Raw genomic sequence first — 144,179 nt, forward strand, 5'->3', positions numbered from 1 at the left:
ATTATACATTATATTCAACATAACATATAGTAGTTTAATGTAGTACTGACACTATTTCTCACACAGTAATTTTCATTTTGGTCACTATACACGATACATATTGCATTTTTGCATTGTGATACATTGTGATATATTGTTACACCCCTACTAAAAACACATAATAATATCAATCATAATTGGATGGTTTCATGTTGGACTGCTTACATTTTGGTAATTCACATGATTTTTTTAGTAGTAGTGACTGCAGTATCCAAAGTTCTGTCATCAAACTCTAGATGGCGCAGGCTAGTAGGTCCTTTAACTCAACCTGCTTGTAATCACTGCGTTATCTATTGGGCACAGCTGATTGGTTCCTGCTGTATCAGTAGCCAATGAGCTTGCATGCTTAACCTTCAAATACTTGTGTAGCAAAAATTGTGTCATGAGCAGTACCTGCGCAGAGCTAACGCTGATTGTTTGCTTGCAGACAATCCATGTGACGCTCTCGTACAGAGGGGGTGTGGTCAGAGACCCCGGGTACGTCCAGTAATCCAGAGATTCCGGGAGCAGGACGGCTGGGTCAAAGTTTGTGAATGAGGTCTGCTTTCCCTGCAAGATAATAACAAACACAAAAGGGACCTTGAATAAAGCAGAATCGATTTCAATCTTTAGCAAGATGTAAAAATGAAAACAAAATGTAATTGAATTGGTAGACATGCCTTGGACTTGATAGCATCCATAGCATCCAGAACCTTCTGAAGCTTAGGATTGTCTGCACCGATCTGATGGGAAAAACAATAAAAAAATGTAATCCTTACAGTATTTTTTCTTTATCCTAAACTAAGATTTTGTGGCAACTAAGGCATAATATTTAGTTATTTATTTTTTATTTTATTTTATTGAAAGAAGTCTTTTATGCTTATCATTATTTGATTAAAATACATTAAACAGTAATATTGAGAAACATTATTAATTTAAATTTAAATTAAAAATATTATTAATTTAAAATAACTGTTTTCTATTTTAAATATATTTAGATTAATTTAATTCTAAATTATAATTTATTTCTATGATGGCAAAGCTGAATTTTCCAGTCTTAAGTGTCACATGATCCTTCAGAAATCATTATAATATGCTGATTTGCTGATCAAGAAACATTTATTATTATTATAATTATTATTATTATCAGTGTTGGAAACAGTTGTGCTCCTTAATATTTTCATTAAAAAAAGATCATTTTTTCAGGATCATTTTCTTTCAGGATCAGATGAATAGAAAGTTTAAATTAAAAAAAAAAAAAATTTCACAAAAAAAAAAAAAAGAAATTAAATAAAAAATGTGTGGGAAGAATTTGACTAAGGCACAATATTTGTATGTAACCCCTTAACTGTCATTCCCATTCAACAAATCCTGAATACTTTTGAGCACAGACTTTGGTCTCCTTATAAAGCAGATTATTTTAGAAAATAGTTATTACAGTTTTAGTTTAAGAAAAAAAAAATGATTTCATGTAATTTATATAAAATATATATTTTACAAAACTCTAAAAAAAAAAATCAAAGCCAAAATCTAAAATCTAATCAAATTTTAGGTTGATATCTCAAAAATTTTGCTTTTAGTAAGATTTTGTTTGGGCGCAGTACCAAACTTTTCCACTAGACACCATGCATTAGTGACCACATAAGCAGATTATTTTAGAAAATAGTTATTACAGTTTTAGTTTAAGAAAAAAAAATGATTTCATGTAATTTATATAAAATATATATTTTACAAAACTCTAAAAAAAAAATCAAAGCCAAAATCTAAAATCTAATCAAATTTTAGATTGATATCTCAAAAATTGAGCTTTTAGTAAGATTTTGTTTGGGCGCAGTACCAAACTTTTCCACTAGACACCATGCATTAGTGACCACATAAGCAGATTATTTTAGAAAATAGTTATTACAGTTTTAGTTTAAGAAAAAAAAATGATTTCATGTAATTTATATAAAATATATATTTTACAAAACTCAAAAAAAAAAAAATTCAAAGCCAAAATCTACAATCTAATCAAATTTTAGGTTGATATCTCAAAAATTGAGCTTTTAGTAAGATTTTGTTTGGGCGCAGTACCAAACTTTTCCACTAGACACCATGCATTGGTGACCACATAAGGATTTCCATATATCCTATGGTTTGAATGACCTGAACCATTTATTTTTCATAATGTTCATACAATTTAAAAGTGAATTCACCCTGTGTTTGCTGATAAAGTGGTTACTAAATAGACCCTAAAAATGGCACACACACACCTCCAGAAAAACTCCAACCACAGCAAGGCCATCAGACTTATCAGCTGCTTCCGCAAAGCTGGGATATTTTGTGTTCCAGTGGACCAGATGGAGCTAAAGATGAAATTATTAGGAACATTAATGTTTAATTATATAATAAAAAAAAAACCCATCTCACATTTCCATGAACGCATTTGCCCAATATGCTCAGGGATTCATACCTCGGCTGGGTAACATTTCCCATCGACTGTGTGCTCGGAGCCTTTGTCGTCACTAGCTCCCCAGTGGAAGTGGAACTGTTTAAGTCTATATTTGCCTGAGATCGGGCCTTCTGTCAGTGCTAGAGCAGACAAACACAGTCATATATGTAATGTTACATAATGTATAGGTTACAACATACATGTTAAACTGGATACACAGGTTCCATCCACCTTTCATCCATGTGAATAACACTTAAAGCAAGCCAATGCTTACAAATCTTATGTGTACATATGTGTGATTTCCCACAAAAAAAGCTGTGTCACAAGAGAGCGAGATATAGCAGAGAGGTCAGGGAGGTGTTGAGCTGATATTTTCACATTAATTTGATTTTAGGCTTTACACCTGCTTAGACATGCAATAAAATAAACTATAACCCATAAATAAGCATAACCTATAAAACTATCTATTTAAAGATGAAACACTACATGTTGTAAATTAATGTTTAACTATGTAGGAGCAAAAGCCAACTTTCGAAATGCTTACCAGAATTCAATAGTTTGCAACAATATTCAGTAATAGTACATTAGTGTCAGACACAACCTCATTATTATATAACTTTTCCTTCTAAATATTATCTAGGTTAACACTGCAGTGGTTTCAGGAACACTCTCACTATAAGCTAATGATTAATAATAGGCTGGAAATTAGAGGTCACAAACTTGAGCTGTCGTTATCATCAGCGAAGGTCACTTGGAAAGAGTGTCCATTATTCAGGATGTCCAGGGAAGTGGAGGGGTCGTACTGCAGTTTAAGCGGCTTCAGTTCATCATCATGGGACGCTCCATCGGTTTGAATGTCTATCGGAGACTGGCGAGGTCCATTAGCGATCGGGAAGTTTTCACACCATTTCTGAGGTCCTGCAGTGGAAGGAGACACAGAGGTTAAACAGTGCTATTATAGTATGCATCTGGGACAAAAATACATTTTATGAATTATATTCAAAAAACAATTATACAGTGCATATGTGAGCAGCATAGATTCACTTGCTTTTTAAATCACAACAGTTGCTGAATGTCCTTACATCTTTGCCCTTGAGGGAATAAAAAAACCTGGTAACACTTTATTTCACAGTGTCATTGTTACACGTTACATGTAGTATAAATGATGCATAATTACGTGCAATTAATCCTAAACCAAACCCTATAGTAAGTACATGTAGTTAATTATTATTACTCTGTATTTAAATGTATAATTACACTGCAACATGGACACATTAAAATAAAGTGTAACCAAAAGCCTTTATATATGCAAAAAAAAAAAAAAAAAAAAAGGTATGCATTTGAAACGAAAAATGATATGCTTTTGAAAAACATGTTTAAGGGCAAAAATGTGCATTTGAATTGCAGTTTCCAAAGAATGAGCTGCATTAAAATCTGCATTTATGTTTAGAAAAAAAGGTCTATTTTGATACAAAAATACAGATTTATATGCATTATATAGGCTAGTAGCCTATAGGTGAAATCTGTACATTTTGTATTTGTCACATATGCTGACTCTGCAGTAGACACAAGGTGAACATGTCTTGCAAGGAGGGCAAATGCAGTCAGTGAGGCAAGAGGAGATCATTAAATTACATGTTAAATTTACATAGCCTATGAAATCACATATGAATATGAAAAATCGCAATCACGTGTGAGGTCTTAGCCTACCATTATGGTCTGCGTATCCCCATCCGTGAGACATTATGACAGCTGCGCCGCGGTCCTCTCAAGTGTCTTCAAGTGTGCTGAAGCAGTCAGTGTCCTCAGATAGATGAGCTGTAGGTTTATATAGCGCCTTTCTGGACGCTGTTTGTTCACATGACCGAATATTAAGTGTGATCAGCAGGAGGAGCTACGCGAGAGATCGATATTGCGCGCTCTCCATCGCGCGCGCTCTCTCCTCAGGAATGCGCGATCGCATCTGGGTCCTTCTGCTTTGATCTAATGATACATCGAAACACATTCTTAACATTTTGTGATTGCGTAATCAGATACTTGTGGCGCGCCAGGTTCTGATGACGTAGAGTGACAGTGTGACATAGTAAGTGCAGTAATGATTCATCACTCTAACGAATCTGCCAGCAGAATGAATGAATGGTGCTTTACGCAACACCCTGCTACTTTAGCTAATATTTGACGCTTTGCAAACAAAGACCTGAACAGATATATGAAAAATTATATTTAAATTTGCTAGAGTGTACTATTAACATGTGTATTAACATAATGCATTTAGGCTATAGTGTAGTGTAGGCGATATCACCAATGTAACAAAAACACCAACAGATATAGCCAGTAATTTGTGTATTATTATAGGTTTTACAATGAAATAAAGCGACATTTTCAAATTTTAGTTTCTAATTAATTTGTAGAGTTTAACATTAGGCTATTATTATGATTGTAGGATTTAAATAATAGTGAAATTAGCTTGCAATGTCTGTAAATAGTGAAACCAATGTTGTTTTAGTCGAGATATTTTTAAATAGCATGTAGCCTATATACTATTTGTAGATGTATATGCATATAAAGTTATTAATGTTTTGGATTTGTTTGCCATCTTGTGGTCGAGAGTGGAAACTACTCTTGACCACGAAATGTCTAATTTGAACAAACAAGTAAATAAATGCACAAATGTAGCCTGTTAGATTGAGGTGTAATAATAACTATAGACCAAATATTTGTTTACGATTTTTATAGCCTAGCCTACATATGCGTACATTTTCACAATTTTCATTGTAGTTATTATTTAGACTAAATAAATGAACAATACATGCATATTACTTTTAGATATTTTAGATTTTTTTAATATTGTGGCTATCTGAATCTGAATCATTCCTTCTGACCTTTTTAAGTGTATTTTATCTATTGGGTCACCATAATATATTTTTAAAAGCTTTTTGTATTAATTGAAACATCTCCTTAAATAATGTTTTAAAACATGACATGCATTTTATCTTCATATTAGAAATTATTTTGTTTTTTTTAGTTGACATCACCTATTTTGTCATGTCCCCCGAGGCCTTCTTTGAAAGTGTACTTGGGATATGAATAATAAAATGAGAAAAAAAGTCCATTCATTTTGCCATTCCCATAAATATCCATCTGTGCTTTTTTTGCTGATAATGTTCTTTTTCTTAGTAAATTCATGATTATTCATTAAAATCACATTATTTAGTTCCAAACCTCAACCCCGTTACACAAAACCCCTATAAAAATAATGAACTGATACTTATTTGACTTCATTAATAGGAAGTGACATCATAGAAGTCTTCTGAACAACATTGTGAGCAAGTTACCACCTTCTTTAATAATTATAACTAAATTATGTTGTGAAATTGTGTTAGTCAAGCTTAACGACTCAACCCCGTTACAGCGATTAAAGACAGAATTATATTTGTTATTTCAACATTATTCATGGTTTCTTAATATCATGCATGCCATGTGCTCTCCATTTATTCACTAGATTTAGAGCAGTGGCCAATTTAGACAAAAAAAAATCACAACCCTGTCACAGTCAACCCTGTTACACCTACATTTTTATTATTTTTTATTTTTGTTAAGTTTATGAAAAAGTAATTTAAAGTTAGTTGAATTCTGTCTGAAATGTTCAGAGCAATCATAAGAATATGATTTTAGTTCAAACTCTGAAGCCTTTGATCAAAAATGATGGGGTTGCTGTCACAAAAAGTGCCCATTTCAGGCTTTAGCATAGCAAAAGTGTGAGATTTTATGTAACTTTAATATTTGCAATTACTGAATTAGTGTGAGGGACATCTGATTAATAGCAAAATGCTGATTTTATCACAAATACATTTTATAATAATGTTCAGAGAGCTCCCATAGTGTTCATAACTTAAAATAATGACCAATAATAATAGGGATGTGATGCCTGAGATGGGAAAATATGTTTTTCTGGAAGTTAAATATGTCATTAATGTTGTGGGTTGTTCAGAAAAGTAATACATTTTGGTAAAAAAAAATCTAAAAATGTGTACCGGTTTCGTGGAATGACTCATCTACCATACAACTTCTTTGCAATCGTATGAACAAACACACTAATAAACAAAAGTATGTGTGAATTCACGAATGCAGATTTTAAGAGCTGAATGGTCAAGTAAAGAGCAATTTTGCAATACTTTTGAGCTCAATCAGTACTCTCCACATCACTAGACGGCGCTAATGAACATTTACAATGACGGAAAAGTCACAGCACACACGTGGATGTTGATAGTTGGAACTGCGTTTTCTTATTTAAGGAATAGAGGCGACGTTTTTATATGTAGAATTTGTCTCGTTTGACACGTTTATTTTCTAATCTAGTGTCGAATACAAATCTAGCCATATATTGGTATCCGTCTGCTGACCATATTTGGACCTCTCATTTAACTGGGATTTAGTTTTCATCGGGAAGTCTACAGGCTACAAGATAAACATGGGCAAAAATAAACAGAGAGGCAAAAAACAGCAGAATGTATTTCAGGTTGCGAGCAAACAGTCAAAACCCAAGACCAAAGCGAAACCTGTCAAGACCTCGCTGAAACATGTAAGTTCATGCTTTGTTTACATTAATAATGTGTCTTTAGGGCCGAACAGTTTTGAGATTTTTGCTATGAATATGTTGATATTCTTCCCTCAGATAAACACTTTGAGAAATGAAAAAGTGGAGAGCTTAAATCAGATGTTCACAGAAGTACAGCGAGATGTAAAAAGTATTTCAAAATCCACATCTAATGAACCCAAAAAAGGACAGAAGGTGAGACTTTTTTTGCAACTCTAAAATTGGTATCTATGACCTTTTTGCAAAACATGCATAAAGTATTATAGTGTTTCTAAATGGCACTTGCATGTTTTATCTAATTTAATGCCTATGTGTCCAAGTATACGTTGTGTAGATTATAAGATCTCATGTAAACGGTATATTTCAGGTGGTCAGAGAAGCTCCACGGGAAGCTGTCAATGTGGATGGTGCTGCTCAGCTTTTCTCTCAACTCTAGAAGGACATTTTAACATACAGAAAATGGACTCTGGACTAATCACAGAAACTTTATACCATATACCATACAATAAGGGCAAAAACAGTCCCTCAGTTTTTTTTCCTCTTGCCTTTAGAGGGCCGTTTCGTAAATGCACTCTGTGAACAGCCAAGCTTAACGTTTTATATATATATATATATATATATAAATAGGCAAGTTTTCATAGTGCAATACATTTTTAGATTTGAATATTGTTTTTGTTTGCTGAAGCTTAAAGAACAAAGTCATTAAAGACTGAATTCAATCAGAGCTGTTTTGCTGTTCTGTTTGGTTTCTTCTGTTGTATTGAGTCAGCTGTAACAGGCCTTATATATTCTTCGGATCAGTGTTTGAACTTGTGACCCACTTGATAGATGGATGGCCACTCGAGTTGCTGACATTGAGATCGTTAGCTGGTGTTTTATTTGTATTAGAGGTGGGGCTGAAGAATTTTTTTTTGTTTGTAATTCTCAGCACTAAAACAGCACTTGGGAACTTCATTGTAGAGTTGTAAAAAGTACCAAGTCGGTACTGAAATTTTAAAAATGTGATGCTTTGAGCGCTGTTGAGCGGATTTGTAGACACCTCTGATTGGCCATTGTGTTCACGCGCTCAGATATGTCTGTGATTGGCTACAATGATCAATGCTTCAAAAATGTTGTAAATAGTCATGAATGAAGCTCTTCACTGAGCGCTTACACACACGGTAGCGTTTGAAAGCAGCCGTCTATTGCAGACCGGTCCGCTGATATATACCTGCTTTCAAATTCAAAACACTTGTGTGCTTTCAAACGCTGCTGTGTGTTGATCATTGTAGCCAATCACAGACATATCTGATGAGTGTGTGAACACAATGGCCAATCAGAAGTGTTTAAGAATTCAAAGCATCACATTTTTACAATTTCAGTACAGACTTGGTATTGAAGTCGGTACTTTTGACAACACTATCAGATAGTTCAGCAACAAATGAAAATTCTGTCATTTTTCCTTTTCTTCGTGATGTTCCAAACCCATGTTATTCATCACACACAAAAGGATAAGTTTTGCAGGTGCTGTTTTACATGAAATGGAAGTGAATTCATTTTTGGGTGAACTTTTCTCTTAAATTCCTGTAGCCACTGCAAAATTTGTCATTTAGGCCTGTTGTGCTGGCTTATAAGAAAAAAAAGAACATGAGTTTGGGAACAGATTAAACCAATGAATGAGACATTTGTGTGTGTGTGTGTGTGTGTGTGTGTGTGTGTGTGTGTGTGTGTGAATTATATGGTTATAATGGTATATATTATATGGTTTGTGATCAGTAAGATTTTCAGTAGATCTCTGCTCTTTTGAACTTTCTATTCATCAAAAAATCCTGGAGAAAAAAAAAAACGTTTCACGGTTTCCGCAAAAATATGAAACCGCACAATTGTTTTCAACATTGATAATAATAATAAATGTTTCTTGAGCAGCAAATCAGCATATTAGAATGATTTCTGAAGGATCATATGACACTGAAGACTGGAGTAATGATGCTGAAAATTCAGCTTTGCATCACAGGAATAAATTACTTTTTAAAATATATTCACATAGAAAACAGTTATTTGAAATTGTAATAATATTTCACAATATTAGACTTTTTACCGTATTTTTGATCAAATAAATGCAGCCTTCGTGAGCATAAAAGTCTTAAAAATATATATATATATATATATGTACCGTTCGAAAGTTTGGGGTCAGTACGATTTTTTAATGTTTTAAAAGAAGTATCTTCTGCTCACCAAGCCTGCATTTATTTGATTAAAAATACAAACAAAAACAGTAATGTGAAATATTATTCCAATTTAAAACAGCTGTTTTCTATGTCAATATACAGTAAAGTGTAAAAGAACACAGGAATCTGTGATCAAAGCTGAATTTTCAGCATCATTACTCCAGTCTTCAGTGTCACATGATCCTTCAGAAATCATTCTAATATGATGATTTGATGCTCAAGAAACATTTATGATTATTATCAATGTTGAAAACAGTTATTTACATTTTTATTTCATGATGCTATGATGAATAGAAAGTTCAAAAGAACAGCATTTGTCTGAAATCTAAATCTTTTGTAACATTAAACACTACCGTTCAAAAGTTTGGGGTCAGTAAGAATTTTAATTTTATTTTTGGGGGATAGAAATAAAATTAATACTTTTATTCATCAAGGATGAGTTAAACTGATCAAAAGTTACAGTAAAGACAATTATAATGTTAGAAAATATTCTATTTTAAATAAATGCTGTTCTTTTGAACTTTCTATTCATCGAAGAATTTTGAAAAAAAATTGTACACAACATTTTTCAACATTGATAATGATAATGAATGTTTCTTGAGCATCAAATCGTCATATTAGAATGATTTCTGAAGGATCATGTGACACTGAAGACTGGAGTAATGATGCTGAAAATTCAGCTTTGCATCACAGGAATAAATTACACTTTACTGTATATTGACATATACACGTATATTCCATTAAATTGGAATAATATTTCACAATATTACTGTTTTTGTTTGTATTTTTAATCAAATAAGTGCAGGCTTGAGCAGAAGATACTTCTTTTAAAACATTAAAAAATCTTACTAACCCCCAACTTTTGAATGGTAGTGTGTGTGTATATATATATATATATATATATATATATATATATATATATATATATATATATATATATATATATATATATATATATATAAAAGCTTATCGACCCCAAATATTTGAACAGTAGTGTGTTTTATTTTAAATGTGTATTTATAGTATGTGATTATACCTTCATGTGGTGTGATAACCGCTCGAGACCACTAGAGGGCACACATTTATTATAATAGCACTACATTAACAGCAGAACTGCAGGTCACCTGACAGATGCTTATCTTTCTCCCGTTCACTTAAATGTAACTAAATAATGTAAGGACTATATGATTATTTCTTAATAAGCAGGCATTTGAATGTGGAAGTGTTTTGAACTAAAATGTGCATCTCTAGCTGACATTATGAAGCACGCGGTGTTCAAGAGACACAAACACGCTTGTAATAGCTATTATCTGTCCATTTACTGCTGTATGGTGAGTTCCCTCCTGACAATATCTAGTTTTAAACAGAACATTTGGGTGTTGAAATTCATTCAATCTGTCATTGAGATCATTACGTTTTCTCTCATAAATAAAAATAAAACATTTTTTAAAACATACTTTCATGAATTATGAAAGTGCAGGCAATATGAGATTTGTGTGAGATTTACCTGTCAATACATGTCACAATGAAAAATTGATAAAGTTGTGACATTGATTTTTTTTTTTTTTTTTGCCATCAATGTGCCAAGGATCTATATTTTGTGCTTGGCTTTTTGGAAAACTCATGTTGTTGTTTTTGTTGTTGTTGTTGGAACAGCTGGAGGTCTTTCATAAGGCGGTAAAAAGCATAAATATATAATTCAGCTGGTAAATCAGCAGCATCTCTTCACTACATGATGTTCACGTCGGTTCTGCAGAAAAACAGATGCTTGCTTTCTAAGCACAATAACAAACAGTTGTTGAGCGCTAGGTGTCCAAATCTTCCTCAGACAGCTCCGAGGGTCAGGAGAGGATTTAGGTGTGTGTGAGGTGGTGAAAATCCACACATAAGCATTTTCTCTACAGCTGTCAAGCATTCTTCTGATCTCCCTGATGTTTCTTTGCAGTGAGACTCTGAGCTCTGCACAGCATAAAACTCGAGTCTCTCTCCACAGAACTAATGTTCTAAGCGATGCCACCGTAGACGGTTCTTTGGCTCTGTCTCGCGTTCATTTGTCACAAACCCACGGATGATATCATTTCTCCTTCCAGTCGCCTGTTTATGTGGGAAAGGGTTTTTTCTGCTCAAGTAAATGGATCTTTACAACAGACTTTCCTAACTGAAGGGAGCTGTCGGCAATTTGGCACTGCATTAGTGTGGTGAAGCTCGGTATTATCAGGGTCTCTCTGGTAATTTCAGCATTACTGATACTGTCTGATGGAAAGCACTTAGAATTCCACACACACTGCTGCTGTTGCCGTCTGCAAAACCTCCTAGAGTTCTTCAAAACAGGTCAGATCAGCCACAAACAGTGAGGTTGAGCTGGTATTGACGCCGTCCCCTAGAAACCAGAGCTGGATAAATTGTCAATCAATGTTAATTCCTTTGCAGTGCCCTGCATTGGCAATGATCTGTTCTGTTCTGGTGTACCAGAATAAATGCTTGTATTTATCTCGGTTCAATTGTGATCCAGCTGCTTAGATACTTGTAAGATACAGCAATTACCTTGGGACTTTCATAATGTATTTAAACATTGAACTACTTTATCTTGAGCATTTTTAGCCCCTTAAAAGAATGGCCTTCAGCATGATACCTATTGGCGTGGGCGTCTCAAAGTTTTAATTAAAAGTAAAAATGCATTCTCTGAATGGTCTATGAGTTACTGTTTCAAAAACCACAAACTGACATAAAAATCAAAGAGTCAAACTGCCCAACTAAATCGATGAACCAGATCGCCTTCTGTATTCAACTTAAGGAAAAAGTGTAACTGACGCAACGCCAGTTTACACTTTCTTCGTAACTTTAATATGGAAGGTGGGCTGGCGGAAGCTAGATATTTTACTTCATAACTTGTTAAATATGGATTTTTTTTACACAAACGCATTGTTTCTCTTCAGAAGGTTCATACGACACCTCACTCGTACGAATTCGTACGATTTGTCTAAACCCCAGTGATGGGTAGGTTTAGGGGCGGGGTTTGGGGTAGGTCATTCGTATGAATTCATACACTATCAGAAAAAAAGGTACGGTGCTTGTCACTGGGGCAGTACCTTAAGGTACAAAGGTAAAAAGGTACTAATATGTACTTTTACAGTATTAATATGCACCTTTAAGGTACTAATATGCACTTTTAAAGTATTAATATGCACCTTTAAGGTACTAATATGCACTTTTAAAGTATTAATATGCACCTTTAAGGTACAAATATGCACTTTTAAAGTATTAATATGTACCTTTAAGGTACTAATATGCACTTTTAAAGTATTAATATGCACCTTTAAGGTACTAATATGCACCATTTAGGGGTAAGTAAGGTACAAAGATGTACCTTTTCACTTTTGTACCTAGGGTACTGCCCCAGTGACAGTGCCGTACCTTTTTTCTGACAGTGTACGAATTTGTCAACTCGTAAAATACGTACGTTTAGCAAAAAACGTGTGAATTCTTACGAGTGAGGTTGTATGAATTCATACAAATTAGCCACCTCGTAAAATATGTACGAATTGCCGTGAGATCGGATTAGGTCAGTCATATTTATGATATTAAAAAGTCGAATTTATGACATAGCCTACTAAATAATAGTTTTGACTTAAGTCATAATTATGTCATACCAAGTCATTATCATGAGAAAAAATGTCATAGTTTTGACTTTTTAAAGGGTTAGTTCACCCAAAAATGAAAATTCTGTCATTAATGACTCACTCTCATGTCGTTCCAAACCCGTAAGACCTCTGTTCATCTTCGGAACACAGTTTAAGTCCGAGAGCTTTCTGTCCCTCCATTGAAAATGAATGTACGGTTGACTGTCCATGTCCAGAAAGGTAATAAAAACATCATCAAAGTAGTCCATGTGACATCAGAGGGTCAGTTAGAATGTGTTGAAGCACCGAAAATACATTTTGGTCCAAAAATAACAAAAACTACGACTTTATTCAGCATTGTCTTCTCTTCCGGAATCCTTTCCATTGAATTGATTCCATTGAATTGATTCCATTGAATCCTTTCATCTGTCTGCGTTGGTAATGCACTTTTACGTCGCCGTGGTTGTTTTTGGCGATTAGGACATCCGCGACATTATGAAAAGCATCGAAAATACATTTTGGTCCAAAAATAACAACTTTATTCAGCATTGTCTTCTCTTCCGGGTCTGTTGTCAATCCGCGTTCACGACTCCGCTTCTTCTTCTTCTTCTTTCCTGTTTTACGGCGTCCAGCTTATTGGTGCATTACCGCCCCCTTCTGCTCCGGAGTGTGGTCCACGACTTTGCAGTGACGCTGCTGATGTAAGACGCTGCAGACGTGTTATCCGGTGCGCCCGAGCTTCGTTTACAGTCTGAGGGAGACGCACGCTGTATTCAAGCTATTCTGCATTGTTTGTATTTTGGTATTGCTATATTATTTAAAATGGTGCGTGTATGTCGCGGATGTCCTAATCGCCAAAAACAACCACGGCGACGTAAAAGTGCATTACCAACGCCGACAGATGAAAGGATTCAATGGAATCAATTCAATGGAATCAATTCAATGGAATCAATCCAATGGAAAGGGTTCCGGAAGAGAAGACAATGCTGAATAAAGTTGTAGTTTTTGTTATTTTTGGACCAAAATGTATTTTCGATGCTTCAAAAAATTCCAACTAACCCACTGATGTCACATGGACTACTTTGATGATGTTTTTATTACCTTTCTGGACATGGACAGTATACCGTACATACATTTTCGATGGAGGGACAGAAAGCTCTCGGACTAAATCTAAAATATCTTAAACTGTGTTCTGAAGATGAACGGAGGTCTTACGGGTTTGGAACGGCATGAGGGCGAGTCATTAATGACATAATTTTCATTTTTGGGTGGACTAACCCTTTAAGTCAACTTAGTATGTCATAATTTATGACATAATTATGACTTACAAAACCATGATTTTTCAGGTTTAGTACGTCATTTTCGACATAATTATACTTCATTTTGCAGTTCATTTTGGATAAGAACCCCATGTTTTGTTATTGAACAGAAATAGACCATCTGACAATGTAAAGCGACCAGCCACCGTTTGTTTTTTTTGTAGCCATACCATTTATGGCGGGTAAATCTGGGGTCTGAAAATGATCCCTACCGGCTACCACAATAATAGAGGTTTCCCTCAATTTCAGTCTCTGCTGTTCTCTTCTCGGACACTGAGAAAAATTCAGACACGGGCTTTCCTCATGCTTTACGATACAGCCTTTTCCAAAACTATGCTTAAGATTGTTCCCTGCTGCATATGGTCAATTAGAGATTGTTTGAAAAGTCTGACGATCAGTGTGTGTGTGTGTGTGTGTGTGTGTGCGCGTCCGTTTTAAGCTCTTAAAGGTCTGAGCGGAGCTCGTTTCACACACCAATGACTCACTGCTCACCACAGACATTCATAATTATAGACAATCTAGTGATTAACCCTACGTCCTCACATCAAGTCTCGTTATGCCCTGAATGCCACCAAGATGAAAAAGGTGCTGCTGGTTGTTCACATTAAGACTCAAATTGATTTAGCTGCTCTAGAGCTCGTAAAGAAAAGCGTCATTAATCTAGACCACGGCTGACCTTCAGTGAGTGAGAACTACATGTTCTCCTGCGGTTTCTGAAGTTGAATTACAAACTGCTGTACGCAAACGTCTTTTTGGACTTCTAAAGAACATTCTGTAATGTTTAATGCAGATGATTTTAGATTTTATGACCATACTATCAATTAGGCTGCATGCACTGAAACATAAACATGGATTAAGACCGAACTTTTAGTTACTTCATTTTCTTGTCTTAAAAGGAATTGAATGTGTTGCCTATGAAAGAAGTTGTGATTGATGTGACATCCCTAATTTTTATACAATTTTTGCATGACTGATGCAAGCTACAATCAGAAAGTCAGACAGAACAGCTCTTTTTCTGTTCTACTTGCACAGCATGACAGAAAATTGACATTTCTGACCAAAGCTGATGTGGATTTGTGTAGGAAGGAAGGAGGCACGTCGATGCTGATTTGACCAGGAATCAGAGGAGTAATCATAGAATATCAGGACAGCTGCATACATTCCTGTGTGCTTTCATACGAGTCTTGTTGAGAATAATCAAAGAGAGTTGTGCAGCCGGCTGCTGCCGCATTATTCCAGCCTTTTCTTCCTCTACACCAGCTCCTTCACGCTCAAGCCATTTTCCTTTGGCTGTATTGATTACATAAAGACCCTTGATAAGTCTTTCTGCCGGGAGTCTGAGTTCATGACCTGAAGACAGACAGACAGGAAGTTTGATCTGGTCTCCGCTCAGGAACGAGACACTGAGATTCCTCTCCTGCCCTTTCACTGCTTTAGCTTTCAGTCTGGTTATTATCCAGTGACTTTCAGAGTGACCTTATAGGAATTTCTCTAGCTGATTTTCAGGATTTATTCTATGTTTTTTGAGTTTTTGGGGAGAGTTGTGCAGAAGAGTGGTTCATGATAATGTTGTTGTAATGAGTTACTATATATATATCAACTCTTGATTCTTGCTTATTTCAAGCATTAAGTACAAAAATGTTTTTTTTTTATTTTTTTTTTATTGAGAGTTACTCAATTCTGTCAGGTTTCCACTACACAATGTGTTTGAGTCTGCATGGTAATTTTAAGCTAAGAAACTCATTTCCAACATGTGGAATATGTATATTGTCTGATTAATGTAGCAGTTGTGGTTACTTAAACATTTAAAATTTCCATTGAAATGTTCCTTATTTAAAATCTACAATAAAACAGATTTGTAATTATTAAGAAAAATTTCTTTTGATTTCTTAGGGGCCTAAAAATGGAACTAAAAATGGAATATTTTTAAGCGTTTTCGACGTTTATTTACATTCATTTAGGTTCATTGGGGACCTGAAAACGCAAACTTTTGAAAATGGTTTTCAAAGTGCCAGTTTTTGAAAACGATACCATTATCGTGAATTTGTGAAAACGGTAACGGCATGCACATGTATATTATGTGTTCAATATTATAGGCGCGGAGTGTTTCTTTACAAAGAGACATCGCCAACTACTGGCCTGGCATGAATAATACACCGTTTTTAGTCGTTTTCGTGGATCCTTGTGAGCGGGGATCATTTTGACATTATTGTCGTCTATATACGCGAAAAACACAAAGGAAAAACTTTTAGTACATTGTTGTCTTGTAAACATGCCCTTATTCATTTTTGAAATATGTCGACATAAGAAATTTGTTGTACAATTAATAAGTGATTTTAAAACTATGTATTTATTATTAAATAAAATAAGTATAAATGTGAAGTTAATTCAAATCAATTACAAATATATGCTTTTAGAAGAATGTTTTAAAATATACAAAATGGCAATGGCAAATTAATTGACAATGAAGAATTGAAAAATTAGCCCAAGCTTTACTCACCCTCAAGCCATCGTAGGTGTATGTGACTTTCTTGTTCCTGATGAACATTATCGAAGAAATATTAATAAATATGCTGATGTATCCGGGCTTTATAATGGCAGTGAATAGGGTTTACCAGTATGAGCTGAAGAAAAAGCTTCCATCCTCATCCTTCCATTATAAATATGTGCTCCACATGGCTCCGGGGGGTTAATAAAGGCCTTCTGAAGCAAATCAATGCATTTGTGTAAAAAAAAAAATCCAGGTCAAATGTCGAGCTTCCACCAGACCGCCTTTCATATTCAATGTACGCAGAAAGTGTAAACCTCTTGCAGTTCACAAAGCGTACGCTACGTCATGCACCTTCCCTATTCAACTTACGGAAAAAGTGTAACTGATGCGACGCCAGTTTACACTTTCTTCTCAATGTGTATATGGAAGGCGGTCTGGCAGAAGCTCGATATTTGACTTCATAACTTGTTAAATATGGATATTTTTTTACACAAATGCATTGTTTCGCTTCAGAAGGCCTTTATTAACCCCCCGGAGCCATGTGGAGCACATATTTATGATGGATGGATGGATGTGGATGGATGCTTTTATCTTCAGCTCATACTCGTGACCCCTTTCACTGCCATTATAAAGCTCGGATGTGTCAGGATATTTATTAATATTTCTTCAATTATGTTCATCAGGAACAAGAAAGTTATATACATCTAGGATGGCTTGAGAGTGAGTAAAGCTTGGGCTAATTTTCATTTGAAAGTGAACTAATCCTTTAATTTAACCAATTTTAATCTTAAAGAATTTTTATATCATGATTATTTTTTTTAATCTTATTTATTTATTTATTTTTTGCGTAATAGGGTCAGATCCCCCAAAACTCATCAATAAGCAAAGGATAGAAAGCACACAACTATAATGTCTGAAACTCATAAATCTCAAATCTTGAAAGCGAATCATACCAGATAATAATTTTCGACCGCTGCTGGACCGTGACCTCTTCAAATCATTGCACATCAGAAGCAGTTCAGTCCGTTCAATCAAAACTCAAGGAACATCAGTCTACAGAGAGATATACAGACCCCAGACATCACAGGGGCTGATGAGGACATGGAAGCCTTTCCCACTTCAACAATGTTGAAGGAAATCAATATGCAATTTTCTCCCTGATCTGCACTGGAACCTGAAAAGCAAAAGAAAAAATCCATTTTCCATTCCTTCCACCTGAGCTTCCGAACGAGTTGGTCAACAGCTTTTATTCCAGAGACGATAGCAATTAAACTACTCAGCCTGAAGACTTATACTAATGACTTAGAGTTGCAATTAATAACTCTAAATAAGTGGAGATTTAGTTAGTGAGTGGCAAAGATTAAAATTGAAAGAGTTGTGTGGTTTAAAAATCAGTGCTCATTACTCTGGCCTTAAAATACAGCCTCAGTTCATACTATTTAGCATTTAATAATCCTAAAGGTACACATGTGATTTTTTTTTTTTATTTTTTTATTCAAAATGACAATTTTGTTCAGTACATCATCAGTTCTTTTTCCAAAATATCTTATTGTCTTACCCTGATTCACTATGGTAAGTGTTTATATTTTAGATCTGACGGGATGGTTTTTGCGGGAAATCACGTACATCACTCGCCCGTGTGTGTCTCGTGGACTACTTTGACGTTTATGTTGTGGGAGTAGCAAAAATAAGTTGTCACAAGGAGCGAGAAAGTTTGACATGGAGCACGATAAATCTCCAGCCTCCGGGGAATCACCCGTTTAAAAAACGCTGAACAGAGGAGAGTCTGTGAAAAAAAAGAGAACGCGACAGAGCTCGTAATAAAACAAGAATCAACAGCTTTTCTGAGATGGCGAGAACTGGAGGATTTCAAATGTTGTAAAAGGAAAGCGGAGATGTTGTTTTTATTACTCAACAGGTGAGGAAGGTATGTTATTGAACAAAAAAATCACCGTAGCTCTCTAATAGAGTTCATCCTAAAGCATTATCTTTTGTGAAGGGTCATATTCATTCGCACAGTCACGCAGAACCGAAACACAACCTTTCACAATTTTGTAATAGTTTCATAGTCAACTCTAGATGACCTATCTGGGGCATATTCCAGAAAGCAGGTTATGTGACATACCTGGGTATGTTTAAGTGTAAGTAAGCGCATAACTTCAGCTTTTGGTACCAAAAATGGATGTAACTTTCAGGGTATGTAAGTAGCCATAACAACTTATTCTCTGGATTACTTTAAGTTAAGAGGTATTCAGATGTGTGATATTTATAGTTGCAAGAAAAAGTATGTGAACCACTTGCAGAATCTGTGAAAATGTTAATAATTTTAACAAAATAAGGGAGATAATACAAAATGCATGTTATTTTTTTTATTACATAAAAGATGTTTACATATAATCCACAAGACAAAAAAAAAAAAAAACTGAATTTATTAAAATAACCCCATTCATAAGTATGTGAACCATTGATTCTCAATACTGTGTGTGGTTACCTGATGATCCACGACTGTTTTTTTGTTTTGTGATGGTTGTTCATGAGTCTCTTGTTTGTCCTGAGCAGTTAAACTGAGCTCTGTTCTTCAGAAAAATCCTCCAGGTCCTGCAGATTCATCAGTTTTCAAGCATTTTTTGCATATTTGAACCCTTTCCAGCAGTGGCTGTAGGATTTTGAGATCCGTCTTTTCACACTGAGGACAACTGAGGGACTCAAACTCAACTATTAAAAAAGGTTCAAACATTCACTGATGCTCCAGAAAAAAACAAGATGCATTAAGAGCCGAGGGGTGAACACTTTTGAATTCAAATATCAAGGTAAATTGTACTTAATTTGTCTTCCGGTAAACATGAAAGTATCTTCTGTTGCTTCCGAAGGGCAGTGCTAAATGAAAAAAAATGATATTCAAGTGAAATAAGAAAAATTTGGACCTCTTCATCCTGTTCAAAAGTTTTCACCCCCCGGTGAAAAATCACTGTAAAAAATCAAAAGTTGAGAAACCTTAAAAGTTTAAAGCAACAAACTTCAGCAGGTTTTTGAGTTTTCTCAACTTATTGTATCCAGTTTATACAACAAAAAGTTGAGAAAACTCAAAAATGTCCTACAAAACAAGTTGAGAAAACACAAAAATCTGCTGAAGTTTGTTGCTTTAAACTTTTAAGTTTTCTCAACTTTTGATTTTTTGCAGTGTATGCTATAATGTATTTCTATAATAAAATACATATGTGATATCTTATTAAGTAATTAGATTCAAACTAACAATATAATTCTGAATCTCAGTGAATAAAGATTACTTATTAAATGAAAAGATTGAAAAAATGATTGCACAACCACCAAATAGGCCTAGTGATATGCACTAAGTAGGCTTTCCCACATGAAAAAATACTATAGTAATTTATAGTAAATAGCCTACTATAGTGTTTTTGAACCATACTATAGTAAATTATAGTATACTGTATATATTATAGTATTTACAACACTTTGTTAATGAATGCTACAGCATATATGCATATATACATATACTTTAGTTTTTACTACAGTAAACTGTAGCGTATTCATTGTAGTATAATATACCTTATAGTTGTAGAAAATTTAGTATAGTAGGCTATTGGGTAAAGTAATTTGTTTATATTACTATAGTTATTATATTATCACAGCAACTATAGAATTACCACAACAAATTAATTCAAGAACCTTACTATAGTATGGTTCAAAAACACTATAGTATTTACTATAAATTACTATAGTATTTTTTCATGTGGGTAAATCACCATTAAACAAAAGAAGAAGGAAGTAGAATGGCGCGCTTTTTTTGTGGTGAATCATCGATTCATCGCTCTGTTGAGAATGTCTTGTGTGTTAACCGGGAACATAGTTGGTTGAACTTACTTCCGGATGCGTTTTTGGAGCCAGCAAACCTCGAGTAAGCAAGGTTTGGGTTCAGGGTATATGTGAGGGTAAGTTAACTTTGCTCTCTGGAATACCCCCTGAACTATTTCCATCATTTATTTATTTTTCTACGGCAGTGCGAGTCATTAGAAAACTTTGCACAGATTATTGTCATAACAACCAACTTCATTTGAATATTTTTCAAATATGGCCTTTGGAAAAAAAGTGCATATCCAGCCCTGAGCTAATATAATATAAATGTTAATGAAGATTTGTGCAGTGAGCTGGGAGATGAGTATTTATAATGCTGCAAAACCACTTTAATTTTGGATATGAAATTGGATATTGGATTCCTTCTTTCCTTTTTTTTTTCCTTTTTTTGCAGGAGGATATAGTAACACAGCTGACTGTAAAATAAATTAGGCCAAGACTGAATAATGAAAAAATGTGACTATTTGGTGAATTCCTATCAGTTTAAGCCGATATGAATTTGAAACCTGTATAATTGTTTTCTGTCTTATTTGGGAATGGTAATGCAGTTGGAATCCATCCAAATGCAAATGTTTTCCCTCATTCATAATGCATCCATGTATAAAATCATGATAATTGGATTTTGAAAATCATTTTGTAAACAACAAATGTCACGCGATGTGATTTTGCTTATGATATGAGAGATTGAGTGCTTAAGTCAGCCCACTGCATATAAAAATGTTCCATTTGTTTTGAGGCTTGACTGAAAATAAATGCGAATATGGATGTATGTGACATATGTCAATATGGTGACATAATGGTTATTTTCTCCATTTATATTAATATAATTAATCAAATTAGTTATTTGATTTTAGTGGCAATTGTCTCATTAATATTGCTGAGATGGGATCGGGAAGAAGTTAATACAATGAACTGATTCCATGTGAAGTGGCCAGTGGCCCTAATTAACCCAGACATTTGGTTTTGATGTTGATAAATTGAGTGTATTTGATTCACCATCTGCTACAGCTGCACTCAGGTGCGTCCAAAACGGCGACAGGTGCTGTGTTTCCTCCCCCACCAACCTCACATACACACAATGCCAGCTTTCTCTCTTTCTGCATTTAAAAATATTATATTGGCTTAAAGGTGAAGTATGTACGATTTTTGTTTTTATGTTAGAAAACATTCTCTTGATCCAATGTATTGACTACTATTAGTATGCCATTCATGGGCTTTGCTCCCCCAAAAGTGTAAGCATGGAGCCTCCTAGGCACCATCAAAACATGGGAACATGGAAAAAGACATTCAGCTTCAGGTACTGGAGTACAAGCCAAAATTCGCTACATTTTAAGAATAAAAATGTCATGAACGTCAAAGCGAGCAGGGCATTGCGATTCAACTCTACAATGGATGCTTCGTTCAATATCATACATCATGCACCCGTTCAGAAAGACATATGTAGCCTGCCAGTTTATAATGTTGATGTTGTCCAGTGTAGACAGCATCAAACATTTGTGGCACATCATTCATGTCAAAAAAATGCGTGTCAAGTGCAGATACTTATATAAGGGAGACTCTTGCATTTGCTCAAGACAGTATCTTCACTTCCATCAAAACATGAAGCGAATATTTTTTTTAAAGTTTGCAAAAAAAATTAGGTGCTTTTCAATCAAGTTGAGTGGATAACAGTGGTAACCTAGTAACCAATAGTAAATAAAACAGCATCAGCGGAAAGAGCCGATTAGTCATGTGGGTTTAAAGGATTAGTCCACATTTAAATAAACTTTTCCTGATAATTTACTCACCCCCATGTCATCCAAGATGTCCATGTCTTTCTTTCTTCAGTCGAAAATAAATTAAAGTTTTTGATGAAAACATTCCAGGATTATTCTCAATATAGTAGACTTGAATGGGCACCAAACAGTTGAAGGTCAAAATTAGTTTCACTGCAGCTTCAAATTGTTCTACACGATCCCAGATGAGAAATAAGGGTCTTCTCTAGTAAAACCATTTCTCATTTTCTGAAAAAAATGGAAAATTATATAAGTTTTAACCATAAATGCTCATCTTGAACAAGCTCTCTTCTTCTTCTTTCTTAGAATTGTAGATAGAAGTGTAGACACTGCTAAGTGTATTACTGCCCTCCACAGGTCAAAGTTTGAACAAATTTTTATATGCAATATGCTAGTGTATAACAATTAGTTCAAACTTTGACATGTGGAGGGCAGTGATACACTTAGCAGTGTCTGCACTGCCGGAATTCTAATAAGTGAAACTAATTTTGACCTTCAACTGTTTGGTGCCCATTGAAGTCCACTATATGGAGAATAATCCTGGAATGTTTTCATCAAAAACTTTAATTTCTTTTCGACTGAAGAAAGAAAGACATTGACATCTTGGCTGACATGGGGGTGAGTAAATTATCAGGAAAAGTTTATTTAAAAGTGGATTAATCCTTTAATGTTCACTACGTCAGAATTTATTCAGCAAATGAGTTTCCACCTCCCATTATTCTCATTAACTCTTTTTCGCACAAGTCAACCACCTCAAGCAAACGTAAAAACTTTTTTGCAAATTTTTTTTCTTCAAAATTTGGCATTTCTGATGCGATCCTTCAAAATCGCATAAAAACAGGGTGAGGGAAACAGCTAGCGTTAACCCACTCAATAGTTGCTTATGACACAGGCAACTTTCAATAAAAGGTCCAACATATTAGAAATACTTTTAGCTGTGTTGCTATGAGACATGCCTTCACAAGAACACATAAGCAGGCTCACCAGGTCTGCAAAAAAACAAAACCAGCCCAATCGCGTTCCCGGGGGGAGGTTGATTGTCTTTCAACCTGCGGACTAAAAAATAACCCATGGCAACAGTGTAAAAGTAGCCCAATTTCACACACAGCAAAATCACCAGAGTTAAATCAACTCTGCATGGAGCACATATGGTCCCTCTCTAAATAGTGTTAAAGCAACACTGAAGCAGAGTTAAAGTTAATGAGATAATTAAGCGATTAATTAAGTGATGAATGAGCATTAGTGATGAACACCTGCTGTTAACAAGCAGAATCACTAAAGAAAAGATAATCCTCCTCTACTGAGATCTTGAGAGATATAGGCCCGGTTTCACAGACAGGGCTTAGCCTATGCCAGGATTAGGCCTTAGTTCAATTAGGGCATTTAAGTAACTTTTATAAACATGTCTTAGAAAAAAATATTAGGGATGTGCATCTTGAGACAAAACAATTGCACTGACATATTTTGAGATATCTCAGAGCAAATTTCTTTCAGTTGAAACAGTTCAAACATGCATTTTAGTCTGGGACTAGTTTAAGCCTTGTTTGTGAAACCGGGGGATAATGTCTTATCTTCAGTTGATTTAATCTAAGACTGTGGCTGAAGTCAGTTGTAGTACTTGTGTTTCTCTTTTCTTCAGTGATTATGCTTGTTAACAGCAGGTGTTCATCACTAATGCACAATCATCACTTAATTATCTCATTAATTTTAACTCTGGTTAAGAGTTATTTTAACACTATTTAGAGAAGGAACATATGTACTCCAAGCAGAGTTGATTTAACTCTGGTGATTTTGCTGTGCAGAAAAACCGTGGCTATGGCAGAACAGCGCGTAAAAGTGAGTTGGGGAAGGCGAGATGCGCGAAAAGGCTTTTAAAAAAAAATGCGCGTTTAAAAAAAAATGCTTTATTTTTGTAATTCCATTAGGTGGCACTAGTGTCGTAGAAACTACACACTTCACCTTTAATCTTCCTTAGCATGGTAATTCAAGGCTGTTAAACGATTTAAATATTCTAGTGTCTGTATGACTACAAACTCACAGCCAAATTAATTATGTCACATGAATAGCCTTATGAATGCCAATAAATGTTTTTCTTTTATTCTTAAAACCAGTGCATTTTAGGCTGACCTAATAGCTGAAATATTGCATTTGGTTCTGCTCCACAACAAATTTAGGGGAAAAAAAATTTGCGATTTTTATATAGTGATTGTAATGGCAGTCTGTTCCTATACCACAAAGCCTATAGCCAGACATCAAACTGAAAATACATTAATTAACATGCCAATCATAAAAATATCTTTACAAATAGTTTACATTTCTATACAATATGAAGTAATTCAGTTATATTTCTAGGCCTCTGCGATGACATCAGTGACCTAGACCGGTATAGAATCATTTTTCTCTCAAACATGACGCCGATTTCAAAATATAGAAAAAAATCATCACATTTTTCCAGTGGATTGGATCCATTTTCCATCAATCTTTTTCTTTTTTTTTCTTCTTTTTTTTTAAGCTATACACATACATTTCCACATTCTTATTTAAACAAATTATGTACAATAGCAGAATGAAAATGTCAGCAGAACAAATATGAATATTCTGAAGCTTTTTCTGTAAATCTGCCATACAAAAATAGAGTTCATTATGACACACTCCATACCGAATGACATCATAGAGAACGGAAACAGTGACTACAACATGTCACTCTGAATTACACACAGCTGCATGATAAAAACAAAATACAGTGACAATGTACGTACAATATCATCTTACAGTATCATTACAAATTATGACACATTAAGACATAATTCATTTTTTCGAGTTACAGTGGTCTGACAATATTTCAGTCATCCTGAAGTGTGTAAGTTTGAGTCTGATGAAACTAATGTGGCAGTACGGAGCTAAAACTTTCATTAGATCAAGTACTTCACTAGTTATTTTACTTGATTTGGTCTGGGAATCAAAAATATATTTTGATCCATTAAGTAGAATTACACAATCAAATTTTACACAGAAAACATTTTCAGAAAACATAAATTGGTTAATATGAGTGTGTATGTGAGACAATATGGGGATGCAGATGCAATAAAAAAAAAACAAAGTTTGATGTTCTAACACATGTTCATTGCCAGACCTCATATTTTAAAATCCTAGAATTATTTAAATAAATTCTTTAATATTGAAGGTTTCAAAAATGCCATGTTACATTGTTCTGACATTTAAGGCTCATTTTCCACACAGACAGTAAAAATCTTTGCTCAAGGAAAATTATACTTGATGGAAAAAATATCAAACTTTAGTGTTTGCATGATGAACTTCAAAATGAACTTATTTGACTTTTACAGGATATGTGCAAATCAAATATGATTGAATGTGCCAAACGCTATTAAATGAAAAACAGCGGTTGAGACTAGCAGATGCTAAACTTGTCAAAATATTTGCTCTGCCTTCATGGCCTCTTTGAGAAGAGACGTCCGTCTTCACGTGGTTTCATGTCTTCTGTTCGATGCAGAGTTGATTTCCTCTCTGGATGCAGAACTGATGCATTCTGTGATCAATATGATTCATTCAATCACCATGAAAATGAGTCAATGAATAAATGCATTGATGAAACTAAGAATATCTACTGTATAAAAGCATTTACATACATCTATGAAACAAAATACAGAGGACATAATCAACTTACATTCAGTTGTCAATATCAGACACATGATTCTCCATCTGAAACACAAATGAAAGAAATCAGGAATACCAATTAGCTGAGAAAAACTCTCAAATCAGCATATTAGAATGATTTCTGATGGATCATGTGACACTGAAGACTGGAGTAAAATTCAGCTTTGCCAACACAGGAATAAATTACATCTTAAAATATATTCATATAGAACATGGTTATAATGATAAGAGTATTACGTAATAGTATATTACTTTTTACTATATTTCTGATTAAATAAATGCAGCCTTGGTGAGCATAAGAGTACGGAAGAGGATTAGGGCCAAGCAATAATAAAAAAATAAAACCATCTCGAGATTAAAGTTGTTAAATTTCAAGAAAAAACTCTTTAAATTTCGAGAAAAAGGTCGAGATAAAATGTTGAGAATAAACTTGTTAAATTACGAGAAAAAAGTCGTTAAATTACGAGAACAAATTCATAATTTAACGAATTTGTTCTCGTTCGAGTTTTTTCTCGAAATTTAACAACTTTAATCTCGAGATGGTTTTATTTTTTTATTATTGCTTGGTCCTAATCCTCTTCCGTATAAGAGACTTATCCAAAAATATATATATATAAAAAAAAAAAAAATCGATACCAAACCTTTGAATGCTTTTATATACAGTATATAAAATTTACTATTTACATATTCATTTTCAGGCTAAGTACAAATATCTATAATAAACTGTTAGCAAATAGTTGTTTAGGACTGAAACTATTTCTCCTTTTCTCCATCTGAACATGAGCAGAAATGCTGAAAGACTAATATGATTTTGAGGTGTTGGATGTAACTTTAAACCATACAATAATTTGCAGTTTAGTAGGGCTGTAACGATATGCGATATGAAACCGAAATCGCGATACGCAGGTCCACGAACCTGTATCGCGATGTGAGAAGGCAGAATCGCGACACACCCCTTCCAACTCCCAGAGTTATCCTTCCTGTCCAGATCCAATGCTACCACATTTTTAAATTACTATAAGTATTAGGGGTGTAACGATTTATCGTAGATGGTGTGTCTCAATCAGCTCTCTAGTTCAGTAAGTGTTTCGGGCACACATTGAATCTTGCAAGCAGGTTTAAACGTTTCTCATGTCAGTCTCTTGCATGGTCGCGTGAGAAAAGTCGTGGCTTTCTTTCACCGCAGTGCACAGGAACAGCTGTGCTCACAGAAAAGCAAAAGACGCTTGCGATGCTTTGCTTTAAGAAGTTCTGTGGGCCCGTTCACATATTGCGTCTTTTCCGCGTGCAAGTCAGTTATTATTTTCAAATGTAGCCGCGCGGCAAGCGCGCTCATAATGGGATCAACGCGGTCGCGACGCGCATGCAATTCTCAACTTCTCAGAATGCCGCAAGCGCACCGCAGGTCGTGTGACAAGAATCAACCGATCAGCTATGGCCTTTCCGTAACAAAACATCAAAAGCTCAGCCGAACAGCTGATCATAGCTGTACATGGTGGTTTTTATATCTTATCTCCATCAATATATCTCGTAGTAAAACTAATGCAAGGGCTAGAAATCATTTATCCTTTGCAGAAACATCCTGATCCTCTTGGAGAGCTCAGTTCATGGTTGCATAGCAACGACCGACGCCACGGGAGCGCAAGCGCTTTGGAAAGAAGAAGAAGCGGTGCGGCCGCGCCTTCCACGCGTTTTTAGACGCGATATGTGAACGGCCCCTATTCATAATTCTAAGTTCATGTTAAATTTAACATTTTTTTTCAGTGACAGACAGCCCTATTCAGCTGTTAATTTGAATACAGAAGGTTTTTATTAAAATTTTATATTTATTTATTTTATTGAAATGTGATCTTGTATGTACAACAAGGAAAATTATTGAAATTTGTTCATGTTTTTTTAATAAATCTTGTTTGAATTTCAGTTTCATTTTGTTCAAAATATCGTGATACGTATCGTATCGTGAACTCCGTATCGAGATACGTATCGTATCGTGACCTGAGCGTATCGTTACACCCCTACAGTTTAGGTATATTTAATTGGAATTTTAATGTTCAATGTCTAGAATTACCAATTTTATCCAAGTGTTTCATCAGTCAAAACGTTTCTGCTTTTTATCCTGCTGCAGCGATAGCTAGATGCCTTTGTCCATATAAGGGATTTCCTATAATGTCATAACTTATTACTTCTATGAGTCCGTTTTGGACTTTCTGCACGAGGGCGCCCTCCAGCTTCGAGTATGAATGAAACATAGATACATAGATTATTGTTCAAGGATTAGTTCACTTCAGCATTACAATTTCCTGATAATTTACTCACCCCCATGTCATCCAATATGTTTATGTCTTTCTTTCTTCAGTCGAAAAGAAATTAAGGTTTTTGATGAAAACATTCCAGGATTTGTCTCCATATAGTGGACTTCACCCAAACGGTTGAAGGTTCAAATTACAGTTTCAGTGCAGCTTCAAACGCGATCCCAGACGAGGAATAAGGATCTTATCTAACGAAACAATCAATCATTTTCTAAAAAAAAATAAAAATGTATATACTTTTTACGTCTTGCACTGCTCTGCAATGCGCCATGCATTGCGTAATCACGCTGGAAAAGTCATGTGGAAGAATCGTGGTAGGGTGAAAAACTCCATCTCATTTTCTCCTCCAACTTCAAAAATCGCCCGACATCGTTGTTTTACCTTTTTTTTTTTTTGTAAAGGGCATTATACTTTGCATGTTCACTTTGTAAAAACTTGCTCGGTACTTCTGCCTACGTTACGCGTGACCTTTTCAACATGATTACGTAATGCGTGGCGTGTCGCAGAGCTAGTGCAAGACAAGCATTTGTGGTTAAAAAGTGTATACATTTTTATTTATTTTTTTTAGAAAATGACCGATCGTTTCTCTAGATAAGACACGTTTTCCTCATCTGGGATCGTGTAGAGCCCTTTGAAGCTGCACTGAAACTGCAATTTGAACCTTCAACCCATTGGTAACTGTCCAGTATACGGAGAAAAATCCTGGAATGTTTTCCTCAAAAACCTTAATTTCTTTTCGACTGAAGAAAGAAAGACATGAACATCTTGGATGACATGGGAATGAGTAAATTATCAGGAAATTTTAATTCTGAAGTGAACTTCAGGTCATGCATAGAATATCTTGTCTCTTTGAATTTAAATCTAGATTTATTCACATTGGCCCAAAGAATTTACGTTTTATTGTAAATGTGCAGGGCTGGTTTGAGAACCACTCATTTAAAGGTGATAGAGAGGATTTTTTTCGTCGACTGAGAATCCAAAGACTGTTACTGAGTTTTTGAAATGAGCGCATGCGTAAGAACAGCCCCCCTCCTTCACGGCTCACTTCAAAGGAACGCCTCCCAAAACTAGAACACAAAGTATTGGAACACGAGTGTTTACCACCGGCTTTCGCTGTGTCGTGTTTTTTGGATTCATTATGTCGGACTCACCGCAGGTAACTCATAATCTGCAGTTGTTACTCCTGTCTCCTGACAAAAACATTGCATGCGGCACCTGTGGAGTGTGGAAAGTTACTGGAGCTCGCAGCCGCGCACGTCTCGCACAAGGAACGTCACGGCAGTGATTGACAAGCCAGAGGGCCAATCGCGTAAACGATTGGCTGATGTTTTTAAGGCCCTACCTCGTGCACAGATGATGTATATTAATATTATTACTTTCAGTGCACCTAATAAATAGTCTTTTATCAGTTAGTAAAGACAGTTTCAAGTAATATTGCAAAAATGTATAAAACAAAACATCCTCTTTAGCACCTTTAACAGTCCATACGTTTTCAGACAGGCAAATGCATATCAATAAAAGCTGCATGGTATAAGAAGAGCAGATGTACTCTGATAATCCAGCCATTCACCTATTGAGAAAGAGCAGCTCAGGCTCTCAAAAGACCTTGAGATTTACTTGCTCAATACTGACATTCATCATAATATTTAAACAATCCTATGACCTCAATTTCCCTTTTATAGAAACATATTCAGGGTCCGAAATCACTTCTCTAGAGTTTCTTTTAAAAATCTAGCCAATTTATATCTGTATTGTTTGGGTATCTACTAAATCCAGCTGCGTTGGAGGTCACGCTCAGACCTGAAATGTGGGCAACATGCCATCGGGAATCTTTCCAGTGGGAGTTCGCCTTGACGTTTCATTTCCACAGTTTAAGAAATGTTAGAGCTCATTAAATTACAATGTGCTTGTCTCCTCAGCAGGAAGCACATCCTAAATCTTAATTTGACTTTGCTGTTGGTCGCGGTGCTGCTGGACCCTAGTGTCTCCAGAGGTTCTGACTCTGTTTTAATTACGGAGCGTGACAGGTGAGGGTTAAGAGAGCAGAAAGTAGCCCAGCGGAACCCTGTCAGCTTCTGATCCCCAACCCTGCGTCTCTCATGTCCGCAACGATGAATAAATATGCAGAATTAGCTTCAACAGACCCACCGATGGCAGCAAGGCCCGCGGGGGGCGAACGTACCAGATCAGTGCTGCCTTCTTCGTCGTAGTCATCCTCGCCACCATCTGTCATTTCTCCCACCTCTGCATCCAGCGGTCCCTCTCCTCCCTCCTCTCCGGAGTTGTCCGCTGTCTCCGATATCGACTCCTCATGCAAAGAGTCACAGTTATCCTCATATTTCCTATGAGGCTCTGAAGAAAAGACATGTGACGATTATGATTTATATCACAAATATCTACAGAAGAGGATTAGGGCCAAGCAATAATAAAAAAATAAAACCATCTCGAGATTAAAGTTGTTAAATTTCGAGAAAAAACTCGTTAAATTATGAGAAAAAAGTCGTTAAATTACGAGAAAAAAATCGTAAAAAACATTTTTCTCTTCTCATAATTTAACGAATGTGTTCTCGTAATTTAATGACTTTTTTCTCATAATTTAATGACTTTATTCTCAACATTTTATCTCGACTTTTTTCTCGAAATTTAACGAGTTTTTTTCTTGTAATTTAACGAGTTTATTCTCAACATTTTATCTCGACTTTTTTCTCGAAATTTAACGAGTTTATTCTCAACATTTTATCTCGACTTTTTTCTCGAAATTTAACGAGTTTTTTCTCTAAATTTAACAACTTTAATCTCAAGATGGTTTTATTTATTTTTTTTATTATTGCTTGGCCCTAATCCTCTTCCGTAAATATCTCTCATATTGTGAGGATTTTTTTTTTTTTCACCTAAAATGACATTTTTTCATCCTCATGTCATTCTAAACCCATTTGACTGAAGTTTGAAGTATGAAAGAAGTTAGGAAGAATAATATAGGGGCCCTAAAAAGGCCCTAAGCAAAAATATGCAATATGGTGCAGTTGTAGATATTTATATGGTCAAAAAGTAAGATGAAATTCTGATATCTTATCATTTAAATCAATGAGGTATTTATAGCGGTTTAGCAGACTTCTTACAGTACATAAAATGCATATAAATATCAGTTGTCACGCTAGATCTCCCAATAATATCATAATAAGGTGATATTTAAATGCTTAGTTTAATGCAATACAATACAATAATGATTGAGAGGTGAACAAAAAATGTGTATGAAAAGCCTGATGTATAATATTTGATACATTTTAACATGATTTTTCTAAAAATGAGGGATCATCAAGTAAGCCTAAGCTGCTTCAGTCCAGTAAGTGTTCATTTTGAAATATTATTAACAATATAAAAGATATTTACGTTCACTTTGCAAAAACCATTAAAGATTTCACAGTAAAACAACACATGTACCACAACCTGAAAGGGGACGAATTATACTAAAGGCATGTAGCAGATTGTGTACGACAGGTTTTCCAGCAAAGTTTTGATCATGTTGGTCATTTAAAGGCCATAACAGTAGAAGTCAGTAGCAAGAATAATATGTTTTAATCATTTATTATGGGGAAAAAAGGCAGCATGGACATTTTTAAAATGTCTTCTTTAGTATCCCACAGATGAAAGTCAGTCATATGGGTTTGGCACGACATGGGGGTGAGTAAACAATGTTATTTTTGGGTGAACTATGTCTGTATGAATCAAGCACATGCAATATTCTTAAAGTTTGACTCTTGAATCCTCAGTGTGTCTACTAGATGAAAATAGTGCTCTCATCTACCCTTGAACATGGTGAAATGGGATTTGCTATAGTAAAACAGTGCAAGATTGCCTTTATAACAGTTATGACAAATTGGCTGCTGTCTCCTCGCCTGTCACAGAGATAGATAGCGTATACACACCAATATTTCTCCCCGTACAGCCGACGTTTGCAACCCAGTCCCGCTGGACTGGATTTTATTTCTGACTCACCGCACTCAGATCTCTGCTGTTTCTCGATCTTCTCCAGGCGGCCCAGAAGAGAGTCAATCTTCATCTTGATCTGAGTCAGTTCACGTTTGATAGTCTGGAGTTGATCGGTCTTCACTGCAAGTGAAGAAAATGCAATAAACACACAATTTGAGGAGATTACAGTGCATCCATGTTCATGCTTTTATCAGCACAGATAATGTCTGAAAGCTCGTTCAGGGCTGCTGGTTCTAAACTAAGAGTTCAAAGAAATCCCTGTCTTGCTGTTTTTAAATTAGCTTTATCCCTGATCTCATTCAGCCATGCTGGTTAATATCGGCCAATGCAAGTAAGACCATGTTTCTCCATGTGTTTTCATAGATACTGCTTTAATCAGTCAATAAAACCTAACAAGAACTGTTTCCAGCCTGAAGCAAGTACAAATAATCAAGTGTTATGCTTGTTTTTTTCTGTTAGCTGACTCAATAAAAGAAGAGTTCTTTTGGAATGGAATATTATCATGCTGTTCATTGCATACTGCACAATATATATGGTTTATTGCATATTGGTTTCTTTAAATCTGTTGGCTGTCATCCCCTTTTGAGCATAGAGCTGAACTTCAATGGTTGTAATTCATGAATGCTATAGAATGCTATAGACCTAACGTTGGTCTCTTTTTGAAGAAGACATTCAGTAGATTGCACAAGTGAAAGCAGCTTTTTTTTTTTTTTTTAAAAGTGTAAAAAAGAAGTTTAGGTTTACTGTAAATGAACTAAATGTTTTTATTTACAAAATATATATTTTACAAAATAATTTGGACTCTAAAATTTCTTGAAAATCATACGTCTATCCAAGTTGTGTTCCAAATTTGAAGTTTATATCCCAAAAATTGATAGTGTTTTAAAGCACCATGGTAATGCAATGTTCAATTTCAGGGTATTCAACGCATATGGAAAATATACATGAATGTACAGTATACATATTGCAAAAGTACATTATTCTAAAAGGATTTTTGCAGATGTTTGTCTTCACCTGGCTACAGATCTGGTCTGCCAACACTTAAGTTGTAGTTTAATCCTAAAGAGTAACTAACCAGTTTACAATCTTATAACATTGTGCTCATGAGCAAGACACGTCACCCCTGGTCACCCTGAAAGACTCTCCATACATAATTAATACGCTACGTCACATGAGATGACAAGTCTCTGCTCAGTGCCTGCTAGCTTAATTCATGCTGCTAATTTCTGTAAATATTCTGCACTTTAAATATGTCCATTGCTTTTTTTCATCTGGCAGCTGTCAGAATAATCTCCCTCAGATGACTACACCATTGAACACGCATTGAATCTAATAAATGCTTAAAATTAGCAGGCCTCTCTGAGCAAACCAGAATGAACTCTGATAATTGAAAGACCAAATAGGCTGGGAAAAGGGCAGTAAATGGTATCCGACGCAGGATCAGTTTAAAACTATGGAAATGATTCTTGACATCTTTCAAAGCTGCTTAGTGTAACTTCAGATATGTAGGTGGAATGTCCTGCTTTCACGTGGTTAGAAATTAGCCCAAAACCTCATCACCTTCTGTTTTACTGGCTAAGTCATGTATGACTCTTTCTGCAGTAACACCGTTACACCAGTAGATGGCGGCAAGTCATTTTATGAGTGAGTTAAGGAATCATTCATTCAAACAATTCACTCATAAATGCCGATTCACTCATGAACGAAACAATTGTGTTTAAGAGTGTGTCACTGAATCATTCATTCAACCGATTCGTTTAAAAACAAATTAATTTGGGAATAAAACTTGATTTTCTTTATGAGGGTGTATTGACAAAGTCCGTTTAAAGCACACATTTAACGACTAGCTAAAACATTCTAAGACTGAGCTCAACATACAGCGATTGTTTCCTGCGAATGAAGCAGATTTATATACTTTCACATGGAATTTGAACACCAACTGTAATCACAGACTGAACGCAACTGGCCCTGACTGGACGCGTTTGAGCGCGATCAGTCATAAGTATCAATTTACATTCATAATCGGCCTTACAATCTTAAGGCAAGTCATTTCACTCAGCGGCCATCTTTAAAAGGCCTCTCGGGCAGCTAAATTTAAAGTTAGTTTATGGCAGAGTATTAAGGCATGAGCTCTAAAGGCACAGCACTATACTGGATAGGGGGCGGGGAGCAGCAGCTCATTTGCATTTAAAGATACATGCACGAAAACAGCGTTGAGAAGGGTCTGTCTGCGTCCCGCAGTACTACAAACCCCGCCCCTACAAGTTACGCCTCCCACAAAGATAAAGGCAATCTTTTTAAGTACATTTATTTTATGTTTTATGTATAAAATGTTTGTAATGCTGCGTTCACACCGAACGCGTCTGGGGCGTCAAATTCGCGCCAGACGAGTCTAGTTGGACGCTTGAACATTTTGAAGTCAGGCGCTTCAGACGCGCGTAAAATTCGCTCAATTCGCGCATCTAAACAAAGTGTGTTCAGACGCGAATTTGCGTCATGGGAAGGGCTTCCATCTCTTTCTGCACAGATCCTCTGATTAAACACATAATCTCGTCAGTTGGAAACCTGTAGCGGCAATTTAACTCTGTTATGCCGGCCGACTTTTGCTAGCTAGAAGGTGGGCTAGTATCAACGGCTAAAATCATGCAAAAAGTTTTACAAATAACCAGATTGTCCGATTTCTTTGCTTATTCTCTTCCAGGCAAGGTCCTTTTTATTCCGATAAAAATATAATGACACATCATAGAGCTCAGGGTGGCCACACACAGCGACATCTTTGTTCTGGTCTCTTTGCGGCACGTTAACCAATCAGAGACTCTGCTTTGGTAACGTGTTTATTACGTGATCAGCGGTGGAGACCAGAACAAAGATAATAGTCTGTGTGTGGCCACCTATGATGTGTCATCATATTTTTATCGAGACAGGAATAAAAAGGACCTTGCCTGGAAGAGGATAAGCGAAGAAATCGGACAATCTGGTTAGTTGTAAAACGCTTTGCATGATTTTAGCTGTTGATCATCGCCCACCTGCTCGCTAGCAAAAGCCGCCCGGCATAACAGAGTTAAATTGCCGCTACCAGTTTCCAACTGACAAGATGATGTGTTTATTCAGAGGATCTGTGCAGAAAGAGATGGAAGCCCCTCCCATGACGCGAATTCACGTCTGAACACACCGTTTAGACGCACGAATAGAGCAAATTTGACGCGCGCCTGAACTAGACGCGTCTGGGGCGTCAAATTCGTGTCAGACGCGTCTAGTTGGACGCTTGAACATTTTGAAGTCAGACGCTTCAGATGCGCGTCAAATTTGCTCTGTTCGCGCGTCTAAACAGTGTGTTCAGACGCGAATTCGTTTGTGCTGTGTTCGGTGTGAATGCAGCATAAGGTTAAATTATATTGCTTTCGAATATTATATAAATAAAATAAATTATACAATCAAATACAGACCTATTTAATGGTAATTATAGCTACAAAACCTACCCTAAAACTACCGTACCCCTTCAATAAAATTAAAATATTACTATAGTTCTGTAGTTTCATAATTAAAATACTTTAAAAACTGAGCAAAACAAACAGGATGAGTTCCGATGTCCGTTATCTATGTAATACGATCAGTGTGCCTGCTCACTAGATGGCGATAGTGAAGCTAAAAAGCGAAGAAGTAGAGCAGTACTAGTGATGACATCAGCTATTCCTGTGGGAGGGGCTCTGATGACATTCCCTAATTGGCTGTTTTTTTGTAGGGGGTGTAACTTGTAGTAGTAGGCGTAACATGTAGGGGCGTGGTTTATATAGGACTGCTGGATGCAGTCAGATACACTTGGAGGTTTTTTCCTTCCACTCAAAAAAGGGCATTTACAATATGGCATAATAAATGATCAGTGGGGTATTTTGAGCTGAAACTTCATACACATTCTAGGGACACCTGAGACTTATATTACGTCTTGTGAAAGGGGCATAATAGGTCCCTTTTAATATACTGAATGACACTAGAAAATGGTTAGAAAATGCAGCGTGGGCTGAACAGACCTCTGTGAAAACCTTTCCGAGGCCCCTCTTGACACGGAAAGACCCGTTTCTTCAAGATAATTGGAGCTCCAGAATACATATAAATGCTTTATTGAAAAATTCATTAGTCTGTATTTTGTAGTAAGCCGTTCCTCTCCTTGAGAAAGCTGAAGCTTGTCGCTTTGCTGTCACCGCCTTCAGCCCTGATAACACAGCGTGACCCAGCACTGCTGTCACACCGCTGCCAGCTTTTCCACTACCTCACAAAATGGTGTCACCTGCCATCATCCGCCTGAGGCAGAAAGCTCTGCGTGTGTAGGCGTTTAGTTGACAGAGCATCGTATCTACTGAAATTCAATGAACGTGTCCATGTGCAACAATTTAAATCTGGGCAACCTATGAAACACAAACTAGTTGAGCATCATTTTGTTTAAGCGGTTTATTTTTTAATAATTTAGAGGATGTGTGATGTGCAGTAGGCTACATTACATGCAGCTGATTATGACGCACAATGTACCGTTTTCCAAGATCAAGATAATAGATTAAAATGTATATAAATGTAAGGCAAAAGGAGACCAGGGCTTGTTGTCACAAGCTCTATATCTCAGTATTCCAGACTTTAGGTGTGCTTACCCTAAGAAAGATCCTGTAACTGTTCACCAAGTTTTTCCATTATTTTAAATCACATTTTTGCTATCAGATCATTTCAAATGGTCCTTATAGGGTGATTAAAAACAATTAAAACCTAAAAACATTCCATGTAGGCTAGTGGTAATAATAGGAGGCCACAAAAGCTTCATGCATATTAGAATTGATGTCAAATCCCGTTTAAAATATTTAGATGGAGTACAGCGTGTCACAGCACAAGTCAAATTTCACAAAATTATTTCACAGACAGGCAGATAAAGCAGGTTTTGCTATTCATGTCACTAGTTTATAGGTGACCTCTATTTGGGATGATATTGCAGTAGTTTGCGGCAGATTTCAGATACTACACTGGTGACAGAATGAAAATGTCTCAATTTTGATCTTAAAGCTGCAGTATGTATGTTTTGCCTCTTTGTCGCCATCTCTGTTTGAAACCTGCAATTGCAGTTATTTGTGGAATTATCATCTTTATGTGGATTGGGCATCGGCATGACTCCTCAGTGCGGATGAATCTAATGTTTGCTGTCAGTCACCACACCGGTGTGAATACTGTCAGTGCTTCCCACACATAGACTTTACTTGGGCGGGCCGCCCACGTATAATAACGGCCGCCCAAGTATATTTGGAGACACATTTTTGCTTTTATTATTTTTATCCTCTTATACTTTTATATCCGCGCAAGATAATGAAACCATCCATGATCGATAATCTAGTCGTTTCATACCTGCTCGTTACGTGTGCGTCAGAACTGTTTACTCCCGCTGACATTCCCACAGGCACTGCATTTTGCAAAGTCACTAGGCGGCTTGTAGAACGCGCAACAGCGCTTCAGACTGCTTCAAAGTGATTCTCAAACAATGAAAAGCGCAGATTTATCCCAAGCGATTGCTAATGAACTCAAGTTGATGAATTATTACAATGTCTACTTTATGGCCTTTATATAAAATGTTTTAGACGATTGTAAGAATCTGAAGGATCAGCCTGCAATAGTACAGACATTTCAAAATAAGAGTACCTGTGTATTTCAGGCTTGTTTTTATAATTAAAAGTCACACGCTAAGTTTTTTCTTTTTCTTTTGGGCATTATTGGTATTTTGGTTACACAATAAATTGTATTTAATTTGATTTCCATTTAATTCATAGTAAATTATTGTAGTCTCCCCCACAGGAAGAAAAGACTAAGAACATTATTTGACACATATTATTCATTTTATAAATTTTACTAGTAAAATCTGTGTTCCATTCACTGAGAGAGACACTATATGACAGCAAGGAGAATATAGGAAAAGGTGAACCATTTAAATGCTGTAATTTTGCATAATTTACAATGCATAATAATAGTATGTAATTAAATGTAATATGCTATGTAATTAAAATTAATTTCAATAAATAAAAATACTGTTTAAAAAAAAAAAAAAACATATTTTTGTGCCGTGGGTAATAGGTTGGGCTGGGTGATATATCGCATACGATTGTCACGCGCATTTCGTCAGTAAAGCGGGTTCCCTGATTACCGCTAAATCGCCATCACCTGCTTTTGCAGATGAATCGCCTTCGATAATGAACGCGATATTGCGTAGCTTGTCAGTGAACTACGGCTCTGTCTATAAAATACCGCTGCATTTGAAAGCAGGTGATGGCGATTTAGCGGTAATCAGGGAACCAGTTTTACTGACGAAATGCACGTAACAATCGCATGCGATATATCGCCCAGCCCTAGTAATAGGAGGATTTTTCGCCTGGCTACCACCGCAAGTATATTTCAAACCTGTGGGAAGCACTGACTGATTCTACATCTTGGAAGTATGACCAATATAAAATTTGCACCAAAAAATGCCATCTAAACAAGTAAAAAATCTGCCACTTTTGTTCTGACCAACTGATAAAAAAAGCATTACAATAAATCACGCTGCCAATGGTGATTAAATCTAGCGATCGCTAAGCTCGGATCACATCAAACTGCGCAAATTATTATTACTGTTATACTTTGTTCTCGAATTGTTAATGTTAACAACATCAACATTGCATGACTATGTGCATTTAGTGTGTATTCTGTAGATTTCAATTTCTGTAGCCACTCCACACTCCAAAGTCTTTTGCTTTTGACTACGGGTGAATCTCCAGTTGTCACTGATGATTGTCATTTGGACCTTTCTGGATTACAATCCGTCATCAAAATAATATGTTTAATTATTGCAGATGCTGTGAGAAAAGGCTATAAATGATCCACCACCTGCAGCATCCTCCACATACCATATAGCCTAGTAACTGGGACTTGTTCTTTATGTAAACAGATGTAACGTAATGACGCAAAGATGAACGGCTGCATGCTCGAATTTCCCGCGAAAACCTACCAGTACCACCCGACTTATAAAACATTATTACAAGCTTACCGTTGTGAATCGGGCTAAGGTAAGGAGATAGTTTTGAACACTGGCTGGTTATGTACTTGCTCAAAAATTGGTTTTTGGATAATTTTAACCAACAAAAGTTACGGACTGCAGCTTTAAAGACTGCATTTTCATCAGCAGTTGTTTTGAGCAAAACAGCCAAAGTAAACTTTGAGGCAAATTAAATGCTATTTTGGTGTCGTATAAAGCTAATCTCCAGTTTGTGCTGTGAGGAGAAGGGAGAACTCCAGTGAAATGCAGATTAAGGTAAACAGAGGCACTTTTGTGTGCATGCTATAGATATTTTTGGCCGTGAATTGCACTGATATAAGAAAAGCCCCCGGAGAGACCACAGCACTACAGCTAAGAGCATTAGTGTCATGCACCACAGCTAATCTCGACTTCTGAGCTCCGCGCTCGGAGGAGAAGGCGGGATGTTGACAGATGCTGTGAAAGCTGCTACTTGTGGGCTAGAGATAAAATCTGAATTAGTGTTATGAATTCTAATTTACAAACACAACTGCACGATGTTCCGTCTTGCCGTTTAGTTCATATCCCAGTCAGATTTAAAGCAGTATTTCAGACGGTCACAGAATGCTCTTTGGTTACGAAAATCAATACGTACTCGGTTTCTTGTGTAAACTGTAAGGGAGAGCTACTGGCCAACATATTCTAGACTATAAACCAGCAGTTGGCAATGAAGTATAAAGCTCATAGACTTCATACAGTGTGCCACAGACTGCCAATACCAGAGGTCATTGATTTAATGGTGTAAAGCACATTGTGGATCTGTGGGAGACGATTTCTGCAACATGCACTGTATTAATAATGTCTTTTTGCAGTAGAAGTATGAAAATGCATGAATGTCATTGCATTAGACAACAAAATACCAAGTCAAGTGGCATTTATGACCTTTTTCCCAAGTGACATTTGCAATCTTTGTCAACTTTTATGGCTTACATTTCAGCCCAGAGGAGAAGGACGATGATGACGACGGAGGTCTTGAGGAAGAAGCGGAGGAGGTTTTAATAGGGAAGGAACTCTTCCCGCGTCGAGTGGATGGAAGTACCACTCGCGAGCGCTTCAGCGGGATCACTGCCCTCGGAGGAGGAGCCACCCGTCCGTGATAGTCAAAGAGCCTAAAAGAACCAAAGAAGATGTGCAGAGTTTACAAAAGACGCCATAACATCATTAAACGCTCAAAACCAGGCTTTTGATTCTGAATTATATGGCATCTTAAAGGTTTTTCACCCCGAAAACATTTCTGACTCCTGGTTCCTTGTTTCCCTGCAATTAGCAGAGTTACTTTTGAAATGCGTTATATGAAGGCAGGCGAATTTTTCAAAAGAATTTACAGAAAAGAAAGGGGATACAAGAAAATGTCAAACAAAGGCACATGCCCTTGCTCTACCATCAATCTCTCCTGGATATTCACAGCTCTCCACCCAGCTGACATTTAATAAATGTCTCTGCTAATAAAAGATGAGACCATAAGAAGGAAATGAGCGAAAAAATAAAACAGGGCTTTTTAGAAATTAAAGATGAGCTCCATTTACTCAAAACTAATGGATTTCCTTTATATCCTCTGATTTCTTTTTCCTACTTCTTTTCAAGGACTGTAGGTGTTTCAGATAAATAAGATTATTGATTTTCTGTGAATGTCACATTTAATTATTTTCATATTTAGTTTGTGTGCATCTTTTCATATATTCAATCTAACTAACTAATACAGTGACCGTCTTAACACATGCTATTTGAAACCATAAAAGATCATGCGCAAACAACTGCTGAAGGACTCGAGTGTTTCAAAACGTGTGCAATCAGATTAAGGGTTTGAAGAACTGTAAATAAATGCATACATACCTATTGTAGAAATCATCTCTGTAGTAATCATAATCAAATTCATAACCACTGAAAGAGACAAAACAAAGCACAGTGTAAAGTGTGATTGACTATAACAAGAATGAGACAAAGAAAAGTGTCTTTAGGCCTAAACGTTAATTAGCCCCTTGATTTAGACTTATTTACAGCTCAACTGACAATGACAGATCTGACACAGAAAGATTTCACACTCTGAACGCTAATCAATTGATTTAAATGGGTAGAGAAACTAATCAAAGTCATGCAAGTCAAATAATCAGACAATAATCACATCCATCTATGCATTATTTAAACTTCTAGCTGACAGACAGATCAATAAAATCTTCAGCCATCAGAAATCATGCATAGCTCCCAAACACAGTTAATGCTCAAAATAATTAATTGGATTGAGTAGGACAAACTTAAATTATACAAATTAGTTCAATCAAATTAACTTTATTGAGTATTTAGCACTTTGTTTTTCTTTTAAGTTCACAGAACTGATATATTTTAAGTAAACTAAACGGTTTCGTTGTTTTAAGTTTTATGAACTTATTTCTTTTAATTTAGACAAACGCAAGTTTAACTCAAACAGGGCTGGGATTTCTATTTCCCATTGCACTCTAAAAGGAGAGTAAATGCTCAAATTAAGTGTTATTTGGTTTGTTTTTTTGTGCAAGATTAATGTTAAGTGGGAGATTTACTAGTGATTAGTGTTTTGTTATGCTAATTTAGAAGAGTTTCTGTTAATATGGGGTTTTGGAGAGTTGAGTGTATGAGTACAAAATAAAAATCTGCCAGTTCTGCTTACTTAAACCTTGAATTTCTTAACTTAAAAACTGAGGTAACTGATTGTCTCAATTGTTGAGTTTTGCCAACTTATTTGGGTTTACAGTGTACTCATCAGTAACAGAAGCAATCGAAGTGGCTTAATTTATTAATTACAGTGAGGAACCTCCTGTAAGTTCAAGTCAGACAGGTCTATTTGGCTTGTTTTAAGGCAGGGCTCCAGACTGCAGCTAAATGCTCGCATTTTGCGACCTTTTTTCCTGCTGGTGCTATCAAAATTTGTTAGCATTCGCGCTGGCGTGACCATCATAACGTTGCCTAACTTCAAATGGCAAACGTAATGAAAGCAGAACAAAACTGCACTTCATGGACCATTTATCAGTTTGGACCTATGTCAGTGCAGCACGAGCCGCGAGGCGCAAAGTCGCAAGCTACTCATGATTCACAAGCTGATCTTGATCACGCAACAGTAGATATCAGATCAAACAGCGCTGACGTGGAAACCAGGAGAAACATGAATGAACAAGTTATAGAGGGATTTCAGTCCACAAATTAACAACATTATCCGTGGATTTAATAACGCTGGTAGTAACGCTAACTGTAACCACAGAATTTTCGCAGGAATAGTAAAATGCTTTTAAGTATCTTTTTTCAGCACTTCAAAACTAATATTATCATATTTAAATGTTATTTTTAATGTGATGACCAAAACATAACCCCATTTATAAAACTAAAAGTTTCAACATGTAGGAAAACTCCCACTTATTAAAAAATAAAAAGACATTAAATTACCATTGTAACCATTTCTGCTATTTATTAGGGAGTCGCTGCCATTTCCACTCCCTAAAATATATATACAGTGCAGTCCAAAAGTTTGGAACCACTAAGATTTTTAATGTTTTTAAAAGAAGTTTCGTCTGCTCACCAAGGCTACATTTATTTAATTAAAAATACAGTAAAAAACAGTAATATTGTGAAATATTATTACAATTTAAAATAACTGATTTAGAAGAAAACTGTTTTCTATTTGAATATATTTCAGTAATTAAGTAATTTATTCCTGTGATGCAAAGCTGAATTTTCAGCATCATTACTCCAGTCTTCAGTGTCACATGATCCTTCAGAAATCATTCTAATATGCTGATCTGCTGCTCAAGAAACATTTAATGTGTACAATTGTGCAAAATATTTGTGTACAATATTTTTTTTCAGGATTATTTGATGAATAGAAAGTTCAAAAGAACAGTGTTTATCTGAAATCTAATCTTTTGTAACATTATAAATGTCTTTACTGCCACTTTTGATTGATTTAATGCATCCTTGCTGAATAAAAGTATTCATTTCTTTCATTTCTTTTCAAAAAAATAAAAATAAAAATTCTTACTGACCCCAAACTTTTGAACGGTAGTGTATAATGCTACAGAAGCTTTGTATTTCAGATAAATGCTGTTCTTTTGAACTTTCTATTCATCAAAGAATCCTGAAAAAAAAGTACACAACTGTTTTCAACATTGAAAATAATCATAAATGTTTATTGAGCAGCAAATCAGCATATTAGAATGATTTCTGAAGGATCGTAACGATGCTGAAAATTCGGCTTTGCATCACAGGAATAAATTACTTTGTCAAATATATTTAAATAGTACACAGTTATTTTAAATTGTAATAATATTTCACAATATTACTGTTTTTTACTGTATTTTTAATTAAATAAATGTAGCCTTGGTGAGCAGACGAAACTTCTTTTAAAAACATTAAAAATCTTAGTGGTTCCAAACTTTTGGACTGTACTGTATATCAATCGTTTTGCTTTTGAATTCTTGAATATTATGAATGAATAAAAGGAATATTATTTAGACATTATGAATCATAACGCTGCACTCAAATATTTATTACCAAGGCATTTGTCAGTAATACGGTCAAAAAGGAGCAAAACGTGAATAGCTGTGCTGCAGGTCGATTTAAGGTGTGCCCCTAAATTTTCTGCTTGTGCTCCTAAAATTTTCAGTAAGGGGCTACAGTGCTAGTCTGGAGCCCTGTAGGGCCTGACAGTGAGACAGACATTCTCCAGATTGTGTGTGTCCCCTACATACTGGATTTCATCCAGTAAACTTTGTGTGAACCTTTTAGAGTAGCAGCACCACTAAACATCTCTTCAGAAGACTTATAATGTTAACTGACAAGGCAAGCAACAGGGATGCTTCTTCAGTCATCTTTATTTCATGTACAGTGGAGTCAAGTAGAAAATGAATGAAAACACTATTTTGAATTATTTGAACTTATATGAACTTTCAGCATGATAATTTGAGTGAAAAGTTGAACTGAAAATAAATATTAATTTCATAATGTCACTTTAATAACAGCAGCACTGGAACCAACATGAATACATTAAGTTCTGTATGTTGAGAAGCTGTTTTTTTTTAAAGCTTTTTTTATGCAATATCCCAAAATCCGTATAAAAATGGGTGGATGGAAAACATAGCTAATGATTAATTATGCATGTAACATCAGGACAACTATCAAGGAAGCAAACAAGGTCAAACTTAAGGCAATTGTGCATTTAAATACATGTCATGCATATTATGAATATCCTGTCAACTATAGAAATTGGAGTGAGGATGATTTTGGGACCATTTCCAAAACACAACCTCATTATATTCCATTATACTGGCATGTCTCCATTCTTTTGACCATTTCATTCCAAACTAATTAACATTCAAAGCTATTCTTTGTTGGTTTGCTCCTGTTCTACTTTCCTAATTAAGCCTATACCTCTGATTACATAATGGATGGGTTGCATTAGTCGATTTGAAATGCAAATCAAGACTTAATGAATTTCAAAAATACAAAGAGAGCAGGAAATAAAGAATTAAAAACCCTGAATCAGCTAAAGTAAAATAAAATCATGTAATGAAAAGAGAACCAAAAAAAAAAAAAAAAAAAAAGCTACAGTCCCTGAAAGGACACTCATAAGTGGCTCATAAGTAACTGAATTGCCAAAAAATCATCATAGTAGAATCATTACTATAATTATATTGTTCTTTGCTATATGCAAAAAAAACAACATTTCCATTACATGTATGGACACAAACATAAACAATGTTAATCCAGTAATTTTTTCATGGTCCAGTCACTATTTATTTGGCATTAGTATTTATTGTTTGCAATAAAATGCTCCGAATCCCTATAAAAGCTTGCCAATAAAGGAGTAAATGCCTAATACCTTTTCAAACATTGATTTTTCACTCATTTCCTGCATGGTTAGTTCTCACTGATGTGTCTGGAGCTTTTCGCTTCCTATAAGAGTTTAACAAGCTAACCGAACCTGTGGGACATAACTGCAGCTTCAGCAATTGAGCGAATGTGCTGATAATCGCAGACCGCGGGTTGTTCTGTTATCTAAACCTGATAATATGACAAATGTGCTGACGGCTTCATTCAGCCACACCAAGCAAGACTTTAATCCGGTCTACCTCAGCTCTTCTAATAAGGGAGCATGTAAGAGAGGCAAGGGGATTTCATTTACACTATGTTATCTGAAGTAAAATTCACAGTCAGAATGAGTAAAACATTTGTATAATACATACATATACAATAGGAATAGGAAACACCCACCCGTAGACAGCGGTTAGGGGTCGTTTGGATCCTGCTTTAGGCCTGTAGGGTTTGGGCTCTCCGGCCATGTTAATATCTGGAGAAACACAGAAGAATTCAGAATCAAACATCTGTAGAAAGAAGTTCTCATTGCATACTTAAGGCCCGTTCACACCAGGGTTATTATTGTTAACTAAAACTATTAAAAACATTTCTGTTAATTGAAACAGAAATTAAATAAAATATAAGTTGAAAAACTTAGAGGGGACCTATTATGCCCCTTTTTACAAGATGTATTATAAGTCTCAGGTGTCCCCCTGAATGTGTCTGTGAAGTTCCAGCTCAAAATCCTCCACACATAATTTATTATCCCAAGTTGTAAATGCCTAGCCTGGGTGCCAGCCCGAACCCCGCCCACAACATTTTTTGGACGGGAAGTTCGGTCTGGACTCGATCCATTGTGGAGTAATTAAGGTGCGTTCACGTGGCCTCGTAATTCCTGTAGTTACGAGATTCTAGCTTGTAAAAAGCGTTCACGTCCTCGTAGAGCTCGTAATTACAGCTTGTAAGCTGGGAGTTTTCTGAAAGCTCCCAGATATACCACGTGGCCGCGCTGTACCACCTGACAGCTGTAGATTCATTTAGGCGTCGACAGTGCTGCCATGGAAACGCATAATTCCCAGTTCAAGGACCAAAAGGACGTGAACAGCTCCGAATATAACGTCACGTGTTGTCATTTCAAGATTCCGGTAAATACGAGGTGACGTGAACGCAGCTTTATTCTCGGCTCCCAGAAGGCCGAGCCAATCAAATTGCCAGGGCGGGCTTTAATCGATGATGGACAGGCTATCTGCGGTTACGTAACCACCCACGTCATCAAAGAGCGCTTGGGGAGTTTGATTGACAAGCAATCTAACCAATCAGAACGCCGCATCCGCCATTTTGTCCGACAAAGCAGTCAGGAGTTAGAAGATTAACATCGGTGGAGTTAAACTTGAAAAAATGTGCATATTGACGTCTTTCCGCGTTTGAAACAACATTCATTCTCATGTTCATTCATGTTTATTTGATGCTATAAATGGACTAGTAGGAAGAGATGATCGGTTCACGAGCCTCTTGAGCTGAGGCACTACAGCAATCTGTCACGGTCATGGTCACAACACATTAAAGAGCCACAAAACGGTTTTTATTGTTTGAATTTTTTTAATAACTACACAGTTGGGGACTGGGACTTTGTTTAATATCATAAGTAACCTGCTCTGTCTCGTCTGTCGATGTGTTGTCAGTTTCCTCTTTGCTCCGCGATGTATTTTCCACTCTGTGTGGCGTGACAGCGCCACGGCTTGTCGGACAAAGCAACAGTAACTAAGGGGGGCGAGTCTTTGCGAAAGGTCAATTAGTTTACAACAATGATGGCTGTTGTTGAAGAACTGAGATGTGTAGATTCCGCCATCGCGTCCGTTATAGAAGATATCGACAGCGCATTAATTTTAAAAGAGGAACAGAGGACCGCAATCAAGGCATTTGTCGATGGGAAAGATGTCTTTGCCGTCCTTCCTACAGGATTCGGCAAAAGTTTGATTTATCAGCTGGCCCCGATGGTTGCTAAGAAGAGTTCTGTTGACAACTATGCGTCGCTCAACATACGTCACTTACTCTGTAGCTCTGATTGGTTGTAGGTCTATCCAATTGAGGACTTTCCTGGATCGGTTGAAATACGCCCCCATAATCAAAGCCCAATGGAGCAGTATCAGACTCATATTCTGACTAGAATTGAGTATGACCACGTCAGGCTAGTAAATGCCCATATTTGAGTGGAAGGATAACCATGCTGTCTTTGTGCATGTATCTTTAAATGCAAATGAGTTGCTGCTTCCCACCCCCTTTCCAGAAGAGGGCGGAGCCTACAGCTCATGCCTCGGAGCCTCAACAAAATATGTTTGGTTTTGATTATCATCTCTATCATGATCACACTCACATGACATTGCAGTTCGTTTTAAAGCCATATCAGTCTAAACTTCTGTGCGTTGAGTGAGTATTAAACCAAGTTCTTTTATTGCGCTTAAACTGTCAAATACACACAAAATTCACAAAAACAGACAGTTATATCTGTGTACAATCGCATGTGTATATTAGATCAGTGTATTAAAGTGAAAGCAGTTAAAGTGATATATGCTGTTAATATGAATCAACAACAAAAGAAAAACAGAAAATCACCCAATGTTCTTGACTGAATAACTTTAGTAGCTTTAATAAGAATACATTTTTTTCTTGAATGCTGGTGTTAAATGCTCTGGTGAGGAGTTAAACATGGCAGAGTGTGTACAGCTCACTCAGGGCGGGGTCTATGCTAAAAGGGCTGAGTCCATCAGCAGGCGTGGGCGGGGCCTAGGCATTTTGTGATGTCACAAAAGCTACAATCTGCAAGTGGGTGGGTGAGGAGTGGGTGGATTTTTACCATTATAGGGTGGTTGTGTACACGCACTGCCAACAAATATTTATATTTGAACACTATGTAGAAGTGAATTTTGGTCCCTTTTAAACTAAACAAAAATTAGAAATGTTGTCTTGACAATAAATTTGAAGCACTAAAAAGCTGAAGCACTAAAACTATTAATTGGAAAAAAACAAACAAACAAACAAACAAACAAACAAACAAAAACACTAATATAAAAATAAATGAAACCCAAATATCAATATTTATAAAAAAAAAAACTAATAAAATGACGAAAGTACACAATGAAATTACTAAAAATTAAACAAATTAACATGAAAACTAAACATATAAAAATAAAAGATAAAAAAATAAAAAAATTCTAAATATTACACTATAATAAAACAAAAAACAAAACAAGTTTGAAAAATCGTATATGTAAAGAATAGTAGAGTTCACACCACTACTATAACAATAATGACACAGAAGAACGACATCGTTGGAATTACTTTCAATTTTTTTCCAGCTTATGAATGATAAAAAAAAAAAAAAAAAAAAACATTGACAGCCAATCAGAATCAATCCTGCTCTAAAGAGCTCGAGGAGATGAACAGCAGTGCATGCTTCTAAAAAACAGAAAGTTAGATTGTGCGTTGGTGTGAACGCTATCTTTATAGTTCTCATTCTTGGTGTGAATGGGCCTTAAGGTTGTCAGTTTTGTTTTTCAAACCAAGACTAGGCAAATAAATCCATGCAACTTCTTTCTGAATCAGCCTTTAATGACTCAAGCATGGTGGGTTGAACAATGTGGTGCCTGTTTGATGTTCAGTAAATAATTGGTGTCCTGGGATTGTAAAACAAGAAAAAAAAAAAAACATATCCTGTATACCAAAATAACAGCAAAACTCTGCTTTCCCAACATATATTCTCTAAAACTGATTTTGTGGAATATAACCTTTGAATAACAACAGAATGAGATATCTATGAGAAATGCAGTCCATTAGAAATGCAATTCACATATAGCAGGCAAACAGAACTTTCTTATAAGGTAACATTCTGTGAATGGCAATGGAGCATTTGCACCATATTGCTTTACATAATTTAAAATATTATGCATGAAAAGTATCTTTGGCTTTCTTCTATCTAAAACAAACGCAAAATGGTTTTGTGTTTTGTTAAGTAATGCAATGACATTCATACATTTTTAAGTGTCCAAACACATTTTTGGGTCACTGTTTGTGTTGTGCATGCTCAAATCTGCAGGCCAAAATATATCAGTCAATTTTGTGCAAGAGCACATCTTTAAAGGAGCTGTAGATAAAAACCTACACTAAAACATCTCACTGCTGCAGTAAAAGAAAAAAGGGATGAATAAGAAGAGAAGGAATGATGAAGTACTTGGCCTTGGTGCATCTATATGTACATTAAAGCATTTTTTTTTTTTTTTTTATCAAACCATCATCCTTGAACGATACAGAAGATCTGTGAGAATTATCTCCACCATCTGACCCTCATACCCAGCACTCCTGTTTGCAGCCTTCATCACAAAAACACACCGCCGCCGCAATACAAGGGGATTCAGAGAGGAAACGCTGCCATATAAATGTTTTAAGATGAATACGATATGGTTATATTTATTCCTGTAGCTCTGAAATGTCACACTGATAGTGTGCAGTACCTTCAGCTGCAGTGACGATTATGCCGGCAGAGTTCCTGAAACATTTTTGATCAAATAAATAAAAAAAAGTAAAGAAAGAAAGAAAAAATTAAGAAACACCTGTTTTTAAGATATATATATATATATATATATATAAAATGAATTAAGCATTTTAAAGGAGTAAAAAAAAAAAAGTATGACTCTTAATGCTAAAATGTGATTCATATTTAAAATTCTTAAAAGGATTAGTTCACTTCAGAATAAAATGTTCCCGATCATTTACTCACCCCCATGTCATCCAAGATGTTCATGTCTTTCTTTCTTCAGTCGAAAAGAAATTAAGGTTTTTGAAAACGTTCCAGGATTTTTCTCTATATAGTGGACTTCAATGGGGACCAATAGTATGAAGGTCCAAATGTCAGTTTCAGTGCAGCTTAAGGGCTCTACACGACCCCAGACGAGGAATAAGGGTTTTATCTAGCGAAACAATTGGTGATTTTCTAAATTTATATACTTTTTAACCTCAAATGCTCATCTTGCACTGCTCTGCGATGCGCCACGCATTACGTAATCACACTGGAAAGGTAACGCGTGACATAGACGGAAATCGTCCGACATCGTTGTTTTACCTTTTTTTGTAAAAGCCATTAGTCTTTGCACTTTCACTTTGTAAACACTTGCTCGATACGTCCGCCTCCATCATGCGTGACCTTTCCAACATGATTACGTCATGTGTGGCACATCGCACAGCAGTGCAAGATGAACATTTGTGGTTAAAAAGTACATTTTAAATCTATTTTATTTTAGAAAATGACCAATCGTTTTGCTAGACAAAGACCCTTATTCCTTGTCTGGGATCGTGTAGAGCCCTTTGAAGCTGCAGTTTGGACCGTCAACCTGTTGGCAACTGTTGAAGTCCACTATACGGAGAAAAATCCTGGAATGTTTTCCTCAAAAACCTTAAAGACAAACATCATTCATGTTAGTTCACATGCATTAACTAACATTGACAGGTTAATAAAATGCCGTAAAAATATATTGCTTGTTAGTTCATGTTAGTTAATGCATTAACTAATGTTAATATTGTAAAGTTTTGCCATATTCTGGTATAAATACATTCTAATGATAAAAAACACTATTACAATAGATAAAAATTGAACATTAGCAAGCTTCTTATTGCATAATATTTAAATAAAAAAGTGATATGTCATTTCAAAGATGCCAGTTACATTAGTAAACCACAATTTTAAATTAACAGCAGCAAAATGCATTAACAAGTTCATTGAATATAAACAAGGATATATTTGTTGCCTTGTTTACAAAGCCTGCTGCAACTGGTGTTATAGGATCAAAACAAGAGGATAAAATATGACAGAAAAAACTAAGCCTTTTCAGAAAGCGTCTTCTCACAGAAATCCTGTTATTTATAGTGATCTGGGTTAAATACAGGCTCACGGTGTGACTCAAACATCTCCCACTTCTCCAAACAGCACCATAAACATCATGCTTTTAGGAGAAATCAGGTTCCGATTTCCATTTAATAAAGCATTTGTTTGCTTGCTTCAGGTTTCTGCGTCACCTGTGCAAGGATATCTGTCCAATAAAGTAAAGAGATGCAGCAGGGTGACGTCTATTTTTCATTTCTTCTCTGATTGATGGTAGTCACAGAAGGGTCATAGCTGTGGTCACAAGGGGAAATTTTCATTCATCTGCATCTGCTTGCCAGACTTCTAATGGTTGCCTGGAGACAGGCCGAGCCGAGCGGAGCTCTCCGTGGTCCTGAACCCTGGGCTGGCTGAGGGGGGAGTGGCTCTTTTTCACTGTTTGGATCGTAGCACCATGAAAGCTTTCCATTGAGACGGGCGCTCACAAAGAGACATCCGCAGCATCTGAAACCAGCCCTATTTTCAACGGAGATACCAAGTTCTTATTCACAAACATTTTTTATTTAACATAAGCTTTCAAACAAGTATTTAAACACTTGAGGCTCTTTTAAAAGTGAATAAATGACATGAATGTCACTGCATTAGATAGAATGATCAAACTGAGTGGTATTTATTTTAAAGAGACAGCACACTTTTCAGGCATTTCACAAAAAAGTTCAGTTCCAAATGATAAAAAAAAAAATAGACAACATAAAGACAAAAAGTATCGGGTTGTCAAACGTTAGTGGAACACCCAAATGTGATGAGGCAAACTTCAGTGTAATCATTTCAAGATGACAGACAACAGACCGAGAATGAAAATCTGCTTCTGATTTGCTGTGTTGGTGTATTACTCTCTTTTTTCCTCTCTATGAAGAACAACTCGCATCTTTCACCACCTTGTCTGATCCGTTTGCCCTTATAAACACTGCTGTGTACAACCATTAAATCACAAAGCTGCAATTGCTGTGGCAGACTATGCAAAAATTAAATACACAGAGGGTTCACTGAGAGGAAATGATGAGGTCAGGATCTCCTCTGAAACTCTGGTTTATTAAAGTTTTCGTTTTTCAGATATTACCTTTCATGTAGTGCGTAATATAGCCGTTTGTGAATCTAAAAGGTCTGCAAAGTTTCAAAGATAAATGGATTAATCATCTCCCAAGAGTTCTGAACTGCTTGAAACGAGTCGTCAGTAATTCTAGTCTTCATGAACCTAGGTTTGTAAGAAATTTGCATAATGCCTGCCTATGGTCTTCTTTGCCCCGCCCTCAAATACTGTAGTTGTAGCTGATGCCTGGAAGAGTTTGGTTTGTGTTGTCGACATGTCAAAAAGACGCAGTTTTCTGCGCTACAAAAGTAAATCCACTTTCCTGCACTTCTTGAGGACTCGGGCTCGAATTGAAACGGTAAAATCGACACCATTGTTATTGTTCATATGACTGTGTATACAAGTTCTGAGGAAGATCCAGAGCTGAAAATTAGATATGCTAATGGGCGTTTTGTTTCCGACACGCACTGTAAGCGGTCGACCAATCACAACAGACTGGGCCATCTGACCAATCAGAGCAGAGTAAGCTCTCAGAAAGGAGGGGCTTAGAGAGACTGAATTATCAAACTGTTTCAGACACTGAGAAAAGAGGTGATGCTGCAATGTATATAATGAAAGTGTTTTTAACATTAGATGCAGCACTTTAACACAGGTTTGGTTTGTTCTGGTATGGTTCATCAGAGAAACTCAATATTGAATACAAATGAAATGATGCAACTAACCATATAACCATACACAGTTAGGATAGCAATATAAAAAAATAGGAGAAACATACCCTCAGTTGTGCATATCTAATCAAACTCCATTGTATTTCGGTCACTATAGGCAATATGGCTAATACTACTGCAATTTTTGTCCCAGTGTGTGTTCAGTAAATAGCACTTCTTCACTTGTTTATGTTTTTACAAAATGGTAATTTTCCTATTCAGCCTATGTCATGTAATTCTGCATATCAGGGGCCTGTGCGGTTCACTGTAATATGCAATTCACGGTCAATTTATTCAATTTGAGAACCACTGTATTAAGATGCAATTATTTCTGAGATCAAAATACTTCTTAGAAAAGGAGAGAGAAGGGCAATTGGTGAAATTCAAATACATGCAGAATGAATGTGAAATTAATGGAATCAAAGTACTTCATTTAAAGTGACACTTGTGCACTACTTTTATTCTGTTCTAAATTGGAACGCAGTGAAAGAAATACACAGCTGACAAAAACACATAAGGATACAAAAAATACGGTCAGTCAGTCATTATTGAAAATTACTGCAGGACCATGAAGAGTTTATTTTCTGATGATTACTGGCTGTGCATTATACCACTTACATGGCAATTCGATGCAATGAAATAATAAAATAAAGATTTTAATTGTAATTATTTTAAAATGCATTTATTTAATAATTTAAGTTTAAATTGCTTTGACATAACTAGCAAAGCAAAATCGGCTAGCAGTTAAATCTGTCAGTTATACAATTTATTATGCAGATAAATATTGACCACAGGATCTATCTATCTATCTATCTATCTATCTATCTATCTATCTATCTATCTATCTATCAAATCAATTAATCGCATCTATTACGTTTTGTAAATCAGTGTGTTTTTATCTATCTGTGCTGCAAATTGATTATTCACGATTAATCGCATCTAATATTACATTTTGTAAATGTATATATGTGTTCATTCATCTATGTGGTCAAATCGATTAATTGCAATTAATCGCATCTAACATAATGCTTTGTAAATATATATCTATGTGAGTTTTCTTTCCATCTATCTATCTAATCGATTAATTGCAAATATTACGTTTTATAAATATATATGTGTTTTTATCTATGCTGTAAAATCAATTATTCACGATTAATCGCATCTAACATTACATTTTGTAAATGTATATATGTGTTCATTCATCTATGTGGTCAAATCGATTAATTGCAATTAATCGCATCTAACATTATGCTTTGTAAATATATATCTATATCTATGTGAGTTCTTTCCATCTATCTATCTAATCGATTAACTGCATATATTACGTTTTATAAATATATATGCGTTTTTATCTATGCTGTCAAATCAATTAATCATGATTAATCGCATCTAACATTACGTTTTGTAAATATGTGTGTTTTTATCTATCCATCTATCTCTCTCTCTTTGCTGTCAAATTGATTATTCACGATTAATCACATCTACCATTAAGTTTTGTAAATTTATGTGTTCATCCATCTATGCGGTCAAATCGATTAATCGCAATTAATCGCATCTAACATTATGCATGGTAAATATATATATCTACATGCGAGTTTTCTATCCATCTATCTATACACACAAACACGCCCCAGCTGGGTGCTGATTTATCCTCAGTCGCCATCTGTTTTACTGCTTGCTAAACAGAAGAGCAAGCAGACTGCCACTTACAGCCAAACCTTCATTTTCTTCCACTTAGCACACTGTCACATCTGAAAGTCACAGTGAAAGTAAGGTGTACACACACACACACACACACACACACACACACACACACACACACACACACACACACACACACACACACATCTTAATATAAGCAAATACACACACAAACATTCTCTGCCAGCTATAGACTCCACAACATCTCCACGGGAAGTTTATTTAAATTGTGATATTCAGCAGGAGGTATACTGATAATTATGTAGATGCATTTGATACTGCGTCTCAAAATGTGGTGTATATGTTCCTCTTTCTCACCGTTATCTCAAGCAAAACACAGTCTCTCATTTCGTCTACTTTTAAGGTGCTATTTAGAAAATGACAACCCCTGATTAAAACGGCAGCATGCTGCTGCAAACATCTTGTTTTGTCTTCAACGGATGAAAGCAAGTCACATGGGTTTGGAACAACATGAAAGTAAGTAAATTTCTGGATGAACTATTTCTTTAACAGAAAATGTAGGGACTACGAAAGAGTCTATGTAGAGATTTTCCGCAGAGTTGACGTAGCTTACTTATGCATTCATTTAAAATTCCTTTACTGACCTAATTAGATGTGCCATGTCTGGCAACACTCATCTGCGCAGACCTCTCAAACAAGGACGGCTTTATTTTTGAAGTTGAAGTTGCACCTAAATGACTAAGTCATCCAGCCCTAAATCTCACTGCAGGGACCTCCGTAGGCAGACCGGCCTCATCATATCCACAACACCTAACTCTGCTGCAAACAATATGATAAAAGCCAAGACATCAAGCATAAACTTTAAATGAGTAAATAATGAAGTACCGCAAAACCCCGAGGGTTTGGGGTGTTAACGGGCTTATATCCGGTGATCAGACACATGCGGCGAGATTTGAGCAGCTAAAGCAAACAAACATCTCCCGTGCCGATTCGCTCTGATAATCCAGCCGTATGAAGCGATCATGCCTTTTGATGATAATCTGGCTGAGGAATTTTCCTTTGCACTAAATTAGTTTCAGCAAAGTACTCATCCTAAATAAATCCTGTTACCATGCTTTGAACCACAGATCAGCAAGAGATTTTAGAACGAAAGCACAGTATTCGTCGTCCAGCTAGGATTTAAAGACTTTGAAGTTAGGATCTTGATCTGATGAGTGGCAATGCTGCCTTAACATGAAGTAAAAGATAGGGGGTGGGGTTAGAGTAAAAATCTGTTTATTATTTCTCTATAAAATTAGGGTGAAAAAAATGGACAATACTTAACATTTTTCTGGTTTTTGGAAGTAAGAAAAAAAAATTTATGGCAATTTATGGTGGAAATCTCTAGGCAGTACAACAAGACAATACATGTACTTTTACAGTTAAAAAAAAAAATTGTCACCTTATAGAATTAAAAACAATAAAAAGACAAGCCCAAAAATACCTGCATCAGTGTCATTACTGTTAAATAAAAACTTAAACTTTTAAAAACTAGAAAATTAGAAATGTTGCATTGGCAACTTACTGAAAAAAGTAAGTTCAAGTTGAAGTAATAGAATTACTAAAACTAAAACTGAAAAAAATAAATAAAAAATAAATAAATAAAATATTTAAAAATAAAAAATAAACAAAATAAAAATGCAAATTACTAATGTAAAGAAAATGAAAACAGAAAATAAGAAATGCATATCTAATTTATTTATACTATAAATAAATTGGGCATGTCTTTTTATTGTTTTTAATTCTATAGGTGACCATTTTTAATTGCAAGAATTTTTTTTTTATTATTTATTTACTGTAAAAGTATACATGTATTTTCTTGTTGTACTGCATAGAGATTTCCACCATAAACTGTCAGACATTTTTTCTTACTTCCAAAAACTAATTATAATTATAAATAAATAATTAATAATAAATAAATAATAAATTCATACTAACCTGCATATTGCATCTCATTTGATAATATATTATTTTAATATTTTTAAAAGGTAGATAGAAAAGCAGATTTAAGTAGTTCAGTTAGCTGGCACATTCACAGTAGTTTCAGTTAATAATGTATATGAACTGTAAAATATAAAATTTCCAAGTGGTGTTCACAGCAGAGCCAAATTAACCTTTCTGGATGTAATGGGTGGGGTTTAACCTAGTCCAGCTCCACCTCTGTGGTCATAATGGGTGGAGTTAGGGTGTGGTTGGACCATCAAGCTCCACCCACTGGCTCTGCAGTGAGCAACTTGTTATTTCCAATTTCTGTCAACCACAGCTGCCAATTTTTACCCTAAATTTAACAGAATTTTGTGGAAGCGCACAACATTTTATAAAAGGTATAATTTAGTTCATAAACTGAACTATATGAACAAGAAAACCGGGCCTGTTGATCTAAATAGCCTGCATTCTGCTTGGCTGGGATTTCCACAAAATTAAGAACAGGAAGCACACAGTGACAGAAAGCACGTTTTAGTCTTGGGGAAGCTCATTCTTAGTGCTTTCACAACCCAGGGATACTTCATTTTTTGACTGGATGCCTCGTACAGCTTTTCCACTCATCAGAAGAAACCGTTTGTTTTCCTGTCATTGCTGAAATAATCAATCTGATATAGCACTAGTAAGACATCTGCCATACACCTATAACTGCAATTTAATTGTACCAACAGGTACAACAGCTGGGCTGTGTGAATTTACATGATCAGGGCAGGAAGCAATGAATCGCACAATTAAGTGATGTTGACAGATCTAATATAACTAGTATATTTATGATGCAGCTGTGCACTTAGCTGAAATAAAGCCAATTAAATAACAAGAACATCCATAAAACAGGAGTTTAGTTAGGATTAAACAACTATACTACAGTATGAATATCAATAAAAAAAGTTTGTGCAAATACAAAAACATGAGCGTTACTTTACCATTCTCTCAATTTTGGCTGCCTATGCATATAAATTTAGTTTGAGGCCAGAGGACATAGCAAGTCCGCACTCATCAGCGTCACAGATTCCTCACAGCACAGTGGGATGACCAGGTCAAATCCATCCATCAGATGTGCATTGTGGCTCTGAGATCTATAAACTTGCACTGACAGGGTTACCACACAACAGGCCCAGAGAGAACAGCTGTTATGAACTGAGAGGATTCTTTTACTACAAAGAAATATCGTTATTATTAGTAACTGAGCAGTAAAAACAGCTCTAGTATTCTATTTAGATCATTTTATATGCTGCCTCCTAATCCACATCTGAATGTCAGGAGGGATGCAAAGTATTGTGGGGTGACATAAATTTAGAAATGTCTAATTTTAGAACGTGCTAGTTTTAAGAGACTTAAGGGTGTCAGAGATACAGATATGTATAAGAATTTGCATGATGCACGGTTACGTTCACACAGCAGCAGGATACAGTTGTCACTCTGGTTTAGGGTGCCATATGGTCACAGTTCAGGTATTACAGAGAGTGACAACTACATTTAATAACCAAACTGACTCCACTATAAATTATAAAAATATAAATAATGCTCTATAAAAATATAAAAATGTGCACACCACCACAATTTATATTATAGTTTTTCAACAATTTATGATGGTTCATTTTAAATAGTCCTGCAGTGTGACAGTTTTGCAAACATTTTGCAAATGATGAGCTCATTAAAGTAGCATGCATTAAAATGACTGTAAAACTATGAGAAGAAAAGTAGTCAGCACTTTCTTAAGCACAATATCAGCAGACTATCCTCATAATAAGACATTATTATGTGCACAAAGCCACTGTGCATCTCAAGAGGTTTAGTTACTGATAATAGATTATCTGCATAGATCTGTCATGATGATAATGATGAGGAGGAGGAAGATGAGGACAATGGTCCTGAAGAGAATTCATGCAACATTAGAGAACAATGAAACAGTCCATTCACTTTAGCTCCTGAATGGCCAAAAATATCAAAACATAAAACTTCAATAGAGTTGAAAAGGGTTTCAGTAGGTAAATCTAACATCATCATTGTGAGGATGTGTCTTATCTGTGATATGACAGGAGTCTGTAGACATGTGTATCTCTACTACTCCTGCACAGCACTGACAATTTACCAACATACGACTGAACTGAACAGGTGAGACTAGCATGGAAGAAATACAAATACACATGCCTTTGTTAACCATTTTTAAGCTTTCTATTGACTAATTGCTGGCTTATGTAAATAAAAAAGAAATGTACTGAACAACATATTCTCAAAGTTACACTGACGGTCGTAAACTCACACCGGTGATTTCGACGTTTCCCTTTAAACATGGTCATTCTGAACGGCTCCAGTTTGACGGCTTGAAAATCCTGCTCGAGAAGAAGAGACCGAACCTCCGAACCTCAGCTGCGATTTTGTACAAACAGATCCGCTTTTTCTAAAGGTGAGGAAACGGGTCCAACGATCACAGCAGACGCTACCATTACCCCGGTCTGGAAAGGGGTGCTTCTTTCTATATATCTAGATAAGATACGGCTCCAACTACGGTGAAGGCTTGTTTAGTAATATTCATGAGCCAGTCAGTTAGAATTGGACAACAACAACGCAACGTCAGCACTAACGTTTAATATTCAAGTTCCAAGTCTTTGTCATTGGAAGGCTACCATGGAACGTCAGTACGTTCTCGTTAATATTCATGAGGCTTCGCTGTGGTAGGATTTGTAATTTCAACAAAACTAGATCCAATGAAATCGCATGTTACGATAATTTTTTATATTTTCTGCTATTTAACATTAACGCCGCACCTATTTAAGTAACAGACCATATATGAACGTTATAAGTACTTGACAGATGATATTATTAGCCATTAAAGTATACTTTAGGCAAAACAATAAGGGTTATTCGTCAAATAAGGGGGTTTTTATGCTTTTTTTCATAGACAACATCTAATTTAAAAGAATAGACTAAAATATGTATTGTGTCTCTTTACATTTGTCCTTATAGTTGGTTATGATGAATATGAGATAAGAGCTTCTACTCCAAAAACTAAAGTGTGATGACTATATACAACATTCAAATATAGTTTTTTTTTTCTCCCAGAAGAAGCATCCAATTTCATTTATTTATTTATTTATTTTTTGGAATAGTTTCTACCCAAGTGCCATCAAGGAACTGAATTCTAGTTCAAACTGGAGGGCTGATTTTTTTATATTAAGTTATGGGTTTGTGCAATAAGGTTTTAATTAATATATTTTTATTGATTACTTTTTTATTCAACTTTGCACTTCTTGTCAATATTTTGTTTGTATACATGCTGATGTGCCACCGAGGAGAAGCACAACATTTCGTTGCATAACTTTGCAATGACAAATAAATTATTCTATTCTATTCTATAACTGGCATCACTCTCTCCTCACATTCAGGATTATTAAATGTGATCCAAACATTTGCATAGAGTTACATAAAATCCTCAGGTTAGGAGCTGGGGCCAAATGTGATGCAATCATGCCTGCTTTTCCTTAAAAACACCCACAATTTCACAATCTCTGTGAACCACGATCTTGATTATGATCATATTGTTATGTTTTCTGCTGCAAGGGACTGTTGTTAAGGAGACAGAGAAAGAAAATGTGCAGTCCTACTCTTCTAATAATGTGTGATTTATTCAGTTAGCTGTCAGTGCATGGCTATCAGTGTGTGTGTGGGTTGTTTCTGACCAAAATAGCATCGTAAAATGTACTTTTCAAGATCCGACTGCAGCGAGAAAGATACCAGAACAATGCAGGCAATGTCTGCATATCCTGGCCTACTTTAAACAAGACAAATTACTGTGATTTTCAAAACGCAGGAGCAATGAAAGATTCTCTATAATTTCTTGAACATGTCCAACATAACTGATATTGTTTAAAAGAGCATTTTTTGTGTGAAGATATAACTTTTAACAAGTGAAACAGCTCTGACTTGAAGTAGCTGAAATAAGAGAAAGAAAAAGAGGGGTGCAAATTAATCATGTCTGGATTTTTTTTTTTTTCTACATTTTGAGAAATATTTAGTTGAAAAGAAGAGTTTTTGAGGGAAATCTCTCTTCAATTATGTACTTTTTAGTATCCTCAATTACACATATATTTTAAACATCTGTATAACATGTACATGTGAAGACAATTGCAATTCGGAAGCACAACAGCGCCATCTTCTGGATAATGCAATGCAGCACCATTAATAAAGAACAGAAATGTTGCAGAAAATCATGTTGATGTTGTTGTGATTTCCATGATTTAAAAATAATATGAAATCTCAAGTTTATATATTCTTTAATGATCTTTAATTAGGAATAGTTCACCATGAAAAAGGTTTTTTTTTTTATTTTATTTTTTTATAGATGACTTACTGACATAATTTACTCACCTTTATATCATGTCAAACCTGTGAAAGGAGTGATTTTGTAGAATGTTTTGGTCAGTTTCTAATAAAAGTGAATGGAAATGGGGCAGTCAAGCCAGAATTTGGAATAACAGAATTTTCATTTTTGGTGAACTATCCCTTTAAGTCAAAACGTGTATTGAAGCAGATTTATTAAATAATTCAATTTTATTGATTACATGCAGCAGAAACTGACAAAATTAGCAATAGACCTTAAAAAGACATTACACTTAGCCAAACCGCAGCCTTTTTCCCCTCACACAGTTATTCTAGTGTAGAAAATGCAGTTCACTGATGCTCAACATTCATATTCAGAGTGGAAACATGTTGGGTACATCCTCTAAAAATAGCCTGTGATGAGTTTCTTTTGATGGTTTATTTATCTGTGAAAACTAGCAACATTAAAAGGCCAACTTAAATTGGCTTAATGGATGTAAATGGATAAAGTGATGATATATAGCTGAAAATAACCTCATAATGGGACTAGAGTGCACAAAATCACATTAAAACACTGAAATGCTTCTTAAACAGTCATTGAAGTCTGATTGATTTAATGTAGTGTCATATAACTTGCAGAGTCAGTCATCTGACCACACACACACACACACGAATATCCCAACAAATAATGGCTCTGGAAAATAGTGAAAGCATCAAGCATGGAATCCTATTTGCACATTTTATTTCTCTTTAGGGGTCTTTCTCGATCATCTCCATTCTATTCCACCCAACTGGGATGCTTCCTTCAAATAATAGAAGTCATAATGAAGAGCGTATTGTTCTCTTTTGCTCAGTTCAGTGGAGCTGATATCACCATGATGGCACACAGTGCTGGATTAATGGAGTGTGGTTGATGGATGGTACATTGCGGCGTACTACAGTCAATGACAGTCTCACGGCAACGCAGGAGATGAAAGGTAGAGATTTACACTAACGGTATCTGGTATTAAAGGAATAGTCCACTCTAAAATCAAATCTGATTTGTGTACATATATTCAAACTGCATACAAAATAAGTGCAAGAATGTCAGGGTAACTTTGCTATAAAATATATCTTGATGTTTATGGTTTTTGTCAGAGAGGACAGAAGGCTGACTCAATGGACTGACTTAGATATTCAGTGCAGTCAGAAAAAAGGAACAAAGCTGTCACTGGGGCAGAACCCTTTCAAAAGGGACACCTTTGTACCATATTAGTACCTCAAAGGTACATATTGGTACCAAAAGTATACATAAATGGTACATTTTAGAACCTTTTGAAAGGGCACCGCCCCAGTGACAGCTTTGGTACATTTTTTTCTGAGAGTGTGGGATAGACTGTAGTATGTGACCTTTAACACAAATCAGCGTAAGACTGGAACAGGATTATGAAAAGGTCATGAGAGATAGACACTCCAGGTGAGAAAGGAAAAGGAAACTATGGGGTTGAGAAAATCAAATCAAAAGAAATTAAATTATATATATATATATATATATATATATATATATATATATATATATATATATATATATATATATATATATATATATATACAAAGATATGTGACACCGACTGGAGTAATGATGATGAAAATTCAGCTTTGCATCACAGGAATAAATTACACTTTAAATATATATTCAAACTGAACACATTTATTTTAAATAGTAAAAATAATTCACAATATTACTGTTTTTACTGTATTTTTTCATTTTAAAAAAAATGTAGCCTTGGTGAGCATAAGATACTTCTTTCAATAAATAAATAAAATATATAATATATATTCTATATATGATTCTGATTGGGCAACAGCTGTGTTTTATTCACGATAAAACACGGCTGTGACCGCTTCACCTAACGGTTCTGTGTATCAACCACTCTTAGCAACGTAAACTGTATGTTCTCAATTGATATTGTTCATTGATCTTTATTGTATTATGTAGAAGAGTATTGTGAGAAAAAGATTGAGTGAGCGAGTTTATTACCTGCATTCAGATTTAACATTTTCCTTCAGGTCAGTCCTATGTTCAAAAAATATGTTTAAATGTCCACTGCAATATCTTGTCCTTTTAACAGTTAAGGGGTTTTCCCATGACTGACAGCGCTAGTCAAAGCATTTGTCAGTTGCATCTTGTTGCATGTTCACAACAATTCAGTCTTTTCAATATAAAAGTCTTCGCTACTGACTGACACACTCACAAAGACAGTCTTTGCCGCCATCTAATGGTGAAATAATGTAACTTCTGTTGTTGTTCACGGTCAGGGACTATTTTTTTGGGCGGAAGGAAGGCTTTTGGTGAAATATTAATTCATGAAAGTTACATTGATACATATTTTTGGCTTTAATATTCGTATTGTGTGGTAAACGTTTTATAAAAGCAATAAGGTACTCAAGGCTAGTGCTGTATCGTGAATAAGTCATGTGAATTACTCACAATACAGCACAGCCTCTCCTATACCTTATTGCTTATATATATATATATATATATATATATATATATATTATATATATATTTGAAATATATATATAAAGTATACTATGTATATTCGGACATATTTTTTGTCCATTGTCGTGATTTGATCACTTCCTCAGAATTATTTATTTTTGTTTATTTATTTTTAATTTTTCAATTATAATTATATAAAATATTGCAACACAATTTTTAAAAATATTTAATTTAATATATTATATTATTTATAAATGCACTTGCACTTCTTGTGTCCAACATCACACTTTTGTCTCAACCCAAATTTGTGTCAAATATGGACAAACCCAACCGTTTGGTTAATTTTTTTTTTTTTTTTTAAATTAACGCAACGGCTGAGTTTGTCCAACAACTTTTTTGTCTTTTGATTTTGTGGTGAAATGTGACTTGGACTCTTTCTTTTTGTAAGATTCACACACACACAAAAAAGGAAAAGGATAAAGAAAGGCAGCACTGTGCCACATGAGTGAGTCTGTTCTCTGATTCCAGCTTCCTGCATGAGTCGTAACACACTAGTTTCGTCTCATCCTGATTATGAGCTGGTCTGGGGTCAGTGCACTCATGGACCCAAATTCTCTGCTAATCTAATTCTGAGAACAGGCTGATCTGAAGCCTGTCAGAAATTCAGACGTGGTCTTCCTCCTGCTGTGAAATGGGAAGGTGCTTTTGAAGATAAGAGGGATTAGAGATGGTGGGAATGGTTTTACAGTCTTCATTCACTAAGTTAATCTGAGGGAGATTACGCAGAAAATTGAGAGAGGTTTTACCCTTTTCTGATATATATGAATCCAATTCATGTTGCAGGCTCGGTATTAAGGTCAAAATCACAATCAGACAGATAAATAAGATGTTACTTCAGAGATTATGTATGTAAACAAAGCCCTAGTTGATGAGCTGGACAGCCTGCTTCAAGACAGAAGCCAATTTTGATCTACTGCTCTAATTCCAATATCAACCACAAGGTGGTGCTCTAAGATCATTATGAACCAGTACTGCTTGGAAATGAGCATCAAATTCAGATCAGAAAGCATTTCAGATGTCTGCAACACAATTCCACAAAGAAATTATTGGTTAATACAATCTGATTTAGTCTCCATCAAGAGTTATTCATCCTATCTAGAGACTAAATTACATGTGACAGCAGAATTGGGAGATGAGAATGAGGAGGAATATGGATTCATTTTCTTGGCTGATATGTAGTGCATAAATCCAGCAGGAGCTCATAATAATAATGTCACCGTTAGATCAGGTCAAGGGTCAGTTTGTTTAACACTCTAGACCAGTGCTGCTTCAATAATGTAAAGTAAAGACCTTGAATATTAATTTCATTTTACAGTGTAACTTCTTTTTTATTCTCATGACAATAAAGGTCCTGATGTGATTTCACTTGACACGTCTTGCCCCTGAACGCTCTGTAAGAATAATAGACACTCCAGTCTGCTATGATTTAGCTCAGACGTTGCTCAGATTTTTCATATCTTACTAGACTTAAAAGGATAGTTCACCCATCATTTACTCACCCTCAAACCTGTATGAGCTTCTTTCTTCTATTGAACACAAAAGAACATAATTTGAAGAATGTTGATAATCAAACAGTTGACATAGCCATTGGCTTCCATAGTATTTTTTTTTTCCTACTATGGAAGTCAGTGGCTATACCTTCAACTGTTTGATTGACATTCATGACAGAATTTTCATTTTTGGGTGAACTATCCCTATCAGCTCCATCATAGATGTTTTCTACTTGTATATTCATGTTTTAAGAATGAAAAACAACAAAAAAGTGACAGTAAAGATGTTTACATTGTTACAAAAAAATTATATTTCAAATAAATGTTCTTTCTATTCAAAGAATCCTGAAAAAAAAAGTATCAGTTTCCACAAAAATATGAAGCAGCACAAATGTTTTTCACAATCTCTATTAAAAAAACATTCAAAATGATGTATGATTTTTTTGGAATCCGACAAAAATTGACCTGTTTGAAGTCAATAGAATCAGCAAAGTTAAGTTTGAGAAAAATAGAGTTAAAGTTTTCTGAAGGTTCAACAAAATCATCTAGCAACCTTACCTTAAAATCCCGTTAATAACTCCTAATTTGGCACACGCCTTGTCAAAATCAAATATCTATATATATTCAACTTTTCAAAATTTGATTTCAATATTTAGTAGTACAAAAAAAATGGTTATGAATGGGAGAAAATGCAACACGCAAAATGGCGGAATACGTCCCACCTTCTAAGCAAAAGAGCCAATCGCTGATTGAAAGCTAAGTCCCTTTAAGACCAGTCATTTCACTCGGCGGCCATCTTTGAAACGCCTCTCGGGCATCCAAATGCAGCTCCTATCTCTTTGAATGGGGAAACATCAAATTCTCCAAAGCTGTTTGCCAAGCTTTCGATTAAATTTAATATTTGAAATCACCAATAAAATCTGTCTCATAATGTTTTTTCCAAACGCTCGAATCATGACAAAAATACTGTATTTTTTTAGGCTGGATCAAGCTAATGCGCATGCGCAGACCTAAATGCGCGTCTCTTGTGCCTCAATTCGGAGGCGCGCGTCTGACTGTTTCTATAGACCCCTTAATCGCCTACATCACTGTGACGTCACCGCTCTAGCTGAAGGCAAAACATAAATAAGAACTCATAGCAGGCACGCTAAAAGTTTGAGGTTTTGACTTTAAAATGTCGTCTTGTTTTGTTTTTGGCTGCCAGAATAGAAGGAACAGGACTTTTGGTTTAAAACTAAAGTTTTACCAGATCCCGGCAGACATTCCTTCACAGAAATCAAAAAGATAATTGTGGTTGAATGCAATACGGCATACAGACTGGACGGAGACGATCATAAATAATACTCGTGTTTGCAGTGGACACTTCATATCAGGTAAAATAATCGATGCATATGTAATGGTGTGTTGGTTTTATCTAGTACAAATCAGCAAGTTTCTGTTTTATAGGTGAAAAGTCACCAATTTTCAGCGCACTAGCTAGCATAAATGTTAAACAAACATACAGCGATAGATGTGTGTGCCATCCTTTGAATGGTCTCTTAAAATAATCCACATTGTTAGCCATAATCATAGTTAGCCCAGCGTTAGGTTACATTAGACAATAAGCCTTGACAAAATTCCCCGAACCACCTGAAAGTAATTCATATGTTGTCTAGGAAATATCCAAAGGTTAAGTTAATTTACAAAAATAGCTGTCACGGTCCCGCAGAGTCAGTGACTGTACATATTCAGACAGTTCTGAACCTTCTTCTGCATCTATGTTTAATAAATCCCTTCTAAAACATGCTAGCTTACGCTTGTCAACATTGAGTCCAGCGTCTCTTTTTGCCCCCAGCTAAGCCCCGCCCACCAGGAAACGTTGCAATGTTTACAAACTTCCAACCGTCTCCATTGACTTTAGCGTGAGGCTGCCTCCTTGTCATTTCTGGCTTATAACAAAAAATAGAACAATGTCTAAAAGCTGCTATGTGACATGCTGTACAGCAAACAAGCTAAAAAACCCAGAGCTAAGTTTTATAAGCTGTCGACCCCAAAAAACAAATGTTTAAGGACACAAAAGTGGATACAGGCAGTTAAACAAAGCGCAACGGGTCATATTACTATAAGAAATACATTGGAGGAGAACGTATTTGGCGACAGGTGAAATAATTCTTTGACATGGGTAAAAATAATGGTTTTTTTTCTTTGTTTAGCATAACCTGTCACCGATTACGTTCCCCTTAAATGTATTTCTTATAGTAATATGACCCGTTGCGCTTTGTTTAACTGCCTGTATCCACTTTTGTGTCCTTAAACATTCGTTTTTTGGGGTCGACAGCTTATAAAAACTTAGTTCTGTTTTTTTTATAGCTTGTTTGTTGTACACCATGTCACATAGCAGCTTTTAGACATTATTCTGTTTTTTGCTATAAGCCAGAAATGACAAGGAGGCAGCCTCACGCTAAAGTCAAAAGAGACGGTTGGATTGTCCCTAAATGCGCTCTGTCTCTATAGGACAGCCCATGAGCATTGGTGCATTTTGCCAGAAAGATAAGCTTTTTTAATGCTATTTTAGCATAAGAAACAACATTTATGGGATGGTTCATGTCAGATTTTGTTGCTGATTTGAAATATCATCATGCTTTCATGCATCATGCTTTATTAATACTTATTATATATTTTTTAAATAACCAAACTTTAACAACATATGGGTAGATCCCTTGAGTGCAGCTGATGACGCTTTGAAGTGACGCTAAAGAGAGCGAGGATATATCATTTCACTTGATTCAATTCCTCCGTCCTCGCTTCTTTTCCTTGTGTCCTTCCCTCGCATCCTGAAGGGGTGGAGCTAAGACGCAAGGAAAGTAAGCAAGGAAAGGAAACGAGGATGCACAAATAAGAATTGAGAAGCACCCTCTCTTGAAAGGTACTGTGTTGAGGTGTCGAGCGTTTCGGATTTGTCAGTCGGCGCTAGTAGGATCGATTTGTTTACATCAGCATGAGTTTGAAAATCACATTTCATTGGTTCAGACTCATACCATTGAAAATTCGCTATGAATATTCACAAAGTTGGAATGCTGCGCTTTAAAACAATAACAAACTTGGACAAATGAGGAAGTTGCTGAGGGGAAGCGAGCAGAGAAAGGCATTTTTCATGGACAAACTAACAAAGTAAAGGTACTCCTCTCAGAAAACATACAAATAAAGACACTTCTAGATGTTTAATCGCTATTTGAAGCATTTGCATCACTAGATGAGAGCCTAATGAACTCATTTTTGTGAAAACCTAAAATTCGACCAAAATCGCCATTTTAGACTCATTTTGCTAGCATGGGTCACATATATCTTTCAGCATTTCTGCATGTTTAAATAGGAGGTATATCCATTTTTATCCTGCAGAATTATTTGCTAATACAGTCCATTTTCTCTTTGAATCTTGTTTACTCATTTATTTCCATGCTAAACGTCAATAGTTCAAGATCAATCCGCCCATCCCTAGTGTAAAAGTCTTTATTTGTTCTTCACTTAATCTCAGTGCTGTCTAAACGAAACAATTGCGATATCAAAGAGATCTAATTAGTGATTTCCCTTTCCTAGCCTCCAAATCGCTACTCTAACTGCAGGTAAAGACTCCTGGATCAACCTTGGGATAAGTGTTTTGCTCAGGGCCACTGCAGTGACAGGACAGCAATGGGATTTGAGTAACTCTTGGTCGCCCCTACTTGAGATTGCACCCGAAACCCGAGGCAAATCACACATTACTCTACTTGACTCTCTCTATTGAGAGCCAGAGGAAGCTGGAGGTTGGACGAATCTCTTATTTGACATTATATATTTGCAGTAAACTTCCCCAGTCTTGTCTCCCTCTGGCTTCTCCTATATCCTTCCTCCTCCCCATAACTTTTCTCCTTTTAAATGGAACATCTTTTGTAGTTCCTTCAGGCTTCAGCAGGAGATCAAAGAGCTTTATGGCAGCATCATGGCAAACTGAGGCATAAACGTTGATGCAATGCTGATGGTTGTCAAGGCCACAGCAGTCATGAACTTCATGCGATTTTTACCATTTTATTTTGATTAGTAGAGATTAGACTCTCTTAGATACAAGAATATATGTCCGATTCCTTCTGACGCGCCCTGAGAATGACCCGATTCCTCCGCAGCACTTAGAGGGTAGGAGTCATTACAGTCGGTGCTCTGATTAAAGGGCTGTACTCTCACGTAACAGACCGTACGAGCGATCTGTGGACGTTTAATACACTTCAGGTTGGTGAAGAAGTGTGAGTCAGTCTGTTCGCATGGAGATAAAGGTCAGGTGTTGTCACTTCATGGAAACTAAGATGCTGTGTGTTTGAGTGTAAAAAGCAGATCCTTTAAAAGGTCTCACAGGGTTTCGTGTGCTCATCGGCCCGGCTAACATCTCCATTAAACCACTGCATTTAGGATGTAAGTTCACTTTCTGTCCCCTCGTCACATTTAGAGGTCCCCTGTCACGGATGAGTGTGAGGAAGATGATGTGAATGGGAAAGGTTCAGAAAAACACAGCTTAAAATCTTTAACCCATAAACCGTTAAAAAGTTTGGGGTTTTTAAAAGAAATGAACACATTAATTCAGGGACATTAAAGGGATAGGGAAATTACCCCATGATTTACTCACCCTCAAGCCATCCTAGGTGTATGACTATCTTCTTTCAGACGAACATTATTTAATATCGGAGTTATATTAAATAATATCCTGCCGCTTCCAAGCTTTATAATGGTAGTGAATAGAGGATGAGATTTTGAAGCCCAAAAAAGTGCATACATCCATCGTAAAAGATATCTGCACAGCTCATCTACTATATATATCTACTATAATCTCATAATCCCATTGATTAAATACAATAAAATCAGCCTATTAATTCCATGAATTCAATATTCTATGAACCGAAAGAGGATTGTACACATTTATACTTCTCAAAAGTTGTTAATATGTAAAATGCAACATTAAAACATGAAAATGTATCACATATACTGATGAAACCAAAAGTGAATACATAACGTTACCTTCGTTCACAGCCAAACCTTGAGACCTTGTTTGAAACGTATTCATTCGCTCTCCATTCAATTCGTCAGTTTCACAAAACTCCTTCTGCTCCTGTTGTGTACAGGACAATCACACAAACTTCTATATTCATACAGTACTGTGTTGAAAAATATCTTATCTGATTGCTTTTTCCCCCTGCTTTTGTACTCTGTGCCACTCAAACATCTGATAGTGTCATTCAAATACATAATAATATCTGAGGATAACTGAGGTTTTACAGAATCCTGTGAGACTGGATTGAAAGATGAAGATGGGGCTGTGAGGATGAGGATGTGAAGATGTGAGGATTTGAGGACTAGGGAGAAATCCAGAAGTCTGTGGCGGGGTTTTGAATTGCATTAATATTCATTTGGTTATCATTAAATCATACTGATTTAAAACGTACATCCGTCCCCTGTCGAGGCAGTCAGATCTCTGATTCATGTTTGCATTAAAGGGCACTTTGAAGTGTGTTTGACATGAGCTGCATGGAATTTTAATGGGTGTTTTTAAACTGGATTGACTTCCTGGATTTACTGCAACTCCTTGCTGTGGCTATGTCTGAAAGTCAAAAAACTAAAGGGCAACGTTACAAGAGTCAAACTGAAGCTGGACTTAAAGCATGAGAACTGGAGTGAAATAGAGGCCTAAAACATTACACTCAGCATTAACTAAAGACATAAACTTTCATCAACATCATCCTCAGCTCTTTTAGATCAATGCTTCTCAACTAATTTTGCCTCAGGATCCAGATGGCGACCCAACACAGTATCAATTTGACATAAAAAGTACACAAAAACTACATCAAAGTTAATTTTCTTTCCATCATTTGCCAGTAAGACCAGGAATTTTGTATTGATTTTTATTTGTCAAGGTCAATACATATCAGTCAAAATCATACTGATGTAAAAGTGCCAGATTTAGTGTGAATGGACCTGCATGTCAAATTAAAACACACAAAAAATTGACATCTTTACACACACCACTTAAACCTAAAATAATCATTCATAAAGTTTGAAAAGGTTGAAGCGAATTACAAGAGTGTTCGCAGTGAGCTGTGTTTACATTAATCTCGCATCATAAAAGCATTCTGAGACAAAAGCAGCCATTTCACCCTGTAGCCCAAGACTGGTTGCCCACTGAAGCTAAGCAGGGCTGAGCCTGGTTAGTACCTGGATGGGAGACCTCTTGGGAAATCTAGGTTGCTGCTGGAAGAGGTGTTAGTGAGGCCAGCAGGGGGCGCTCACCCTGTGGTCTGTGTGGGTCCTAACGCCCCAGTAGGAGATTCCCCCTTCAATATGTAAAGCGCTTTGAGTGTCCAGAAAAGTGCTATATAAATGTAAGGAATTAAAGTGCAAGTATATTTAACACTCTGAGGTCTGATGGTATCGCCGGCGATACCACCGCGTTTTTTTTTCTTACCAGTGTGAAAGAGACTCAAAATACTCTGTTAATGTTGCACATACAATTAAGAGTTATACACCATTTTAATCTGTGCAATGTCTTCTTTTATTTGTGTACACTCAGAGTAAAAACAAAATGTTGTGCTTTTTGTAAAATAAAGAAAACTAACATGATGCATGATCTCTCGTCTCCCTCTGAAGGAAGTCCAATCTGATAGTTCACAGAAAATGAACTGTAACTTAGTGAATACTAATCACAAAAAAATTAGACTTATGTCTAAAAAAACGTTGAAATGTCAGGTTTTAAATCATGTAAGTCAAATCGAAAACAAACATTCTGGGTTTATGTAATCTGTATGAAAAGAGAGCCATGTCAGAAATCCGCGATTTAGCTGCTCCGGCTGCAAGTATGAATTGTTGAGTATAAATAAATGTATAAAGAATGAAATAAATATTACTCTTCTATATAGAAAATTGACAAACATATGAGAATCCATCAATATTTCTCCAAATGTGCATGCTTTTAAGCTAAAAGCCTATATGAAATGCCATAGAGGTAACATAATTGTTCAGACACTTTGCATCACAGAAATACATTATATTTTAAAGAATATAATAGAATACCATTATTTTAAATTGTAATAATATTTCACAGTATTGCTGTTTTTTCTGTATGTTTGATTTACACCATGATGAGATTTGAATCATGATCACAGAGGGTTTTTTTTACAGCCTACCTGACTGAAAGGCCTCATTAATATGCAAGTCATTTCAGGTCATTATTATGTGATTCTTTTGTCTTCTCAGGTGAGAATCACCCATTATTAATGATTATTCACGCCTCCAGCTGGTGGGCTGGTGGGGGGGCCTCCAGTAAAAATCGAGTTCTGGGCAGTAAAATCCGCATTTTTGGCAGGGTCCCCCTGGTAAAATTTGCATTCCAGGGGCTACATATCATGTAATTTGGGGTCGCTTCTAACCGGGGACATGAAAAACAACCCATGGCAACAGTGTTAAAGTAGCCCAATTCCACTGGAAAACCGCAGACTTGGAAATACTGGACTCATCTGAACCATAGACTGTAAAAAAATATGGACGTAGCGTCCGTGACGTCACCCATAGAGTTCTGAACAGCAGTTTTGAAGCGAAAATGAGGCCGCTGCCATCTTAGCAGCACGTGATCGCACGTCACTCCCGGATAAGTGAAAATGGGCAAAGAGGCGGTACGTGGTAGTAGCCCATGTGACTGGTTGCTGAAACCACGCCCGCCTAGCTCGACGTGACCATGTTAGCTATCTATCTTACTATCTAAAATATTAATAAAGATAACAAGCTATATCATTACAAAGTTCTAAAGGTTTACTGTAAATCTATGTTGTTATTTATTTTATTTTTTCTTTTATAAGATATAGATGCTCCAACACCAGTAATTAATTTGTGTGGGGTGTGCAAATAACAACAAAAAAATCAAACGGAACTTCAAATTGAGGTAACATGACGGCTCACAGACAGCAGCGGAAATCTACCTGTCACTCAAGTGACCACGCCCTTAATTATGCAGAACTTTAAGGCTTAGTATAATTTAAACGGTTGAGTTATAAAAAAATTAACCACCCTCAGAGTTGTCATGAAGGGCAAAATTAGCTATACAGACCAAAACCACAATTTGAACCAGACTGTAAACATGTTTTTTTCTGCTGAAAACTTGGCCATTTTAACATGGGACTCAATGAGATTCTGCTCTCTTCTGCAGCCTGTCCCTAGCGGCCAGTCGATGAATCGCAGTTTCAGTCACTTCTGTATTGGCTTCACGAGAAACTGGGGGAGGTTGCCGCTTGATCTGAACGCATGATCGCTGTCCAGCGCTCTTCTACCTGAGCATTTGAGTGTGCGGTTAAAAACTAGTCTAGAGCGCCATCTGCTGTTAAAACTAAGCTCAGAATCGATCCAGAATCAGTGTGTCGCGAATTGATGTATTGTCCCAGCCCTAGTTGGTACGTTTTTTTTGGTTTTTTTTCATGTTTTGAATGGTTGTGTCACATGATCCTTCATATTAATATGCTGATTTGGTGCTTAAGTAAAACTTATTATTCTTATCAATGTTGAAAACAGTTGTGCTGCCTAATATTTTAATATAAACTGTGATTCCAGGATTCTTTGATGAAAAGAAAGTTCAAAACAACAAAATTTATATTAAATATAATTTTTTTTTAACAGTATAAATGTATTTACTGTCACTTTTGATCTATTTAATGCATCTTTGCTGAATACAATGAGCCCTAACTTTATAGGCCTATTAAAGGTACACTATGTAACTTTTTTTTGTTCAAAATTTACAAATTTACATCACAAACCATGTTTGAAAGAAGTAGCCCCAGCCACAGTGTTCTTCCGCAAGACACATGCAGTTTTGTTTATTAACCGCTAGAGCGCCAAAAGTTAGTGTACTTTTAAGAAAGAGGTCCATTTTGATTACATATTGACTATAAAATCAAACATATATTAATATTACCATGAATCGCATGCATACAAATATTTTGTATTTCCTATTCTTGCACTGTTTATGGTTTTCGGGTATGTTACAGGTAACATCAGGTAACGGAAGAATTTGCACCAAAATACCAAAGCATTTTCTCCTCCCATTTAAAAGCCTGTTTGTTTTGCTACCATATCTATGTGCAATTATATTGCACTTTTATTTGCAATTAACATTGTTTTCCCTGCTGAACGTGAACCTATAAGAAAGAATTAGTGACTCACTAGTTGAGAACGACACATTGTTTTCATCTGAAAGCAGAATAAAGTCTTGATGCAAGATTATCTGATGAAAACAATGAGAATTGCTATAAATAAAGCCCAGGCTGACTACGATTGCCACGGCATTTGAAGAAGCCATCTGAATATATACAAAAGGTGGCCGCAAATAAATGCCGAAATGCTCTCCGCCTCAGGGCACCCTGTGAGGCTTATGCATAATCGTCAGTTGTGTTGAGATATGTCTGAATGCATGCCACCGATTGTGTCATAATAATGCCGGTTGTCGTCTGTCTTACCTCTTTTCTTCTCTTACAGATATTATTATCAATTAATGAGCATGTTCTGTACGATTTCAAGCCCTGCCGTCGCAAGATAACGGCCACATTGTATCTGGCACAAACACATTTTATTATCTAGTTTCCGACTGGAGCGGTGGGAATGAAAACCTCACCTTTCTGTATTTCACACACACTCATACACACGCACACTGATATTTACCCGTGGATTTTGTGGCTCTGAGAAAGCGCGGCCAGTCTCAGACGAGGGGAAAAAATGCACAGCATCAAAACAAACAGAGGACTCAAGCTGATTCATTTTAATAGAAATGAAAGGCCTCACGTCCAAAACCGGCCTCTGTGTACAAACTCGCCATGTTTGTTTTCACTAAACCCGACACTTAGGAATTCTGTTGTGTTCCTTTTATTGCATGGCGTGGCACAGGGACATTGTTTACAGGGCACAGGATGCAAACCACAAATACACACATCTTTAGCTCTGTAGATGCCTCGCTCAAATCAAATTAAGTTTTACTTTAGCACACTGCTAAGCTAATGATGTGGTTCTTTTATAAGAAAATACAGAACACACAGACATATTGGATAAATGGCCCATTTATAATTAGATTGAACTACTGTATTGTTAGTTTTATATATTTTGAAATGTAATTTATTCCTGTGATGCAAAGCTGAATTTTCAGCATCATTACTCCAGTCTTCAGTGTCACATGATCCTTCAGAAATCATTCTAATATGCTGATTTGCTGCTCAGGAACATTTATTATTATGATCAATGCTGAAAACAGTTCTGCTTTATAAAATAAATAATTAAAGGATTATTTGATGAATGGAAAGTTCAAGCGAACAACATTTATTTGGAATGGAAATCTTTTGTAACATTATAAATGTCTTTACTTTCACTTTTGATCAATTTAATGTGTCCTTGCTGAATGATAGTATTCATTTCTTAAAGGGGGACCCATTATGCCTTTTTTTTAAAGTCTAGGGAACGAATTAATGAAATTGAATAATTCCCACCTTCACTGTAAAAATTTATTTTCATGTTTTATCACATTATTTTGTCAAATCAACTATCAATTAATGTAGTTCAGATAACATAATATTTTTAGTTTCTGTTGATTAAACCTTCATTTTGTTAACTCAAATTTTAAATTTCAATGCACTCAAAATTTTAATGCAACCAGGTAGCTTACTTTTTTAAGTTAAACCAACAACTCTTTTAAGTGTAAAGCATACACACAAAAAAAAAGAAGCCTGGTAGAGTTGTATTGAAACACATAGTTATGGTATGTGGTGCAACATTTCTAAAACACGCTCAAAGCAATTGACCAATCACAACACACTGGTCCAGCCGACCAATTACAGCACTGCGCTTTTCGGAAGGAGGGGCTTCATAGAGACAGAAACTAAACAGAGCGTTACTGACAGACTGGGAAAAGAGGTGCTGCAATAATATAAAATATGTGATTTTTTTAACATTCAAGCATTAAAGGCCCTAGAATTAAAAATTTAATTTACCTTGGCATAGTTGAATAACAAGAGTTCAGTATATGGAAAAGACATAAGTTGAGTTTCAAACTCCATTGCTTCCTCCTTCTTATATAAATCTCATTTGTTTAAAAGATCTCCGAAGAACAGGTGAACCTCAACATAACACCGACTGTTACGTAACAGTCGGGCTCATTAATATGTACGCCCCCAATATTTGCATATGCCAGACCATGTTCAAAGCATTACACAAAGGCAGCCAGTATTAACGTCTGGATCTGTGCAGCTGAATCAACAGCTGAATCAACAGACTAGGTAAGCAAGCAAGGACAATAGCGAAAAATGGCAGATGGAGCAATAATAACTGACATGATCCATGATTACATGATATTTTTAGTGATATTTGTAAACTGTCTTTCTAAATGTTTCGTTAGCATGTTGGTAATGTACTGTTAAATGTGGTTAAAATTACCATTGTTTCTTACTGTATTCACAGAGACAAGAGAGCCGTCGTTATTTTCATTATTAAACACTTGCAGTCTGTATAATTCATAAACACAACTTAATTCTTTATAAATCTCTCCAACAGTGTAGCATTAGACGTTAGCCACGGAGCATAGCCTCAAACTCATTCAGAATCAAATGTAAACATCCAAATAAATACTATACTCACATAATCCGATGTATGCATGCAGCATGCATGACGGACACTTTGTAAAGATCAATTTTAAGGGTTATATTAGGTGTGTGAACTTTGTTTATGTAATAATAGAGTCGAGAGCTCGGGAGGGGGCGGAGAGCACGAGCAATTAAAGGGGCCGCAGCCTGAATCGGCGCATTTCTAATTATGCCTCAAAATAGGCAGTTAAAAAAATTAATTAAAAAAAATCTATGGGGTATTTTGAGCTGAAACTTCACAGACACATTCAGGGGACACCTTAGACTTATATTACATCTTGTAAAAAAAAACGTTCGATGGCACCTTTAAAACCTAAAAAACCTTAAGAGTACAATTGAGATTTCAGCGAGTTCAGAAACAGTGCTTACTGATATAGAGGATAAATAAGTTTCTCAGTTTGGAGTGGACTTTGGAGACCTCATGTTTAAACAGCAACATTACACACTAAAAGTTGAAAATGTAAAAAAGCATAATATAACCCCTTTTAAAAAATTAATATTGACTTTTCAACAGTAATGTATATGCAATGCTGCCGTAGAACTTGGTCTAAATGAGGGTTTTTTTTATAAGGCAGCGTAATGTTATACATCTATGATGCTTTGAAATGCTGTAGGCAGCTCACTATGTTTTGGAACAGAGCTCTTGTCTTCATATTTGGTTGGCATCTGTGTATATAGGCATGTGAAACCTGTCAGTTGGTTCTGTTTAATTTGGGTAATTCTGTAGACATCACTGTCCAGAAAAAAAAAAAACCCGCCGAGAGGGTTCGCATGCCAAAATATGCTCATTACACACTGGGCCAGAGCTTCGGCGTGGGCAAAGTGAAATGGATTATCTGAGCGCACTGTTAGGACAAACAGCTCTAATTCTTTGATTACAAATTAGGATTCATGTGTGAGGAAATTCCAAGCTGTAAATCAAAGCTGTGAATGAAAAATCCTCAAGTGCATGGCTGTCTGGTGTTTTCTTTGAAAGAGAAATCTGCATACGGGTAAAAGTCACAAAAACAAGTGCGGGTCACAATTCATCAGAAAATCAAAACAGAAAATCAAAAAATGAAGCTTTTTTTTGTATTGTGACTTTAAATTTTATGACAATATAGAACATTTTCCTCCACATTCTGATTTGTCATATTCTCATTACTATAACAGCATTTTCTTATTGTAAATTAATAAAATTACTGCAATAAAATAATTATTTTTTTATTTATGTCAGCATAAAGGGAGTAAAATTATACATTGTTATCAAATTAAAATTTTAATAACTATATTTATGGATATTATGGTAATGAGAATTGGAGGCAAAATGTGCTTAACTGTCATAAAAATAATATCACATTGTCTTAAAGATAATTTAATGCAATTTTTATACATTTATTTAAACAAACAAACTAGCAAACAATCATACATACAAATAAATTGTATATATTCACCATAAATAAATAAATAAAGTTATTTTTAACTTTCTATTCATCAAAGACTCTGCATCACAGTTTCCACAAAAAATATTAAGCACAACTGCTTTCAATATTGATGATAATAAGAACCAATTATTAAGAATTGAGCAACAAATCAGAATACTAGAATGATTTCTGATTAGAATGATTTTGACATTGAAGACAAGAGTAATGGCTGCTTAAAAATTATATTATATTAATATTATATATGTGTGGTGTGTATATGTGGGCACACACACACACACATATATATATATATATATATATATACACTGTAAAAAAAATCCCAGTAAAATTTACGGTAAAAAACCGGCAGCTGTGGTTGCCAGAACTTTACCGTAAAAAATACAGTAGCAACGTAAAAAAAAATCCCAGTAAAATTTACGGTAAAATAACGTGTTTCATTAACTGATATAATGTTAATTTACCAACCTAATGAAGTACTAATATCTGTTTTGTACCTTTATAATACACTGACAGCCACCAAACACAGTGGTGATAAGAGTCACATGATGAATCAAAGTTTATCACAAGCAGATTTTCCACAAGCTGAGAAGGACAACACTAACATATAGAAGGTGCACACAGTGTCATTCACACACACACTAAACACCATCATGGTAACACAAATGACATTTTAAAAATGCAATAAACATTAATTTAACAACATTAGATGTAACATAAAACCCTAATGTACATAACTGATTAGAAAAAAATGAGAAAAACTAAGAAGAAACAGAGTTATTTCAACGAAAATATATCAAATGTGAAGTGTCATGCAGGGAATTGTGGGAATGTCAATTTACGGTTTTTCACTGTAAATTTTACAATGAATTGTTATTTTTCACTTCCAAAAACTGTGAATTTAACGGTATTTTACCGTAAATTTACATTAAATGTACTGTTAGATCTATTACAGTTATTCACCGTATATAGTACAGAAACTTTCTGTAAACCAATTGACAGTTTTTCACCGCAGCATTTTTACAGTCTTTTACTGTTAAAATCACGGTCATTTTATATATATATATATATATATATATATATATATATATATATATATATAGTAATTATCTGGGTAAATTATGACCTAGGTGGGTTTTTGACAGGTTTTGTTAGATTAATACTATGGAGACTTGCATGTGTACTGATAATGACAAATTCAATTTCACCATGGTTTATTTATGTATGTATGCATGCTGTATCTTATATAAAACCTGTTCAACAATGTTGAGAGAGTGCATCAGGGATTAATATCCTGCATATGAATGAGATACCAATCCTTGAACGAGAACGGAGCTGGATTTCAATTACATTTTCATCCCTGTTGCAATTTAATGTTCGTGAAGCAGGTCTGAGTGACCTTGTGTAATCAAAACTGGAATAACACAATCACACTCAGATTTCAGCAATACCACAAACAGAGCAGATACTTATCCCGCTTTCCTCTCGATTATGTATGATAGCGTGACCATGTCTGATAGCAAACTGCAGCATAAGCCAGTGGGCCACAAATCACAGCCAATGGGACGTCAGATGAGGACACTATTTGCGCAGCAGTCACCTCGGTCTGCTTATAATGAGCTCACAAACAAACACACACACGCAGACACACTCAATCATTCAGGATGCATTGCGATCGCTCACAAGGTCAATGAGTGGTGAAGACAGATAGACGTCTGGAAGACTGTTGAAGTGTCTCCCGCAGCAGATAGACGTAAGATAGCACAGAATGATGGCAGCTGGAGTATGAGATCTGCTCTGTGGTAATAAATGATTAGAGATAGTTTGTCCTCTTTCTGTCTCTCAACACTTCTCATACATAAACTTTCCTAGAAATCGAGAGAACACAATTTTGTTCACGAAGACACAAGGGCTTTTTACACTGCGCTTATCTCCGGGTTTCGTCGCTCTAAACCCGGTTTTTAACGCCAGATAAATAGAGCTTCCAAAAGGGGATTTTTGCAGCAATGCCATTTTTGGCTTATCAAATATCCATTTAGTGAAAAGAACCATTAAAAGAACCAATTTTTCTTAGTTTGAAGAAAATTTTAATAATCTAAAGAACCTTTTTGCACTATAAAGAACCTTTTGTGGATGTTAAAGGTTCTTCATGAAACCATCAATGCCAATAAAGAACAGTATTATCACAGGAATGCATATTTATATAATTATACCGTTTACTGTTGCCAAGCATGTAGTAACTTGCCAACAAAACAACTTTATCACTATGTTAAAACGGCTTTGAACACATCTCATCCAATCAGAATCAGGTTAGAGGTGGAACACAAGAATTTTGGAACCAAATAAATGGGTCACAGACCAAAACAGGTTGAGAACACTTAAGGGAGAAGGGATGCAGAGAAAATGGAAGAGTAAAGGAAAAGTGAAAAGATGTAAGATATTGACCTCTCCTGGCTCCATGCGTCTGGCCTTTATAGTTGCTTTCTTGCCATGGTGATTATTTTCAATGCGTTATCGGCCCTTTCCTGTGTATCTCAATGCGGCAAACGTTGACTGAGTGCTGGATTTCTGTCGCTGTAATGCCGTTAACATGGATTTTTTCATCTGATTCGTGCACTCAATGGCGTCTGGAGGACCGATCCGCCTCCTTTAACCCGGAGTTCGATCCAACTAATGTCTCAGCGATGAACCTGTACTGTAAATCCAATCAATGATGGATTCTTCAGGCATCTGTCACCTACAGTTACAAACATGATCTATTGAAATATTTTAAAGGGGTACTTCACCCCTGGAAAGATGAATGTGTATTTAAAATTAGTCATTTATGTTGTAGAAATGTGAAATTATTTTTGAATTTGGAGCTTTCTAGACTGAGAAAAGGCAGAAAATTTATTTTTGACTAATGTGGATGAAAGACAACAACTCCCAGAATGCACTTGTTTTGCTGCCCCTGCGAGGCCACGCCCAAACCATGCCTATCGGTTACAGGCGGAATTACCAGGAAAATTCAAACAACTAGGCTTGCTTTGTTACATATTAATTCTATAAATCGTGAGTTAGTTCATACATTTACAGCGAAATGGTGCTAAATTGCTTTGTACCTGGATGTACACCCAAAACCAGGAAAGGACAAGTAAGTTTCCATCATTTTCCGATTAAGTTAAAGATTTGGAGCGATGTAAACAGTGGCTGCGGGCCATCAAACACCCGAAGTTTGGAGATGACACCGTTATAGAAAACCTAAAAAACCACAGAATATGTAGTCTCCATTTCAAGCACGAGGACTACGAACCAAATATCCTTGCAATGAAGAGAACCATTCTGAAGGACACCACGATCGATATTCACTTTCCCAGAGGACGAACAGCCTGGGCATCTGGTACTAAGCGTATTCGCCTAGAGGTAAGACTCGCTGATACTAGACTGATAACACAGTAGCCTATATGTAGTGTTGTAGGTAGCACATAGGTAGCAGTAAAACTGCAAACTTAGCAAAGTAACGTTAGATAGACAATTACATATAAGTTGCATATACGTTGACTGTTATCAAAGTAAAGCCACTGTTCTGTAAAACTGAGTTAGTCTATTTATCTATTTATGCTAACGTTACCACAAAAGCCTGTTGCTGTATTGGTTGAGATGACTGCAGAGACCAATAAATTTGCGAGATGAACCACTGATATAGTGCAGACTATAACAAAATATGTTAAGCTTAAAAATATAATTGACACCCACTTTTGATAAAATCTTTGATCTATGTCCGTGAGTAACCTCAAACGCGCATATGTATGGGCGTGGTGAAAAAATGCGGAACTACCTGCTTTTACTGGCTGTAGTTTTATGCCTCTGGCCAAAAAAGCCTCCGATGACGCAAAATGACGATTTTTATATAAATAATAATAATGTAAATAAAAATGCATAAATCTCTTATCTCGGGCTGATATGAAGGGGGAAAGCACAGTAATTCGAAAATACTAGTTGTATTCTACTAATACAAAGCTTAATGCTAAATCCTGAAGTAACCCTTTAAATGATATTTCAAGGATGTAGGTTTGGTTCTAACACTGGTTAGATGCACTTTCGTTTCATCTACATATCAGTTAAAAAAAAAGCAATAAATAAATTAAAAAATTATATATATTTATACAACAGTTCTTTCTGGTTCTCGAATCTGATTGGCTGAGAACCGTGCGATATTCTAGCGCTTCTACCTTTTCACCGTTTGTATCACTCCACTTGAAGCGACTGTCACTGCGGCCGTTAGATGTTTAGATGTTTTCAGAGATTTGAGCTCCAGGCCATCAGTGGCTGTTCGGTGCTCGTGTACCCGCTGAGAACAGCTTCATCTCGGCCAGTGCTTCGGGCATTTGCCACTGGCTCTTATAGTGGTTAAACATGAGATATAATTCATTTTGGGGTACTTTAAGTGGGCAATCTTTGGTCTTATTAATCTATTACTTGTTCCTGAGCAAATCGAATTTGGCCTTGTTAAATTTAATAATTTAATATTAAGGCTATATTTCACTTAATGAAATTGTATTTATTTCCTATTGTCATTTATAATGGCTATTGTTGTTAAAGGTGCCCTAGAATCAAAAATTGAATTTACCTCGGCATAGTTGAATAACAAGAGTTCAGTACATGGAAAAGACATACATTGAGTTTCAAACTATATTGCTTCCTCCTTCTTTTGTAAATCTCATTTGTTTAAAAGACCTCCAAAGAACAGGTAAATCTCAACTTAACACCGACTGTTACGTAACAGTCGGAATCATTAATATGTACCCCCCCAATATTTGCATATGCCAGCCCATGATCGAGGCATTACACAAGGGCAGCCAGTATTAACGTCTGGATCTGTGCACAGCTGAATCATCAGACTAGGTAAGCAAGCAAGAACAATAGCGAAAAATGGCAGATGGAGCGATAATAACTGACATGATCCATGATATCATGATATTTTTAGTGATATTTGTGAATTATCTTTCTAAATGTTTCGTTAGCATGTTGCTAATGTACTGTTAAATGTGGTTAAAGTTACCATCATTTCTTACTGTATTCGCGGAGACTGCGTCGTTATTTTCATTATTAAACACTTGCAGTCTGTATAATGCACAAACACAACTTCATTCTTTATAAATCTCTCCAACAGTGTGTAATGTTAGCTTTAGCTACGGAGCACTATCAAACTCATTCAGAATCAAATGTAAACATCCAAATAAATACTATACTCACATGATCCGATCCATGCATGCAGTATGCATGACAAACATCTTGTAAAGATCCATTTGAGGGTTATATTAGCTGTGTGAACTTTGTAAATACACTGTATTATAGTTGAGAGCTCGGGAGGGGGCGGAGAGCGCGAGCAATTAAAGGGGCCGCGCGCTGAATTGGTGCATAGTTAATGATGCCCCAAAATAGGCACGTTCTTTTAGGTTGTGTATATAATATTTATAATATAGCATTTTAATATATTTTAAAATGTGATTTATTCCTGTGATGGCAAAGCTGGATTTTCAGCATCATTAGTCTTCAGTGTCACATGATCCTTCAGAAATCATTCTAAGATGCTGACTGGCTGCTCAAGAAACATTTCTTATTATTATCACATTAATGTAGAAAACAGTTGCGCTGCTTAATATGTTTGTGGAAACCGTGATACATTTTTTCAGGATTATTTGATGAATAGAAGCTTCAAAAGAACAGCATTTATTTTAAATATAAATCTTTTTGTATTATTATCTTACATACTCCTAACTTTTAAACAGTGGTGTATCTTGAACATCTATGCATAAACCTCACTGAAAAAAAAAATTAATTCAAGAAAGTATATTCAATAGTCAGGGAGAAACATGTCCCTTCTGTCCAAACTCAAATCAGTACCCATGCAGTACTTCATGCATGTGTATGAATTCCTAGCTCAAAATTAGTGCAGCATCTCCAATTCCCACCACGTCAGAGAGCCAAACATGTCATAAACTCTGATTAGTCAGGGACTGCTGAAACCTTGAGCATGTAAGATGAGCTTCATATCACGAGTGTGCTGTAGATATTCGTAAGCAGACGTTTTCTATCCCGGGGCCCTGCTAACTGTCTCCTACAGGTGCTTCTCTCTGGAGATGTCATTAGCAACCCAAGTCTGACTGTAGCTGCGGGCGTGAGATTCTTTGTAGTCAACTAAGCAGTACAGCGTCCTCAACACCACATCCAGGGAACACATGCTCTGGCTCGCGCTACCGATCGAGAATTTTTGCAGCCCTGAGGCTCCTCATCCATCACTGCAGATCATCAGCCTTCAGAAACTAGAGCCAGGAACCACACACTGGTCTGATACGTTCTTTACCGGCATGGTGGCACTAAGGCGTACGCTTCTAAAAACCAAGGTTTAAATTAGAAACAAAAAGGCCAGGGCTTAGATTAAGCAAGGATTAGGTCATAGTTCAATTGGGATATTTAAGTAGCCTTTATAAACATGCCTTTGAAAAAAACCCATTATGATAACCAAAAATGGATAACAATGGCATTCAAAAAACAAATGAGGCTTAAATGGAGCCATAGGTCTGGAGGCATCTACTGGCACATGTGAACCAAACATATGTGTGAACGGACACGGCACTGGGCCGACATGTGGAGATCTGCTCTGCGGTTCACTTCAGTACATTCACAGACACAAAGATGGAACTGGAGGATTCTGCGGAAACAACCTCCACACGCCTGGGGAGGGAGCAGCTCTTCACCTGGGGGAAACACATGCTACGGACAGACAAGCCACCAGAACTAACAGCCCTATAATTCATTCAAAGCCTTCACATCAGATCATCTCATGAATAAAGTAAATATCTGCAGTACATCTCTCACTAGAGGGGATATTAAACTCTAATGAAGTTTAGGGGAAAAAAAGACTGCACTTATATTTCAAGTCTTCTGAATTCATACGACGTCTTTTGAGCTGCACCTTCCACTAGCAACGCCAAGGTCGTGGTTTCAATTCCTAGGGAAAGCAACAACAAAAGTGTCTGCAACATGCATAAATGTTGTGTGACAGGCTGAAGTTGTAAATAAAACAAAGAAGAAAAAATTATTATTTTAGTCTTTCTACTTCAAAATTTTGTTTAATTCATGTGTTACTTGTGAATTATTTGTGAAGTTTACTAGCAGTTTCTGAGTGAAAATGCTGTTATGTTGTCTATGCTGTTAAAGGGTTAGTTCACCCAAAAATGAAAATTCTGTCATTAATTACTCACCCTCATGTCATCCCAAACCCCTAAGACCTTCGTTCATCTTCAGAACACAAATTAAGGTATTTTTGGTGAAATCCGATGGCTCAGTGAGGCCACAGCAAGATAATGAACACTTTCAGATGCCCAGAAAGCGACTAAAGACATATTTAAAACAGTTCATGTGACTACAGTGGATCAACCTTAATGTTATGAAGCGACAAGAATAATTTTTGTGCACAAAAAAAAAAAAAGACTTTATTCAACAATATCTAGTGATGGGCGATTTCAAAACACTGCTTCATGAAGCTTCGAAGCTTTACGAATCTTTTGTTTCGAATCAGTGGTTCGGAGCGTGTATCAAGCTGCCAAAGTCACGTGATTTCAGTAAACAAGGCTTCGTTACATCATAAGTGTTTTGAAATTTCAGTGGTTCACCACTGCGGGGCGTGACTTTGGCAGTTTGATATGCGCTCCGAACCACTGATTTGAAACAAAAGATTCATAAAGCTTCATGAAGCAGTGTTCTGAAATCGCCCATCACTAGATATTGTTGAATAAAGTTGTTATTTTGTTTTGTTTTTTGGTGCACAAAAAGTATTCTCGTCACTTCATAACATAAGGTTGAACCACTGTAGTCACATGAACTGTTTTAAATATGTCTTTAGTAGCTTTCTGGGCAGTTGAAAGTGTTAATTATCTTGCTGGCAATGGAGGCGTCATCAGATTTTATCAAAAATATCTTAATTTGTGTTCCGACGATGAAAGAAGGACTTACAGGTGTGAAACGACATGAGGGTGAGTAATTAATGACAGAATTTTCATTTTTGGGTGAACTAACCCTTTAATAATCATCAGTTACATTTTGTCATATAAACAACCAGTCAGACTTGTCTCATAACCTTAATATTTACGTCACAGTAACCGTTCCCGGTTCATTTCAAATCGGACACTGAAAAATTATGGCTCTGAACGATTCACTGACTGAATGTACTTGATTCAAACAGCTGTTTCATGAATCTTTTTGACTGACTAATTAAAAAGAACCAGTTCATAAGAGTCATTTGATAATGAATTGGACTCGGCTCATGCAGTGTTCAGCATGCACTTTAAGATGATATTAGACGAAAATGCATATGGACACAAATTTTTCTAGATTTTAATTTTTTCTTACAATGACAACAATTTTACGGTGGCTTTGAATGTAGCGCATACAATCTGGATTTAGAGCTTCAACTATCCATTTTATAATATACGCTCTGATACTGTCACAGCATTTCTGCAATCAGATCATTCTCAACATTTTCCTCAAAGAAATATCCTCTGCTAGGTTTCTGTTATTAACCAGGGATTAGTGTCTTGTGTAAAGGCTAGAAACAGAATCAATACTTATGTTCCACTGCTGGCACTAAATGGCTGGAAGGGAAAGCTCTTGGAGAAAATATGACAAGAGATATACTGTATATATAGGGTATATAGATTTTCTTTTTTATAATAAAACAAAAAGGCTGTATGGTTTCCTGGCCCTGTGTGACCCTTGAAATATTTGGTCTGAGATTGCACAGGATGTTCAAGGGGTTCAAAGACAAATCCAGTATTGAGGCTCTTTGTTGGATGTATGAAGTAAACAGCAGCCTCTGAGATACACTGCAAAATGTGTCTATAGTTTCAGAAGCAGAAAAAAAAAAAAAAAAAAAAAGTCTGGCAGTGAAAATTCAGAATAACAGCATCTTATGTAAAACAAGCTTCTTGTATTATGTACATTTTCAGTGTTTTTTAAATCAGTTTTTATCAGTATTCTATATATATATATATATTTATCATTATATATAAATTGGCCTATTCTTTTCTTTGTGTAAAACTTTTTAATGAGTAAAACATACTGAGTGCACATTGTGACAGTTCTTCGCATTGACGCTCTTATTATGAAACAGCATTGTTATGACAACAATTAGCTTTTCCGAAAAGCTAAAAACCCCATATTATGACAGTATATTCCACTAAAACTCCATGAACCAGACATTTTGGACTCATTTTGTTCTGTTATTAATATCCACTTTGCTTTTTCTGAATTTACTTTCAACTTCAGTAAATAGTAAATTTGGCACGTGAGCCATTCTGCCATTTGTAGATCTGTACCGACCTGCTATTTCCCTTTACAACAGAGCGTTGTAGGAAGGCACCAGGTAAAAAACAGGGTTAATTATACTTCTCTGTGGTTGCCATGGCAAATGCACCTCTGTTCATTCATTGTGCTCAATTTTGAGACCCTTAAGCATGTGGAAATTTGCCTACTATAAGGAAGATTCCTATAATTCTTTATTGCAATGGTGTAAGAAACAGTTTTTTGAGACAGCAGGAGAGCTTCTTTACAGAGAGAAGCTGAATAACAAAGGTTGTGATGTACCTGTACCTCTGAAAATGTCTGATCATAATGAGATCTGGCCTCCAGCTCTAAATACTCCCTGCACGCAACTGTTGTTTTTAGGTTCTGCTGTCTGTGCGCTTTTATTTTTTTAATAGTTCTCTAGACACGCAAATTTAGCAAACAGGAACAGAATTCAATAAAATTCATATGGTGCTACTGCAACAGAGTATTGTACAATTTAGACATATACCTCAAAACGTAAGAACATTTTGAGCATTATTACCCAGGAAAACAAGATAATCAACTAAACATTCACTGATATTTAGCGGGGCATGTTGTCACATTATACAACATGCCATTAAAAAAACCTTTTAGAGGCTGTTAAGAATAATGTAAATACCAAAACACTTATTAAATACAATACAAAGGAAAATACACTTGCATCAATGTGATATTTCGAAAAAATGCAACCTAACCTCATTGGAAAAATGTGTCTGTGACGACATTTCTGCAAATAATGTTGCTTCTAACGCTTTCAAAGTGAAATGTCCAGTCAGTGGCACTAAAAGCATGTTCAGTTTTATCCGAAACTGATGAACGTGAATCTGGCGACGTTTTATTATTTATTTTGTTTGTAATATCGCTGCAGTTCGGAAATGAAATGTGGCTCTAAAATCATCTGAAAAGCAAAACATATGGAGCTGGTTATGTGATGCAAACATAAAAAAATGCATTAGTTTAGTAATCATACGCTACGGTAAAAGTGTTTTGTGCTCATAATATTGTATTTCGCTTTGAACCAAGTGAAAATAAGCCTTTATTAATTGATCATTTGCCCCTGTAACATTAATTTGTGTGAAAAGGCATAAAAGTTGTTGGTGTTTTACTGCCTTTAATGTTCATTACAGCTGGAAACTGCAGTGAATTGTATGTATACAGGTAGGTAAGTTTTTGGAATTTTGCATAAATTTAGGTAGAGTTGTGTTTTCCCAAAAATACTGATTAAAAACAACCTTTCAGTTAAGATCTAACGTTACTCAGATGATGCATGTGTGACAACTTGCCCCGGTTTACATATATATACAAAGTTCTTCCATGAAACTCTAGATGGCACAGGCTAATAGGTCCTTTAGCTCAACCTGCTCGTAATCACATCGTTATCTATAGGACACAGCTGATTGGTTCCTGCTGTATCAGTAGCTAATGAGCTTGCGTCAACCTTCAAATACTTTGGTAGCATTTGCCTTATCAGAGCAGCCCTCCACCTTCCCCAGCTCCACCTGTATAGATCTGCTACGGGTAATTCATGTATGCTATATTGTACAGCAGCAGCATGTCTTACTTGCTCACAGCAGCGTGTCGTGTATGTATTGGCAGTAGCAAGTCCCGTACTTGAACGCAGCAGCAATAAAAGCAGCAGCAGCGTAGCAGATCTATTCCGCCAAGAACAAACATCAACATTGTCATATCAGTCATGACAGAAATATATATATATATATATATATATTGGTCAGGTCTCAATGGAGAATTCTGACATGAGTCAGCTTCAGAGAACAAGACATGAATTTCAAAAGCAGTCTTATAAACTTCCATGTATAATTAATCAGGATGTGGAACATGAACTTTTATCTCCCAGGGAAAAAGGAGGAATGAACAAGATTACTCTCAGGATGTGAATGTGGATCCCTGCATAGTCTCTCTTTCTCTCATGGAATCCCACGTGCACAAAGAGAGGGAGCGAAAGAAACAACAGATGAAGCTTGGCAGGGCATGAAATGTCTCTCTAACATTCTCCACCTAGATTTTGTATGGCAGCACATGCCTGACACAGTCCATTTATAAAGTGAACACTCCTGTGGTGAAGGTGATTTTAGTGAAGAATTGAATGCTACTCTTTTTACATTTGTTTCAGGCAGTGTTAAAGGTGCACTTAGGATTTTTCCCTCTGAAAAACAATTTTTTCACATAAATAGAACTATATATGCTTTTAAACGATATTCAGCTTGTTTATTTCACATGAAGTGGGTTGCCTCATGGGGATAACCATTCTGAAATGTGCAATCTTTAAAATCAACACATTTGACATATTATGAATATCTATAACATAATATGAATATTAAAACCATCAAGCTTTGTTAATAAATGTTACTCAAAAATGTTTGAATATGTATAAAATCCCCCCATCGTTGACACATTGCATCCATCTCCATTTAAAACACACACACACACACACACACACACACACACACACACACACACACACACACACACACACACACACACACACACACACACACACACACGTCTGTATCCCATTGTACCCTACCTTTGATACTACAACAAACTAAATCTGCTTACACAAGTCAGGCTTACTGATAGTGTGGCAGTACAGTGATCAATTCATTGACAGCAAGAAACAGCAATTGCTTTGTGGAAGTTGTTTGAGATCTCTGGCTCACACCCAGAAGCCTCAGTCAAAGTCACTGCAGGTCTCAGCCTCGCTAATAAAAGATGTCAGTTCAGAAAGATGAGCCCAAGTGTGGAATTAATTGGCAATCAGGAATTTATTTTCCCCTCCGAGTTGAGATTTGCACATCATCTGATAATAATGGCAAAAATAGCTTTCAGTGATGCTGACCTTTATCTGACCTTTAAAGTGATGAAAATATTTTAGATTCCTTTCACTGTTGGGGCCGGTAATGCACAGATGGAGTTTCACCTACATGAGCGTATGAGCGACAGCAGCAAACATTTTCTGTTTCTGTCAGTGCTCAGTCTGTCTGTCACATTCTCATTCGGTGTCCTTCATAAACCTACACACATATATGTCCTGTTGAATGAGCCCTTTTAAAGTCCTTTTAAAATTTGTTGGATCAGCCATCATGGCAACGGCCATGACAACGTGACGGTTAATTTTTTTGTCCAAAGGCCTTAATAATAATAAGAAACAAAGATATGACATCCAAAGTATGTAAAGTAGAACAACTAGATCACTTTTATTGAATCCAAAAGGTTTTAATTATGTTTTGCAACATTTAAAGGTATTTTAAAGATTTTGAAGTGTCAAAATGTCATTCGGTTTAACCGTCCAAAGGCCAATACAGCCATTTAATTTGTGATTAAAATATCTTAAAATGTAATAAATGTATATATTTTTTATTCTGGCATGATTTGATGAAATCATATATCAACATAGTGCAAAATGGTATTAAAATTATGTGTAGAAGTCATTGCTTTTTTTATGAGAATGAATGCCTGGAAAAATTAATTTCATTGATGTCATTCGGAGTAACCAAAATAGTCATGCGGTCAATATCCTGTGACAGGATGTGACATCATTCAGACACCTGCAAAGGACCACGTGGTCGTGAAGCAAATTAACTAACTCTCTTTTAACTATTTGAAAAATTCATGTTTTCACTTAATCATACGCATGTCCCGAAACATCAGGTCATTCGGTACAACCGCTATAAAACATGGAAAATGTTGTAATATTTTAAAAACTTGCACTAAATATAAAATGTTTGATTGTCCTCTTGCTAGCTAGCTAGATATCAGCCTGTTAGCATTGTTTGAAAATATCGTCATTCGGTATAACCAAAAGCGTCATTCGGTAAAACCGAAATTTTGGTTAAACCGAATGACTTTTTTGGAGACAAATTTTGTCCATCTTGTAAAAAATGACAAAAGCAGTGTTTATTGATTATAAAAACCACAATCTAAATGTTAACACTTATTAAAACACCAAAATTTATTATATCTCCATTAGGTTTTTTCACACTTTTAAAAACCTTATTCGCCAATGACCCATATACATATGTATATGTATCTAGAAGTTTTGGCCCTGAATAAACTGCCAAAAATCGTTGTAGTCCAGTACATTGTACAGAAATATGTATGTATGTGTGTGTATTCCTGTGTATATCCTTGCTGCCTATCAGTACGAAATGCTGGGTAACATTAATATGTAACATCCTGCCGGGCTCTCTCTCTCTCTCTCTCTGATGTAGTTGTGCCTCCTAAAGGAGAGTGAGGCGTGTGTTATCACAGCCGAGCAGAGTGATGGTATCTGCAGCGTTCGACTAGTTTCCATTAGGGAATTACCAGGTCAGGTTGGGGGGGGGGTGGAGGGTGTTGGTTGCAGAGCAGACCTGCGGTAATGAAGGAATTCGCCTTCGTTGTTCGGCCAGAGGAGTATATCAGCATTTATACATTACTCCACAAGCTCGGCCTGCACTACGAGAAGATTAAGAAAGAGACCGGGATCGTACATCAGCCTCTGTGTGCCGCTGACACAACCAAGAGATAGACCCAAGAAAAATCGCAGCAAAGAGGCTTTCAAAACAGGAGACACCTCGCATAGAAAAGAGACAGTGCTCTCTGTGTACATACTGGCAGCGATTAAATCCAACTGTATCAAAAGGCAGATCACATGAGCTTCACTGTGTGCACTGCCATTGGTAGTCAACGGATCACACTGATACAAATTTGCATAATACTTTATGGATAACTGGCAACAAGCCTGGATGTTGAAAATGCATCTTGAGACCCCTAAATTTTGTATTCTATTCACTGCCGTTGAACATGCAGCTTTTGAATGCAGACTGTGTGTGAGAAAAGACATCACATTGTGTAGTTAAGGGTTAGTTCACCCAAAAATGAAATCTTTTGTTTTGAATCAGTGGTTCGGAGCGTGTATCAAACTGCCAAAGGCATGTGATTTCAGTAAACTAGGCTTCGTTACGTCATAAGTGTTTCGAAATTTTATTGGTTCACCACTGGGGGGCGTGACTTTGGCAGGATACATGCTCCGAACTAGCCTGACGTGGTCATACTCAATTCTAGTTCGAATATGAGTCTCGGAATCTACACATCTCAGTTCTTCAACAGCCATCATTGTTGTAAACTAATTGACCTTTCGCAAAGACCCGTCCCCCTTAGTTACTGTTGCTTTGTCCGACAAGCCGTGGCGCTGTCACGCCACACAGGAAACTGACAACACATCGACAGACGAGACAGAGAAGGTTACTTATGATATTAAACAAAGTCCCAGCTTTCAAACTGTGTAGTTATTAAAAAAATTCAAACAATAAAAACCGTTTTGTGGCTCTTTAATGGGTTGTGAGTGACCATGACCGTGACAGATTGCTGTAGCGCCTCAGCTCAAGAGGCTCGTGAACCGATCATCTCTTCCTACTAGTCCATTTATAGCATCAAATAAACATGAATGAACATGAGAATGAATGTTGTTTCAAACGCGGAAAGACGTCAATATGCACAATTTTTCAAGTTTAACTCCACCGAGGTTAATCTTCTAACTCCTGACTGCTTTGTCGGACAAAATGGCGGATGCGGCGTTCTGATTGGTTAGATCGCTTGTCAATCATTGTCGCTTGTCGCTCTTTGATGACGTGGCTGATTACGTTTCTGGTGATAATCTGTCAATCATCGCCCTGACAATGTAATTGGTCCGAACAGTTTCTGTTCGGGCATAATTACTCCTCTACGGATCGAGTCCAGACCGAACTCCCCGACCTCAAAATGTTGTGGGCAGGGCTAAGTTCGGCTGGCATCCAGGCTAGCTCTGAAGCACTGATTTGAAACAAAAGATTTGTAAAGCTTTGAAGCTTCATGAAGCAGTGTTTTGAAATCACCTATCACTAAATATTGTTGAATAAAGTCGTTTTTTTTTTTTTTTTGGCGCACAAAAAGTATTCTCATCGCTTCATAACATTAAGTTTGAACCACTGTAGTCACATGAACTGTTTTAAATATGTCTTTAGTAGCTTTCTGGGCTAATTATCTTGCTGTCAATGCAGACCTCACTGAGCCATCGGATTTTATCAAAAATATCTTAATTTGTGTTCTGAAGATAAACAAAGGTCTTACGGGTGTAGAACCGTACGCCATGGAAAAACACGAGATATGCTCCATTCATTTTAACCAATACAAACGCAATTGCCACTATCAGTTTCTATGGTTATTTTAAAGGTGCCACCGAATGAAAAATGTAATTTACCTTGGCATAGATGAATAACAAGAGTTCAGTACATGGAAATGACATACAGTGAGTCTCAAACTCCATTGTTTCCTCCTTCTTATGTAAATCTCATTTGTTTAAAAGACCTCCGAAGAACAGGCGAATCTCAACATAACACCGACTGTTACTGTAACAGTCGGGATCATTAATATGTACGCCCCAAATATTTGCATATGCCAGCTCATACTCTAGGCATTAAACAAGGGCAGGACGTGTGGATGTGCACAGCTGAATCAACAGACTAGGTAAGCAAGCAAAGACAATAGCGAAAAATGGCAGATGGAGCGTAATAACTGACATGATCCATGATAACATGATATTTTTAGTGATATTTGTAAATTGTCTTTCTAAATGTTTCGTTAGCATGTTGCTAATGTACTGTTAAATGTGGTTAAAGTTACCATCGTTTCTTACTGTATTCACGGAGACAAGAGCCGTCGCTTTGTAAAGATCCATTTTGAGGGTTATATTAGCTGTGTAAATTTTGTGTTTGCTGTTTAAGGCTGTCGAGAGCTCGCGGGGGCGGGGAGCGGGAGATTTAAAGGGGTCGCGCGCTTAATCGGTGCATATGTAATTATGGCTCAAAATAGGCAGTTAAAAAAATTAATAAAAAAAAATCTATGGGGTATTTTGAGCTGAAACTTCACAGACACGTTCAGGGGACACCTTAGACTTATATTACATCTTTTGAAAAGGGGTTCTAGGGCACCTTTAATTACAAATATCGAGAGCGCATCAATGTAATGTGTGAGCACAAAACTCTCAGCTCCACTGGTTCTTTGGGAAGCAAGGTTATCTTTCCCTCACAACCAAAATCACACTTCTTTGGTGACATTGTTGATTTCATGAAGTCCTGTGCAGCGCTGCCGACGACTTCTGTAAACCCGAACACGCGTTGATAGGCGTGCATTTGCTCTCTCGCTCTGGTCGACGTGTGCGCACGCGCCCTTCCAGGAGAAGTGCCCATACAAGGAATTCCGCCCACGTTGATGTCACTCAGGCCAATACTCAAAAAAAAAAAACTGAATCCTGTGACGATTTGGAAGAGAATTTTTGGAACAGAAATACTCCGTCATACATCCAACTCATGTTTTGAAACTTCGCCCATTTTTAGCATGAGAATCCAACTCTTTAACAGTGTAAATAAGTCAGAATGCATGAAATAGCATTATACCCCCCCTTTAATGTTATTTAAACCAAATCGGCATATTAGAATGATTTCTGAAGGATCATGTGACACTGAAGACTGGAGTAATGATGCTGAAAATTCAGCTTTGCCACCAAAGAAATAAATTATACTTTAAAATGTATCCAAATAGAAAACAGTTATTTTAAATTGTAATAATATTTCACAATTTTACTGTTTTTACTGCATTTTTGATCAAATAAATGTAGCACTGGTGAGCATAAGAGACTTCTTTAAAAAAAACCTTACTGGCCCATAACTTTTGAACAGTAGTGTAGATGCCATTTACTTTGAGTGTAAATAAATTCAGATGATATTTGCATCAAGTATAAATAGCAACAAATAGCGTGTTATTTGCATTAAGTGCAAATAGTGATGATATTCACAGTGTAAAAAACAAATGTAACATGCTATTTGTACTAAAAAGTAAAATATCTGGGTGATGGTGGTTGACAGCCTTTTTATTCTCAGTTTAAATAGAAACTGCCTTGTTATCATCCATCAGGAATTGATTGTATAATGAAAAGTCTTATAACAGAGGAATGAAAAAGAAGATGGACATTATTGAATTTTGTTGAAAGATTACAACAACTTTTTTTCATTCACAATAAGACGTGTGTTAAGAAAGTACACCGTCAATTTTGATTTCACATTGACTTTAACATCTAAACCCTCATTTAGCAGAAATCCCCAGTTGTGAAGCAGTCGCACATGCTTACAGCCTGACCTCCAGCAAATTTTTATCTTAGCCGGTCCTCTGTGGCTATTCCTAATGAGGGTCCCCTGGCTATATTTTGCATTATGTATAAAATGTTTTCCACTGCAAAAATAAAACCACATTTTTAAAAGCAGGTCAAGGGTATAATGAGGATGGAGAGAGAGGTAAGTAATGTGTCAGGCCTCCTGTTTTAATACGCTGCTCCCAGGAGGTTACAGATATTTGAGTGTTATAGTAGAATTTTATACTCATTTGATAATGAAAGTCCACCGGCTATTGATTGCACACACAATTCTGCACACGCTGTAAAAGATCGAAGTTGGGCATGCTGCTTAAACGAGCTCAGAATCAAACTCAGAGAAGCAAATAACAAAATGGTGGCATTTCAAATCATTCAATGAGAAGTGAAGTGTATCATTTCTGAGCCAACAAACAAAAAGGCAAATATAATGATTTATTCTCTCTCCCTGTCTGCCATTGGTTGGGAAAACAGACAGCCCCGCCCCCAACACTTACCATCCATCCATCTATCCATCCATCCATCCATCCATCTAGCCAGCCATGTATCATCCATCCATCCATCCATTCATCATCCATCCATCCATCCATCCATCCATCTAGCCAGCCATGTATCATCCATCCATCCATCCATCCATCCATCTATCCATCTAGCCAGCCATGTATCATCCATCCATCCATCCATCCATCCATCCATCCATCCATCCATCCATCCATCTAGCCAGCCATGTATCATCCATCCATCCATCCATCCATCCATCCATCCATCTAGCCAGCCATGTATCATCCATCCATCCATCCATCCATCCATCTAGCCAGCCATGTATCATCCATCCATCCATCCATCATCCATCCATCCATCCATCTAGCCAGCCATGTATCATCCATCCATCCATCCATCCATCCATCCATCCATCCATCTATCCATCTAACCAGCCATGTATCATCCTCCATCCATCCATCATCCATCCATCCATCCATCTAGCCAGCCATGTATCATCCATCCATCCATCCATCTAGCCAGCCATGTATCATCCATCCATCCATCCATCCATCCATCCATCTAGCCAGCCATGTATCATCCATCCATCCATCCATCCATCCATCCATCCATCTATCCATCTAACCAGCCATGTATCATCCTCCATCCATCCATCATCCATCCATCCATCCATCCATCCATCTAGCCAGCCATGTATCATCCATCCATCCATCCATCATCCATCCATCCATCCATCCATCCATCCATCCATCCATCCGTCCATCTAGCCAGCCATGTATCATCCATCCTTCCATCTATCCATCTAGCCAGCCATGTATCATCCATCCATCCATCCATCCATCCATCCATCCATCCATCCATCCATCCATCCATCCATCATCCATCCATCCATCCATCCATCCATCTAGCCAGCCATGTATCATCCATCCATCCATCCATCATCCATCCATCCATCCATCCATCCGTCCATCTAGCCAGCCATGTATCATCCATCCATCCATCCATCCATCTAGCCAACCATGTATCATCCATCCATCCATCCATCCATCTAGCCAGCCATGTATCATCCATCCATCCATCCATCTAGCCAGCCATGTATCATCCATCCATCCATTCATCATCCATCCATCCATCCATCCATCCATCCATCTAGCCAGCCATGTATCATCCATCCATCCATCCATCCATCATCCATCTAGCCAGCCATGTATCATCCATCAATCCATCCATCCATCTAGCCAGCCATGTATCATCCATCCATCCATCCATCCATCTAGCCAGCCATGTATCATCCATCCATCCATCCATCATCCATCCATCCATCCATCCATCCATCCATCCATCCATCCATCCGTCCATCTAGCCAGCCATGTATCATCCATCCTTCCATCTATCCATCTAGCCAGCCATGTATCATCCATCCATCCATCCATCCATCCATCCATCCATCCATCCATCCATCCATCCATCTAGCCAGCCAGCCATGTATCATCCATCCATCCATCCATTCATCATCCATCCATCCATCCATCTAGCCAGCCATGTATCATCCATCCATCTAGCCAGCCATGTATCATCCATCCATCCATCCATTCATCATCCATCCATCCATCCATCTAGCCAGCCATGTATCATCCATCCATCCATCCATCCATCCATCCATCCATCATCCATCTATCCATCTAGCCAGCTATGTATCATCCATCAATCCATCCATCCATCCATCTAGCCAGCCATGTATCATCCATCCATCCATCCATCTAGCCAGCCATGTATCATCCATCCATCCATCCATCCATCATCCATCCATCCATCCATCCATGTATCATCCATCCATCCATCCATCTAGCCAGCCATGTATCATCCATCCATCCATCCATCCATCCATCTATCCATCTAGCCAGCCATGTATCATCCATCCATCCATCCATCTAGCCAGCCATGTATCATCCATCCATCCATCCATCTAGCCAGCCATGTATCATCCATCCATCCATCCATCATCCATCCATCCATCCATCTAGCCAGCCATGTATCATCCATCCATCCATCTAGCCAGCCATGTATCATCCATCCATCCATCCATCCATCCATCCATCATCCATCCATCTAGCCAGCCATGTATCATCCATCCATCCATCCATCATCATCCATCCATCCATCCATCCATCTAGCCAGCCAGCCATGTATCATCCATCCATCCATCCATCCATCCATCATCATCCATCCATCCATCTATCTAGCCAGCCATGTATCATCCATCCATCCATCCATCCATTCATCATCCATCCATCCATCCATCCAGCCATGTATCATCCATCCATCCATCCATCCATCCATCTAGCCAGCCATGTATCATCCATCCATCCATCCATCCATCCATCCATCCATCCATCCATCCATCCATCATCCATCTATCCATCTAGCCAGCCATGTATCATCCATCCATCCATCCATTCATCTAGCCAGCCATGTATCATCCATCCATCCATCCATCCATCCATCCATCTAGCCAGCCATGTATCATCCATCCATCATCCATCCATCCATCCATCCATCCATGTATCATCCATCCATCCATCCATCCATCCATCCATCCATCCATCCATCCATCCATCCATCCATCCATCCATCCATCCATCCATCCATCCATCCATCTAGCCAGCCATGTATCATCCATCCATCCATCCATCATCCATCCATCCATCCATCTAGCCAGCCATGTATCATCCATCATCCATCCATCCATCCATCCATCCATCCATCCATCCATCCATCAATTTAGTCATCTATCTATCTATCTATCTATCTATCTATCTATCTATCTATCTATCTATCTATCTATCTATCTATCTATCTATCTATCTATCTATCTATCTATCTATCAATCATTTTTATAGCTTGGCCAGCAATCTTTCACAATTATTTATTTATATTTACAATAATAAAGGACGATATTTCAGTAGAAAAGTAGGAGATTTCAGTCTTTCACTGGATGGATGGATGGATAGATATGATCTTGCTGTTTTAAAAGACACAACAAAGAAATCAAGTTACAAATGGTTCACTTATAGTTTTCTCTGCACATTAACTTGGACAGGAGAAGTATTTTAGCATCAAAAAAATTACACACTTTTAAACTTCTTGTTCCACTGGCATTTATCTTTACAGTAAAACCACAGATAAAAGCAATGTCACTTTTACGCCAGCACAATGACAAGTAGCGCAATGCTTGTCAGTCCCATCGACTGTCAAAACACTGAAAAACACTTTGCATGTCCAAGAATTACAAAGCGGAATCAAACGCACTCTGGATCCGCCTCAGGCAGCGCGGGCCCCTGTGAACGTCTGTCAGTCCGGCAGAGCCGAGCAAAAACAGCGCTTTGTTGAGCACTGCTACAGCTTTAGTAAAGCAAAAAAGAACTCACCCAGCGGCTGTCCTGCAATAATCCTGGCGTTCTCGCCTGCCACGGCCGCCCGTGCGTTCCTTTCACTCATGTATTGGACGAAAGCGTAACCCTTGTGCACCGAACAGCCCACGATCTTGCCGTACTTGGCAAAGATGACCTCGATGTCGCCCTTTTTCACGATGGCAGTGTTGAGGTTGCCGATAAAGACCCGTGAGTTGAGGGAGCGTGGGTCATTCTTGTTAGTGACATTGCTGGTCTGACTCTTCCCAGGTCATTCTTCTCCTGTGAAGCAGAGACATGATGGGGACGACATCAACCACACCTCATATACTGCTGGACTATCTTGAGGACATAAAAAGGTGGTTGTCAAATAACTTTCTCCAACTTAATAAAGTTAATTATCTTTGGTCCTCCGTAATTGAGAGGCGGTCTTGTAAGAAATCTTGGTGTCATTCTGGACTTTTGCTTAACCAAGCAAATTAATTCTGTTAAGAATAGATGTTATCAATTGTGAATTATTTCTAAACTTTCCAAGAATTGGAGAAGGTTATTCACGCTTTTATTACTTCACGTCTAGACTATTGTAATTCCCTCTATTTTGGTCTTCTTCATTCATCCTTTTCACACCTTCAGATGGTTCAAAATGCAGCTGCAAGGCTGTTGATTAGGGCAAAGAAATATGACCATGTCGTACCAATTTTAGCCTCTCTCCATTGGCTTCAGTTCATTTTAGCATCCAATTTACGATTTTGTTGTTTGCTTTTAAAGCTCCTAATGGCCAAGCTTCTTATCTTAAAGATCTTCTTATCCCCTATACATTTAGTAGACCTTTAAGATCTTCTGATATGGCATTATTGTATGTCCCATGATCACGTCTAAAAACTAAGGGTGATAGAGCCTTTTTGGTTGCCATTTGGTATGGCAATCAGCTGCCACTTAACATTTAAAACTCTGAAAATGTATCTTTACTTACAAGTATTTTTTATATTGTTTTATATTTTTGTATTGTATTTTTTATTGCATTGTATTCTTATTTCTGTTCAGCATTTTAATCAGCTTTGACGTTTTTAAATCTGCTATATGAATAAAATGTACTATACTATACTAAATCATTTACGGTAACACTTTAGTATGGGAAACACATATTCACCATTAACTATGACTTTTGGCTCAAATAACTCCTAATTTACTGCTTATTAATAGTTAGTAAGGTAGTTGTTAAGTTTATGGGGTAGGATTATGGGATGTAGAATATGGTCATGCAGAATAAGGCATTAATATGAGCTTTATAAGTACTAATAACCAGCCAATATTCCAGTAATATGCATGCTAATAAGCAACTAGTTAAAAGTGAGAATTGTTCCCCATACTTAAAGGTGCCCTTGATTCAAAAATTGAATTTACCTTGGCATAGTTAAATAACAAGAGTTCAGTACATGGAAATGGCATACAGTGAGTCTCAAACCCCATTGTTTCCTCCTTATATAAATCTCATTTGTTTAAACGACCTCCGAAGAACAGGCGAATCTCAACATAACTTTTGGTGTACGCCCCAATATTTGCATAATGCCAGCCCATGATGTTCCCAACATTATAAAAGGCATTAGACAAGTGCAGCCAGTTAACGTCTGGAGCTGCACACAGCCGAATCATCAGACTAGGTAAGCAAGAACAACAGCGAAAAATGGCAGATGGAGCAATAATAACAGACATAATCCATGATAGCATGATATTTTTACTGATATTTGTAAATTGTCTTTCTAAAAGTTTCGTTAGCATGTTGCTAATGTACTGTTAAATGAGGTTAAAGTTACCATCGTTTCTTACTGTATTCACGGAGACAAGAGCCGTCGCTATTTTAATTTTTTAAACACTTGCAGTCTGTATAATGCATAAACACAACTTCATTCTTTATAAATCTCTCCAACAGTGTAGCAATAGCTGTTAGCCACGGAGGACAGCCTCAAATTCACTCAGAATAAAACTTTAACATCCAAATAAATACTTTACTCACATAATTCGAAGCATGCATGCAGCATGCATGACGAACATCTTGTAAAGATCCATTTGAGGGTTATATTAGCTGTGTGAACTTTGTAAATGCGCTGTAATATAGTCGACAGCTGGTGTGGCAGGGAGCACGCGATTTAAGGGGGCGGCGCCAAGTGTAAATCAGTGCATTGTTAATGATGCCCCAAAATAGGCAGTTAAAAAAATTAATTAAAAAAAATCTATGGGGTATTTTGAGCTGAAACTTTACAGACACATTCAGGAGACACCTTAGACTTATATTACATCTTGTGAAAGAACGTTCTTGGGCACCTTTAAGTGTTACCAAATGTACTATACTATACTATACTATTTACTATATAAATTTAATCAACTTTTTTATTAGTGAATTTGTGGATGTTTGGACATCATAGTAGAAATGTTAAAATGTTTTATAATATTATTGAAATTAAATTATTTTATGCTTTGTGAAGGATGCTTTTTTATCCTGAAACTACATTGGTGCCAAAAAAATCAGATTTTTAGGATAGCATCTGGTTTAGGATATAGGTTTAATCCCACTGATTTGGGTAAGTTAAAGTCAAAACTGTTTAATTTCTTAATAAATATTTCCGGTCTTATTGTGAATGATTCATCAGTGCACGATATTGCAAAGATTTTTTTTTCCTTTGAAACCTTAAAGGGATAATTCACCCAAAAAGTGAAAATTCTGCCATCATTTACTCACCCTCAAGTTGTTCCAAACCTGTATGAATTACTTTCTCTTTCTGCTGAACACAAAAGAAGACCCCATTGACTTCCATAGTATGGAAAAAATAAATAAATACTATGGAAGTCAATGGGGCCTCATCAACCATCAACCTATATTCTTCAAAATATCTTCTTTTGTGTTCAGCAGAAAGAAATCTTACGTAGACAAGTACTCTTATTTTTTAACCATTGCTTTCAAACCACCTCTCATATATAGTAAAGTCCACTTTAATGATGGCATCATATCCAGATTATATTGTAAAATCAAGTCCCCTCCAACATTTTGTTCATGCCGAAAACACTGATTCACTTAGGAAAAAAAAATGTTTTTGGCTTATTTTTGATAGGAAAGCCAACATTCTCCACTTGGCTCAATCATGTTGTGTGGAGCTCAAGTACAATTGAAAATCAAAAGAGATACTGTATCACATTAGAGGACAGAAAGGTTTCATGATTCATTTGAAAAAAATAATAACTTATAAGCTTTGGTCATGAATATGAATACATTCACCTAGTAGACCTGAATGAACTTGCTGCTAAGATGCTAAGTACGGTAGATGCCAGTGTCCATAGTAGGACTAATGCTTTATTCAGTCCCCAGCAGGATGCTTCTGCATGCTATTAAAGTCATTGCTTTATGCAAATTAATTATTTACACTGCAGCCAAACAAAACAAAACTCTTAAAAATGACGATTATCCACCAAAAAGTGATACAAACTTTCTGAAAACTCTCTAAAAGCACTTGCAATGCATGCTACGTCCCTGACTCAACCTTCACATTTTATCATCATAAAGATTTTAGGATAAGACACTGTATTGTTTTCTTATCATGATTAAAGAACAGCTATTGGAGCGATAACAATAATTAAATTGCTGTTTTATTGTATATGGCCTACAGACTTGCTCCTGCTGATTCTTTGAAAAGATTGTGTCAGAGCCAGAACCGTCATTTTTAACATCCAGACCGCCCAGCATGCTGAATATGTGAGAATACGAGTGAGCGCTGGTGTGTATGTGTGTGTTGGTGAGAGATGTGTGTGTTTATTTGTGTTTGTGTCTATAAATGTGAGGATATGAGCAATCTCTGTGAGCACGCTGGTGTGAAGGCGAGAAAGCGAGTGTCGTGCGACTGAGAGAGAGTAAATGAAGGCCTCAGGTTTATGCAGTCTCCGTATTACACACTGAACACACAGTCAGTTAGTCTTCACATCAGAGAACAGCAGCGAGATCCTCCCATTGGGTGTCGTCCAACTCCCCTTCCCGAACACACACACACACGTTCAGAGACAGTGACTGCTATTGTCTGAGACAGAGATGCATTATGTTCTGTCTCTCACGCTGTCAACGACCTACTCTCACAAGACAGCAAGAATGAACACGCATCTCCATGGAGACACTAGTGAGACAGTGTGTCTGAATCAAACGCGCTGACCGAATACGACACGTTGAGATGCTCAAATATATACTTGATATTTGTTGAGCAGCAGGAATGTAGAGTTTTGGGTAGTTCACACTGACTTCAGTACTGAAATTTTAAAAATGTTACGATGCCAGCATTTCCGCCTAGAATTTTTAGCGCTGTTGAGCGGATTCATAAACACCTCTGATTGGCCATTGTGTTCACGCCCTCAACAGATAGGTCTGTGATTGGCTATAATGATCAACGCATGGCCCACTGATAGATGCCTGCTTTCAAACGTTTGTATGTATCTGTGTAACGCTCGGTGAAGAATGTCTTGTTCGAATGAAGAATGTTTATGAAGTGTTGATCATTGTAGCCAATCACAGACATATCTTTTGAGTGCATGAACACAATGGCCAATCAGAGGTGTTTAAGAATCCGCTCAACAGCACTCAAAATTCTAGGCGGAAATGCTGGTATCGTAACATTTTTAAAATTTCAGTACTGAACTGACCCTTCGCAAAGACCCTTAGTTACTGTTGCTTTGTCCGACAAGCCATGGCTCTGTCACGCCACACGCAGTGAAAAATACATCACGGAGCAAAGAGGACACTGACAACACGTCGACAGACAAGACAGAGCAGGTTACTTATGATATTAAGCAAAGTCCCAGCTTTCAATTTGTGTAATTTTTTAAGAAATTCGAACAATAAAAAACGTTTTGTGGCTCTTTAATGTGTCGTGACACCTCAGCTCAAGCGGCTCGTGAACCGATCATCTCCTCCTAGTAGTTAATTTATAGCATCAAATAAACATGAATGAACATCAGAAGGAATGTTGTTTCAAACGCAGAAAGACGTCAATACACACCATTTTTCAAGTTCAAGTCCACCGAGGTTAATCTTCTAACTCCTGACTACTTTGTCGGACAAAATGGCGGATTCGGCGTTATGATTGGTTAGATCGCTTGTCAATCAAACTCCTGGCGAAGGGTCAATTGGTACCAAAGTTGGTACTTTTGACAACACTACGGAGTACGTCCTGATTTTGCCGATTTAGATGCGTTCCTGGGTCAACATATTTTGTTGATCCTGGACAACATTCCTGTCTGAAAATGTAATCCTAACCATATCCTACCACTATAACCACAAGTTATCCCTGAAATCAGAAGGAAACCTAGCCCTGGTTGTAAGCCTAAACTTGACATAAACTGTCCCTCAAATCTGATTGGTTGATTGGAATGTTGTTCCAGGATCAACAAAGATGTTGCAGTTGGTGAAATTAGGTTCTGCTAACGGGCCACAGTTTTCCGAAATCTGATTATAAATTTGATTTAGTGTTGGTATAGACAGATACAAATGAATATTACAGAGGGGAAGGTGTTTGTACATAAATTGTGGCAGTGAAAATGAATGACTTCTGGTCAGTGTTGACACTCATGAAGTCTACTTTTGCATGCTACACTCAAAAAAAATAAGGTGAAAATTCACTTTAAACCTATTTACTGTCACAATGTTTTGCAATAAACAATAGATACTGCCCAGCCAGCATTTCAACATGTATTCACAGGTTAATCTGTTATGGGTTGAGGTTAAATCACTGATGAATTTTGAAAAATGAATCAATGTCTTGTGTGACCCCTCTACCCAGGTCCTACACGGGCCTTGAACCTGGGTCTCCGGCGTGGGAGTCGGACACTCTAACAAGGAGGCTAAAGGCTGCAACCTCTAGCGTCAGTCGCTAGAGCATCTCTTGAGATCAGAGGAGTGAGGTTTACTCGCTCAGCAACTACTAGCTGGGCTCCGTTACACTTGCTTTTACAATGACTTTTAAAATGTCAACGTTCAAGTATTTTGCTAACCTTTCTTCAGCCATTTAGCAACTATATTTCAATGTTAAAGAATGGTTATGTACTGGCTTAGTCAACCAGAATTTATTATAAATATGACCTATCTACTAATGTAAATTAGATTGATCAGTTTTGAAATAGAACATTCCTGATAACCATTTTTTACATTTTGACTGTAATACTCAATGTAGTATCCCAGAAATCAAGCTCAATGTGAACCTGCTGTTGCAGTTACGCTGCTGCTCTGCTTTTGTGTCCGGGTTGAAATAGGCCGAATACACGTGTCTGGAAAACATACAAAAATCGTGCGACGTCAAGGTTGTACATCAAGATCACCAAACGACACAAGTATTTTGTGTCAACGTCTTCAAACGCCTGTTAGAATTTAAAGCTCTCTAATGTCACTTAGAAATGAAGATTAGATTTATTTATCTTGGGGACCAAATTCTTGAATAATGAATCCAATACTCTGTAAATAGGATTAGTTGCCAAGGATACCTGCATTGCTGGCTAAAGGCTCACACATTCAAACACGCGCTGACACGCTCGCAGACACACTCGCGCTCTCATGTGTGCAGTCATTCATGGAGACAGAAATTGGAATAGTGAAATATGCCCTCTTGTAATTTCCCAAGCCACAGTGTGGCCATGGGATCATGCCATGAAAACAGGAAAAAAGCTCTTTCATGCTGGACAGGGCTTAATTTGATGAACAGACCTGCATTACATGGACATTACTCTACTCTTTTTCTCTTACTCTCTTCAACTTTCAACAGGAAAGAAAAATATAATTATTCTTTAATATAACAACTTTTCCTACAAAGCATTGAGAATAAATGAACATCAGGAGACCTTTGAGTAGGATCTCACCTCGAGGTGACTCAAGACCCCACGTGGGTTTTGTTCACCATAGCGTACTCATATATTTCTCCTGAAAAAAGGACCTCAGCTGAACAGATCTCAACAATGTGCTCAGATACCAAAATCTGCAGTCAAAAGTTTTGCATCTGCAAGATTTTATGTTACACTTTGGCCTGTATTGGACAGGTGATGAGCAGTGCCTGGTTTTCTTCACACATACCGCTTAGAATTAAGGCCAAAAAGTTCTAACTTGGTCTCATCAGACCAGAGAATCTTATTTCTCACCATCTTGGAGTCCTTCAGGTGTTTTTTAGCAAACTCCATGCAGGCTTTCATGTGTCTTGCACTGAGGAGAGGCTTCCGTCTGGCCAAAGAAATTTTTTGTAACCTTGGCCAGATCTGTGCCTTGCCACAATTCTGTCTCTGAGCTCTTCAGGCAGTTCCTTTGACCTCATGATTCTCATTTGCTCTGACATGCACTGTGAGCTGTAAGGTCTTATATAGACAGGTGTGTGGCTTTCCTAATCAAGTCCAATCAGTATAATCAAACACAGCTGGACTCAAATGAAGGTGTAGAACCATCTCAAGGATGATCAGAAGAAATGGACAGCACCTGAGTTAAATATATGAGTGTCACCGCAAAGGGTCTGAATACTTAGGACCATGTGATATTTCAGTTTTTCTTTTTTAATAAATCTGCAAAAATGTCAACAATTCTGTGTTTTTCTGTCAATATGGGGTGCTGTGTGTACATTAATGAGGAAAAAAATGAACTTAAATGATTTTAGCAAATGGCTGCAATATAACAAAGAGTAAAAAAATTAAGGGGGTCTGAATACTTTCCGTACCCACCGTATGTGGAATGCGTGAACACAATGGCCAGTCAGAGGTGTTTAAGAATCCACTCAACAGAGCTCAAAGTGTCACATTTTTTAAAATTCAGTACAGACTTGGCACCAAAGCTCCTATCTCTTTCAATGGGGAAACATCAAATTTGCAAAGATGTTCACCAAGCGTATGATTGAATTTCATATTTGAAATCACCAATGAAATCTGACAACATAAATTTAGTTTCTATAGTTTCTTTATTTTTTTGTATATCTTCGAAAGTCTTTGCTATAAGTAACTAGATATTATAGTCTCAGTAGGCTGCCAGGTTAGGGTTCAGGTTAGTAGAATTAGTTGACATAGTTGCAAAGTGACTTATAATCATCAAAATAAAGTGTTTGCAGATATTAAGCAGACAGTCTACTAATACTCTAATGACTGCTAGTTGAGATGTAGTTACAAAGTTACTTATAGTTAGTAGAATGTCTAAAGTGGAGTATCGAAATAAAGTGTTACTACTTTTTTGAAGCTTGTCGATTTCCCTTTTTTTTTTTGTGTTGTATGGATAAATAAGCTATATATTTACTTCTGTGATCCATGAATGACAAAGTCATGCATGTTTGGAAGGACATGAGGGTGAGTAAATGATAACAGGATTTTCATTTTCACGTGAACTATTCCTTTAGGTCTCCTGCGCTATGAAACCTTTGAGCAAACCATTCTCCTTTTGGTATGCAGCTCTTGGGGGTTTCATGGACGATAAATTGCGACTGAATCCGAAAAAGCACTTTGACAGAGAACAAGTGCCGTAATAAACAATAGCAAATATACAAGCTCTGTACCGCCTGTCCCCTTAAGAACATTCCTGTGACTGATGTCCAGACCCAATTACAGTGCCGCGAGGTTAGCGCTTTTACACCACCTCGATCTTTCAGAAGGACAGAGGCCTCCTCTCCCTCCTCCGTTCGGCAAATCAGCCGCCTGTTATTTAGAGCCTCGGCACTGGCACCTGCACTGATGATACTGGACAGGGAGGCGAGAACATTCGCAAATCAGCAAAGATGTGTTAAATTGCCCATCTTATCAGATAAATCTCTTGTGCAGAGCGTTTGTAGGAGATCGTCCAGCTGATCTCTTGCTGGCCTGCGTTTTACGGCAGCTGTTTGCGGGATTCTCAATTGTACTTAAATTATTCTCGTTTCATGGCGGATTTGATCACACATCTGCAAAAAAACAAATGAATTCACTAAAGGGTGAATCAACTAAACCATTGCACTCCTTTTGCATGCAACATTTTGGTGAAAACCTCAACATCGAATTCACTAACCGCCTGCAATCCAATGTAGCCAGTCATCATCTGTGCTGATATAATGCTGCGTTCATGTTATTTTAGTAATTACTGTAAATAAAGCTCCATATGCTTTTGAATCGCGCTCGCGGTACTTGGACATCATACACCGATCGGTCTACACAGCGCCGCTTCAAAACACACTTTAAACCTGCAGTGATCAGGTGGTACGAATCGTAGCTCTCAGAAATTTATGAGTTTAGATGTTGTAATTACAAGTTCTAGAAGCATGTGAAGGCTTTTTCAGAATCAGAAATTTAAATCTATTTAAATTGAACATATTTAGCGCATGGAAATAAAGGCATCATATTTTCATGAATTTCACTGTCAACATGCTGTTAGTTTCAGGTATTCGTTGAATCAATAAAGTCGTCTTATGTAATTTATTGCAACACCATGTATATTATAAACTTCATGATGGTCCTGCAACACAGATGCTGAAATTATCATACAAGATATTGTCAAAGATGCTCTTTTTCATAAAACAAAACAAAAAAAAGCACAGGTTTACAAACAAACAAACAAGTAAATAAATAAATAAATAAATATTGGATTCTGTACATGGTGTGTAGCTGGATTTTTTCTTTAAAATATATATATTTTTGTTTCATGTATTGCAATTAAAAATAATAATAAATAACAACAGCAACAATAATAACATATAATTATATTATTAATAATTATAATATAATAATAATTAGTAAAAAATAATAATAACAACAACAATACAGTAATTTTTATATTTAACATAATTAAATAATTATTATAAATGATAATATATAATTATTTATTGGATGCTGTGCAGATGGTGTGTAGTTGGATTTTTTGTTTTGTTTTATGGATTGCAATTAAAAACAACAACAACATAAAATTATATATTTTTTAATAAGCATAATAAAATAATAATTAATAATTAGTAAACAACTACAACAGTGATATTTTAATTTAATTAATTAAATAGGTAAATAAATAAAATATAATTTCTTGGATTCAGTGCAGATGGTGCATGGTTAATTTTTTTCTTTAAAATACATATTTTTTTGTTTTATGGATTGCAACAACAACAATATATAATTATATTAATAATAATAATAATAATTTGTAAAAAAAAAAAATCAATACAGTGATTTTTATATATTTAATTAATAATTATTTATTGGATAACAAAAACAACAATAATACCAATAATATAAAATTATATTTATATGATTATATATAGTATAATATTAGTATAACATACATAGCATAGTATATATAGTATAATATTTAGTGTAATAATTAGTAAAAAAAAAAATAACAACAATACAGTGATTATATAAATAAAATACAATTTCTCAGATGGTGCATAGTTGGATTTTTTTAATAACATTACTTTGTTTTATAAAATCTAATTTAAAACAACGACTAATTCATATATATAACACATATACATGTATTTGTGTGTGTGTGTTTATTGTATTTATCATGTGTTTATCATGCATTTTTGTTGTAAAAGCTGCTTTCCATACAACCTGAAAAACACTTCCTACACTAAAGTCCCCCCCTCCCCCCTTTTTCCTTTCGGTCTTATCTCGCCAAGAGCAGCGAGTGAGCCAGAACTGCCACTGATGCCCCCTCCAAAAAGACAGGTGCGTGACGCCCCTGTGTGTGTGTGTGTGTGTGCGCAGTGTTAGTATATAAACCGCACACTGCAGGAGCCCTTTACAGTACAGTAACAGTACGTCTAGATCTGAGTGCAGGCAGCTTATGAACCACAAAAGACAAGGATTTAAGTTTAAAAACCTCTGCGCTCTATGAGCTCATTAAGAGACTCAGAATCCCCTCCAATTGACATCCTGTGTGATTTCCAACTCAGTGAATGTGTGTGGCTCTGCCGAGACCCTGCCGTGCAACACTAGACCACTGAGGCAGCAATCAGCCTGAAAACCCCTCAATCACACGCAGAGAAGACAGGAGAGAGACTCCTACACCTCGTGTGATATTCCAACACACTGACTGCACACAGAGCACAGCCACAGGGTTAAAACCATGTGACTGTTACCCAATCACCCCGGGTGCTTTCTCAAACTTCCTGCATTTTGAGTCACGCTCTGGCAGGAATACCCACAATGCCACTGGGTAGAGAGAGACGTGTGTGTGTGTGTGTGAGATTAATAGGCATCACTCTGTGAAAGAAATGTGTTGTCTTGATATCACAGCATAACATTGACTTCGAATTTTAATTTGATTATGCACAAACATTTTAATATGATATTTTACTGTTTTTATAAAGAATCTATGGGATTTAGGATTAGGTTGCTTTAACCCAGCGATTGGGTTGTTTTAACCCAGCTATTAGGTTACTTTAACCCAGCGATTAGGTTGCTTTAACCCAGCTATTGGTTTGCTTTAACCCAACGATTGGGTTGCTTTAACCCAGCGATTAGATTTTTTTTACCCAGCTATTAGGTTGCTTTATCCCAGCGATTAGGTTGTTTTAACCCAGCGATTAGGTTGTTTTAACCCAGCGATTGGGCTGTTTTAACCCAATCGATTGGGTTGTTTTAATCCAGCGATTGGGCTGTTTTAACCCAACGATTAGGTTGTTTTAACCCAGCAATTGGGCTGTTTTAACCCAGCAATTAGGTTGTTTTAACCCAGCGATTGGGCTGTTTTAACCCATCGATTGGGTTGTTTTAACCCAGTGATTGGGCTGTTTTAACCCAGCGATTAGGTTGTTTTAACCCATTAATTGGGCTGTTTTAACCCAGCAATTGGGCTGTTTTAACCCAGCGATTAGGTTGTTTTAACCCAGCAATTGGGCTGTTTTAACACATTGATTGGGTTGTTTTAACCCAGCGATTGGGCTGTTTTAACCCAGCGATTAGGTTGTTTTAACCCAGCAATTGGGCTGTTTTAACCCAGCGATTAGGTTGTTTTAACCCAGCTATTGGGTTGTTTTAACTCAGCAATTAGGTTGTTTTAACCCAGCAATTGGGTTGTTTTAACCGAGCGATTGGGTTGCTTTATCTCAGTGATTAGGTTGTTTTAACCCAGTGATTGGGCTGTTTTAACCCATCGATTGGGTTGTTTTAATCCAGCGATTGGGCTGTTTTAACCCAGCGATTAGGTTGTTTTAACCCAGCAATTGGGCTGTTTTAACCCAGCAATTAGGTTGTTTTAACCCATCAATTGGGCTGTTTTAACCCAGCAATTGGGCTGTTTTAACCCAGCGATTGGGCTGTTTTAACCCAGCGATTAGGTTGTTTTAACCCAGCAATTGGGCTGTTTTAACCCAGCGATTAGGTTGTTTTAACCCAGCTATTGGGTTGTTTTAACTCAGCAATTAGGTTGTTTTAACCCAGCAATTGGGTTGTTTTAACCGAGCGATTGGGTTGCTTTATCTCAGTGATTAGGTTGTTTTAACCCAGTGATTGGGCTGTTTTAACCCAGCGATTGGGCTGTTTTAACCCAGCGATTAAGTTGTTTTAAGCCAGCGATTGGGTTGCTTTAACCCAGCGATTAGATTTTTTTTACCCGGCTATTAGGTTGCTTTATCCCAGCGATTAGGTTGTTTTAACCCAATGATTAGGTTGTTTTAACCCAGCGATTGGGCTGTTTCAACCCATCGATTGGGTTGTTTTAATCCAGCGACTGGGCTGTTTTAACCCAGCGATTAGGTTGTTTTAACCCAGCAATTGGGCTGTTTTAACCCAGCAATTAGGTTGTTTTAACCCAGCGATTGGGCTGATTTAACCCATTGATTGGGTTGTTTTAACCCAGCGATTGGGCTGTTTTAACCCAGCGATTAGGTTGTTTTAACCCAGCAATTGGGCTGTTTTAACCCAGCGATTAGGTTGTTTTAACCCAGCTATTGGGTTGTTTTAACTCAGCAATTAGGTTGTTTTAACCCAGCAATTGGGTTGTTTTAACCGAGCGATTGGGTTGCTTTATCTCAGTGATTAGGTTGTTTTAACCCAGTGATTGGGTTGTTTTAACCCAGTGATTGGGCTGTTTTAACCCAGCGATTGGGCTGTTTTAACCCAGCGATTAGGTTGTTTTAAGCCAGTGATTAGGTTGTTTTAACCCAGCGATTGGGCTGTTTTAACCCAGCAGTTGGGTTAAATGTTTGCCCAACCTGCTGGGTAGTTTTATTTAACTATTGTTTAAAAGTTACTATCATTGCTCGCTTAAAATGAACCCCAAAATATGTTGGAAATTAACATTTATTAATATGTTTAATAAATTAACATTTATTAATAAGTTTAATGAATAATAATTAAACAATAAACATTTATTAAAATGCTTATTAATAAATGTTCACCTTTTGATTATTATTGTTGCCTCTAGTAATAATGCATCTGATTTTTAATTTCCAACCTATTTTGGGTTCATGTTAAGCCAGCCATATAGTCATTTTTACACAATAGTTGGCCCAGCATATTGGGCAAACATTTAACCCAACTGCTGGGTTAAAACAACCCAATCTTTGGATTTTTCATTGGGTCAACCCAACTTGGATTGTTTTTAACCCAGCATTTTTAGAGTGTAGTTTTAAAATGAGTATTTATTCATTTAAAACTTACAATAATAATAATAATAATAATTATTATTATTATTATTAATATTGTTGATAATTCATTATTATTACTATTAATAATAATATTATTAACTTAATATTTTTATATAAATATGTATATATGCATATATATGTGTGTGTGTGTGTGTGTGTGTGTGTGTGTGTGTGTGTGTGTGTGTGTGTGTGTGTGTGTGACTGTGTGTTTTATTAAAACAGCTTGTGGTTGCATTTCTGTTGTATGGAAAAGAGCAGCTTTGAAAAAAAATAACAAAATTATTTAAATTATAAATATTAAAAATTAACTAAATTAAAATTATTTTAATAATCATATAAATATTAGAAATAAAGTATACATAATCATTTAAATAATTGTAATAGGGCATTAAGTGGCAATTTTCCAACATAAAACCATTGGATCATCTGTCAGGACCTTTAATTTTTTCACAAATAGCTTGGGTCTCTAATCCCCCTAATATAAGATTTGTGTTAATACATCAAAATTGCATCTGCATTTTGTTTTACAGAGAGCCGTGGAAATGCAGTAGAAGTGGAGAGCTATCTGCGCCAGAGAACACTGCCACTGTCGCTTTCCTTCACTGTTGACAGACACTCAGCAGGATGGCAGCATATTATACACATCCCTGTCGCAAGCTATTTCATAAAGTGGCGGGGACAATATCATCAGCACAAGCCCTCACCATTCCCAGCATAAATGACATCTATGGTAACATTCTCAAAAATCTGATTGAGGCTGAAATACAGTAAAATGCACAGAGCTGTAACTGCACATCAATTGACTGTTAATTAATAAGTCAAGCATCATTAGTATACAGTTCATACTTGGGGAACTTAGTAAACTTTGGTTGTGCTACAGACATTATGACACCTCAAATCATGCTGCGTATGCAGTTATAGTTTCCTCACGATTTTCACCTTTTGAGCAACAAAATGGGCAACAAAAAATCCCATAGACATACATTGAAGGAAGAACTTGAGCCATATTATACTTGAGACAAGAATATCACAGACTTGAGGGTGAGCACTTTTGCATTGGGCCAACAGCAACATCCTGACAACAACCCAAAAAAACTCGTGACGCACAGTGACGGCACAGTTTTGCACCGGCAAGCACCCCTCATATTGGCCTATTGCTTTTTCCACAGCACCATCAGACCAGAATTTGTGGAAGTCCAATAGCTTCTAAACAGCTCTCTGCACTTTCCAAACAGTAAGTCCAGAACCAAATGACAAGGAAGCAAATGACGCTGTCCGTCATTGAGGGACTGATGTCACTGACAGTGGGGGATTGATTTAGGAGGTGGGATGGGGGGGAATGACAAACTGTTGTGATGGAACTTCTGATTGCCCGAGAACGCTCTTATCAAAAGGACACTGAAGAAATGCTGTCAATGACAGGACTTAATTGCCTGGCTTGTGCTTCTGACACACTGCAATGATATTTCTGGGAAAATCCACAAACAGGGAGATCTAGGGAGAGTGGCATAAAAAAGATGAATTCAGTTTGACAGGAAAGGACTAAATGAGGGTCATTTTCATGAAGAAGTGTCATTTGTGTCCCATTTGTGTCCCTGTGAATTACTTTTTAATGTTTTTCCAAAAGAATATCAGACAAATTGCTTTTTCTAGTTCTGCAGTAACCTTTTAAATTGAAATTAACAACAAAGATAATTAATAAATAAATAAATAAATAAATAAATAAATAAATAAATAAATAAATAAATAAATAAATAAATAAATAGTATTTAAATTTTTTTTTTTTTTTAAATCCTGAATTTCATTTGCACACTTTGGTCCAGTTTTCTGAGATCCACTCACCACCACTAACACTAATATTAATTTTTATTTATTTTAATTTTTATTAATTTTTAAATAAAATATAAATAAATAAATATTTATAATTAAATAAAAAATCCAGAATTTTATTTCCACACATTGTCCAGTTCCCTGAGATTGAACCACTGCCACTAACACTAATATTAATTTCTATTTATTTAAACTGAATTTTTAAATAAAATATAAATAAATAAATATTTATAATTAAATAAAAAAATCCAGAATTTTATTTCCACACATGGTCCAGTTTTCTGAGACTGACCCACTGCCACTTACACTAATATTAATTTTTATTTATTTAAATTTTATTTTTTAAATGAAATCAAACAAAATAAATAAATAAATAAATAAATAAATAAATACATAACTATTTAAATAAAAAATAAAAAATCCTTTTTAGATTGACCCACCACCACTAACACTAATTTCTATTTATTTAAATTTTTTTTTTTTTAAATCAAATGAAACAAAACACAATAAATAAATATTTTTTTAACTTTATATTTAAATTTAAAAAATCCTGAAGTCAATTTCCACAAATAGTTGTTTTCTGAGATAAACAAACAAACAAACAAACAAACAAACAAATAAACAGGCAAGTTTAGTTTATATTTAAATTAAAAATAAAAATCCCTGAATTTCTTTTCCACACATGGTCCCTTCTGAAGCTGACCCACCACCACTACTGCTAACATTAATTTTTATTTATTAATTTATTTTTATTTTTAATGAAATAAAACAAACACAATAATCAAAGAAATTAAATAAATAGCAAATAAATAAATAAATTAATTAATTAATAATAATAATTTTAAAAAAACAATCCTGAATTGTTTTATTCCACATGGTCCTGTTTTCTAAGATCGCCCCACCACCACTAATTTGTTGCTCATTGCAGGAAATCGCCTCTTCCTCTCTGTTATGTACCTGAGATAAACAGACATTAAACATGACACGACGGCTTAATCACATGCAAGAAGAATGGCAGCAAATGTTTTACATGATCACGCAGCTGTTTGATGTCTTGTTCGAGCACACTCCCGACTCATTTATCACAAACTTGTTACCGCAGCCGTCTCAAATACAGGTGAATGTGAAATAATCACAGGGAAGGTTTAATGAGAACGAATTACAGCTTGTTTACATTCAGCTCTGCACCTAAAAAAATAACCGCTGCTTATAATGAGAATGTTTAATCCGCACAAACACCCACATAAAAGCAAGTAACTTCAGATTAATTGACTATTTCATCATACACTTTAAATTATTTAAAACTATTAAACACTCCAAGCTACAGACTGACAGTTGTGGAAAGCTGTTTTTTTATCTCTAAATGCACAAAATGCAGCACAAAGAGAGACTTTACATTCATTATAATGCATTTAAGAGCATATAAACATTTGAACACTGACAGCGACAGAAGCAGCTGCTCTCTCATATGAGCTGCCACTCTGACAGTGTGATGACATGTTTGTTATCAGCTGCTCTGATTGGAGAGAGAAGCAGAGGCACTCTGCAGTAATTGGGTAAAAATTCTGGCAGTGGAAAGCAGCTCACGGTAATGACAGACATGCATATTAAAAGGAAAATTCAAAGCATTTCAAAGTGATGGGTAAACACTGCTCTACAACCTTATAGATAAAAATATTTATCTATACACATATTCATTCATTCATTCATTCATTCATTCATTCATTCATTCACAGCGTAAAAGGCTTGGCTTCAAATACATATAATTATATTAAAATATATACACACACACACAATTTGTGTCCTGAGTAATGACATTAGCCTGTTGTCCTTTTCTGCAGAGCTCTATCTGGGGTCCGCCTTTAAGGGATAGGTCACAAAAACACTTAAATTCTGTCATATTTTTCTCACTCTTTCAAACAAGTATGATTTTTTTTTTTTTTTTTTTGTCCTCAATGGAACCGATAAAGAAATGTATTATGCAGAATATCCAAGCCATTTTTCTCTATACAACAAAAATATCTAGTAATGAGAAAATCATGTTAGTTTCCACTCATTTATCCAGTCCTTCTGGTTTACGCAAATCTTCACTTGTTTTTGGATCCAGAGATGTTGTACTATTTGAAGATCTGTAACAGCGCTCCTACCACATGGACAGTAAAAATACGGATTGCCGCAAAAACTCATCAATGGCAGGAAAGCGTTGTGTCATAAATGACGGAAAATCTTGTCAATGACGGGGAGAGAGTTAAGTTGTCATTGATAATCTTCCCCAGCACAAACTATTTTTGTAGTCTTATGGGTAAGTATGTCATGAAAGAATTTTAATTTTTCATGAATTATGCCCTGGAGAGCAGCATTATGCCTGCTGCTCTCCACACCAGATGTGATGCTGAAATTATAGGCACAATATGTATTATAATATCCAAAATCCACTATAAGAATGTTATATATTTTGTTGACTTGTGTACTTACATTATCCCAAATGTTCCGAGAATGTTTAAATCCAGAGAAATAAGCAATTTTAACCAGGATACGGATCGTGTCCGTGCGTCGCTTTTCAATGACATACCCGCGTTATCCGTTTTATTTTGTAGAAACCATGGAAACACCAAAGACGCTTTAATATATGATGTGTCTTATTAGACAGGTGAGCAACTGTTTGGATACATTCATCGACAGAAAACTAATCATGTTATATAGCTAAACACAGTAAGTCTTATTGTCTAAATCTCGTTTTCTTGATTTACCCGGAGTACCATGTTTTAGTTTTACCATGCCTAATATTGATCTAGCATACTGCAGTGTGCAAAAGTGTCTCATAGCAGCCGCTGAGCGAACACAGAGTAGCTTTATAACAACTTTCAACACACAAATGTATCTAATATGATAAACAGCGCTGCGTTACCCCACATACTCATGACTGGAAGAAGCGGAAGCACTCGTCTGCGGCATAATAAAAGCTCCTCTGCCTTGTCCTTGTTTCTGCTCACACACCCTGCTTCATACTACAGTAATGTTAATAAATCTTTAATACATTAGCTCATCCATAAATATGATTTCTGCCCGAGTCCAGTTGGATTCTTTTCCACCAGCTGTAGACGTGAAGGCAACACCTCCCATGATTCCGCAAAATCAAGACGTCATCAAGCTATGCCTTTGTTTTGAATAAGCGACCTCTAGTGATGAAAAATTACATAGTGTGCCTTTAATGCTGTGAAGCACTGCAATGGAACAGTGAAGAATGCAGGCCTATATGTGTGTGTGTGTGTGTGTGTGTGTGGGGGGGGGGGGTATGTTCATTTAGAAAAGATACTCTCTCTGTGTGTATAATGAATGGTTTTCAAATGTTTTAATACCACAGACCCCCAAATTTGATGATCCGCTTCTTAAAATATACAGGAAGGCAGGTATACAAAAAACTTTTTAAAGGTGCCGTAGAACGTCTTTTCACAAGATATAATATAAGTCTAAGGTGTCCCCTGAATGTGTCTGTGAAGTTTCAGCTCAAAATACCCCATAGATTTTTTTTTATTAATTTTTTTAACTGCCTATTTTTCGGCATCATTAACTATGCACCGATTCAGGCTGCGCGGCCCCTTTAAATCTCTCGCTCCCTGCCCTTCCGAGCTCTCGACTATAAGTGCAGTTATACAGTGCATAAACAAAGTTCACACGGCTAATATATCCCTCAAATGGATCTTTACAAGATGTTCGTCATTCATGCTGCTTGCATACATCAATTCCTGTGAGTATAGTATTTATTTGGATGTTTACATTTGATTCTGAATGAGTTTGATAGTGCTCCGTGGCTAACGGCTAATGCTACACTGTTGGAGAGATTTATAAAGAATGAAGTTGTGTTTATGAATTATACAGACTGCAAGTGTTTAAAAGTGAAAATAACGACAGTCTTGTCTCCGTGAATACAGTAATAAACGATGGTAACTTTAACCACATTTAACAGTACATTAGCAACATGCTAACAAAACATTTAGAAAGACAATTTACAAATATCACTAAAAATATCATGTTATCATAGATCATGTCAGTTATTATCACTCCATCTGCCATTTTTCGCTATTGTTCTTGCTTGCTTACCTAGTCTGATGATTCAGCTGTGCACAGATCCAGACGTTAATACTGGCTGCCCTTGTCTAATGCCTTGAACATGGGCTGGCATATGCAAATATTGGGGTCATACATATTAATGATCCCGACTGTTACGTAACAGTCGGTGTTATGTTGAGATTCGTCTGTTCTTCGGAGGTCTTTTAAAATGGTGTTTGAGACTCACTGTATGTCATTTCCATGTACTGAACTCTTGTTATTCAACTATGCCGAGGTAAATTCAATTTTTGATTCTAGGGCACCTTTAATGTTTTGCTCTCAGAGCCGTATTTATTTAATCAAAAATACAGTAAAAAAAAAGTAACAGTGAAATATTTTTACAATTTAAAATTCCTGTGATCAAAGCTGTATTTTCAGCATTACTCGTCTTCAGTGTCACATGATCCTTCAGAAATCATTCTAATATGCTGATTTGATGCTCAAGAAACATTTTTTATTGTCATCAATGTTGAAAACAGTTGTGCTGCTTAATATTTTTGTGTAACTTATGTTACATTTTTCAGGATTATTTGATAAACAGAAAGTTAAAAAAAAAGGCCTATATAATATATAATGTAAAATATCATTTAAATATTTACTATTTTTCTACATACCCTTAAGTGTACTGATAGATGTAAAAGCATAAATATATAAATATAATATAACATACAGTTCTGGATAGCAGGCAGATGGATGCTCACTGGCCCAAGTCAAGGTTCTACCTTCACTTTCCACTTTCAAGCCCATTTTTCTTCAGTCTCTAGCTATTCCTGTAACTCACACAGCCTTAGCAATACAAAGGTCATGGGTTTGATAACCAGGGAATGCATGAACTAATAAAATGTATACCTTGAATATAAAGTACTGTAAGTCGCTTTGGATAAAAGTGTCTGTAAAATGTATTTCTCCACCTTTTTTCATCATTAACCCACATGAGCAATGGTAATACGGCTGCTTTCTTTCACAAACAACACTAACAATGCATGCTGTGCACACAATTCTGAACAAGAACAGCCTGTCCCCTCAGACACTGTCCACAAAGACGCATAAATGATGGACTGAGCACTGAGATGCACACATAATGGAGCAGGCTATAGTGTTTGAAGGTCTGACCTCAGTCGAGCACATTAGTGGCTCTGAGTCATTGCAAGAACCGAACATGAACTTGAGTGGAAAATGAGTGGACAAAAAGGTCTGTCCACAAACCAAGTGCCCCTACATTTCCCAAAGGATATAAAAAAAATCTCAAATGGGAAACATTTCCAATGACACGTCTGCTGTTGGCAGGGCGAAAGCGACAGGCTGTGTGCTTTCTTGCCCTTCACGAAACCACAAAAACGTTTCTGAAGAGAACGAGGGAATGAGAGAGAGAACATTAGCCAGTCTAATTGAGGTAGATTCAGGCCCCCTGCCTGCCTGACAGAAGACACTAGGATAATTACAACTGTCAGGACGTCCAAATCACTCAACCCAGTGTGCAATCACAGGTTGAGACCTGACATTAAAAAGCGGCTTGTTGTCATTAGCATCCCCATAAATATCTGTGGCGTGATTTGGGGGCCGCTTCCCAATCCTGATTGTCCCTGCCGCCACATCAGGTTTTGCATTGTCTCTCGACTCTCGGACATTATTTGTTTACGCCCTCCTGGATCTGTGATCTCTTTGAAAGTCAAAAAGGAAAATTCACTAAACGCTTGCACGACTTTTGTGCTTGATATTTCAGCACAAAAACATCTAAATCACCAACCACAAATCAGTTTAACAAAGCCCCATCTGCTCTGGTATAGCGTTGTGTTTGCATATTTAAATGAAGTCACTGTCATTCTTTCTTAGCTCAAACAAGCATTCTTTATATGCAAATTAAACGTATAGATTGCAGTTTATTCACAAAAGTCAGCGCTTTTTGCTTGATGCAATTAATGTACAGAGCTTCATTTAAAAGGGATCTTTAAATTCTCTATTGATCACAATAGAAGTAATTAATCAAATTCAGTTTGTTTTCTATTAAAATGTTTATTTCATCAGAATACCTGGATCATTTTAATGGAGAAAATAATGCAGAGAGTGCATGCAAATTAACAATGCTATTGGCAGTTGCAATTCATTCTTATAATGAATTCCCCATAAAACATTTGATTGAAGCTGACCAACACACATCCGCCCACTGTTTCCCCACAAGAACGTCTTCTATTTTTATTTCAAATACTTTATTACAGCAGAAAGTCACTCTCGTCTTGCTTTAACGTGATTGATGCCTTCAGCTCTTTGATGTTTCAACCCTTGAGAGGTTTTTCCGTGATGTATAAAAGGAACGGCTCTAAACAGAATGTCTTGTAAAGATGCTGTTTTTTTGGTTTTTTAACGTACCTTCAGATTTCAATCTGAGTGAAGGTTTCTCTCCTGAGAATGGCCAGAGTCTGGATGAACATCAGTGATTCCCAAACATGGAACATTAAATGCTCCATCAAAACTGGTTGGCCACTACAGCTCTTAATTAGAAGGAATGATACATGCTAGGACATGTTACTCCTCCACAGAGAGAATAGTAATCGCTTTATTCAAAGCTAAATATACATAATGGCACTGAAACAGAACAGCGAAAGCAGTACTCAACCACTTTGAAAATCCAAACTTGTTCTCGGGCAATCTTTACTTTCTTATTTTACTTTACTTATCATTTAGCAGTTTTCACCATTTAAGCTCATGGTTTGGAAATAAAAGGGGATTTCAAATAAAGCAACACACTCAAAATAAATATATCATTTGGTTAATGAATTAACCAAATATAGTATACATTTTGTTACATTAAAGGTGCCCTAGATTATGTTTTTAAAAGATGTAATATAAGTCTAAGGTGTCCCTTGAATGTGTCTGTGAAGTTTCAGATCAAAATACCCCATAGATTTTTTTTTTATTAATTTTTTTAACTGCCTATTTTGGGGCATCATTATAAACACGCCGATTTTATGCTGCGGCCCCTTTAAATCCCGTGGTCCACGCCCACAGAGCTTGCGCTTGCCTTGAACAGTGCCTTAACAAAGTTTACACAGCTAATATAACCCTCAAAATGGATCTTTACAAAGTGTTCGTCATGCATGCGTCGGATTATGTGAGTATTGTATACTGTTATATTGTTTACTTCTGATTTTGAATGAGTTTGATAGTGCTCCGTGGCTAACGGCTAATGCTACACTGTTGGAGAGATTTATAAAGAATGAAGTTGTGTTTATGAATTATACAGACTGCAAGTGTTTAAAAATGAAAATAGCGACGGCTCTCTTGTCTCCGTGAATACAGTAATAAACGATGGTAACTTTAACCACATTTAACAGTACATTAGCAACATGCTAACGAAATATTTAGAAAGACAGTTTACAAATATCACTAAAAATATCATGTTATCATGGATCATGTCAGTTATTATTGCTCCATCTGGCATTTTTCGCTATTGTTCTTGCTTGCTTACCTAGTCTGATGATTTGGTTGTGGGCTGGCATGTATGCAAATATTGGGGGCGTACATATTAATGATCCCGACTGTTACGTAACAGTCGGTGTTATGTTGAGATTCGCCTGTTCTTCGGAGGTCTTTTAAACAAATGAGATTTATATAAAAAGGAGGAAACAATGGAGTTTGAGACTCACTGTATGTCATTTCCATGTACTGAACTCTTGTTATTTAACTATGCGAGGATAAATTCAATTTTTCATTCAAGGGCACCTTTAATGTGAAAGCAAATGTAATTGCTTTGCTATAACTGTTTCATCATCCAGTTCACTTTTAATTGATTGGAAAAAATAGTTCACATTTATTCTGAATTCAGAATATACACCATTTATAGATTATTCAATTTGTGAGCATGAAATGCATTATTCTTAAAAAGAAATATTTTTTATATATTTCCATGCACTTTCTGTATAAAATATAATAAAATAAAATGCATGAAATGATGCAGGAGTATAATGGGATTAAAATAAAATAAAATAAAATGCATGAAATGATGCAGGAGTATAATGGGATTAAAATAAAATAAAATAAAATAAAATAAAATAAAATAAAATGAAATAAAATAAAATAAAATAAAATAAAATAAAATAAAATAAAATAAAATAAAATAAAATAAAATAAAATAAAATAAAATAAAATAAAATAAAATAAAATAAAATGATGTAGGAGTATCATGGGATTTAATTAAAATAAAATAAAATAAAATAAAATGCATGAAATGAGCATGAAATGATGTTGGAGTATAATGGGATTAAAATAAAATAAAATAAAATAAAATAAAATAAAATAAAATAAAATAAAATAAAATAAAATAAAATAAAATAAAATAAAATAAAATAAAATAAAATAAAATGAGCATGAAATTATGTAGGAGTATAATGGAATTAAAATCAAATCAAATCAAATCAAATGATCATGAAATTATGTATGAGTATAATGGGATTGAAATAAAATAAAATAAAATAAAATAAAATAATAAAATAAAATATAATAAAATAAAATGAGCATGAAATTATGTATGAGTATAATGGGATTGAAATAAAATAAAATAAAATAAAATAATAAAATAAAATATAATAAAATAAAATGAGCATGAAATTATGTATGAGTATAATGGGATTGAAATAAAATAAAATAAAATACTAAAATATAATAAAATAAAATGAGAATTAAATTATGTAGGAGTATAATGGGATTAAAATAAGATAAAATAAAATAAAATATTATTTAGGAGTAAAATAAAATAAAATAAAATAAAATAAAATAAAATAAAATAAAATAATGTAGGAGACTAGGAGTATAATGGGATTAAAATAAAAATAAAATGAAATAAAATAAAATAAAATAATACCCATGAAAAATTGTTCTTCTCCAACATTTGATCATCATTGAATTCTTGCTAAATTTATGTATATAATAAACATATATAATATATAATACAGTGAATTCAACGAGGATTGTTTTCACTGATTTCACTGATGCAGCGCTATACCAGCATAGATAGTGCCTAGTTAAACTGGACTGTGGGTGGTTAGTAAATAAGAGAGATTTTACACAACTGTTTCTATTATTTTCTCTATTTCACTCTCTCATTTTCTATAATTTCCCCCTTTCTCATCTTCAACACACACTATTCCAGTCATTTAAGTACACAGAGAGCAATGGGAAGATGAGGTTAGTAGTAATGGACTCATAACCCTGACATCAACCCCTGCCGCCAGATCGGTTGGCCATCAGGGTGACATCATTTACACCAATTTAAGAGGTTGAAGGGGAAATTGCACATTGTTTGGTGCTAAATTATATGTTGTGCTTCATTTCTTAATTAGATCCCAGAGCTGGGCGGCTGTATTTATTTGTGTAGTATCTCTCTCGCCACGCTTTCAGGATTACCGCAGTCCCTAAATGCATTTCGCTCATGCGAGTAAAGCAGAAATAAACCTTGATGTTTCATAACAGAACTGGACATAGCAGCACTAGAAATGAATCTATTAGTTGAGGTGGATTCATTGACGACTACAGGGTAATTCAAGGCTGGAGTTAAAGCATAGGAAAATGGAAACAGGAACTGGAGGAAATGGACGACCTGTAGGCAGGCTAACTGGAAATACGTGCCTCTACCGACATTTCTGCAAAACTCCAAAAATATACCTATACATACATTTCACTGCAGTTTCCAAATGAATTAAAACAACTTTTATTCTTTTTCACACAAATGATTATTACAGGGGCAGATTATCGATTATTAAAGACTAACAAGGTTCCTTGCACAACATATAGCCGCTTTTCCACTGTCATGCTGAATGGTAAGGAACGTTCCAGTTATATTTCCACTTGAGCTTGGTTCGGCACAGCACGATTCTCGGCCCTGAATTCTCAACATAATTGGCTAACTGTGCTGGTAGAATGCGAGTAGTGACGTCGCCACTCAGGATTGGTCACTTGTCTGTTGCCTGGCAGCCAGTGGTGTATAAAGTACTCGAAACCCATACTTGAGTAAAAGTATAGATATCTTACCAGAAAATGACTTTGGTAGAAGTTAAAGTCACTGTTTAGAATGTTACTTGAGTAAAAGTTTTAAAGTATGTGTTATTTTTTGTACTTAAGTACGAAAAGTATATTTTTGATATTAAATGTACTTAAGTATTGAAAGTAAAAGTACAAGTAAATGTAAAATACAAAAACAGCATAGTGCATTATAACTAATGTAAGAGACAACTTTAAAATGTTAAAATGTAAATGTTGAAATTAAAAAGTTTTGTATTGTAGTGTTACCATTTCATATAAATCCAAACAGTCATGCTTAAAAATTACCATCTTTACACACAGGCATAACATGGGTCTATTATATGTATACTTTCACACATTATTTGCCTCTATTTTAGAAAACTTGATCATTATCAAAATATGTGTTGCCGATAAAAAAAAGAACTGAAATCGAATGCATTTCTGATTTATGTTTCTGTCGCTGCATGATGATAATACAGTTTAAATATTCAACTTCGCTGGATAACTGAATGGTAACAATCGTGACATTAAACAGTTGGTGTTTTTGTCACATTGTTTTAACCGCTTGAGGTACTAATGTTAGCATCCTCTCAGCCTCGACGGCAAACATACTACTGTTCTCCACTAATGCAGCATCTAGTCAACAAACTAATTACTTTATAATGATATGAAAACATGTACTGTAGTGTACACTGTTTAACATGCCGTTTTGTTGTCCGTTTTAAATCCATTTTTGAAGTGTCCCGCTCTGTGTAGCGCGCAGCCTCACGTCACATGTCAAAACAAACTCTACGAGCATCAGTGATAATTTTTATTTCGCCTCTAGAGGTCGCTCTCGTACTGTATAATGACAGCGCACTCTTCTCAGCCGCTCTAGCAATGGACGCAACCCGGAAAATGAAATCAATGCTTGCTTGCCTTGCAGTCTGTGTTCTTTCGACTTTAATTCGTAGTAAGTAATGAAAATGATTTGGGAAAATGTATCAGAGTAAAAGTATACATTTTATTTAGGAAATGTAGTGGAGTAAAATTGACAGAAATATAAAAACTCAAGTAAAGTACAGATTCTCCCAAAAAATACTTAAGTACTGTAACGAAGTATTATTACTTCATTACATTACACTACTGCTGGCTGCCAGTTTCTCTGTAGCTAGCCAAGCACGAAGTTAAAGGGATAGTTCACCCAAAATTTTTAATTATCCCATGATTTACTCACCCTCAAGCCATCCTAGGTGTATATGACTATTTTCTTTCAGACGAACACAATTGGAGTTATGTTAAAAATATCCTGTCTTTTCCAAGCTTTATAATGGTAGTGAAAAAAGGTGCATCAATTCATCATAAAAGTAATACATATGGCTCCTAGGGGTTAATAAAGGCCTTTTGAAGTGAAGTGATGTGTTTTTGTAAGAAAAATATCCATATTTAAAACTTTTTAAACTAAAATAACTAGCTTCTGGCAGATGGCCTACGCAAGTCGACTTGCACCAAAAGAGGAACTTCTTACGAGATATATAACGCAGGATGTAGGAGTAGCGTACGTTTGCCTTTGTGACCAGTGTTTTTTTTGCTCTATTCTCTGCGCTTCTGAGTTCATCATTGCGTCATGCATCGGGTCAGAGGTTACTCTGACCAAGTCGAGACCAAGTACTCTGGCGCAAGTCAATTTGCATTGGCCTTCTGCCTAAAGCTAGTTATTTTAGTAAAAAGTTTTAAACTTTTAAAAAGTTTTAAATATGGATATTTTTCTTACAAAAACTCATCACTTCATTTCAGAAGGCCTTTATTAACCCCCTGGAGCCATATGGATTACTTTTATGATGGATGGATGCACTTTTTTGGACTTCTTAAGCCCTATTCACTACCATTATAAAGCTCAAAAGAGCCAGGATATTTTAAAATATAACTCCAAATGTGTTTGTCTGAAAGAAGATAGTCATATACACCTAGGATGTCTTGAGGGTGAGTAAATCATGGGATAATTTTCATTTTTGGGTGAACTATCCCTTTAACACAAGTTAAAAAATAAAATAAAAAAATAAATATCTGATCATCCTCCATAACGCGGCCACTATTTACATCTCATGTGTAAACTGTTGCGTTATCAAGGCAATGACTGATGCATTTGTATTACATTCCAAAGAGCTCTGTTGTCCCCACAGTGGAAAAAAAATGAAACCATATCCATACTGAATGGGCCGGATCAGCACGGAATGGAACGGTTAAGGCAGGAACACACCAAGCCGACGCCGGCGAACTAGTGGCGACAAAAGCAGACTGCGGGGTTGGCTCACGTCGGCAGCGTCTGGGTCCAAAATTGGCCTGACACACCAAACCGACAACCGACGGCCAAGTAGCACGTCCGTTCTGCGCCTGCGTAAGATGAAATGCCTTTCCGAACCAGCAGGTGGCAGTAGCTGAACGGCCAAGCAGAATAATCAGATGGCCCGACAGACCGACGAGCTCTGACGCCGATTCAACATGTCGAATCAGCCGTAAAAAAAAAACGATGAGGACCAACTTCAGCCGACGGTACGAAACATACTGAGAAAACTTAATCGACCGACGAACAGACACTGCCCGACGGCCGACCGTCAGCTTGGTATGTTCCTGCCTTTAAGCAATAGTTTGGCCCAACAGTGGAAAAGCGGATTATGTTATGAAAATGCGTTTACCATAGTGCATCATTTATAAACTAATATATTTTGACATTTGCATCACATAGCCAGCTCCATGGCTTTTCTAACTTGCTCGGAAGCTCACCTGGTACAGCATCGCATAAAAGAGATCAAACACTTGTGGAAACAAGCTAAAATAGCATGTTACCACTTACCCAAACATTTCATTTCTACACTGCTGCGATACAGTATGTACAACAGCCATTGTAATAAAACGTTGCCAGATTCACGTACATCTGTTTCAGATAAAACTGCACATGCTTTTAGCGCCATTCACTTGAAAGTGTCGTGAAACATGCAAGTCAAAACAAAAATTATTATTTGAAAAAAATATCAATTAGTTTGGATGGAAATGGAGGTGGAAGGATGTGTGTGTGAGAGAGAGAGAAGAGAGATTTCAAAAAGGGCAAATTATATGAGGCTAATGAAATACGAAGCGTCTTGCTGAGCTGCATGTCTCTCCGGTTTGTCCCTCAGAGAGTTTCCACCCATCCGGCTTCTCGTTTAGTCAACTTTTTCGCCATAAATGACAGAGTTAATTAGCTACTTTTCCAGAAGCTGACCAAAGACAAATCATTCCGGGCCAGCAATAATCTGGCAGCCTGGGATGGCCCATGATGCCATTCCGAGTACTGCAGGGCCTGGAGGGGCCCCCGGTGACCCCCGAGGCAGCGTGAGAGGCCCCTGCGGCCACATCATGCAGATCTGCTCATTGCATTACCCCAAAAAAATTCCTAATGGCAGAGTGCAGCTCTTCAAACTCAGACAAACGGGTCTCTGTAGTCTCTCTCTCTCTTCAACTCACTGCACCAGAAACATTTTCCCTCTCTCCTGCGTTCAAATTATAGCCCTTCCATTCCTCTCTCTCGATCTCTCCCTTGCTTATGTGCCATCACAATCTATTTGCTTCTGCTTTTACTGGTCTCCAGAGACAAAAAGTTTGGAATCTGCCTGTGAAGTGGACTTGTGGATTTATGGCACACATTTATCAGTAGTGTTTGATGATAGCATCACTATGGCTGAATTTGGAATAGCATCCTAGCATTTCTGCCATTTAAAGATATGGTAGAAAAAGTAAGAGTAGTATGTGAGTATGCCATTACAAATTCAGCCTATTTCTATTGCTAAAACTTAGGGTTGTAGATTTTTGAAAACCCCTGACCTTAAAAGGAATGCCTACTGAATCTCAATTCAGTTCAAATGAATTTGAAATGAGGTAGCAAGCAGGATGCAGAAGTGCAATTCAAATTTGAATGCAAGGAAGTAGAATTAAAATTAACTGAAATGTAAACCATATCAACTGTAAATCAAATGCCATTTTTAACCAAAAAAAGTATTTTAAATATATACTTGAAAAGTCTTGTTTGATAATGACAGAACCAATAGATGGATAGAATGATAACTTATGACCAATATTAAAATATGAATAATGATGTTTTCCTTAGAAAACAAAACTAATGACAGAGTGCAATGAAAGACTTGTGTAGGTCAAACGCTGGTAGGGACTACAACGAGCTTCTTCCCAGGTTAGTGACATCACAAACCCCAAAATTTACATAAACCCCGCCCCTGAGAACACGCAATAAAGGGGGTGAGGCCATGTTGGACTGCTTTAGAGAAGAGGAAGAGTTGATTACCATACCGTCATTTTACGCCGGACTGCTTCACAAACGAGGGTCAATTCAACACTGGATTTGCACAAAAGATTAACATGACGACACATGCTAGTGGATGAGTTGAATCAACTCCACAGCAACTACATAAATTTATCCACTAACCGTTCAGAAACGTCCAGATGCATTCTAAAAGTTATAACTTCTTCCTGAGTCTCTCCATCAGTGTCCAACTGATGGACAATGTAAGGATGGTCCGACGGTTTGAACAATGTAAGGCTGAACACCGTGACTGACAATTGACCGTTTGCAAAGGCCCGTAAAGTGGCCCCCTTTAGTTACTGTTGCTATGTCCGACAAGCCATGCCGATCTCACGCCACACTTCATGTTGAGGACACTGACAATGGGTCGACAAACAAGACAGAGCAGGTTACTTTTGATATGAAAAGTGGAAAAAGTCTCTAATTTCAAATGTCATTTTTAAAGAAATTTAAACAATAAATACCGTTTTGTGGCTCTTTAATGTGTCGTGACAGATCACTGTAGCGCCTCATCTCAAGCGGCTCGTGAACCGATCATCTCTTCCAACTAGTTCATTTATAGCATCAAATAAACATGAATGAAAACCATAAGGAATCTTGTTTTAATTGCAATTTGCATTTTTCAAGTTCAAGTCCACCTACGTAAATCTGCTAACTCCCCTGACTGCTTTGTCAGACAAAATGGCGAATTCTGCGTTATGATTGGTTAGATCACCTGTCATTTAACTCCTGGCGAAGGGTCAATTGTCATTTTGGCTGTGTGAGATTCTCCAGCTTTGTTGTTGTTGAGCAACCAAAAGCTCCGTCTTCTTTTGGAAAGCGGGCCGGGAGCAGCAGATCATTTGCATTTAAAGGGACACACACAAAAATGGCATGTTTTTGCTCACACCCAAATGGAGGCATATTTGACAAGCTATAATAAATGATCTGTGGGGTATTTTGAGCTGAAACTTCACAGACACATTCTGGGGACACTAGAGACTTAATAGGATAATAATAGGAGCATAATAGGTTCCTTCAAAAAAACTCCTTCAAAAGCTACTTCAGGACCAACCTATCAGCAATATTAATGACGTGTGAAGGAAGAGCAACTGGTGTGTAGTCTTTAGGGCTGCTAAGACCAACACTGCAGGATGTCTTGCAGACCTGGGGCAACGTCTGCACACTTTAATGGGAGGGAAAAGCAGGCCTGAAACACCCAACAGAGCTGACTGGAGCATATCTTCTATACTCCAGGGCAGATTCCTGTGTGAATATTACCCAACTGTCTCCTCACCTGGTCAGCCGAGATAGGACCGGACCATTGGCTCGGAGTCAGTTTTTCTATCGAAAAACTGATTCAGCTAATTAGCCCTGTGTAGCTCTGCTATCAACCTGTTTGTAGCCAATGATGGATGATTCCACTTCCCTCACCGGGACCCTTTCGCTCTGCATTCATCTGCTCTTCGGGTTTTATCTCAAGACACGAAGGTCCTCCTCTTCTTTTACAGCAAGTCTTTAAGGTCCTTCGTGATCCATGCAGTTTCGCAGGGGACGAAGCACAATGCTTTGAAAGAGGGAGCACTATGCACTATAGAGTTGTATAAAATTCAGAATTTAAGTATTGGCTCCCTTTCAGTTCATGAGTGTGAATTTCAATTCAATTGTCCACAACAGATAGGAAGTTGAACTTACTGAATTACAATTCAACATAGTTAATGCATACTGGGAAATAAAGTAACACAATCAATCAACCAACCAACCAATCAATCAATCAATCAATCAATCAATCAATCAATCCAGTTTTAAACTTAAAGGTCCCGTTTTTCGTGTTTTTTTGAAGCTTTGATTGTGTTTATAGTGTGCAATATAACATGTGTTCATGTTTCGCGTGTAAAAAAACAGTATTTTTCACATAATTTACTTATCTGTATACCGCTGTTTCCACTGTCATAAAAACGGGCTGATGACTTCCTTGTTCTATGAAGTCCCTCCTTCAGAAATACGTAACGAGTTCTGATTGTGCCAGCGGTTCCTGTGTTGTGATTCGACAGTAGCTTAGCGCTCCTTGCCCGGAAAGGTCACGCCTTTTACCATAACGTGGAGATGCACGCGCTCAGTGTTATTGTAAACATGTCTTTAATTTTACCCTATCAATTTGAGCCGGAATCAGACCCGGTGATTGGACTGCGGGATGAAAATAACAGCGTTTCGACGACATGGCGACAAACACACTCTACAAACGCAACTCTTGTGTATTCCTGTGGGCGGAGGTTAGTCAAAAAACTGTTTTAGTGACGTCATTAAAGAAGGAAGTAGAGGGATGTAGTCCAAACTGGCCGTTCGATGTAGGTGACTTCTGTTAAATAAAATATCTCGCTTGGCATTGAACTTTGAGCTTTAAAATTTTACAGATTTTATTTATACTCTAACAACAACATTACACACTAACTAAAGTTTGAAACATGGGATCACGAAGAACGGGACCTTTAAAGGGTTAGTTCACCCAAAAATGAAAATTCTGTCATTAATTACCTCATGTCGTTCCAAACCTGTATACATTTCTTTGTTCTGCTGTACACAAACAAAGATATTTGGAAGAATGTTTGTAACCAAGCAGATCTTGCCCCCATTGACTACTATAGTATTTTTTCCTACTGTGTTAGTAAATGGGGGGCGAGATCTGCTTGGTTAAATGCATTTCTCCAAATATCTTTCTTTGTGTACAGCAGAACAAAGAAATGTATACAGGTTTGGAACAACTTGAGGATCATTAAATGATGAATTTTCATTTTTGGGTGAACTATCCCTTTAAGGGCTTTTTTTTTTTCAAACCTTTTTTTTTTTTTTTACTGTTTTACTGCTTTTATAGCTACACATTATCTATTTTTCTATCTTATATCTATCTGTTTCCTTACATTCAAATGTGAATTACACTGTATCCTGTTTGCTACATGATTCAATTAAAAATTGAATTGAATTGAAATTTTAAAGCCATTCCCAATTCAATTCAATTCTTAACCTAAGTATATTCACAAGTGAGGCTAGAATAAGATGGAGATGGAGGGTCATCAAATAAAAGATGTCTGAAGTAAATTAAATTATAAAAATGTAGCTAATCAATTAGAAAAACATGTAAAAGGTGATAGAAGCTGCTTTAATTTTGCTGATTTTCTATTGGGTGGGCAGACGGCCCTTTTGGGTTGGTCTCGCCCACCCATTGCCACGGCCAATTTCCGATGCCATCCCCAATAATTTGACTTCATCCCTTGTAGGATGGTAATGATTCCTCAACATTTACATAAGACTTACAAATCACCGTGAGAGTCGCCTCCCTGATGATGCGATCGCTATGTGAATTGGGGTGGATTGAGATTTACAGCGTCAGGGTGAGATGAGGTTAAATGCCGAATCTCACATTGGGTTTTCTTATCAGGGAACACGGCTAATTAGAGGTTTCAACATGACTAATTTAATTGAGCATAATTTTCTCTTTGGGTCCTCAGGCAACACACCAAATATAGATTTAATAAAAACCGAACAGCACATACTCATAGGAATTACACGGCACTAAAAGGGATTTAAGACCTTATCTGATGCGCCACTGAATATTTCTGCTGTTAAAACGATGGAAGAAGAGCTCTCTTGGGGAAATGCAGATATCTCCTGCACATTTCAAACTATATCACAAGTATTAAATTTCAAGAGATTCAGTTGCTAAATTCAATCATTACTTGCACTAGTTTCAAGAGCCAATAGTTTGGATAACTATGAAATTAAATAAGCAATGTGCACTTTAGGAATATTTATTATCAGAAAGGAGCCATGATTGAATGCAAGTTTGCAGAAGCATTGCCTAGTTATTGCTATTTGACTGTTGTTTAAATTATCCAGTATCCTGTGCATCCTAAGTAAGCAATGTGCACTCCAGGAATATTTATTGCAGGACATGCAATAAATGCACCAATGAATCTTTCACAATAAGACCAGAAACGTGCATTAAGAAAGCAAATGGCGTCAATTTTGATTTCACATTCACTTTAAGTGAGTCATAAAATCTAGATAAATGTCTGGCAGCCATATTTGTATCCAGCACACTGAGACAGGTCACAAACAGATACAGGTTATAAATAGGCTATGAATATCAAGTTAGACAAAATGGCATCTCTGGTTTTGATGCATTTTAGCAGCAGGAATCATCCATCTTGGGGGTTCCTGTACCGGTACACAACACCCTCCGACACATGCTAAATGCAATTCCCCTGCATTTTTTTCACCTAATTAAGATGTTACAACAGAGGACAATTCCATCAGCAGCTAAAATGAGGAGATACATCAACAACAATCCAGCATCTCGACAAGATGGTGAGACGCAGAGGAGAATAGAATTGAATTTTGGGTGTCTGATTATGATGGAATAGGCCAATCACTCCTTCTCCCGCACACACACTTTACGGTAAACACATCTATATTCACATTCATACTGCATACACATCTGTATTCCTCTTCAACCCAGTATGTAGACCCTCTCTGTCTCCGATCTGTGGATTATACCCATCGAAAGACCTATGCAAACGTACGGGTTCTGTAAAAAATAACATGCTGCATAGTTTTTGTTGGTGGATAATTGAGTGTAAATGAACTTCCATTTGGCAAACAGTTATTTTGCCCTGTATAACAGAAACAGCATAATGTGTTTGCAGGTGGCTGTAATCAGTAGCAGCAGTGAGCTCCAATACTACTGCATCGTTTAAATCTTTGATATCAAAAGCTCACCAAAGCCTGAGCCAGTAAATGGTCATTAATTACGGACAATTAAATATATATGTGAATATTTATGTTAGCAGACAGCAGGACTGGGAGATATGTCAAAAACAAAATTTCCAGCCTAAAAATATGTTAAATATATTGAAATCTTAGGAACCATTATTATAATTTAGACAGTCATTCATACCAAGTAGATTCAAAAATGCTTTAAAGGGTTAGTCCACCCAAAAATGAAAATTCTGTCATTAATGTCTCACCCTCATGTCGTTCCAAACCCGTAAGACCTCCGTTCATCTTCGGAACACAGTTTAAGATATTTTAGATTTAGTCTGAGAGCTTTCTGTCCCTCCATTGAAAATGTATGTACGGCATACTGTCCATGTCCAGAAAGGTAATAAAAACATCATCAAAGTAGTCCATGTGACATCAGTGGGTTAGTTAGAATTTGTTGAAGCATCGAAAATACATTTTGGTCCAAAAATAACAAAAACTACGACTTTATTCAGCATTGTCTTCTCTTCCGGAATCCTTTCCATTGGATTGATTCCATTGAATTGATTCCATTGAATTGATGCCATTGAATCCTTTCATCTGTCGGCGTTGGTAATGCACTTTTACGTCGCCGTGGTTGTTTTTGGCGATTAGGACATCCGCGACATTTTGAAGCATCGAAAATACATTTTGGTCCAAAAATAACAAAAAATACGACTTTATTCAGCATTGTCTTCTCTTCCAGGTCTGTTGTCAATCCGGGTTCATGACTCCACTTCTTCTTCTTCTTCTTTCCTGTTTTACGGCGGTTGGCATCCAGCTTATTGGTGCATTACCGCCCCCTTCTGCTCCGGAGTGCGGTTCACGACTCCGCAGTGACGCTGCTGACGTAAGACGCTGCTGACGTGTTATCTGGTGCGCCAGAGCTTCGTTTACAGTCTGAGGGAGACGCACGCTGTATTCAAACTATTCTACATTGTTTGTATTTTGGTATTGCTATATTTTTTTTAATAAGTGTGCATGTCGCGGATGTCCTAATCGCCAAAAACAACCACGGCGACGTAAAAGTGCATCACCAACGCCGACAGATGAAAGGATTCAATGGAATCAGTTCAATGGAATCAATTCAATGGAATCAATTCAATGGAAAGGATTCCAGAAGAGAATATAATGCTGAATAAAGTCGTAGTTTTTGTTATTTTTGGACCAAAATGTATTTTCGATGCTTCAAAAAATTCTAACTAGCCCACTGATGTCACATGGACTACTTTGATGATGTTTTTATTACCTTTCTGGACATGGACAGTATGCTGTACATACATTTTCAATGGAGGGACAGAAAGCTCTCGGACTAAATCTAAAATATCTTAAACTGTGTTCCGAAGATGAACGGAGGTCTTACGGGTTTGGAACGACATGAGGGTGAGTCATTAATGGCATAATTTTCATTTTTGGGTGAACTAACCCTTTAAGGAAGAAGTCAAATAAAGTAATAAACAAAATCAAATAAAAAAAAAATAACTCACGTTATTACTGTCCAACTGAAATACTTTTGCTCTTCAGCAGTGGCTCACTATTACCTAAAATTGTGCCCATTAATGCAGATTTGTCTTTCATTCTTACTACTTTGAGTAATGATAAGGATGGAGCAAGATTTGTTTTACAAACTGTAATGTTACATCAGTCTTTAACGTTAGTGCTCGGCTAATGTTTGCGCTGTCATTGATACAGTTAATAATACAGTTCCCACATGTGCACTGCGATAAATTAGAAATATACACATTGGTTTGTTGATGGACATACACTTGTTAATGCTGATGTAGAGGAATTACAGTTGCAACATCTCATGATAACATCAAACTGAGTAGCGTATCACTGAGAAACATCCTGCTCATGCGACGGAGGTTCGGGTTGAATAACTAGTTCTTCCAATATTTCATCATCAGTCTTGCGCTCAGAATGATATAGTAAAATCGACGCCATTGTGTACTTTAGGAAGCCTCTGGAGCTGTAAGCGGTAGACCAATCACAACAGACTGGGCCATTTGGCCAATCAGAGCAGAGCAGGCTCGCGGAAAGGAGGGATTTACAGAAACTGATTCATCCTACGAGTCGTTTGAGAATCATTGAAAAATGTGGTGATGTGCAATGAATATTATGAGAAATGCATGTAAACCTCCTAAACAGAATTAACCTTTCAAATAGCATAATAGGGGTGCTTTAACTTTCTACTGTATATGCCACATTGTTGACAGGGGACATAAAGAAAATCATTGTTTTTATCTGATTCCATGAAATGGACAGTTTGACCATCAACATAACAGGCTTTTTTGAAAGTTAATAGTCAAATAAAAATTGTGTTAAACTCATTGCGCTTTCACAATATTGGTTACTTGTTTAGTGTCAATAAAATAATATCAAGTATATTGTAAATGTTAAATATATCTCACAGTCAGCTCCTAATGTTTACTACACAACATCTGAAACATCTGTTTTGACAATTAGGGTCAAAATGCTATGCTTCTGAAAACACCAGCTAAAAATAACTGCCTGAAATACTGCTAAAAACAGCTGGCTTAAAGTATAACAGCGAAAACAAGGAGAGATGTCAAAGATACAAAATTCTCGTTTGATGGGATTGTGGTTAATGATGTTTGTTTAGACGTAGTGTGGTGAGTGAAGCCGTAGTTTAGCAGCTGGGTAATGTAATTACCATGGTGCCGTCAGAGCACTCTTGATCTCATTTAAATAGCTTGTTTGCTGTCACAGAAGCTGTTGACTTGAGTTTGAATCACACAATTTGACGGACATCTCCCTTCTCTGCATTTCATTTTATGTGAAGTCGCAAGAAATGATGTCAGGAGTTAAAGACAAAAACAAAATCGGCCACTTCCTGTGAGCCTGCAACCAACACCATTCTAAGGGGCCTTTTACACAACAGCTTTTTCAACTAAAATCTTTTTGTGTTTTGGCCATTTATTTACACGATGACTGTGTTTTGGGGGCAAACTTTTGAAAACAGGATTCAAAGTGCAAGTTTTCTGTTATCGTCTCCATGTAAACAACAAAAATGCGAAATTGTGAAACACGGTGACGTCATGCGCATGCGTGTTACGTGTTTAGTCTATAGGCTCGTAGTGTTTCTTTTCAAAGTAACATTGCCAACTACTGGCCTGGCAGCATAATACAGCGTTTTTAGGTTTTTCGCATTTTGACAACTTTGTTGCCTGTACCCAAAAAATGCAAATGAAAAAAAATGTTTTAGTACATTGTTGTCATGTAAATGTATACCCTAAAGCTATTACATGAGATTAGCTCCTTAGAAATGCTAAATATTGTATCAGTTCTCTGTTGCTACACCTACACTAGAATCTAAAGTTTGGAGGGTTACAAAGATGGATGCAAAGAGGATTATGGGAGCACTTGAGAGAGAATATTTATGGGGGCCGTATCAGGTCAGGATAAAGAAGAAGAGCCCCAGGATCATTTATAATTAAAGTGATCAAAGATACACACAGCATAGCATATCTTTAAGTGGATGATTTCTGTTCCTCTGAGTATTGTGAGTTTCTTTTGTCTTTTTCTGTCCGTTTACAAACAAAACTATTGTTAAGATGCTAGAGTTTACAGACCTTTAAGGAAATATAAAACTATATTGCAGAACATGCAACTGAATTCACTATGAATTAATTTAGGTTTTTATTCACATATATACACTGATCAGCGAACATACACACAGCAAAATCACCAGAGTTAAATCAACTCTGCACGGAGTACATATGGTCCCTCTCTAAATAGTGTTAAAGCAACACTGAAACACAGTTAAAGTTAAATAGATAATTAAGCGATTAATTAAGTGATGAATGAGCATTAGTGATGAACACCTGCTGTTAACAAGCAGAATAACTGAAGAAAAGATAATCATCCTCCACTGAGATCTTGAGAGTGTTTTATATCTTCAGTTGATTTAATCTAAGACTGTGGCTGAAGTCAGTTGTAGTTCTTGTGTTTCTCTTTTCTTCAGTGATTCTGCTTGTTAACAGCAGGTGTTCATCACTAATGCGCAATCATCACTTAATTATCTCATTAACTTTAACTCTGGTTAAGAGTTATTTTAACACTATTTAGAGAGGGAACATATGTACTCCAAGCAGAGTTGATTTAACTCTGGTGATTTTGCTGTGCATATAGTATCCAAAGTAGGTAAATGGAAGCTCAAAAATGTTTGCTTGACACGAAAACCAATAAGGTTCACTCTCGTATCAAGCAAGTATAGATGAGTTTCTGTTTATGTTTGCTGATCAATGTTTATATGTGAATAAAAGCCTAAATTAAATCTGCTCATCATATAAAGTGATTGTATCTCTTAAACCGCTCGATTAATATGGATTTCTTTTACGATCACTTTATGAACTTTTTGAAGCGTCAGAGTTTTGACTGAATAGACTTTCAATGGAGGGAGAGAAACCTCTCAGATTTCATAAACTTCTTATGGGTTTGGGTACCTGGATAATAACACATTTGGCTTAATGACATTTGACGGTAACTCTAGCGCCCCCTTGAGTACTGAGGTTTTTTATCACTACATTAACACAAGACCCTACAATATGTATGTACTATGGTCTATACATTTACAATACATTGGCTAAACATTCTGCATTTGCATACTTGAGTAAGCATGTTTATGGCCTTAGTGCTGAGTGTAATGTTTCCTCTCAAGCACGCGAACACACACAACAGGATTAAAATACTGTAGGCCAGAATATATTTACACAGACCTGCTGTCATTGTGCCCCATTCAGACATGCACAGCTTAATCCCACTGTCTGGACCAAAAACCTCACGTGTTTCTATTGTTAAACTGAATGGAGGAAGCCTGCCAGGACACACTGAGTTTAGGAGCTGTCATAAGAATTGGAGCAAAGAAAGGAAACCAAATCTGAAGACGCTTTCATGTTTCATGAGCTTCCAAATAGTAAAACTGCCAACAATGGTAGTGTAAGTACATCCCATTGAATAATGTGGAGCTGTGAATCTGGAAGAGCACCAAGCATTTGATTGACATTTTGTGCTTTCCATTCTTAATTTTGGTGTGAAAAAAATAATACTGAAAACAAAAAGTTTCAGTCTCTAAAAACTGTTTCGCATAGAAAGTTGAGGCAAATGGAGACTTAACATCAAGTCTGCAATCAAAAACTCTCAATAAATCCCTAAAATGAGAAATATCAAATCAACCCTGTTAAAAAAAACTAAAAAAAATAGCATATGCTGGTTTAAACTGGTCCTGAGCTGAAGCTATTTGCTTAGGACCAGCTTAAACCACCTCATGACCAACTAAGGACCAACTTAAACCTTACCTAACCAGCATATGCTGTTTTTTTCAACAGGGAAATGATATCAAATGAGCAGCGTTATGCAATTATCCTCATTAATTTTAACATCTTTCATTTATAGCTCTCTACAAGTTGCATACTTCATTAAACAGATCTGCTCTATGTTTAAAAAAAAATGTCTCATTTGTGCCTATATATTTTGTCTTTTAGGAGAAGAATTTTAGGGGAAAAAAACTGAATCCAATCTGATACTTAAAACAATGAGAACTCTATTAAATCTCCTGAGCTACATGAAAGCGCACACTCAATATTATTCTTGTCTGGTCAGTTGTACTCCCATCTCTTTTCCCAAAGCTCACCTTTTTCCTCTGAAATAACAACTCGTCCTGAAAGTCTGCACCAATTATCATGTTTGGGCTGATTACAGAGTTAGAAGTGGAATAGTGATGAAGAACGGCTGCTGACGGTGGTTGTGGAATGATTAGGCCGCAGTATCCTTGGTCAGGACAAGGGTTGAGACAGGGTATCATTTATGAATTTATTATTGGTGAGTATGAGACTCCCCTGTCCCTCATTATTCAGGCTGGGCGAGATATGAATTGGCTTCCTCCAGTAATTAATGATTCTCTGGAGCAGGTTTATAAAGAATATTACCTCACATAAATGAGAGAGAGTGTGGACGGCAAAGCAACTGCAATTGTTAGTCCACTACAATAAGAGAAACAAGATTTTTTGCTTTAAAATAAGATGGTTAGATTTTTTTAAATACATTCACATATATATTTAAAAAAGAAAGTTTTAAAGGAATAGTTCTCCCAAAACATCTGTCATCATTTACTCACCCTCAAGTAGCTCCAAACCTGTATGAATTTCTTTGTTTTGCTGAACACAAAAGAAGGTATTTAGAAGAATCTCAGTAATCAAGAAGATCTCGCCCCCCATTTACTACCATAGTAGGAAAAAATAAATACTATAGTAGTCAATGGGGGGCAAGATCTGTTTGGTTACTGATATTCTTCCAAATATCATCCTTTGTGTACAACAGAACAAAGAAATTAATACAGGTTTTAGAACTACTTGAGGGTGAGTACTTACTTGCTGTCAAATCGATTAATCGAGATTAATCGCATCTAACATAAAAGTTTCTACATATTTATAATATGTGTGTGTGTGTATATATATACAGTGCTTCCCACAGGTTTGAAATATACTTGCGGTGGTAGCCGGGCGAAAAATCCTCCTATTACCCATGGCACAAAAATGGTCTAATACATGTGACAAACAAAAAATGTGTGATTTTTAACAGTATTTTTATTTATTGAAATTAAGTTTAATTACATAGCATACTATTATATTTAATTACATACTAATATTATGCATTATTATGCATTGTAAATTATGCAAAATTGCAGCATTTAAATGGTTCTCCTTTTCCTATATTCTCCTTGCTGTCATAGTGTCTCTCTCAGTGAATGGGACACAGATTTTACTAGTAAAATTTATTAAATGAATAATGTATGTGTCAAATAATGTTCTTAGTCTTTTCTTCCTGTGGGCGATACTACAATAATTCACTATGAATTAAATGGAAATCAAATTAAATACAATTTTTTGTGTAACCAAAATACCAATAATGCCCAAAAGAAAAAGAAAAAAACTTTTAATTACTTTGACTTTTGACTACTTGACTTTTAATTATAAACAACCCTGAAATACACCGGGACTTTTATTTTGAAATGTCTGTACTATTGCAGGCTGATCCTTCAGATTCTTACAACCGTATAAAACATTTTATATGAAGGCCATGAAGTAGACATTGTAATAATTCATCAACTTGAGTTCATTAGCAATCGCTTGGCATAATTCTGCGCTTTTCACTGATTGAGAATCACTTTGAAGCAGTCTGAAGCGCTGTTGCGCGAGCTTGTAGAACGCACAACAGCGCCCCCTTGTGACTTTGCAAAATGCAGCGCCCGTGGGAATGTCAGCGGGAGTAAACAGTTCCGATGCACACATAACGAGCAGGTACGAAACGACTAGATTATCGATCATGGTTGGTTTCATTATCTTGCGCGAATATAAAAGTATAAGAGGATAAAAATAATAAAAGCAAAAATGTGTCTCCAAATATACTTGGGCGGCCGTTATTATACGTGGGCGGCCCGCCCAAGTAAAGTCTGTGGGAAGCACTGATATATATATTATATATATATATATATATATATATATATATATATATATATATATATATATATATATATATACACACACACACACACACACAAACACACTTTTATGTTAGATGTGATTAATCACGATTAATCGATTTGACAGCACTAATATATTTGAAAGACATTTCTTAACAAAATTTGATATTTAATGCTTCCAAAGAAATTGATTATTAAGTGCCAGGTAGATTTTGGTTTTGCTGTCATAATAATTTGATTAAAATTAAAGGTAGATTCTATTAAAGGTTTGATTCTATTAAAGATAGAAACGACAACACCATAATCTAAAGCTGCTTCATACATCTCATACCTGAGATTTTATCACTTGTTCATCTGTCCTTGACGTTTCTGCCACACAAAGCAAACCTTTATAAATTAAAGCTCTATTTAAAAAAGTGAGCTGCCTTGCAGTGTCGGCTGCCTATAAGGTACTTTATCAGGCAAAATCCTAATCTAAATTTATTTGAAACTCTCTGTATTCATGTAGGCATGATCACATGCTAATAGCAGTTGATTGCAGCAGATTTTGCTTTAGGATGCAGGCAAATTTGTAAATTTTTAATTAAAAGCGCTATTTTTAATTGATACTTGCTGTATTGAATAAAATACATGTATATTTATAATTTAATTCTGCTCAGCTTGCCTTTATCGCTTTATGCAAATGCCCTATTAGAAAAAAAGGCATTTTAGAAGACAGCAAAACTATGCAGAGTTCTTGTCAGGAGCACAGCTTTTGGAAAGAAAATAAAGCCTAAAATCCTTGATTTTTGACTAGAGAGCTGAAAACTTTATTTACAATCTTAAAAATAAATGTTCCAAAACAAGGTTTTTACAGAGATGTCATAGAAGAACATTTTTTGTTTCCCCAAAGAACCATTTGGTGAATAGTTCTTGAAAGAAAAAAAAAAAGTGTCTGCTGATGTTGGAGATGTGGCCCAGCAGTTAGCATTCAGATACAGGCTCTACATGTTCGAACCGGGTTTGTGACATAAATTCCTTTCCCCTCCTTCTCCCCATCATTTCCTGTCCTAATAAAAACAGAAAATCATTGAAAAGAATAAACTGCTGATCACTTTTAGGCAGGTCTACCGCATACAGCACGTTTCGGAAACAAAGCGTCCATTACCATATCTGAATTTCAGCTCTGGATCTTCCTCAGCACTTGATACACAGTGATACAAACAGTAAAGATGGCGTTGGTTTTACTGTATCAATTCGAGCCCGAATCCTCATCATTTGGATGTGCAGCAAAGTGGATTTGCTTTCACAGAACAGAAAACAGAGTCTTCTTGACATGTCGACAACACAAACCAAACTCTTCCAGACCTCAGCTACAACTACAGTGTTTGAGGGGGAGTCAAAGTAGACGTTGTTCGTGGACAGCCAATGAAGACTATAGGCTGGCATTATGCAAATTTGTTACAAACCTACGTATGTTCATGCAGGAAGTAAAACTGGAACTGACGACTCGTTTCAGGCAGTTCAGAATCAGTTATTTCTTTTGTGAGACAATAACTCCATTTACCTTTGATCCTTGAAACTTTGCAGACCTTTTACAGCTATATTACACACTACATGTTCAAATCATATCCAAAAAAGCATAATAGTGACACTTTAAGAGTACATCAGAATGTGGTCACTGGCCTAGTTATTTAAGCCATATTTTATTGCTAACCATATGTAAGCTCAGTTATATATTTTAAAAAAAATGTATAAAATGGTGTCATTATTCCCAAAAACCCTATGAAAAGTCTTTTCCATTGAAAAATAAAGTATATACAGAATTATTCATCCATTGTGCAGTTGGACGTCCAGCTTTGAGTCATTCAGAGATGATGTGCAGAAAGCCTCAAGCTATTGAAACGGGCATCAGTCGCTTCCAATGCAGACACAACTCTCAGCAGATCATTCTTGAGAGATGCTTCATCAAGTACAGCCAGGTGATGTATTTAATATTTAACAGTGCTAATAATAAATTAGAGCCACATCTTGTATAAAGGTACAAAAAACCCACTCAATTAGTAACAACGACTGGGTAACAACGAGCCCTTGATGTGTCTTCTCTCTTCAGCAGTCTTTTTCTAATCACCTCAGTGATTCACATTTGTCTCACAGCATGTGACATGTTTTGAAACGGCATCACAATCGAGATGTTTTTGTCCTTCTCAGAACGTCACCTCATGCAGGAGCGTCGCAAGAACAACTGCAGCTCTTCCCCAAAAGCAGTGCCTTTGTGGAGACCATTACCGCTCCGTTTAATTTGATAATTTCAATGGTTAAAAGCAGCAGGGGCTGCAGCGGGATTTGAATAGGCCAGATGCGCTGCGCCACTCTCAGACAGGAGAGAAAAGGCACATCAACTTCTTTTGACAGCAGAAAGACTCAATAAAGTCACCAAACTTCACCTCACTATCAGCAGGGCTCCTGAGATGCGAGCATGCTGATTTTCGAAACTTAATAAACCCTTAGGTTATATTAATGGGGCTTCAAAAGAAAGTCAAAGCTCGTAACATTGACAGCAAATGCATTACATTTCTTTGCTTT

At 36.4% G+C, this 144,179-nt stretch overlaps 3 protein-coding genes across 3 annotated transcripts in view; 1 reads left to right on the forward strand and 2 right to left on the reverse strand.

The window, feature by feature from the left end:
* ca2 (carbonic anhydrase II) overlaps nt 1–4,436 on the reverse strand; it is a 6,406-nt gene extending 1,970 nt beyond the window's left edge. Inside the window, exons 1-6 of the mRNA XM_048174643.1 lie at nt 4,160–4,436; nt 3,170–3,367; nt 2,471–2,589; nt 2,271–2,363; nt 699–761; nt 433–588 (exon numbers count right to left, since the gene is read on the reverse strand). Coding sequence (XP_048030600.1) covers nt 433–588; nt 699–761; nt 2,271–2,363; nt 2,471–2,589; nt 3,170–3,367; nt 4,160–4,193 — 663 coding nt within the window. The 5' untranslated portion in view covers nt 4,194–4,436. The remainder of the gene's footprint in view (nt 1–432; nt 589–698; nt 762–2,270; nt 2,364–2,470; nt 2,590–3,169; nt 3,368–4,159) is intronic.
* Nucleotides 4,437–6,670: 2,234 nt separating this feature from the next.
* Nucleotides 6,671–8,707, forward strand: rbis (ribosomal biogenesis factor). The gene is made up of 3 exons (XM_048174644.1): nt 6,671–7,031; nt 7,125–7,241; nt 7,414–8,707. Exons 1-3 carry the CDS (start codon nt 6,921–6,923, stop codon nt 7,480–7,482), a joined length of 297 nt encoding a protein of 98 aa, XP_048030601.1. The 5' UTR covers nt 6,671–6,920; the 3' UTR covers nt 7,483–8,707.
* A 15,695-nt stretch (nt 8,708–24,402) lies between these two features.
* Nucleotides 24,403–99,747, reverse strand: LOC125257798 (RNA-binding Raly-like protein). Its single transcript, XM_048174511.1, is given in 9 exon segments — nt 24,403–25,878; nt 26,017–26,051; nt 30,498–30,667; nt 32,312–32,425; nt 40,311–40,489; nt 41,214–41,261; nt 45,615–45,690; nt 99,467–99,716; nt 99,718–99,747. Coding segments are annotated over 8 exon segments (900 nt in total). The 3' UTR covers nt 24,403–25,878; nt 26,017–26,018.
* Between the last annotated feature and the right edge of the window lie 44,432 nt (nt 99,748–144,179).

This window comes from Megalobrama amblycephala, linkage group LG22 (genome assembly GCF_018812025.1).
Source record: "Megalobrama amblycephala isolate DHTTF-2021 linkage group LG22, ASM1881202v1, whole genome shotgun sequence".
Taxonomy (NCBI): domain Eukaryota; kingdom Metazoa; phylum Chordata; class Actinopteri; order Cypriniformes; family Xenocyprididae; genus Megalobrama; species Megalobrama amblycephala.

Coding starts and splice junctions, on each gene's coding strand:
- rbis (XM_048174644.1), top strand. CDS start 6,921: ATGGGCAAAAATAAACAGAGAGGCAAAAAACAGCAGAATGTATTTCAG. Junction 7,032..7,124: donor TCAAGACCTCGCTGAAACAT/GTAAGTTCATGC, acceptor TTCTTCCCTCAG/ATAAACACTTTGAGAAATGA. Junction 7,242..7,413: donor AACCCAAAAAAGGACAGAAG/GTGAGACTTTTT, acceptor GGTATATTTCAG/GTGGTCAGAGAAGCTCCACG.